Raw genomic sequence first — 144179 nt, 5'->3', positions numbered from 1 at the left:
TGATGGAAATTAAAAGAAAAGATAATTTTTTATTTTTTGTTTTTATTTTCTGGGGATATTTTCTCTCTCATCAGCTTTTTCTTTTGTATGGATACAGGACACCCCACAGTGGTGAGCTAAGTCATCTGCAGGACTGATTTGTCTTACCAGCAGACCAGTTTAAACCAGCCTGAAGCTGAAACTAGCTGTGACTCTCAGTTCCATATCCGACCAACCACACTAAGCACTGTTACACCTCCCCTAGCTCATAGCATTTCCTAAAAGCCCAGCTGATTGACTTCCGATTAATCTGTCTAGTTTCAGTGTTAATTTATTTTAAATGGGGTTCTTTCTTTACTGTGTTTTTCCTTTATTTCATAGACATATCTTATTCAAAAAATCAACACTATATCACTATTGCTTTTGAGCTGATGATGTTGTTTTGGAACCCAGAAACTGGCAGGAAGAGTCTCTTACAGCTTTCAGTTACTATCATTCCAGTCTAATAAATGTCTAATGATGGTAAATAAGTGGTGCGTTATTGAGCATAAGTGATGTTTTCCCTTCTGTCTCAGCTGCAGTCTAATTGTGTAACTGAAAGCGGTCTCAGTCTGTCTGACACTCTTAAAAAGGGATGAGTCATTTTCATGGTTCCTATATGTCTGCTTCAGGATGAGAACTGTGCCAGCAAGTGCTGAGAAGTACGAACACTCATGTAAATTGGAGAATGATTTGAATTCTTTAACCTTTGCCCTACTTTTTTAAATTATACAAATGATAAACTGAGCAGCTTTCATCTGAAAAATCCGGATAGTTAATTTAAATGCAGGGTTTGAAAGTAGAGTCATTTTACTGGTTTTAGTGTCTTTGATCAGTTCTATTCAAACATTTGTAGTGACTGATCAAAGACACTGAAAGTAGAGTCATTTTACTGGTTTTAGTGTCTTTGATCAGTTCTATTCAAACATTTGTAGTGAGTGATCAAAGACACTGAAAGTAGAGTCATTTTACTGGTTTTAGTGTCTTTGATCAGTTCTATTCAAACATTTGTAGTGACTGAAGCTAAGCTATGCTCAAAGGTCACCATTCACTTCAGCACACGTTAGCAAGCGAATGTATTGCTGTTCATACATATACTACCAGTCAAAAGTTTGGACACACCTTCTTCATTTATTTTTCAACAGGACAGTGACTCCAAACACACCTCCAGGCTGTGTAAGGACTTTCTGACCAAGAAGGAGAGTGCTGCCTAGGTCAGATGACCTGGCCTCCACAGTCACCTGACCTAAACCCAATCCAGATGGTTTGGGATGAGATGGACCACAGAGTGAAGGCAAAAGGGCCAACAAGTGCTCAGCATCTCTGGGAACTCCTTCAAGACTGTTGGGAAAAAAAATTCAGGTGACTACCTCATGAAGCTCATCCAGAGCATGCCAAGAGTTTTCAAAGCAGGAATCAAAGCAAAGGGTGGCTATTTTGAAGAATCTAAAATATAAAACATGTTTTGACTTATTTCACACTGTCTTGTTTACTACATAATTCCATATGTGTTCATTCATAGTTTTCATGCTTTCAGTGAGCATCTACAATGTCAATAGTTGTTATGACTTTATTTGATAAAGTTGTGTTTGTTTGCTGAATTGATAATTCATATAGCATGGTTGATGTGAGAAATTAGTAGGTTAGGTAGGAATGCACTTCTATTTGAGTATTCACATAAATAATGAGTCAGTTGAACTTTGGCACTCCATTACCCATGATGCTCGGGTTCAAGCAAGGAATTTTGGGAGTCTACAGCGCATACAGACGCGGAAAAATGTTTAGTTTATGCTAGTAGTAAGTTATACTGTGCCATGAGCTGAAGCTGCTGTTTGCTTTGCATTCACAAAAGCAGTTAACGAAACAGAAGTCCAGACTCTTGTCTTTTTTGAACGTCACTGTGGAAGCCACTACAATTAGTCATGAAAATAAAGAAAAACATTAAATGAGAAGGTGTGTCCAAACTTTTGACCGGTAGTTAATGGTTCAGTAGTCTGTTCTTTACAACTGAGTAGTCTGACTACAATTGTTTCTGAGGCTTTAATGAACCTCAAATTTAGTAATAATATACTGTAAGCATACACTGTAACTGAAAGATGGATGTAGTCTTCGGAACTGAAAAGTCAAACCTAAACAGAAGTGATTTAAACCTGCATTCTTTCTAACAGCCAGCATTGGTGACTCCAAAAGACGTCTGATTGGATAGAAGTCTATGAGAAAATGATCCTACTTCTTACTTGATCTGTTACCTCGGCAAACATTTTCCATCTGAGTTTATGGTTGGAATCACTACTTTGATATCTCCTGTAATACAGCATGTTATTTATTTTGCAAATGATGGTTCTATTATAGAGTAAAATACAGAATAAAGCTGGATATGTTTTGAGGCGAGCTTCCTTGTGTTGACTAAATGGCTGCGTGTATGTGTATAGTGCCATTGAGTTCTCAGACGGATCCACCACTCACTCATCACGGCCATCTTCAAAAGACCAATATGGTGAAAACTAAATTCCAAACTTAAGACTTTGGAATGGTAGTATACAAAAACATAAGTATGCCAGGAAGGGTACGTCTTTTTTTTTGTGTACTCTGAATCACAGCTGAGCTGAAAGCTACACTATATTGCCAAAAGTATTCGCTCACCCATCCAAATAATCAGATTCAGGTGTTCCAATCACTTCCATGGCCACAGGTGTATAAAATCAAGCACCTAGGCATGCAGACTGCTTTTACAAACATTTGTGAAAGAATGGGTCACTCTCAGGAGCTCAGTGAATTCCAGCATGGAACTGTGATAGGATGCCACCTGTGCAACAAATCCAGTCGTGACATTTCCTCGCTCCTAAATATTCCACAGTCAACTGTCAGCTGTATTATAAGAATGTGGAAGTGTGTGGGAACAACAGCAACTCAGCCATGAAGTGGTAGGCCACGTAAACTGACGGAGCGGGGTCAGCCGATGCTGAGGCCATACTGGCCGAGAATGATACTTGTCAGACTGCATTGTGCCAAGTGTAAAGTTTGGTGGAGGGGGGATTATGGTGTGGGGTTGTTTTTCAGGAGCTGGGCTTGGCCCCTTAGTTCCAATGAAAGGAACTCTGAATGCTTCAGCATACCAAGACATTTTGGACAATTCCATGCTCCCAACTTTGTGGGAACAGTTTGGAGCTGGCCCCTTCCTCTTCCAACATGACTGTGCACCAGTGCACAAAGCAAGGACCATAAAGACATGGATGACAGAGTCTGGTGTGGATGAACTTGACTGGCCTGCACAGAGTCCTGACCTCAACCCGATAGAACACCTTTGGGATGAATTAGAGTGGAGACTGAGAGCCAGGCCTTCTCGTCCAACATCAGTGTGACCTCACAAATGCGCTTCATGAAGAATGGTCAAAAATTCTCATAAACACACTCCTAAACCTTGTGGACAGCCTTCCCAGAAGAGTTGAAGCTGTTATAGCTGCAAAGGGTGGACCAACGTCATATTGAACCCTATGGATTAGGAATGGGATGCCACTTACGTTCATATGCGAGTCAAGGCAGGTGAGCGAATACTTTTGGCAATATAGTGTAAGTTGCAAGTGTGCGTAGTTTCACTGCTAAAAAACTACAAATTAAATCAGTGACAAAAGTTATTCAATCAGTTCACTTTGGAAACCTGACTGAGATTAGTTTCCAGTTGAAGTTTTGTTATTCATGTTCTTGCCTTGAGTGTTATGAAAAGAGTGATACCACTTTTATCACTCTGTCTGCTCCTGGTTAGCTAGCTTATCACAATGAGAAACAAGAGGAAACAGTTAGTCAGGCTCTGTCTAAATGCAACAAAATCTAAAAACCAGCACCTCTAAAGTTCACTACTTCAACACTCAATATCTGCATTGTTCAATATGCAAGAAAACCTTAGAGCAGACACTAGCTAGCTATCCATATTTCCCTGTTTTCAGCCTGTCTGCTAGTTAATCTAACTTACTTTTTGCTGTAGCTTTAGTGAACACCTGGACAAAATTGTTGGTAATAATGAATAAAAATTCTATAAAAATTAAGCAGTGAAAATCAAACATTGCTTTTGAACCGTGGTTCAACAGAATTATTTTAAAAAATAAACTCATGAAACAGGCCTGGATAAAAATTATGGTACCCCTAGAAAAGACTCAAAATAATGTGACCATAGGGACATGTTCAATCAAGGTGTGTCCTCTAATTAGCATCACAGGTGTCTACACACTTGTAATAAGTCAGTCGGCCTATTTATAGGGTTACAAGTAATCACTGTGCTGTTTGGTGGACCAGAGGAAGCGAAGGAGAGAGTTGTCTCAGGAGAATAGAAAGAAAATTATAGACAAGTATGTTAAAGGTAAAGGCTATAAGACCATCTCCAAGCATCTTGATGTTCCTGTGACTACAGTTGCACATATTATTCAGAAATTTAAGATCCATGGGACTGTAGCCAACCTCCCTGGATGTGGCCGCAGGAGGAAAATTGTTGACCAATGGAAGAGACGGATAATATGAATGGTAACAAAGAGGCCAGAACAGTCTGTAAAGACATTAAAGGTGAACTCAGCATACATCAGTGTCAGATCGCACCATCCGTCGTTGTTTGAGCCAAAGTGGACTTCATGGGAGACGACCAAGGAGGACACCATTGTTGAAAACAAAACATAAAAAAGCCAGACTGGAATTTACCAAACTGCATGTTGACAAGTCACAAAGCTTCTGAGAGAATGTCCTATGGACAGATGAGACAAAAGTGGAACTTTTTGGCAAGGCACATCAGCATCTAGCACAGGGTGTCTTGAATCTGTGCAGGGTACAATGAAATCTCATGACTATCAAGGTATTCTAGAGAGAAATGTGCTGCCCGGTGTCAGAAACTTGGTCTCAGCTGCAGGTCATAAGTCTTGCAACAGGAAAATGAGCCAAAACACACACAGCTAAAAACAACTAAGAATGGCAAAGAGGAAAACATTGGACTATTGAGGTGGCCTTCTATGAGCCCTGATCAAAATCCTACTGAACATCTGTGGAAGGAGCTGAAACATGCCATCTGAAGAAGGCACCCTTCAAAGCTGAGACAACTGGAGCAGTCTGTTCATGAGGAGTGGAACAAAATACCTGCTGAGAGGTGCAGAAGTCTCATTGACAGTTACAGAAATCGTTTGATTGCAGTGATTGCCTGAAAAGGTTTTGCAACAAAATATTAAGTTAAGGGTACCATCATTTTTGTCCAGGCCTGTTTCATGAGTTTATTTTTTAAAATAATTCTGTTGAACCACGGTTCAAAAGCAATGTCTGATTTTCACTGCTTAATTTTCATAGAATTTTTAGTTATTATTACTTTTGTCAGATTCAAGTGATTTCTGTGACCATTGTGGGTTTTTCTTTCATTAACCGAGGGGTACCAACAATTTTGTCCATGTGTGTATATTGAGCAAAACAAACATTTCTAAGTATGTTTTGGGGCTCTTTAAGGTCACCTAAACTGAGACAATTTACTTTAGAAAGTACAGATTTAAAACAAAAATAAATAAATAAATAAATAAATTGTGGTTTTATGTTATCCCTGTAGACTTGCAAAATGGAGAATTTGGGAAATGACATTCTCACACCTCAATTTGTGACACTGCTCAGTTGTATAAAGAGCATGCACATAAAATAACAAGAAAAGCACTCAGAGATGACAGTACTCTGCCAAAGCTGCTCAGTCGTATCATTTCCGACGGATGAAATCTTGAAAAAATTTGTGGCAGAAATCATAGAATGTGGCCATTTAGTATAGATGTACACAAACAAAATGATCTTGCACTGAGCACAGGCGTGCGTTATGCACATTATGTATGGATACCAAATCGTGTGACCTAAATATGTAGTGGGTGGTGGGAATTGATGGGACTCGGAAACACCCCCACAATTTAATCAATTGTTCCTTACATCATTTCTGACAGATAAGTCTCGATAAGTCCGCAGTGGTGGATTTGTAGTAGGATCACGATAATGTGATGATCAGCAGGCAGCTGACGTAGTCTTCATTTGTTGTCATAGTTACAGTGATGCCGTGACGCTATCTCGCAGTGATACAGAAGTCTTCAACAAATCCGGACTATAAACTGCATCACTGCCAAAATTTAATCACTCGGTCCTTGTGTCATTTCTGACCAGTTACAACTTTAAACTTTAATTGGTATTGCTGCATTACTTCACTGGCATGAATTTTATTTAAAATAGAGTGCTAAATATCCATCAAGAAAAATATCTGCACTGGTGTGGACAAAGCCTCACAGCAAACCTTGACATTTTTGTCTAGCTTTCTGCAAAAAGTGAATAAACATACTTTACAAAATGTCAAACTACTCCTTCAAGTATATTTTAAAACTTGAGTGTTTGTGTGTAAAACAGTCTTCAATATTCAAAATGTTTGCTTGAACTGGATTCTGTATGTGCTTCCAAACCTTAAGTTTCTGTTAGTGTTATTAAAGAGTAATTGCTAAAATGTCATATAAACCACAGACAAGACAGATGAGCAAACTTAGCGTGACACCTCCTATTAAAGGGCGTATTCTGTCAAATTTATCCTGCCACCAACTTTTTCATCATTTCAGACTTGCGTGTTCTTCCGTCCGGTGTCTCTACTTTGACCTTGCCCTCCTGCTGCAACAAACAATGGACCTGCAGTCGGCCAGCTCCAGCACTTTCCTTTACCTGGTGCTGGACCAAGTGCTATCAATTCATGTTGGTTCTCAGTTGTGTTTAATATGGGGTCAGCATATTTGACCATCTCACATCCGTTCATTTATGTACTGCAGTAAAGAAGATACAGACAGGACAAGACTGTGGTTGCATTGGAAGCTCCAAGTAGTGTGTGAGTCAGCAAACTGAAGCATACTTTGGCTGAGTAAATGAGACATAAAAGTAGGAAGAAGTAGGGTGTAATAACCTTAGGAGGGTGATATGAAGTCATGATTTATATTGATCTTTTTTTAGATATGTTTAACTGTGTGAGAACAAAATTCAAGTTAAAGCATACAAACAACCACCTGCGTCCAGTGTAACCTTTTCCAGTTTACTCAGTAGAGTGTGAGACTCAACCAGGCTCTATGGAGACTGTCCTTCCACCAGTACAACAGGATGTTACAATTCATCAAATGCACTGAGTCACTGCTTGTTTGCTGGTGCAGTGTTATGGTGACCCAGTCAAACCCTCGCAGTATCCTGCCTGTCTTTCCACCTCCACCCGCTGACTCTCTTGTTGTCTTCCCCTTTATCACCATGGAGACAGCAAAAGGCATCTGAGCTCCTGCTAAGCTGTCAGCAGTAGTGCATCCAGGGTTACTTCACAGGGGTGTAGAGAGGTTTAGCATGCTACCCTGCTCTGCAGGCTGTGCTAATGATAAACACAAGCTATAACAGTGTATATGAACATGTGTGTTTTTTAGCTGTTTTTGCTATCTACGCTGCTGTGAGCTTTAAACTGCGCTCACATGTGGGTATTCCATCAGTCATCCATAACCAAGATTGCTATGTGTTTTTATCTATCTGTGTCATCAGTTTAAAGCACTGATTGCACTTAAAGGGGCTACCCTGCCAGTCTAGTATTGCACTTATAAAAATTCAAGGGCTTGGAACAGTGAGACTTGCCCATTAACCCTTTAGCCTTAAGCAAATTTTTATTTTTTGGGCGCTGTGAATAAGAGACACTTGGGAGAGTTTGGAGGTAGGCTACAATTAGTTTCCTTGTCCTAATCACTGGTCCAGACTGACATTTGAAAAAAAAAAAGAACAACTTAGTTTCATCTTTTCAAAACAGTACTGTAGAGACTAAATAACTTATTACAAGCAGTCACTTCACATTAATGCTGTTTTTAAAATTCTCAACTGCAACTGCATTTGGTACAGCTGCAGTTGAGAATGAGTTTGATGTAATAGAAACAAATAACAAACTGTGCCACACCCTTTTAGCCATAATATTACCAGGTGATATTTTCCATGAATGTGCTATGCTCTGCAACCCGGGGGAGATTGATGGTGGAGGAATTGTGTTTTATTAACATGTAGGGACCTCCAAGGTGGAAAAGTTTGCAGCAGATATATGGCCACACCAGCGGTTAGTGCTAAAGGCTAATGTCAACATGCTAACATGCTAAAAATGACAATGTTACTACACTGAGATTTAACAGGTAAGTATTTACAATCACCATTTGAGTGGAGCCTGTTTGCATGCCAACAATACTTCAGTTCTGAACTGATGAAGCCTTGGATGAGAAACATCTGGGTGAGAGGTGAAATGTCTTCAAGAACAAAAAAGAGAAGTCCAGTTTGCTTTTTACTAAAGCTTTAAGGACTACCAAACACAAGGTACAAAACAGTGGGCGAATTTGAATTTGGACATAGACTGATGATTATTCTGAAAAGTTTTACGAAGATGTAAGACTTTAGGATGTGTCCTCTAGAGATTATGTATATCTGCAGGACATTAAGGTATCTAAATGTAATAATGGAAAAAAAATATCATCCTCATGGTGGCACTTAATGAGAAATCATGGGATCATCTAAGTCAGTTGGATTTGTTCTGTGGGGAATAAGAATGTTTCTACCAAACTTACCATCTGACAGCTTTCAAGTAATATGCTGACGTCTTGAGGACATTATCTATGCATATGAGAACAGGCCCTGCAAAGTAAAAGGCAGTGTGTGCAGCACAACAAAGGCAGCTATGAGTAACATAAGCCTTGGAGGTGTAAGGAGGGCATACCAGTGTAACATCTTTCAACAGACTTCTGTATACCAGTGACCTTAATATGATCCACCTGATCTAGTGGGGCTTGGACATGAAGGCACAGCTCAGGATCCTGACTAGGGAGCATCACGTGGACAGATGAACAGTAGATTTGGCCTTGGGCCCCTGTGGTGCAGTCAGGCATGAATCAAGCGGCAGCCAGATTGAACCGGTTCAGTGCGATAGCGCCTCGCATTCCCTGGGTATCTATGAGGACTCAGCTCTCAGTCATTTAATCTGTATGCACTGGCTGGTCCCTCGGGCGTGGTGGTAGAGGGTGGGAGGAGCAGAGGAAAAAGGAAACATGAACTGTACTTTGCGTGCAAGTGTCACCGCCTGGGTCTATTGTGACTGTGATACTGTTCAACCCAGTGGGCTGTGGAACAAAAGCTCATGATTAAACAAAAAATTGACAATTTCTCTGAAGCCTTTGTGCAGGTTTGAGAAAAACCCATTTTAGAGCATTTTATGTATGAAACAAAGAAAACATTAAGACTTAATGGAGCAGCTGTTAAATTCATGCATTATGCTAAATGTGTTTAATCATTTTGCCTTTTTCTGGGAAATCCAACACTAATTAGGACTTTGCACTTGTTATTACCAGCTCATTTACCCTATTAGGTTTGTTTTTTTTATTTATATACCGGACAGCTGTAATGAAAACAGCTGTTTTCATTACAGTGGACCAGTGGAATTCTTTAGCATGAACTGAATAAGCATTTATATCCTTTTCAGTGTTGTTTTTAATTTTTCCAAAACACAGAATATTTTCATCAACATTCACTTCAATGATCAAAGTCTTACAAGCACTGTGTGCCATGTTCTGATAAAGCTATCTCTGCTAACTTCATGTGTCTAACACTGAAATCGTCAAAGATATTGGGAACGTTTCGTGCAGATTACACATGAAGGACAGCAAACAGGAACTGAGGCCTTTACAAAACATTCCATGTCCATATTAGAGGAAAGCAAACACCCTATAACCTGGAGATCACTCCGTATCTCTGAATGACAGGAGTTTTAGTGTGTAGGAATGCTGTCATTTTGTTTTCTTATGTCACTTACTGTTTCAACAAGAATTACTGTCTGTTCAAAGGTTTCCCTAACACAACATTTTTCCAAGAATCCCATGTGATGCGGATTAAATTGTAATTGTACTGAACACATGCTGTAATGCTAATATCAATATAGTCTGTACACACTATGACTTCATGTAACAGAACAAGGGAAAATCATAGAGGATTAAGAAAAACTGACAAGAAGAAATGACAGATGATTCTATATTCTTTAAAGAAGTAGTTTATCTTTCAAAGCACTCCCACTTCTTCCTTTTGAAAAGCAGCTACCGTTAGCAGCTGGTAGGCTTAGCACACAGAATGTAAACAGGGGAAACAGCCAGTGCAAAAAACAAGGTTAAATATGTTCAATAGGATTAAGTAGTACATACGGAAGGGAGAGTTTTAGTCCAAAATACCATGAAAAGAAAACATTTCAACAGAGTTCTGGTCACTTGCCTAAATGTAATCAAGCACTCCATTGATTTTTTATGTTCATAAAAGATTTCAGATTGAAATGCAGTTTTTTGAAATTACTTACTATTATAATCTCTCAACCATTGCTTATTCATCAACTTTCAGATCTGATTTTTTTTAGCTATTTTTTCAATGCTTCAAAACTAGTCTGTAATCAAATAGTTTAATTTCAGATCTGTCTGCAAAACATAAAACAGGAGTCGAATGGATTGCTGAATGAAAACAACATCCAAGGACTTTGACCCAGACTGCTTTGCTAATGTATACAATATAGAGAATGTCCCACTTTGAAGTACACATGATGCTTTATTTAATGCACAACTGTGAGAGTGATATCCCTTTTCTCATCTATCTCTCTGCAATAGAAGAAGCGATGAACTGACGACTAAGTAGCATAAATTTGTTTTGAGCTTGCACAAATCTCTTTTAAATCCCAAATTTGAAACATGCAGGACAAACTGCCAACAGGATTGAACCGGTGACTTTCAAGGTAAACAGTGTGTTTCTGATCACTGTGTGGGGACCCTGTTGTCAATTATGTTACTGTGAACTGTAGCATGTTGAAGCAGCATTTGGCTGTTGTTTTTTTTATGACTGAGAACTTGTAGGTGTGTTTCCATGAGATTGTTAATGAACATTTTAAAATATATATAATCTAAAAATACACTGCAAATAAAGTTTTTGCACTTGGCTAAAGTGGAAAAGTCATTGTATGAATAAAAGCAACATTTGGAAACAGACTTAGTGAAAAATGATGACATACAAGTGTGGGACTTCCTTAGATCCAGTGAAGTTTCTGGTCTTGAGGAGAGATGAAAAATCGCCATATGCGAATAACAAAGTAACACACACACATCCATCATCCTGTCTACGTTATTTTTTTCATGGTTTGAGGTGTAACTGAAGCTCTTTCTGTTAAAACATCTTGTTGTCTTTTGAACCTCTTTTGAACCAATTCATAATTCATAACCAATTCATTCATACAATTCACATTGTAGTAGAAAGATGCAAGCAGGTAATAATTTGCATTTTCTTGAAATTCTCCTAGGCTACATTGGGATGGAGAGTCAACTGCTATATTTGCTGTAAAATCTGTTGCTGACCATTGCAGCTGTATGATAACAAAGGTGCCTTGTGTCTTACACTGTTGAGCAAACTGTGGTGTGTTAACCTCACTGTGTAGTTATTAACATGTGACACAGCCCTTCCAGTTTAGATTTTGTTTTATTTGCTCATTGAAGAGTGTCAGGCTCCACATCAAATGATATAGTCTGTAAAACAATTAAGGTCTGTCTCCCTGCTGCATTACATAACCTTCCTTTGCTGTCCCAAACATGAAATCATTTTGGAGCATTTCCAAATGCGCCCAAAACCCAACACCTTTTTGGAACTCAAAACATCTAATGCCTGGTTACCATTAATAAAAAGCTGTAAATGTGGTTCCAGATACATGTACTATCATATTTTATCACCAAAAGTACTGTACAACCATAAACAACTATAACAAGGAGGGAAACAGTAATTTGGTCCACATAGATACTGCTGAACATTGACCCTGTTACCTAATCGAGATAAGTCAAACTTCTGACATTCTGCAAGTCTCAATGGATGATGACGAGTCTCATTAGTGACCTGGACATTATTTTAGGAACACTTAGGTTCCAATTTGAGCCAAAAGTTAAACAAGACATACATGAGGGAGTAAACCCACTGTCTCCTGAGAATGCCCCTCAATAGGAAAAAGCTGACAGAACCTTTGAACCACAGTTAAATTTAGTGTCTCCTTTGTTATGATAAAGCTTGAATGCACTGTGTGGACAGGAGAATAGGATCAGGAGCTCAGGCTCCGGTTTCCGTCTCCATGCTGAAACCTTATTGTGTGTTGCTTGTCTCTTGAGGCTTGGGGACAACTTTGGGGTCATAAATATGCTGTTTGCACTTTTTTTTTTAAACTTTTGGCTGGAAGTGCAGCGACATTCTCTGTCTCCAGTCATAACTGTCATGCCAGTCTGAGACAAGGCAGGTATCCTGTGGCGACACATTGTTCTGACAGACTTGGAAAACAAAGCTGTCAGTGAGGATCTGGGTATTGTTTCACTTCAGACTGGAGCAAACCATCTTTGGTTTATTGTTCAACTCAGCAAATAAAGTCAGTGCCACATGCCGGGAATACCGCGCATGAGCTTCATTCTGCATGCAGGAAAGAAACACACTTCCTCAGCCACTAATGCTCCTGAGGGTCTTTTTCCATATAAGGTACTAGCACACTTCTACAGTGGACAATTTTGGGCAAATACAGCTTTTTCAGCAGAGCTTGGGGGTTGCACCAGCATGAGATTGACACTTGCTGTTGTTTATGAGGAGACTCTCAAGTAGGGAAACGCCTTGCAGCCTTATCAACGCAGTTCAGCCCAGCTGCATTGGCCATGGGTCACCTCCATTTGTAAACACAGCTCAATGACCCTCCCGTGTGAAGTCCAAAATTTAAGCTTAATATTTTTAGCACACTGTTAGCTGTAAAGGGAAGATATAATCTTCTGTAGCCATTTTGGGAACAGTAAAACCCACACTTGCAGCTAATTACAGAGTAAATGCTGCTTTTAAAACAACTTTAAAAAGTTTTAACTTAAAAGTGTGATTTCACTGGTTTTACTATATTTACGTCACAACACTGGATGCTGGAAGTGAACATCCTTGCACTGAACACATCTAACAGTTTTAGATGGTTTATTTCTGCTTTTTAAATTTCTTAGAATCACAGGTTTCATCATGTCTCCATTGTTACATCTGAGTTAGGAACATATCATACAGGCATACACAAACAGATCTACCAATTATGGGTGTGTGTATATATATATATATATATATATATATATATATATATATATATATATATATATATATATATATATATATATATATATATATATAAATATATGTATGTGTGTGTGTGTGTGTGTATTTAGTCTATTGTGTTTTATTTTATTCACAGATTTGAATTTGATGGATCAATTTGATGTAGATTTTCTTTAATGGTGCTGTGCCATTTTGCTTCGTAACGTCATTATATATGACATACACTGCTGTTCAAAAGTTTGGGGTCACAAGGCAATTTCATGTTTTCCATGAAAACTCACAATTTTATTCATGTGCTAACATAACTGCACAAGGGTTTTCTAATCATCAATGAGCCTTTCAACACCATTAGCGTAACACAATGTAGCATTAGAACACAGGAGTGATGGTTGCTGGAAATGTTCCTCTGTACCCCTATGTAGATATTCCATTAAAAATATGCCTTTCCAGCTACAATAGTCATTTACCACATTAACAATGTCTACATTATATTTCCGATTCATTGAAAGCTATCTTCATTTAAAAAAAAACCCTGCTTTTCTTTACAAAAAAAGGACATTTCTAAGTGACCCCAAACTTTTGTATAGTAATGTACCTTTATCTTTTATCATACTGTTACACTGAATACACTTGATGATTTACTTTTATCTTTTTTCTTCTTTTTTTTGTCTGCATTTGTTCTCATTGTTTAACTCCACAAAAGAGGTGTCAACATTGTATGAGATTGATGCATATTTTAGTCTTGCAGCCAAATATTTTAATATTTAGTGCATGTGTGTGACCATCACCGGCCCTCCCTGAAAGCTAAGCAGACATTCTTACATACACTGAATACACTTGATGATTTACTTTGTAAAATGCCGAGATTAGTTCACGCAAAGTTCTCTCCACCTCGGCTGCTGCAAAATGAAAAATTGCTTTGACCTGACCTGCTTGACTGCACCATTAATAATCTAGAAATAGAGGAGACAGAAATTTACTGACACTGCTACTGTAGTTTTATTGTACTTAGGTGAATTTTAAAATCCTGGCTTTGTAGTTTTAACTGCATTTTTACACTATACTTCACTGTGTATTTCGTACCTACTGATGGGTCATTTAACGCAACTTAAATGACATTTTTAACTCAGTGTTGAGGATTGAATTCTTTGCACTTAGAGTCTACTAAATTATTAGTTATCTCGTGGCAACTTGGTGCATTGAGGCATGCAGTTAATTTATATTCCAACACTCCAGAATATGTCTCAGTAAGCAGTTTGTTTACTTCAAACCTCCCATCAGACAGATGTAGAGATATTTTGCAGGCTGGTTTCATCATTCAGAGGAGTGCTGGTAGGAGCTGCTCTCCGGGAGGAGGCGCTTCTGTCTGCTTCACGACTGCTGATGTCACCACTGGAGTCCAGATCTATAAATACTGACAGCAACTCTGCTCCACTCACTCACTGCACTCCCAGAGCCGCTCCCGACAGCAGTGCGCACCGAGCAACTCATCCTCACCGAGTTGAAGCGCTACATCCGGAGCCGAGAACCGCCACTCAGCCACCGGAGAAGAGCCACCATGTCTGCCTACGTGTCCTCGGAGTGCCGCCGGGTCACCCCCTCTGCCCACAGCAACAAGTTCGACACGGCGCACCGCAAGAAGGCCGTGGCCAACATTTTCGAGAATGTCAATCAGGACGCGCTGATGAGGCTCTTCCAGAAAACGGGCGACATGAAGGCGGAGGAGAGAGTGAGGAGCATTTTCTCCTACACCCAGGACCCGGAGGAGACGGCCCGGGCCCTGATGGCTCTGAAGCAGCGGAAGAAGGACAAGTTCCTCCAGATCACAGGCATGGTCCGACAGCTGCTCAAACTGCGCTGACTGTGTTTTATCTTCACCGTCTGTGTCTTTGTGGGCTCCTGTGTGGGCTGAATGTAAAACACTCCCAATTTGACTGGGTTACCGCCTGCTGCGGCTCACCTGAAGCGTCAGGTGGAGGAGAAGGTGCAGCCGGCTGCCGGGAGGGCAACATGCGGCGGCTGTCGCCTCGTGGACGGAGGTGACAGCGGAGAATCCTGCCTGGAGCGGGCGGAGCAAGATGAGCTGACTGGAAACATGAAGGGAATAATGTCTTCCCCCAGACTTGAATGAAAGCATTCCTGTGGATGCATGACTGTGAAGCAGCACCTTGTGCAGGTGCATCACTGTGTTGATGCTGGTGCACGAGGAACATGAGACGTTTTAGTGCCGAAGAACCTGCCTACATGAACGCCTGTCCTGAACACATGCCTTGTTTCTCAGCTTCTCTTTGTTGTACAATGAACACTGTTCATTAGTGGCCACTAATGTATTATTGTCACCAAAATGTCATAGCACAATGTGCATTTCTGAAAGGTTCCTTTGTTTGTCATTTTTAATAAATTATTTCATTGTATATTGAAGTTGAACTCGTGTTTGTCCTTATTACATGCATTTGCTTGGTTTGAATTTGTGTTTTAGAGATGGTTTAGTTTCACCACCACCATCAGATCACATGAGCTTAATATCCTGTTCAATTATGGCAGATTACTACATATTACTAGCAGCTGGGCTTCTGGTTCTGTTGTAGTCAAGAACAAAGGACATTACAGTGGTGCTGACCTTGATCACAGAGGGATTAGTGAGCAGTCAAACTATGAGGATGGACTGTACAAAAAAAGAGCAAAAAGAACAATTCTGGAGTCAAGATTAAACTCAGACACTATGGCCTCTTTGTTGGTCACACTCCAGGAAACCCTCACACTAAACAGTTGACATCACCATAGAAACTGGAAGGTGATGGTGTCAGTCTTGACTTCATGTTTCTGAAATTAGATGTAGATGCAGCAACTCATGCGTGTAATGTTGAGTCATGTAATCCAGGATTAGGTATATTTCTTTGTAGAAACACAAAGAAGAGACACACTGAGCACATTTCTGTCTGTGTTCTCCACTCTGACGCAGCAGATGACAAAGGGAGTAGGGTTACTCATGAGAGGATGTGGTTAACCTTCACTGGGTTTCCCTCACAGCGCTGTATGCCTCAGCAGACCGGCGTAAACCAGTTTGGCTCAGGTTGTGCTGGCAGGGTGTGGGGGGGTGGACGCTTTCTCTGCCTAGGAGTCTATTTAATCACCCCTGCTCTGTAGATAAGAGCCTGCCTAAGTAGCATTACAGGGTTTAGACGAGTGGAGGCTTTGCATCTGATTCTTTACCTTCAATTAAAGCATAAATGGCCCCTCCATTACTGCAATCTCCTACTACATTTACACCTCTTTTCTAAAGCCTTTTGGTGTATTTTCTATCAGTGGCAGTGTGTATGTGGGTTTATAGCTGCAGAAAAAGATCACTTGAGTGGATGTCTGCTAATCTGCTTGCTTTGATAGTCTCTCTGCCGGTTCAAACCGGTTCCCTGGGTTGTTGTGCCTGGTGATATCTGACTACAGGCGCCTCTCGCATGTGCTCAGCGAGCTAGGAAGCTTCAGTATCAGTTATCCCAAAAGTGTGAAGATCTCAGGTGAGTACACACGTGGACGTGGAAAATTGTTGGTACCCCTCGGTTAATGAATGAAAAACCCACAATGGTCACAGAAATAATTTGAATCTGACGAAAGTAATAATAAATACAAATTCTATGAAAATTAACCAATGGAAATCAGACATTGCTTTTGAACCGTGGTTCAACAGAATTATTTTAAAAAATAAACTCATGAAACAGGCCTGGACAAAAATGATGGTAACCCTAGAAAAGACTGAAAAAAATATGACCATAGGGACATGTTCAATCAAGGTGTGTCCTCTAATTAATCACAGGTGTCTACAAACTTGTAATCAGTCAGTCGGCCTATTTATAGGGTTACAAGTCGTCACTGTGCTGTTTGGTGACATGGTGTGTACCACACTAAACATGGACCAGAGGAAGAGAAGGAGAGAGTTGTCTCAGGAGATTAGAAAGAAAATTATAGACAAGCATGTTAAAGGTAAAGGCTATAAGACCATCTCCAAGCAGCTTGATGTTCCTGTGACTACAGTTGCACATATTACTCAGAAATTTAAGATCAATGGGACTGTAGCCAACCTCCCTGGACATGGCTGCAGGAGGAAAATTGATGGCAAATGGAAGAGATGGATAATACGAATGGTAACAAAGAGGCCAGAACAATCTGTAAAGACATTAAAGGTGAATCTCATGATTGTCAAGATATTCTAGACAGAAATGTGCTGCCGCGTGTCAGAAAGCTTGGTGTCAGTTGCAGGTGTCGTCCTTGGAGGAGCAACTGGTGCAGCTGAGGGCTGACCTGGAGAGGCAGGGACAGGAGTACAGGAGTACAAGAGTCCTTCTATGAGCCCTGATCTAAATCCTATTGAACATCTGTGGAAGGAGCTGAAACATGCCGTCTGGAGAAGGCACCCTTCAAACCTCAGACAGCTGGAGCAGTCTGCTCATGAGGAGTGGGCCAAAATACCTGCTGAGAGGTGCAGAAGTCTCATTGACAGTTACAGAAATCGTTTGATTGCAGTGATTGCCTGAAAAGGTTGTGCAACAAAATATTAAGTTAAGGGTACCATCATTTTTGTCCAGGCCTGTTTCATGAGTTTATTTTTTAAAATAACTCTGTTGAACCACAGTTCAAAAGCAATGTCTGATTTTCATTGGTTAATTTTCATAGAATTTTTATTTATTATTACTTTTGTCAGATTCAAGTGATTTCTGTGACCATTGTGGGTTTTTCTTTCATTAACTGAGGGGTACCGACAATTTTGTCCACGTGTGTCATCACCGGTGACTCCAATGAGAGGGGAGAGCTTGTGTGCTGACGCCAGAAACCAATTAGTCAGCTCAGACAGCCAGGTGCCCTCGCTTATATCGAACTGCTACTTCTGTACAACTTTTAATAAAGAGCAAAAGGCTATTTCAATAAGAAAAACCTTATATAATCTAATAAATATGTATAAGATAAGGATCAATTAAAAGCCAGAAGTGTATATTTTATTCTTATTACTCCACACAACGTGGAAGAGTAATGAGACCATCGGGATACACTTGTCCGTCTGTTACTCTGTTTGTCTGTTAGCAACATTACTCAAAAGTGGAATAACGGATTTGGATGAAATTTTCAGGGAAGATCAGAAATGACACAAGGACCAAGTGATTAGATTTTGGCAGTGATACTGTCACTGTGGATCCAGACTATAGTCTGGATCCACAGATTTGTAGAATATTTCTGTATCATTGCGAGATAGCGGCATGGAGTCACTGGAACTATGACAAACAAGTGAATGCTACGTCAGCGGCCTGCTGACAATCACATGATTGCAATCCTGCTAAAAATCCACCATTGCTGACTTATTTGTCAGAAATCATACAACCACTGAGCAGCCTTGTCAGAGTACTGCGCTCTCTGAGTGCTTTTCTTGTGGCTGTTTTCATCGATACATTTGGAAACTATTGACAGATTTAATGATGCTGAGTAATAATTAGCTTGTAAATTTTTTTATAGACAACAATTTAATAGGCAGTAAAGTTACTTTAAAGCTTTAAAGCAGCTAAAACCAATGTTTTTATAATGACAATGTCTGAAAAGACAACTTAAATCAAATTTGACCATAGAACAGAAGTTGATGGTGATGAACCTGCACAGAATTATCACTTGAATCTGCAGCTTCCCTCAGCTTTACAGAGCTTCATAACACATTTCAAGTCATTTCAAGCAGCTACAAATAGCAGCTAACTGTTGAACTTATTTGAGCATTTAGAAACTTAAGAATAAGATATTTCTCTCTGGAACTGGTAGAGACCCAAAACAGAGCTAAAAGTGAGTAAATGATGGAGGGACCTTTGCAAAGTGGTCATAAATACCCCAAATGTTGTTGTTGTTTTGTAACTGTAACTGTTTCCTAACAAATTGATGTGTTTAAGGTGATATCAGTGTTAATTAAAATGCAAAAAAGTTACTTATTACAGGTTTACTTTGTGGAGAGTCAGTGGAGAGAAGATTGATGTTAACCTCACATCTGTATGCTACACATGAAGCTACAGCCAGCAGCAGATTAGTTTATCTTAGGAGTCTTGCTGTCACCCCAAAATTGCTTTTTCTTATTCTGGCTTTCTTATTTCTTAAATAAAGGAGATATACAGTCTTAATTAATTATCTTAAGAGATGCTGGTCATTTTGATACTTTTGGAAAGAGCAATGTTAACTTTTTTCTGTTGTTACTGGTTTTTATGCTATGCTAAGCTAAGCTAAGCTAAGTGGCTGCTTCATTACCTTCAGATTTAATAAACAGATGTGAATGATATCTGTCTTCTCATCTGTCTTTGGGCAATAAAACCACTAAGCAAATTTCTCAATTTGTTCAAAGTAATAAAAATAGGAATATAGTATTACGAATTTCTTTGTGAGTTATAGAATGATTTTTCCCCCTCATCTCACTTTACCACTGTATTACAATTTGTTAAGCAGGCTGTCTATTTTTCTTTTATCTTGCAGCTGTTCCTTTTGTTTGGCTCATGTATCTAACACCAAGCAGCTTTTTTGCCCCCCTTTTCCCTTTTAGAGCTATCTAATTGTTAAGGAGAATAAAGCAAAATATTCAAGGCAGTTGTCTTGGCTGTCTTTGCTGTGTTGGCAGCGGTGTGCAGTTGGACCCGGGCCTGTCCTCTCCCACTCTCTTCCTGCCTTTCATCAGTCTTAGACTGCTTTGAAGAGAACACACTGTGGCAGACAGCCTTTGAGCCTGGAGGACAGTAACCACACAGAGAGAGAGGGGAAGACACAGGGTGGAGGTGTGAGTGGATCAGGGCCACAAATATATTATTTAAATGAGAATATAACAAATGGAGTGCAGAATTATAACTTTTCTGCAGCCTGATTGGACGAATATGAGTCAAACTGAATCATAATAGTTCACAAAAACACACAGAGAAAGCAAAATATTGTTTTTTTGTGTTTTAATCAGCTGAAACAAATCATTTTCAGAAATACTTGCATAAATAGTGTTTACAAATGAAATGTGTATTTGTCTGTGATTTCGGATATTTCTGTATGCAGAAAAATGTGGAATTAGAACCTAAACAAAGGATACTTATGCCTCTCAGATAGTCACAATTCTTTTGGTCCTAATGGTCTTTGTCTGAGAAACATACACAATACTGATAGAATGTAAGGCTACATGGCCACAAAATGATCTATTTAATCAAAGACAAACTGTTGCTGCACATTTTCTCCTTGTTTGGGCAGCCAAAACAAGATCTGTCCTGCTACTTGAAGTTGAATAGCAGCCTTTGTGCTATAAACACAGCCAGTGGAGATTAAACAAAGAAAGAGAACGAGGGAAGCGAGACGGAGAGGTACTACATTACAGCGCAGGGAGTGGCAGTCAACCCGATTCCAGTGTAGACCGGTTCAAACCAAGGTCTGTGATGAGGAACTAAGCATGAGCTGTACACAGACTTAGGATTAGTCAGCGTTTGGCTGGAAGATCCCTCCATAAAATCAGCAGCCCCAAGCATGTCGGCATCTTGTTTGATGAAATGGTGTGGACTGTGACACTCATATTAACAAAAGACTTCTGCTGATTCTATATTTAGCTTGTTTTTATAATAAATTCAGCTAAGCAGCTGGATGTTTCCCGAGAAAGGCATCAGAGACCGATCCCGAATTGGGCAGTCACTGACAAAAAAACACTTTTATTTCCATTTATCAAACACATTGTTTATTTTCTGAAGCTTTTAGAAACACGTGTAGGAGGTTACTGTCAGCCACCCAAGACTAGCTACTAGAATTTGCAACAAAATGTCTATAATTTAATGCCACCACGTTTAATGAGTTGCAGAGAATTGCATCCAAAGATACCATGTGAGTTATAGGTAATGGTAAAACCAGAAGGAGGTTAGAGGCAAATAACAGAGGTAGAAGGCTAAAACTGGTTCAGCTTTATAGATAAAAACATTGGCTTGTTGGTTGAGCAGTCTTCCACTTTATTTCAGGCTGAAATTATTAATGGATCACTAAGAAATTTTGTACAAACAACCATGAGGTTGTCATTTGTGCAGTTGCATAGCAAAAAGTCTCAACTATTGGAGGGGATTGAATTTTGATACTTCAAAAACTATAGTGATCACAGGATGATGTCTATTGACATGTTGATATGCTAATTTAATTAAGCTAGTCAAGATTTTCACTTCAATTTATTGCTACAGAATATAGTATAGACATTTTCTTAAATCCACTTTGAGTTTGGTCTTCTGCAAAACTAATGACATTTCCATCAGCCTCACCTGTATTCTGAAGTATTTTCAGTGCAAATGCAGCATGTTACACAAAGATGATGAACATTCTGCCTACATAAATTGCATTATACTGGCAAAGCATTAGCATGTTAACATTTAGTGTCAGTGTTTGACACATCCTGTGTCCCAAAATGACATACCTATACAACTAAACTGAATTCATATTTATTTCATGATTTGATTTAGAAACGAGCATATTATCGTACCAAAAGGTAAGACTGCAACTGAGACAGGAGAGGATAGTTGAGGAAAGTCAGCACCTGTCACCTAAGAGATGTTAGTCAATGTCCCATGTGGAACCATTATTATTTAGGTTTTATTTTCATTTGTTGGTAACTTTTGATTTTCACTTACCACTTGTTTAGGCATGTAAACCAAAAGTACATAATTAGGGTTAGGAAAATATTGGGCATTGTTTGACACTTTCACAATGACAACCACATATTAGAAGCCTGGTTCATTTAAGGAAAATGGAAGGAAAACAAATTTGGATTTAAATACACTACAAGTGTGAAGCTTCTCCCTCATTTTCTGGGTTACCAGGGAGATGAGCACAATCCAGTTATGACTGGTTGGCTGACAACGACTGACAATAAAGGAACAAAAAATGACAAGGTGCTGATTTAAAACATACTTGTAAGAATGCAATTTAGTTGTATAGGAAAGTAATTGTTAGGAGACAGGACGGCTAAAGGCATATTCACATTACTGTGGAAAAACAACCTTTGCAAATGTTGAGATTTTCTGAACATCGACTTGAGTAGATAACTGATAACTACTGCTTGAATGAAAAAGAAAAATTAATTACCTTTAACCCTCTACCTCTATCCCTCTACCCCTCTATCTCTATCCCTCAACCTCTACCTCTCTACCTCTTCTGTCCCTCTCAACCCGCCCAGCCAGCAGGCAGATGGGTCCCCTCACATTAGAGCCGGGTTCTGCTCGAGGTTTTTTTCCCTGTTAAAAGGGTGTTTTCCTTGCCACTGTCGCCTTTTGGCTTGCTCTGGGGGTCAGGCATATGGGTTCTGTAAAGCGTCTTGAGACAATTTGACTGTAATTGGCGCTGTATAAATACATAAAATTGAATTGAATTGAATTGAATTGAACTGAATTGAATTGAATTTGCACACTTGTGTGTCCGAATTTCTAGATCCACACATGAACAAATTTCCCTCATATCATATCCAGGCCAAACAAAAAATGACCTATTCTCTCTGTGAAAGGCCTACATTACGATGCAGCAGCCATTTAATTGTGATGGGCACTTTGAGCTACTGCTAACAGCATTAACGGTGTAGCTAAGGTGGTGCCACCTCTAAAACAGTGAAGGCGCATGATTTTCTGCTAAAGAGTGATCATGACCTTTGTGCTGTTACAGCAGTAAATGACATTTATTCTAATGATATGAAAACACATTCATTTAGTTTTCTACTTCCCAATGAACTTTACATTGGTGGAGCAACACTCATTCAGATAATTCTGCTTACTCATCAGTTCCAGGCTCCTAGTGCTTTGTTTCAGTCATTACAGTTGAATTAAAGCAGAGCCTGTCAGATTTTCAGTGTGTCACGATCAGATCCTTCTCCTTAACTGACAGACAAAGTTGTCTCCTCTGGTACAGAGTGATTTTGATAGTTCAGTCCAAAGCACTGCCCTATTGCTGCTCCACTTGTCAAAAGCAGCTGGCTGACTGTCTGGTCAGGACAAAACAAAGGTCAGAGGGTTATGGTGACGTAAGATCCATCCAGGAAGAGGCTCAAATATGTGAGAAGAAGAAGAACGCAGGAAAAGAATGGGCACTGACAGTCCAAGAGTTTTCCTTGAAGCACTGGCCTGTCTGACTCACAGCATTTTCTCACAGGGGCCCCATGTGTGTAGTGGCATCATCCGGATTAGCTCATGGTGGGAATACAAAACAGACAGACAGAAAATGAAAGACATTCTTCCCCATCAAAGAGGGATGCCTGGAATTTGGCACATTTGCAAATGTCCTTCGCTCGGGAGCAGAGCTGCGCACACTGAGGCCTGTCTTTGTTGTTTTTGGATGAGTAATTGCATTGTGCAGGCTTTGCTGTTCCTTCACATTAACATGCTGCGTCAGTGATGTGCTTGGAAGGTGACCCTTGCCATCTGGATGGACCCTACAGAGGAACCACGCAGACACCATGACGCATCATTCACATCCGTAACTAAAACATTCAGCGCATCATGGTGGCTCGGGATCACTGTGGTTTGCGACAGCAATCTGTCTCGTCGCTGTGGCTGCTTGTTGATTAACAAACACGGGATGGATGCCAATCATGTCTGCAGTGTAGTGAACAGAAAACATGATTATACACAGCAGCAGTGATGCTGTTTCAAGGAAACAGAGTTTCCATGTGGGGTGTTTGATGGATTAAATTCTTTACCGTGGAACTCATTTTGTTCTCTTATTCTTTGATTGCACTTGATGTTGTTGAGGTTAAACCAACTTTAATGTTGCTGACAGTTCCAAACCACAATCTTCAGAATTTCAACTCTGTTGATCCCCCAGTTTGGCCTGTCGAAACTCTGGGCGTCCACCCACATGTAGTGACAAATAAAAGGTCAAGTCTAACAGTATACAAGCACTATAACCAGACTGCATCTGGAATGTTCTTCAATGTGCTGTCACAAATCCTGTGTCTGCTCAATGAAAAATTTCACAGGCAAGGTGGAAGCAAGTTTTTTCAAGTATCTTTAAATTATTTCAACAGGATGGAAGTAAGCCAAAAGTATAAAGGGTTCAAAACAGAACAAAGCCTAAAAGTTCGCAACCATCCCAGATGTTGTGTGAGACTACTTCAGTAAACTGATGATTTGAGCTAAATGTCCATATCAACACGCTATCAAACACTGAGAAATACAATTTAATTTTTAGAAGGTATGATGTTCTGTAGCTGTGTGGAGCACATAATGCTAATGCTATTATTTTTTTGGTTATGGGATTTTTTTATGCCTTACATAAATAGTGACAATATGGAGATAATAGGAAATGAGGAAATAAACAAGGAAAGATATGCAATACATTTGCTTGACATTACAGCTCAGAGCACACAAAACCGTATAACTAATTTAACTGCAAATAAACCAGTAACTGCTGAGATGTTTCAGTCTGGACAAGAAATGGACTGACTGACAGCTGTCGGCAGACATCCGCACTGCCACACTCCTGAAAATGCTAAACCAGTACAACTCTATAGATCAACTTCAGCCGGCCAGCTCATCCTGCAGCACATTACCTGCATTTTGCATATGCAAACATGTTAAATTCGTTTTTGTGGTAAGTACACTGATGTCAAGTCTATTTCTGGTTAAAATCAGCAATGAAATAAAGAGTAATCTGTCAGAAAACGTACTCATTCATTTAAAATGATGCAAATCATCAACTGAGGCACAAATTTGTAACAAATTGTTGAGAATGCTACTTTATGCTGATTGCTGACTGGCTACACAGCTATTTGGTGCAAATATTGTTTGACTTCAACACGAGATTCACAGCATAAACCAGATTACTCTGGTGTAGGAGCTAATGAGCGCTTCATTATAAGTAAGAACTGGTCTTTGTCCGGGCAGGTGTTCCACCTGGACGCTAAAACAGTTTTGACCGCTGAAGAAGTCGCTGAAGAAGCCAGTCATGATGAATTGTTTATTTGAAATGAAGAATGTTGGACTACAATTGTTTAGAGCAATAAATGCACAGATTGTTGGAACACAAGCTTTTGTCTTGGGCTCTCTTCATCAGATCAGGTTTATCGGTGAATCAACTATTTAAGTCCTGGTGAAGCACCTCAGGGGCTTCAAGCATTGGCTTAGCCTCTACGTCTGGTATTAATGTGTCCACTTAAGAGATTTAGTGCTGTATAAGCAGTTATTAAGTAACTGAGAACTGAATCTTCTATCAAATGTTTTGACTTTTAGTAACCTCTCCATCTGTAACCATCTCTCTGACAGGACGGTCTGTTCTTTGAGTTTGTGTGAGATGACTCCCTGGAGTTACAGCAGAGTCATGTCCAGGGCTTGGTCAGGATGGAGGCCTCTATTGTTGGCCCGTATCACTGTGTGATTGTAGAAGTGTTTGCGTGTGTGTGTTGTAGGCAGCTCTGGAGAAAGCCCTTTCCTGTGTGGCGCTGAAGGTTCCTTCTGGGGCTGGGCGGCCGACGGCCCCGCAGACATGCTGTCTCGCTTCAGTTCCACCACAAGGCCTTACCATTGTTCTGTACCTCACTCCCTTTGTCCTGTCCAGTCTGCCAACCCCCCGCCCTCCCTCCAACACCTCCACCCTCTCCTCCTGTCTCTTGCCCTACAGGTGCAGCTGATCTGCGGCCCAGAGAAGGAGGAAGTGCAGGCCAAGAAACAATAGCAGAGCTCAGCTACTATTTATATTTAAACTCTTTGTTTTATCTATATGTATTTCATCGCTTGTTTCAGGGCTTTGACATCAGTTTGTGCAATGTTGTTACCATGCTGCAAGATAAAATCCCCTGTGTCAGCACACACACATGTTCAGCTTGTAATTGTTGTTGATGGCCAACAGGATTATGGGATTCCCCCTTTGACCTGGGAGTAAAGTCCACACTACATGGCACTTACAGCAGTGCTTCATGTTTATCAACAGCAGACACATTATACTGACTGATTTTAAAATGCATTAGGACGTGCTTTGGAAGTCACTCTCTCAGACTATATTTCAGAAGCTTTGTCTTATCACTGATGTGGAAAATGTTAACTAGCAGTTTCAGCATTTCTCAGCACATACTGGGAGGAAGGCAGGGAAACACCAGGCTGTGAGCTGAATACAGGAAGTACCTAAATGTACTGTATGATGTAATAGTAGATGTTGTTGCAGTGCAGGGCCAATGCTATCTTTGCCGGTCAAGTGCAATATGTTGGTGATAGCAGCCTTATGTGTGTCCAGAAAGATACTGCAGGTGAACTCCAATGGTATGTAACAGATCAAAGTGCTCGGCTGGTAAAATGTGGCAGACAGATAAGATGTAACAGGGCAGTGAGTGGATGTCCTGGGTGCAGTGCAGCCATTTTCAAGGCTTTTCAAGACTGAGAGGACTCTGTACTGTAAATCACTGATAGTGAAAAGTGAGATTATTGCTGTGTATTCACACAACAGCACAGAACAGCCACTCAGTTACCCCCTCAGACATTAATATAAAATACAGAGACTCTTTGTTGACTGTCACTTAGAACTTAGAACATGTATCATAGGCAGCCAAGAGATTGCAAATCAGTGCAATTTGTGCAGCCAAAACAATGAATATGCACGTTCTTTGTTCACCCAGTCAGACTTGAAGGCTTATGTTCACTCTTAAGTGGCATGATAGGGATTTAGAGTTATGTTATGGAAGGTACATTTATTAAGACAGGTAAAATGTGTCAGAAAGAAATATGAGTTAAAGAAAAATGTGCAGCAGAGGAAGAAAACATCATGAATCCTATTGAGGAAACAGGCCCTGCACTAACCGCAACCCTGACACCGAAGGAACTCCAAAATGTGCCAAAGTGCAAATGTGTTCTTGTACATGTTGGACAGACACAGCAACACTTTGTGTACTGAAGTTCACAATCGAATTAAGCACACAGACTAGTCAAGGGGCTTAAGGGTACAACGTGTAACAACCTAACTAGTTTGTAAATCTAAGAACAAACACTACTGTTCAAAGGTTTGGGGTCACAAGGCAATTTCATGTTTTCCATGAGAACTCACACTTTTATTCATGTGCTAACATAACTGCACAAGGGTTTTCTAATCATCAATGAGCCTTTCAACCCCATTAGCTAACACAATGTAGCATTAGAACACAGGAGTGATGGTTGCTGGAAATGTTCCTCTGTACCCCTATGTAGATATTAAAAATCAACTGTTTCCAACTAGAATAGTCATTTACCATATTAACAATGTCTAGACTCTATTTGTGATTAATTTAATGTTACCTTCATTGAAAAACACTGCTTTTCTTTCAACAATAAGGCAATTTCTAAGTGACCCCAAACTTTGGAATGGTAGTGTATGAATATGGCCTGTTGACACAACTTTTGACCCAAAATTCAGCACAAATTGTCAAAAACACTCAAAAGAAAATGGCATTTAACTTTACCTTCAACTACAATGAAGTGAATAGTCACTAAATCATTTTTAGAAGTCCCTTTTCATGAATGACTCAAAAATCTATATGAAAATAGTTAAATTCTCATGACTCCTCTTTCCTCCATGGAGGTGGTGGGAGAGAAGAGGGCTCTGGCCAAACTGTCTTCTATCATCAGAAACACCTCCCACCCTCTTCATCAGACTGTGAACTCCTTAAGAAGTGCCTTCAGCAACAGACTGGTACACCCTAGGTGTAAGAAGGAACGTTTCCGCAGGTGGTTTATTCCAGCATCTATTAGATTTTACAACGCCGCACTATAAACTCCACCGTGTACTGTTTACTGCTGCACTTTTTTTCTTCCCCCATTTTAGACACGCATCCTCCTACTTATGTGCAATAACTGATACCTCATCAGTGCAATAACTGATACCTCATCCTCTTGTATATAATCTTCTACGTGATTTTTTTTTTTAATCATCTGTATATGTTTTTTCTGCAATTTTTGCATTGTGTTTCTTTTTCTTACCTATTCCTGCACTGCCTTTATACTTTTTCTTTGGAGCTGCTGTAACGGTGAACTTTCTCCACTGTGGTTGTATTTATCTATGAAGCCAAATGAAACTAATCAGCTAGCCAGACTGCAAGATTGTCTTAAGGACATAAAGACCTGGATGACCTATAATTTCTTACTACTAAATTCAGACAAGACTGAAGTCATTGGATTTGGCCCCAAGCATCTTAGAAAATTGCTTTCAAAGCATATAGTTACTCTGGATGGCATTACATTTGCCTCCAGTACTACTGTGAGGAACCTCTGCGTTTTCTTTGACCAGGACATGTCCTTTAACTCAGTGGTTCCCAACCTGTTTGGCTTGGAGCCCCACCTATAAGCTGCACCCCAGCGCCCCCCCAGCGCGGCGCCTACGCCCCCCCCCCCAGTACCATATTATCCTAGCAGAACTCTTCGCTCTCAGACTGCAGGCTTACTTGCTGTTCCTTGAATCTCTAAAAGTAGAATGGGAGGCAAAGCCTTCAGTTATCAGGCGCCTCTCCTGTGGAACCAGCTCCCAGTTTGGGTTCGGGAGGCGGACACCGTCTATATTTTTAAGACCAGGCTTGAAACCTTCCTTTTTGACAAAGCTTATAGTTAGGGCTGACTGGGGGACCCTGACAGGGTGAGCTGGTGTTTTCATTTGCACAACTGACTTCCCGTCTTGACGTCCCTTTAGTTTGCCCCTAGTTATGCTGCTATAGGCCTAGGCTGCTGGGGGACCTCTCTTGATGCACTGTGCCCTTCTCTAACTACCTATGTATTTACTATATATATCATTACTGCATTACACTCACTCTGTTTCTCCCTGTGTCCTTTCTCCGAGTGTCCCTGGTCCCAGAGCTGGATGCTTCTGATGTGTGGTTGTTCTTCCACCTCCAGCTGCCCATTTCCACCGATCTACTCTGCATTGCCCTTACTATACTTGATTTGCTCATCTACATATTTTTGAATTTACCACCAGTTATACATGTAGTATATTTAATGCCAGAGCTGTACACCATAGCAGTAAACTATAATTAGTTTCCATATTAGTTATACTTTGCATGTATCATCTGTCTTATGCATGTATTAAACTGTGTTTTATGGTCCTTGTGTCCCCTCCTACCTCTCTATCTCTATCCCTCCTCCTCTATCTCTCTACCTCCACCTGTAACCCTTAACCTGTAACCCTCTACCCCGCTACCTCTAACCCTCTACCTCTTCTGTCCCTCTGACAGATGGGTCCCCCCACATTAGAGCCGGGTTCTGCTCAAGGTTTTTTTTCCCTGTTAAAAGGGTGTTTTCCTTGCCACTGTCGCCTTTTGGCTTGCTCTGGGGGTCAGGCATATGGGTTCTGTAAAGTGTCTTGAGACAATTTGACTGTAATTGGCGCTATATAAATAAAATTGAATTGAATTGAATTGTGGGATCAATAAAGTTTATCCTTATCCTTATCCTCTGTGCTACACCCTGGACCAGCTGACTGTCCTGGCCGATTGGACTCAGCTGCGCTTTCACCACAGCTGAGCCCGATCAGTGATCAGCGGCAGTTAAAGCCTGACTCGCTCCACCAGTCTGTGCTGGATCATTGTCCCTGCTGGCTCCCCGCCAGCCGCTCTGCCCAGGTCTGCTTCGGCTCCGGACTCCCCTCTGCCTGCTTAGTCCTGCCTGGCTCGTTCCCGGAGCTTCCCCTCTCTGTTCTCTCCTCCGCTCCCCGTCGCTGCACTCCCGCAGCCACCTTGTCTCCACTGCTCGTTGCAGCCCCCAACCTCTGCTGCACGTCTGGCAGCATCAGCGTCCGCCATCCACAGACTGCCGGCTTGTGAACCGGTCTGCCGCCCCCCCCCCCCCCCCCCCCCCGTTTGGACTTATTAGTCGTGAGTCAAGCCGTTTTGTGTTTAGTTAGTTTTCAGCCCCTGTAGTGGCCAGTTATTTTGATTATTTTTAGTTAGTTTTGAGCTCTGTTTGGTTTTGTTAAATTCGTTAATTTCTGAGTGGAGTTTGGTTGTCTTGGTTAGTTCTCCCAGTATCTTGTGTTTCTTTGGAATAAATCCTGTTTGAGAACACGTCTGCCTCCTGTGTGCCTGCACTCTGGGTTCAACCCCCCCAGTCCTTGTGACATAAATGGGTAAAAGGGTGGAGATGCAGTGAACCGTGCAAACAAGGATAACTACAAAATTTCTGGATCATATCTTCTTGAAGAAATTCAAGATGTACCCAGAAAAACTGAACTGTGAGAAAAATTTAAAAGAAAAGCTGAGAGGGAGAGGTTCAGTTCTTGGACCACGTGGTCTGCCATTGTGTAAACTAAGCATGTTAGTTGAATTTTAGTGTTAAGGAAGCAACAAAATTTGCAGCGTCTGAATCAGATGTTAGAGAGGTGTGGCCAGAGGGATTAAACCTCACAAGAACTTATTGGGAAGAATATTGATGTCTTGACTATGATGTATAAACAGGTTCTCTGTCTAAAAGAAGACTGTTGGCTGAAACTTGTAACAGTATAATCTCTTAAACTGAAGTGTACAGTAGGTCCTCGGTTTATGACATCCTAAACCCATGGCGTTTTGTGGTTACATCGCCATCTCCCACAAATTTATTAAGAAAATTTTGTTCCATCATTCTGACGTACACCGTTTGCAACGTTAAAACTAATTTTGCATGGGAACTAGTTGGCAAGCGGAGCGGACAAATACGTCGTCACGCGGCGCTATACGAGGAAGACGGCTTGTACGCCGTGGATTGGATTATGCTAGATTTGCTTTCTTTCGTTTGTGATGTTTTTTTGGGAGACTTTTAGCCCTTTGTTATGGCTCCTAAACCACTTGTTCTCGTCTCACAGATGCATCCAGTATAAGTGTTTTAGGAAATAACATGATGGAAAAGGAAAAAATACAATATTTCTGTAAAATATGAAGGAAAATACAGATAGCTAACTAATTGTCACAGAAGCTGCAGTACATTTTGGCAAACTTGTGCCAACTCAAAAATAAAACCGTCACTGAAAAAGCCTGCGTTTATTTACATCCTCGGCTTTAGTGGCTATTGCTCACAGACAAGTGCAAATTTTTACAGTTACAGAGTAAAAAGCTCATAACAATAGCTGCTTCCAATCACACAGCAATCATCAACTGAGAAAGGAACTTGATAAAGAAAGGGGAAACTGATAAGGCCCAATTGCTCTGTAGCTGATCCATATCTGAGCGGGCAAACGTCAGGCACTACGCCAGTGGGAGAGTGGATATGTACTTTGTCTGCTGTAGTCACACTTTGGCCTTGGTTTACGTCTATGGTCTACATTACCAGCTAATGTGTCGAACAGCTGCTGTGGTCAGATCATTAGTGTCCAACTTAATTCAAGTCATTTTCAAGGGAACAATGCACTTTGGTCACTTGCAATATGTTGTGCATCAGTTACCTCTGCCAATAATATTGCAATAAAATCAGTCAATATCTATTCTGCTATCTCATATTTTATTAACGCACATTAAGCAGTTATGTTTACAGAAACAATGGCTCTTCCAGTGGTCTAAACTTGAACCCTTTTAGTTTCAGCCTGGCATTTGTCCAGCTTATTATGGTCAATAAAACTGTGCTTGATTGCAGGAGGTATTACTGTTGATGAAAAATAACCATTCTCTCCAAGATTGCCCCTAGAGAATCAATTTTTTTTTTTTACCCGATTAACATCTCTATATGGTGTTTTCTGTCTCAAAATATTGATATTATGATGCTGTTCTTACATGAATTCTTTCTGGACTTTGAATAGCTGTGTGAAATTTCACAGGAATCCATGTGATAGCTGTTTGGATATTTTTAATAAACGACAAAAAATCTCAGTTCATAGAGGTGCTGAGGTGAGAGGTTCACTAAAGTTAGGATTTATGATTTGGATGTCATTAAATGTTTGAAATAGGATGCCATTAGTTCATCAGCACTACTAGTTGAACTAGTTGTGACAGAAATAAAGAGCTTGGTATCTGAGGGAGCTTTTCATTTCACACCTCCAAGTTTCTAAGAACCACAAAACAAAAAACAAACAAAAAAAAAAAAGTGGATTTTCACCATCCAGGACCTTGAAGTTGATATCTTAGCAATCAACTGATTTATAAATCTGGGAGGTACAGAGCAGTTCATTTGAAATCCTCTTTTAGCTCTATATTTTTGGTATCCACCAACTCCAGAGGGATGTATTTTGTATATTAGCTGCTAAATTCTCCACTTTGCCATCTAGTCTTTACTTGTGCCTTTCTCTTGTTTTGTGCAGGGCAGGCGGTGTGCAGTAGGATGTTTAGAGCATTTTCACAGATCACTTTAATGCAAATTATAGGATTTTAATATGCTTAAGTTACCACACAATCATCACTAGTTTTAGTACTAACCTTCCATTAACAGTAGCTTTTGAAAAATATAAAATAATACACTTTTGATCAATTTGATCTCAAGTGGGCCAGACCAGTGAAATCACAGCATATTAACCTATAAATAACAACAATTCCAAATTTTTCCTGTTTTAGTGCAAAAAAGTACATTCTGAAAATGTTCACGTTCAATATACTGTCTTTTTGCAAAACATTATGCCTCTATTCTATATAAATAAAGTTATTAACTTGAAATTTCTTAAGAAAAATAAATTCAATTTCAAGAACATTATGCCTCAGTTTATCCTGTGTGCGTTACAATTTACAGATAACAGTGTCTACCAAAGAACAAAATATTTAGTCACAGGTATCTGGAACTGAATTATATAATATTTTACTTTATGATCAAAGTGACAAAAGTCAGATAAAAAAAAGACAAAAAAAAACCAAAAACAAGACAAAATATTACAAAAATGAGACACAAAATGACAAAAACGAGACATAAAGGGACAAAAGTGAGAAACAAAATGACAAAAAATAAGACAATTATCACAAAACAAAACAAAAAGACAAAAAAACTAGACAAAAAATTACAAGGCGACAAAAAAATGGACAAATGACAAAAACAGGACAAAAATTACATAAATTACACAAATATGACAAAAAATGACACGGGTAAGAAACAAAATGACAAAAAAAAGACACAAGCGAGACAAAAAACACAAAATGACAATAAAAAAGATACACAAAACAACAAATAAAGCAAAACAAAATGACAATGAGACAAAAAACACAAGCGAGACAAAATACAAAATGACAAAAAAAACAAAATGAAAAAACTTGAGACAAACAACAAAAATCAAATGAAAAAAACAAAAAACAACAAAAAGCAAGACAAAATACCACATAAATTAGACAAAATGACAAAAACATGACAAAACATTAAAGCGAGAAACAAAAGGACAAAAAAATTAGACGACACGAAACAAAACAAAAGACAAAAAACTAGGCAAAAAAGTTACAAAGCGACAAAAAATGGACAAACGTCAAAAATGACATAATAGACACGAGACAAAAAAAGACAAAAGCGAGAGAAAAAAGACAAGAAATAGACAAGTGTGACAAAAACAAAACACATGACAAAAACTATACACAAAACAATGAATAAAGAAAAACACAAAGTGACAAAAATAAGACAAAGACACAAGACAAAAAGGAAATGCAAAACAACATAAACAAGAAACAAAGGTAAAAAACAAAAACAAGACAAAATTTACAAAAATGAGGCACTAAATGACAAAAGAACAATGAGCAATATAATATTTTACTCTATGATCAAAACAATTTGTCAAGGTCTAGAAATTAAATTTCTAGTTTTACAAATTTACAATTTGCACTTGATGTCTTCTCCGTAATTTTTACACTACAAAATCATCCTGTGGGCTGGACTGGACCCTCTGGTAGGCTGGTATTGGCCCGCAGACCGCATGCTTGACACCTCTGAATGAACCCCTCTATAGACCATGAATGTCTGCACCAAAAATATCCAGTGAGAGTCAAAATATTTCACTTTGGACTAAAGTGCAGGACCAACATGATAGTCCTGCTATCATGTACTGGTATTAGCAAGAATCGAAACATTACAAATTCTTTTTGTCTTTTTGGCTCTTAATCTGGCCACTCGTCAACTCAGGGTGGCACTGAAGATGAAGGCTTTGGCAAACCAGCAGGGCCACACGATGAGAGTATGACTGGTACAGAGATGAGGCTGTTGTGAAAGGGTCCTAAATGGGGTCAGCAGGTAGTCATCATGGTCATGATGTCACTGACTTAACTTTTGGCTGAAAGAGGAAAACAGAATCTGAGAGAAAATGAATGCATTTTGTTATGTTGTTTTGTCCATAAAATATTCCATGGACAAAAAAAAACTTGTGTTCATACATGTTTCCTACATATGCCTTTATTTGACGTTTGGACACTGCAGTGTTTTCCTTTACCAGATAAGCGACCCATTGAAGTGTTAATGTCACATGTTTTTTCTACAGTGTGATGTACATAGTGGCTGTGCACATGGGATCACTTAAAAAAAAAAAAAAAAAAAACACCTTTCAAAGTGTTTGGATGAAACGGAGTCAAACATAAACAATGGAAAAATACACGAGTGTGTTGGAGAGGGTTGCTACAATACAAACCTATCTAACATGTAAGCTTGAATAAATAAAAATCTGGGGAAGAAAAGGCACTGAAATATGGCTCATACAATAAAATAGCTGGTTTTTCATTTTGCACGTCATTTATATAAGCTGAATATATGTATATTGACTTACAGTGGTGCTGATTTTCCATCACAAAATAATCAAGCTGTAAACCAGGGGTCCGTTTCACGAAGCAGGTTAAACAAACTCTGAGTTTAACCCTGAACTCTGAGTTGATCTACTCTGAGATAGAAAACTCTGAGGTAAAAGTCGTTTCAGGGCCAGACACACATTTCTGACCGTCCTGCATACAGTTGTCTTACTGAAGTGCTCTGCATCTCCGACATTATATAAAAAAACTTCCATTTGCAAAGAACCGCAGCACAACATACAATAGCTGCTGGGATGTGAGAACATGACTGCGTTTGGTAATGTAAATGTAAGGACGAATGAGGTTGTATGTAGATTATGGACTGTGACGTGAAACGGTACCGCTCTAAAAGATACTTGTCGAGAAATGCGAGAACATCTATGCGCGGTCTGATAGCAATCTCCTGACGAAGATTTAATTCTCTGCACAGTAATTCTACTCCTTCATCTACTGGATCGTTAATAAAAGGACGTCATTTTGACACACGGCAGAACTAGACTTCGCCAAAACTCGCCAGCTGACTGAATGAATGAGGAAATGAAATGGCGTGGACTGAAAGAGGGCGGAGACAGAGAGAAACTCGAGGTTTACTGAGAAAAACCTGGTCCCGACCAGGTTAGAGTCAGAGAGTATGTTACTATGGTAACTGACCGAGAGTTTAAGTTACCCCTCTTTGTGAAACAGGCTAGAGTTACCCCTCTGTCTCGGGTTTGAGTTACCTCCCTTTGTGAAACGGAAAACTCTGTTTCCCTCATTTCAGGGTTAACTAAACCTGCTTCGTGAAACGGACCCCAGGGGTGTCAAATTCATGTTAGTTGAGGAGCCCAATTTGATCTAAAGCAGGTCAGACTGTTGAGTGAATAAAAGGCTATTTTTGTTTATACAGTGTTATGCTTCAATGTGGCATGCCACAATGATAAAAGTATAGTAATAAGTATATTTCACAAAGTCCTGCAAAGTTGCAAAAAATTGACACCAAAAGCAATATAGACACACACACACACACACACACACACACACACACACACACACACACACACACACACACACACACACACACACACACACACACACACACACACACACACACACACACACACACACACACACACACACACACCTACCTCGCAAGGTGAAAACAATATCACAGCTTAAGCTTCTACAGTGTGACCCAGCCAATCAAAAATTGAACTGAGGAGACATTATGCTTTCGCACAGAGAGCTTTAATGCTGGATCAGCATACCCAACAACAGAGTAAAATCTACAGTGTCTGCATGTGCTTGGACCAGGCCAGCTGCCCCAAAACCGGTTTCAAACCTGTACAGATTAACCCTGTGGATCAAGTCAGAGGGGGCTGGAGAGAGCATAGCAGAGCACACCACACCACACCACTGCTTTATCCAGGCAGCCTGGCACCTACAGTAAAGCCCCTAAGCAGATCAGCTGTCAAACGTACCACACTGTACACAGTAACTTGCACTGAGCAAGCTGAATTTTGTTGTAGTGATGTGATCCCGTTCTGCTCTAATTTTTAAAGCATTTTCCCTTTACTCAGTGGCAAATCCAGACAGGAGCACTAGCATAGACAGACACGTTTTTCTTCAACTGTCAAGCAGACCAAAGCTATGATGTATACTTGCAAATGATGAGGGGGTAATGCACTTTTTTTTAGCTTCGACAGTCAGGTAGAAAAGCTAAAGCCATGATTTATACCAGCAGATGATGAAGGAGTTACACACTTTTAATCAGATTTAGAGCACCGAGCACACACAGGTCCTGCAAGAAGTTAAAAGCACTAAGCTTATTATTGCTGACAATTATGAGTCATACATTTACCTGACTGGAGTTATGTCACAACTGGGAGGTCAGTTTTTTTTTAATTGTTGAACCAGCTTGGTCTGTAACCTTTCTTCCCTCTGTTCCACACCACCAGGAGATCTCACAGGTGTAGTTTTATATTTGAATGTGTTTTCTATAAGTTATCCAGAGCATTGGAAGAACAGGAGACTGTTTACCAGCGAAGGACAAGTGAGAGATCAGTATGCAGTGTTCTGTGAGTGACCGGGGCCTGTTTACTACCGGAGCAGGCCAACACTGAGATGAGATGGATGATATTACTGGTGTCATCCACATGGAGCCATGAAAACTGGTTCTGACCAGCTTACTTGACTTTGCTGCTTCCTTTGTTCTGCACTTGCATCAGCTCATCTGCTAATGTTTGCTGTCAGGGTAAGTGATCTGTGTACAGATGGTGAGTGACAGAAACCTGCTCTGCCTCTCATCAGATTCACAACCTGTCACGCCTCTTTTTTAGTGTGACATTTTAAGTCATTAAGGTGCTTGGAGTGAACTGATCAGCCAAGACTAGTGATGATGATGGATTCAGGGACAGGGAAAGTATAGAGAGGCTCCGGTGTGGATGGAAAGTGGAGCTCGCCATCTGGTGTTACTAGGTGATATGACAATTTAGAAGATGAAATGTGAATTTTGCAATAAACCCCATTGGACATCTGCAGCTGCTGTTCAAGATGTGAAAAAAGCCACAGAAAACACAAGATAACACTCAACAAAGACATATAATCAGGTACATAACAAAAGACTGCCGAAGGGAGATATGCTTCATTTGTACAAAACCCTTAAAAGGATAAACTTTCAAGAATTATGTCAGGGCCCCCTCCTCTGTTCCAGCTTCAGCCCCCATCTGACCTCCCTCATCCTCCTCTTTCCTCCTCTCCCTCTCTCCTCCTGCCTGCTGAAGCCTGGCAGAGCTGCTCAGCCCAGCTACTGTGCATCTCTAATCACCCATCAAGGGAACTCCGGGCAGCTGTGGTGCAGCACACCTGTGATCCATCTCCTCCATAAAAGCCGGTCTCACACGCCACACCCTGCCAGATAGTAAACTCTGCTCATGCAGTCAGTTTATCAGTTTACCAGTCCTGCCCCCCATCTCTTGCACTCTGGATTCAGCCCTGACCAGACACTCCCCCCCCCCCCCCCCCCCCCCCCCCCCCCCCCCCCCCCCCCCCCCGGCCTTTGGACTTGCTGCTCCCCATCTGCTCCTGGAACTCCGACCCGTCTTGGAGGGTCTCTGCCTGCCGTGCTCCCCTCTCGTCCCTGGAAACATTCTGCCTTCCGCCCCCTCCCCCCGAAACGAGGCACTCCTGCCCGCTTTCTGCCACCAACCAACCCCCACCACGAGGAAAGCCAACCGGGCCACCCGTTCCTAGTACAGTCACCCCCACCCTATTAAGTTACTCTGGATATCAGTTTCCCACCCCGTCCAGTATTCTTCCAACTTTCTGTTAACACTAAAATCCGGCTTTGTTCCTGTCTCAGTCCCTCGTCTGTGTGCTCTCTGCTCGGGTTCACCCCCACGCCGTGACAAATTAGTCTTATGCATTTTCTGGTGCTTTTGTGAAATAAATTCTAGAGTAGCTGGAGATCAGTTTTTCAAGCTTAAATTCTGCTTTTCTTTATGAAGCCATTTTTCAGAACAAGGACGAAACATTTTAAATAATAAAATACCAGGGAAAGTACAGGCGTTCTTGCACATACGGACCCTGAAACGGAGCAGTTAAAATTAAATCCAACCATCATTAATTTTGTTGTTTATGCGTCTCCAGAAAACAAGACGTGTGCCAGTAAGCCAAGTCAGTAATCCAGCATGGGCAGTCAAAGACCTGCATCTGCAGCACTTCACTGAAACATAGACTTCAATATGGGTATGAATTACACCTGTGTGTTTCCAGCCATTTTTAGATTTCAGCTGTGAATAAGGTCTAATGAAACAAATAGGAATTGATATCGAACACTAGGTGTGTTTTTTTTTTTCAATTTTTGAATGTAACAATGAATGAATGTTTTTATTTCGGACACGTGAGTGGAAAAAAGCCACAAAAACAAATCGCAATACTCAAAATAAAACACAACAAAACAAAAACCCAGCATATCCGAAAAGGAACAGAATGAAGCATGAGCTTATTTCCTCCTACCTGTTACGCACCCGTCTAGGGGGAAGGTGCGTAGCATAATGTTTGTTTTAGAAATAAAAAAAAATAAGGTGGAATATTTTCCCAGTCTCCAAAAAAACAATGAACAGTTTGTAGAAAAATTACAAAAGGGTTTGTAATTTGTAAACACTATTTACAAAAATAAAAAGAGGCCACCACATGGGCTATTCATTCAAGCAAAAAAAAAAAACAAACAAACAAAACAATTGGATACAAACTAAAGAGGCATTATAGCACTCAAACAAAAGATCCTACCCAACAAAACCACAGCTTCTACAAAAATGAACCTAAGTCTAACAAACAAAAAAACACTATCTTAATCTAATCAGAAAACACGGGTATCGAGTCACAAAGTTTGGAGTCTGGGAAAAACCACAGGGTGCTGCTGTCAAAACCCCCTTTTCGACCGGGGTGGAGCCCGTTCGAAGTTGGAGCCGGCGCCCGACTTGGCGCCGGTTTTTTGTGTTTCGACCACCGGAGCTGCGGCTCCGGGCTCCAAAAACTGGGGCCGTTTCGGGCACCAACTCGTTGCTGATCCAGAGGTGGCCAGAGTTGAGAGCCGAGCACGTCACGGGCAGGGGGCGGGGTTACGGTGACCGACGAACAACAGCGGAAACACAGAACCGCCATTTTTTAAAAAACAACAGCGGTGAAGCGGCTCTTGTTTGAGAAGACAACGTTTTGGAAACGGAAAATGGAAATCAAGAGCAAGCAGTGGACGGAGGAGGAGACCCAGTGCTTCCTGGCACTATGGTCATCAGCTGAGGTTCAGGGAAAGCTGGATGGAGCCACAAGGACGAAGCCCATCTTCCAGGGAATCCAGCGGGAGATGGAGGCACAGGGCTACCAGCGGACCCTTGACCAGCTGCTAAACAAACTAAAAAAGTTAAAAAAAAGAGTACAGAGATCAGAGGAAGGAGCTGGGACGAAGCGGCAGCGGAAGGCAAAAGAGATGTCCGCATTTTGAGTTACTGGACTCTGTGCTTGGAGACCGACCCGCTAACCAAGCCACAGGGGCCCTCAACTCATCCACAGCCGCGCTGGACTGGCCGCAGGACTTGCCGACACCCGCTCCTGAAACTGGTAAGTCTTATTTCTCAAACATCGGCTGTAAACTCGCCAAGAATATGCTAGCTACAATAGTCCCACGTGAATATTATGAACATTACGCCGGAGAAAGTAGTGTGGACACAGGCTCAGTGATCGGAGGTTGGCTATTGTTTGCTAGCCAGTTAGCCATGTGAAAGCTAACAAACAATGAAACAAGGCCCAAGTGGAACCTGAGAAAAGCAGCAGCAGTATTTCATTACACGACCTGTATTCAAAACCTCCCACGTTGTATAATGTCCCATTTACTTATATTACTGTGCTGTATTGTAATCATTGAAATTCATTACAATTCCAATTTATGTGTTGCTTATGTTTTCTATCATTAACACAAGTCTAAAAAACTGATTCAAATGACCAAATTAACACAGTTAAGTGAAGAAAACGCTGCGCTGCCATTTTAATAATTTCAGGATAAAATGCTGATTGTCATGTGGTTTTTCAGCTTTGCAGATGTGAACTTGTAATGTATTCATGTCTTATACACGTCTTTTGTGGGTTTGTAGTTGTGCCTCAAATAAAACTAGGCCTTTAGCACTGTTGGAAATTATTACAGGTATAAAGTGTTACAGGTATCTCTGGTAACACTGTCAGACATTGTATGGATGAAGGATTAATTAATCTGTTACTGGATAAAATGATTTGTAATACAGATGCTACCAACAATGTTTCTTGTTCATTTTTAATAGAATTGTCGCTCTTGGATGAGGAGGGCCAGATGACAAGGTGCAGCTCACCAGTACCATCCTGCAGCTCATCAGTCCCATCCCCCAGCTCCTCAGCGTCCACCCAGTCCAGAACCGGTAAGATTTGTTCAGACTATGCAAACACCAACTCATGAGCAATATGTAGTTTTTCGATCCATCCTGAATTCCCTAATGATTTTTTTTTTTTTTACTACATTTGTGAATATAGAACATAATTACTAACAAGGAATACTTTTTTGTGTGTTTTCACGCAGGAAAAAGAAAGCGGAGTCCCTATGCAGAACTCATTGAATATATGGACCGCGCTGATCAAAAGTATTTCGAGCAAGCGGATCGGGACAATGCCGTGAGCACTGCTGTGCTAGATAATATGAGAGACACGAAGGGGCTGATGGAGAGGATGGTGGCAGCAGTGGAGCGAATGGCAAACAAATGAGCACATGGACATTTTTTTGTTGTTTTTTTTTGTAAATACTTTTGGATTTGTTTTTGTGTGGTGTTTTTTAAATTGTTATTTATAAGTGTGTGCATAAAGACTTTGTTGAGAGATGCTTGTTTTGTGTCATATGTTTTATACTGTCGCAACAAACTTGTAAGATGAACCGCACAACTGTAGCAGGGTTTCAGCTGGGCGATAAGATAGTCCTTTATTATTCCCCAGGTCTGGAAATTTCCAGTGTTACAGCTGCAAAAAATCTTTCTGCACAGCACTGACCATACGTACAGTAAAGACAATAATTGTAATAATATATACAATAATGAAGAATGAAAAGTGAATAAAAACAGTGTTACTACACTGTAAGTGCCATCACCATAAAGTGGCTTCTGGAATAAATGTAACTGTAAAAGTGCAGAACACGCCAGCAGAATTTACCAAGGCTTAAGATGGTAAGAGTCCAGTTTATGGTAATAAGCACTAATAGTCATTAAGTTGACTTTGTAAAAATTAAGGCCTTGAATGGCATTTCAAATCCTTACATTTGATTGTCATTGGCACTAGCAAATCTGCCATTGTCAAAAATCAATATCTGATAATATATAATTGTAGACTGCGATGAGACAGATATGTGCATCTGCACATGACTAATATTGCTTTTAAAAGGTCTGCTGAAACCCTGTGAGATGGCATGACATTTGGGCATTTAAGTAGAAGCATGCAATAGTGATTTCTTCATCTCAAGCTTTATTCCAACAATGGTAACAACAGTGGTGGGTATTTCACAACAACCTATCAATACAAAACATGCATTCACTCACATGAAAAACAACACTATTCAACATGGTTGAAAAACTCCATTAATGCTGCCCTAATGTCAGTCCCTTCTTGATTACCGTGGTCAGGCAATGCTTGGACAGAAGGCTGAACGTGAACATGTCTGTGTGGGAGCTCCTCAACAATGTTATCTCCATGTTCCTCACAAATATTGTGAAGTACACAGCAGGTCAGCGCCATTCTTTTGCTCAGTTCCAGCTTGCAGTCATTTCTTTTCAGGAGGCACCTCCATCGTCCTTTCAGTCTCCCAAAAGCCATTTCTACCACCGATCGTGCACTGCTCAGCCTATAGTTGTATGTGTGCTGTTCAGGAGTCAGTCTGCCAGTGTCAGAAAACGGCTTCATGAGCCACTTGAGCATGGGGTAGGCAGGGTCACCAATAAGGTAATGTCCAACATCACAGCCAGAGATGGTCATTTTGTTTTGCCCCAGTAAGTGTCCATCACTTAAAATGTTCCACAACTGTGACTGTTTGAGTATTCTAGCATCATGTACACTCCCTGGAAAGCCAACACACACATCCCAGAAAAGTCCTTTGCCATCCACAACTGCCTGTAGAACAACTGAATGCCATCCTTTGCGGTTGTAGAAGTCTTTAGGATAACTTTCTGGTGCAATTATTGGCAGGTGGCTGCCATCTATTGCACCCACACACTGTGGCACTCTCCAACGACTTCGAAAAAAATTAGCTATTTCTACTAATTTTGCTGCGTCAGGGGTCTTGATGTGTACAGGAAGAAGCACAGCGATGACTGCGTTACAGAATTCCTGGACACAGTTGAACACGGTGCTCAGGCCTACTCCGAAAAGATGGCTGATGGTCCTGTACTCACTGCCGGTAGCCAGCTTCCAGATGGCAATCGCGATCCGCTTTCGGACTGGGATGCACAAGCGGTAGTTTGTGTCCTTTTTCGCCAATATGTCTCTGGTCTGGTCGCAGATGTACTGGAATGACTCCCGGGACACGCGGAAGTTTTGCACAAACTGTTGCGCGCTAAAATCCGGGACAATTGTGTCCCACCAGTAGCGTGATTGTGGATGTGCCCAGACAATAGGCGATCTCCGTCTCACAAACTGCCTTAACAACATCTAAAAAGATAAACATAGATATGATCATCAACTTATTGCGCTTGTTTAACCGCTAAGTAATCAATGCAAGCGTAGTCGAAGCTAAGTAGCTAAGCTAACGCTAGCACGTTTACTGTTAAGTATCCAAACGTCTTTGATAATTACCTTTCTTCTCAAACGTGATCGCCGGGCATTGGAACGGCGACGCCGATGGGTAACCCCTAACAGAAGGTTTTGCTGTTCGACGATGGCACGGTACACTAGCAAAGCCATGAACACCACTCCAATGAAGTCCTCCATTGTTGTTGTGTGGGTTTCCGTGCGGTGCGAACGCTGTTGAAGGGCTACGTATGCAGTGACGTACACACGTTTTGTGGTGGCGCAATGACGCAGCGCCAACTTTGCTCCTTCCGAATGGAAACACAAACCCGTTCTGGGGCGGAACGAGATTTGAACCAAAAAAGCACTGGCTCTCAACTTTGAACCAACCTAGCACCTGGTGCTCTTTGGTCGAAAAGGGGCTAAAGAGGCTCCCATCATCACTGCCGGCCGCCAAGATTTAAAATAGGTTCCAGCCAATCAGCGCTGGGTCCGCCCTGCCACCAATCAGCTCCTGCACACAAAGATCCACAAAGACAGAACACCCACTACCAACCAACAGGACGAAACAAACCACAAGGACAAAACAAAGATCTACAAACAAACACAGAAACCCACTCCCAGACAACAAAACATTTCAGAACTACAAACACAACATTACCAAAAATACGGCCACAGCCGTAACACCCCTATACCTAAAAAAAACAAACATTTCCCCCATAATGTTTGTTCTCTTATGGAGGGAGATGTACACGAGACAGAGCATCAGCTAACACATTTTCATCTCCTTTTTTGTGGTGGATTTCAATATTAAATTCTTGCACCAGCAGTGACCATCTCATCAGCCTGCGGTTTTTGTTACCCATCTGTGCCAGGAACATGAGGGGATTATGGTCAGTAAAGACCAGAACGGGCAGCGAGCTAGACCCAACGTAAACTTCAAAATGTTGCAGGGCGAGTAACAATGATAGTGCCTCCTGCTCAATGGTGCTATATTGGAGTTGGTGTCTGTTGAATTTTTTTGAAAAGTACGCAACAGGATGGTCAACACCTCTTTCATCCTCCTGCAGCAGCACCGCACCAGCACCACGCGCGCTGGCGTCGACCTCCAGCTTGAAGGGGTGCGAGAAGTTAGGAGCAGAGAGGACAGGTGTGCTGCAGAGGAGCGCTTTAGCGGACTCAAATGAGTTCTGGCATGCTGAAGACCAGACGAATGGCCGAGAAATACTGGTCAGGCTAGTCAGAGGAGCAACAACGTCAGCGAAGTTTCTACAAAAGCCTCGGTAATAGCCTGCCATTCCGAGGAAACGACGGAGCTGGCGCCTGGTTTGAGGCACGGGATAATCAATGATGGCCTGGATTTTTGAGGAGAGAGCGCGCACCTGTCCCTGGCCTACCTCCTTACCTAAATACGTAACGGTGGCCCTACCGAATTCACATTTGGCCAGATTGAGGGTGAGGGACGCTTTCTGCAGCCTGTCAAAGATAACACGAAGAGCTTTCACATGCTCATGCCACGTGTTCGAGTAAACAACAACATCGTCTAAATAAACTTCACAGTTAAGAACACCAGTCAGAACTTTATGCATGAGCCGCTGAAAGGTGGCAGGAGCATTCCGCAGACCAAAGGGCATGACTGTGTACTGCAGGAAACTGTCGGGAGTAACGAAAGCAGAGATCTCAGAGGCACGAGGCGTTAAAGGGACTTGCCAATAGCCCTTCAGCAAATCCAATTTCGTCACGAATTTGGCCGAACCAACGCGGTCAACACAGTCCTCCATCCTGGGCAGAGGATAGGAGTCAGCCTTCGTTACAGAATTAACTTTTCTGAAGTCAGTGCAGAAACGAGGGGTTTTGTCTGGCTTCGGCACGAGCAAGCACGGAGAGCTCCACGCGCTGGAGCTAGGGACTGCTAAGCCATTTTCCAGCAGGTAAGCTACCTCCTGCTGAAACAGAGCGCGCTTAGTGGGATTCACACGGTAGGCATGTTGTTTGATGGGCGCATGATCACCGACATCAATGTCATGAGACAGAACAGTAGTGCGGGAGGGAGTGTCTGAAAATAATGACAGGTGATTATTGATTAAAGTGGAAATATCATTTATGGCGGTGTCACTCAGGTGGGAAAGGTGGGATTTTAAATCTGTCAGAATTTCTGAGTTTTAGAGACGAGCGCAAAGGTCAGCAACAGAGACACGAAGGCCGTCACTCTCAGGGAAATACTGAGAGGGAGGCAGAGGGACACTAGAAACAGAGAGCACGGCTGGAGACAACGAAGTGACATCCGAGTCCTGATCAAAATAAGCCTTCATCATGTTGATGTGGCATACGCGAGTCTTCCTCCTCCTATCTGGGGTTCCAACAACGTAATCAGTTTCACTTAACTTTTTTTCTACAATATACGGAACCGCAAAACTTTGCCTGAAGGGCGGAACCAGGAATCGGAAGCAGAATTAGGACTTTGTCACCAATTTGGAATTCTCTTTTCACACTTCTTTTGTCAAATTTCTTTTTCATTTTCTTTTGGGACGCCGAGAGAGAACTGCGGGCGACATCGCAGGCTTTATGCAGACGCTCCCTAAAAGAACTCACATAATCTAACACATTTACAGGTGGGCCTGGAGTATCAGAGAGGTATTTCTCACGGAGCCATCTCAGAGGACCACGCACGGTGTGACCGAACACTAACTCCGCAGGACTAAAGCCTGTAGACTCCTGCACACTTTCACGCGCCGCGAGGAGGAGAAAAGGCAACCCTTCATCCCACTCCTTACCAGACTCGAGACAATATTTCCTCATCATGGACTTTAACGTCTGATGAAATCGTTCCAGTGCACCCTGAGATTCTGGATGAAAGCTGCTGGACTTTTGGTGTTTTATGGACAGAGTGGAGAGAACCTGAGCGAACAGTTTGGATGTGAAATTAGTACCTTGATCTGTCTGGATAAATTTTGGCATGCCGAATGTGGAGAAAAAGTTTACCAGGGCTTTTATGACAGCCTTGGTTTTAATGTTGCGCAGCGGTATAGCCTCGGGGTATCGAGTTGCTGCACACATCAGAGACAAAAGGTACTGATGACCGGACTTTGTTTTGGGAAGTGGACCTACACAGTCTAGGATTATGTGCTCGAACGGCTCACCGAGAGCCGGGATTGGGTGCAGAGGAGCAGGTGGAATCACCTGATTCGGTTTGCCGCTAAGCTGGCAGACATGACAGGACTTACAGAATTTGGACACATCACTCTTCAAACCTGGCCAAAAGAAATAACGCAGAATGCGATGGTAAGTCTTTTTAATTCCTAAATGACCAGAAAAGTTATCATGTGCAAGACTAAGGACTTGAGAACGAAATTGTTGAGGCACAACTAATTGTTGAAACGAATTCCAACCCAGATCACCGGATGAGGGGGAGTACTTACGCATTAATATGCCGTTATCAATGCAGTACACGGAGGGATTTTCGGTGTTCGTGCTGGCAGCAGATGAGAGGCAGGTTATCAGAGATGGGTCATTCTGCTGTGCAAGAACAAACTCAGCCCTATCAACAACGAAAGACAGGTTAGCATCAGTTGGTAACAAATCTTCAACTACACATTTCCCAGATTTTTCAACAGTTTTTTCTGTTTTCACCAGATCATCATCAGAACACATGAATGAATCAGATAAATCCATTACATCACCATACTTGCGCGCCTGGGCGCGTGTAACGGCACAAGCCGGGAACACAGAGGAGTCACTGACAGCAGCAGGGGCCAAAAAATCCACAATAGGATTGTCGATCACTTCGGGCGTCGGAAAAACCTTTTTACCCGCTAAATCGTTGCCAAGAATGAGCGCAACACCGCGCACCGGTAAACGAGAACGAATGCCAATTTTAACCGGGCCAGAGACGAGAGGTGAGCGCAGAAAAACGGTGTGCAGCGGTGCTCGTAACATGCTCATTTTAACACCCCACAAAAGAGCATCGGAACCACAAAAAGATTTGTCAGAAAACGGCAAAACACTCTGCAGAATAAGGGACTGTGCAGCCCCCGTATCGCGCAAAATAGTGATTGGAACCTGATTCTCCTCTTGACCCGTCAGCGACACCGAACCCCTGAGGAGGAATGGGCGGTAAGCTTCATCCACCTCAGCAGATTCACCTGTGCTGACCGGAGAGAGAGCAGGAGCAGGCTGAACAAAACCAACAGTTTTAGGTTTTTTAATGTTTGGGTTTTGTTTGCGCTTCAGAGCTGGACAGTTCGAAATCAAACGCCCAGACTCATGGCAGTAAAAACACTCACGTGTCTCAGCGGGCGCGAAGTTTGTGCGTGGAGGAGTTTTAGGTGATATGTGCAGATTTTTCCCCACACCGCCAGAGGTTACCTCACGGCGCACCGGAGGGAAAGAGACACGATGTGTTAAAACAAACTCATCAGCAAACACAGCAGCTTTTGACAAGGTATCGACTTTTTGTTCATTTAAATAAACAACAATTTTATCAGGGAGACATGATTTAAACTCTTCCAGTAAGAGCAGTTCACGGAGCTGCGCAAAATTAGACACTTTACTCGCAGCACACCATTTGTCCAACAAAAGAGTTTTCTCCCTCGCAAACTCCACATAAGTTTGGTTGGCAGATTTTTCACAGTTGCGGAATTTCTGGCGATAAGCCTCAGGTACCAATTCGTAGGCCCGCAACACAGTAGCTTTAACAACATCATAATTTAAACTTTCATCAATAGCTAAGGATGCACAAACTTCCTGAGCTTTCCCCACTAACTTACACTGAAGCAGCAAACTCCACACATCTTTGGGCCAACTAAGAGTTGCTGCGATGCGCTCAAAGGCATTAAAATAAGAATCTACCTCTGTCTCCCTAAATGTTGGCACCAGAGCAATATGTCTACTGACATCAAATTTTTCAGCGACAGCGGCGGGAGGATTTAAAGGGCTGGACAAAGGAGAAGCTTTATTCAGCTCCATGGCCCTTATACGGAGATGCATAAGCTCAACCTCGCGGGTTTTTGTTTCCAGCTCCACCTCCTTAATACGAAGGGCCAGCTTCAGGTCCTCCGTATCCACACCAGCCTGTAGGAGAGCGATAGGATCAGGAGAGGTCAGAGCGGGTGTGGCAGCCTCCGCTCCCACATCCACCAGGCCGCTGGGGATCGGCTTTGCCGTGGTCGCCTCCGCTTCCATCGGACGTGGCATACCCACAGAAGCACTGACATACTTAGACTCTGCTTTTACTATGCCCTCCTCAACCAAACGCTGTGCCAACTGGGCCTTAATTTCTGCCTTTTTAGCCATAAAGGGCAACGAAATATTGAACAAATTGGCCACCAATACCAAATCTGCTTTGATGTACCTGTTTAATTTATCCAGGGTAGGATTTTGTGCAAACTCATCTAAATCCATACTTACCCCCACACACAGAGAAAAACTGCCAACCAAACAAAAGCACTATCAAACAAACCCGAGAAACACTCACCACGAACGCACGCGAAAAAAAAAAAGCAATGAGACGAGCCCCCAAATTATGTTACGCACCCGTCTAGGGGGAAGGTGCGTAGCATAATGTTTGCTTTAAGAATAAAAAAAAAATAAGGTGGAATATTTTCCCAGTCCCCAAAAAAACAATGAACAGTTTGTAGAAAAATTACAAAAGGGTTTATTTACACTATTTACAAAAATAAAAAGAGGCCACCACATGGGCTATTCATTCAAGCAAAAAAAAACAAAAAAACAAACAAAACAATTGGATACAAACTAAAGAGGCATTATAGCACTCAAACAAAAGATCCTACCCAACAAAACCACAGCTTCTACAAAAATGAACCTAAGTCTAACAAACAAAAAAAACACTATCTTAATCTAATCAGAAAACACGGGTATCGAGTCACAAAGTTTGGAGTCTGGGAAAAACCACAGGGTGCTGCTGTCAAAGAGGCTCCCACCATCACTGCCGGCCGCCAAGATTTAAAATAGGTTCCAGCCAATCAGCGCTGGGTCCGCCCTGCCACCAATCAGCTCCTGCACACAAAGATCCACAAAGACAGAACACCCACTACCAACCAACAGGACGAAACAAACCACAAGGACAAAACAAAGATCTACAAACAAACACAGAAACCCACTCCCAGACAACAAAACATTTCAGAACTACAAACACAACATTACCAAAAATACGGCCACAGCCGTAACGCTACCCCTTCTCCATCTCGACCATCAGTCACTCAGTACCCCACTCCTATAGTTATTTATGTGCATATTTACAAACAAAATAGAAAATAAATAACATAAATATTAAATTATCAGTGATATGCCCGTGTCAAAGCCCCTCCTCCTACCTGAAAATGATATTTTTGTGCCGCTTTTTGAACTGGGTCGTGCTTGGACATTGCTTGAAAGCCACCTCCAGTCTGTTCCATAACATTTGTATGTATTGCCCCAAACTTCTGCACACAATAATTTAGATATGGTAAATCCAGTGAACAGTGGAGGGATTTGTGGTCCAGAATGTGTTTTACTTTAAGTACTGCAATGCTTCTTGATATTTTGTTTGGAGCATATTTTATGTGAGACTTCCAGTTTATTTGATCATCAGTTGTAACACCAAGAAACTTATTTTCATGAACTCTCTATTTCTACACCATCTACTTGTATCTGTGCATAAGAATCACTTTTACCGTAGTCAAATAACATGAATTTAGTTTTACATAAGTTTAGTGATAATTTACGGTAAACTACTTTCAGTTTGCACATTTCATTACTGATAGTTCCCAGGAGCTTCTGTAAATCACCCCCCGAACAAAAAATTTGTGTCTTCTATTGAGCTGTCTTGCTGCTTTTGAACATTGCTGAGTTAAGTCTCATTTTGGTGGACAACCAGACTCTGTCTAATCACATGTGCATACTTTTGTGTGTGATCTCATTGCAGCAGACTAGATGTACCAGATTTCACAAGACAGGAAACTTTACCTGAAGTAACTTTGTTGTTGCTGCAAAATACATACTCATGTCAGCTATGTTTCCCTGTATCATCACCCCATCTAGTGGTTAAAATGTATATTTCAACTTAGCTGCTTTGGCAAGCAGTAGTCTATGCACAAATATATCAAATTCCTGGTTGGAATGAGATTTATATTGCCTAAAGAGAGTGGTTTCTTATCCTGCAGTAAAACAGTGCTATCCAAACAGTGGTTTGATATAAGTACGTTTTGCCTTCTGGAACAATAAACAAAAGAGTTCCAGGCAGCTGAAGAATAGCACTTCCTCTGTTTGAATCCAGCAGCCAGAGCTATTTTCTCTCCATTTGGCATGCTGATTCTTTACATTGTGCTTTGTTTTGATTCCAGTGGTCATTGTTTCTTGCTGTTAATTCCACAATTTGTCATGGGCCACTAAAACTCATGAGAATTAGGAACTGAAACAAAGGGGAAAGGCAAGCTTGGGAAATCCAGGAGATGACAGAGACAAGACAGGAAAACAGGCTGGAGACAGAAACAGGCCTGACAAAAATCCAGGAGAAGAACTGAGTACATGTGGGGAAATCCAGGGGGGAAAAAAAAAAACCTGAGTCTAAGAGTGGGGGATCTGAGTCTATGATCCAGCAGAGTGTGACTGAAAGAACCGGGCTTATATAGTGTGCAGGAGAGGTAGTTTACAGGTGAGCTGATTACTGCAATGAGAGTCACCTGCAGTAATCAGCTGAGTGCAGACAGGTGAAGCATAGACAGCAAGTGAGTGAGTGAGAGAGACAGGCAGACAGATGCAAATGTTACCAGCCCATTTTTGTATAACCTTTTATTATTATTATAGGTTATGGTTCACTGTATATGTATTGGGTCATTATTCACTGTTTTTTGTATCAATGTTTATTGCGTTTGTCTAAACAGGAAGTCACGTAACGCGGGAGGTTTCTGTTAAAAGCTAGGCCCACAGCCAATCATTCATTGAATGGTGTGTTGGAGCAGCAGTAGCCAGGCTGTGGCCTCCATACAATTTTCATAGTGGCACGTGCAAGTAGTGATGGGATGATGATGCCTCAAGGAGTGTAGTGACACACTACCCAAACTGTGTTGGCACTGTATTGACACTGTGTTGGTCACTCAATAGTGACCTCTGCAGTAGTTCTAAAATCATTGCAGGTAAACAAAATGAAAATAAGACGATAAAGCTTACATGCTGCAAACCCAACATCAGCCTGTGAAATAATATTTAATCTTTTTTTAATTGCTAGTCTTTTACTGAAAATACGATCTCATCATTGTATAATTTCATTTGCTCAATTTGTTTGCTGAGTTAAGTTGTTTATGAGAAGAGTTTTAAATTTGCTGAAAACCTTGTTTGTGTAAATGCTAAAATGAGTTGGTATGTAAAATATAGCAAATGATCCATGTGAAGAGCTCCTCATTTCAGCAGCACACTCCGATTTCAGTCTCTTGACAGCTTCAGTTGCTTTTTAGTGGACTAAAGAAGCCAACTGTTTTAAACCTGGGGTCCAACAGTGTTGCCAGTGTCATCACACTGAGCGATTCCAAGTTGCAGATAGACTCAGTTAGCTGCTTTCTCAGAGCTTCAGCCAGCTGTTGAGCAGCTGTTTTTGTCACTGTTGAGGCTTGACGTTGAAGTTCAATGTGGATCATTCTCATCAATGGAATAACCTTTGACCCTGACTCTTTTTTTCCTCAGAGAGTTCTATTGTGGCTTGGTTAAAATGAGTGAGCACCCTGAGCATTTCTTCAATGATTTCAAGTTCTTCAGGAGTCAGTGGAGTGATATCAGTTTTTGATGAGGCCAATGACACCCAGACTGCCTCCTTCTGCTCAGTCATTCTTTCCAGCATGTGGTAGGTGCTGTTCCATCATGTCGGCACTTCATTTATTAATTTATGGAATGGTGTTCCCAGCTGTTGCAGCTTTTGAGTGAGCTTTTCTTTGGCTGTGGTGCTTGTTCGAAAGTATGACACAATTTGCCATGTTTTGTTGCGTATTTCTGTTGTGTTGTTATTTGATCACATGATTTTTTTAAAATTAAATTCATGGAATGGGCAATACAAATGGTGTGCTGTATTTGCAGCATTTTAGCACATGAAATCATGTTTGCTGCTGCATCAGTGACAAGACACCTGACCTTGCCCGTTATGCCCCACTCCTCCATGAGGTTCCTTTTAACCGTGGCCATGTTTTCTGCAGTGTGTCTCTCAGGAAAATGCTGCACTCCCAAGACTGATGAACGGAGTTCATGGCTTTCTTTCTCCACATAGTGACAAGTAACAGCAAGATATGTCTCCATATTAATGGACGTCCACATATCAGCTGTTAAACTAATAGCAATGACACTCTGGAGGTCCTTTTTTGTTTTCTCCTTTTCCTCCTCATATTTCTGGCTCACCAAGTCCTTGATGGCCTAAAAATAACCATACAAATACTTTAATACATTATGAATATATATATATATATATATATGTATATATATATATATATATATATATATATATATATATATATATATATATATATATATATATATATATATATATATATATATATATATATATATATGACATGACAGTACTCATTAATTAATTCAGCCATACATTTCTTAAACATACCTTCCTGCTTGGGAGAACATATGAGGGTGCAATAAGCTTCAGGAGCTTTTTTTGTTTGTCGTAGTTTCTCTGATGTCCGTGATGTGCAGGTGAAGAAGAAACGCCCGCTGACACCAACTTTCTTAATAAGATCTTTTATTCAAAGAAAGAATAGTATCGACACAGACAGAAGTTGCCTGGAAGGATGTCACCCAATGATCCTCCGAGAACAAAGACCAATGGTCAGTTTTTTATACCTTCTGGTAACGGATCTGGTTTAATATTTGAAAACCCTCACTCAAAAACAATACCCCCTCAGATGGAGCCCCCTCAACTCTGCATATCCCTAAGGGCCACAAGTCAGCTCTGGCTAGACAGTGGACCCCAAAATCAACACAGTATAGAGTTTCTTGAGCAGAAAAACACATACCAATGAAATTACTAACACCTGTAAGTCAAGTTCACTTTATGGTCAACAACTATCAGGACTCATATCAGATCAGATACTTAATATTTCCCCCCTTCGGCGCTAACCAAGCATCGAAAACATCACTATAGCATTAATTACATAGTATACATGACAATTTCTATTTGTCCATGCTAATCACAGCATAAACTTAACAGTGTAACAATTTTTTGGAGTGTGAGAGTGAAAAATCTGTCCAGCAGCTGTCTTTCCAAATTATCCATCAAACAATCAAGACAGGAAAATTCTCTTATGGTCCCTCTGCCCAAGGAGACCACATATATGATACTCCAAGCCAATTACAAAAGAGGATTCAAACAAGTATGTGAAACAAGTAGAAGCAAATACATTTGGGAATCCCAGAAAGAAAATCAAAAATGTCCAATGTCAGGCTGGTCGACCCATCGTACCCTTCAATGGAACTGCACCTGCCTAGCATTACTGTCCCTAAACAATCAACAAAAAGGAAACACCTGAGATCCCAATGTACTTACCTCATATCAAAAAGACATCTAAGTAATGAAACCCCCTGCCTAAAACACTTCATATCAGTCATATAGGTATAAAAACTCAAAAACTAAAATAAAACATACTAATAGAGAAGTGTAAGCAAGAGTAAACACCTAATAATGAAACATTACATATGATAAACAGAACCCAATACAGTAAGCATATATGAAAACATGAATATATCAAACTGTCGCTCTTCAACAGCAGCTCCAGTTGTAGTATGCCGTCACTGCAATGTCCTCGCTCAGGATTCTCCATCCATTTCATTATCCATATTCAAGCATGTGAGTCCATTCAGCTGTAGGGATCTCTGAACGACAGCTGCTCTTTACTCGATTTCCCAGATAGTCTCCTGGGAAGAAGGAAAAAACACACCAACCAGTATCTTGCAGCAACAAACACATCAAACACAGTATAATATATTGCAATATACTAAAGGATAAAAAGTAAAAAATTCAAAAATCAAAAATACAAAATCAAAAACCATAATATAAATTCCCATTCCTCCCTTTAAGTAATATCAAAAAGAAAAATCAGGAATACAACAAGTTAGACAGTCAAAATGGATATTTATCTACCATCTGACTTTCCATGACATCTTCCTCAACTTCACTTAAGGAAGCCCCACTCAATAATGGCATCTGAACATTTTCACCTGGCATTGCAACACCAACCCATCTCAATATCATGGCCTTCGCAAAGATCAACAACAACGTACAGAAACAAAGCATCACACACAGTGCCAAAAGAACAGCTATCAAAATCTGGACTAGAACAGCTCCCACTGGACCCAACTGGTCCTCCAGCCAAGCATTAGCAGACCACCCAGCACCTTCCGATGGACCAAACGCATCCCTAATGAGTTGCAACGCATCTATCACGCTAGTGATATTATCAGATGTATCTGGAACCAACATATAACAAGCATCCCCAGTTAATTTCAAAGCCACACAGAGACCACCCTGTCTGGCCAAAATATAATCAAGAGCCATATCATGTTTTAACAGTGTCAGTCTATGACTCCTCTGCACATCTGACAAATATTCAAAACCTCTTATGGTCTCATTCGCAAAACCCTGTAGGATATAGGTGATGTTATCAATATGATCAGCCAGTCCTATGCCCCACTTCTCACCCAAACTTATCCTCCAATGGTAGGACTCCAAACTATGAAACTGTGCCAACTCTCTTCTCCTATTTGTAAGAGCAACATTAGGCTGAACCTTCTCAGTTGCATTAGTCTCCTTGACAGCCAAAACCTCATACGGGAGTTTCAGTGTTGCCATATAACAATACCCAGTCCATCGATATGGCAAAAACAAATACGCCTTCCCACCAAATATCCCTAAATATCCCTAAAATTTCCTACAGTAACGTTTGCAGGCAAAGGACGGTCAAGCACCCACACAGTCTTATTCTGGTGATAGGGCAAACTGAAAGTTACAGGAACCAATTCATGAGGATTTACAAGTTTTCCCTTACCCAAAAGCATGCTATATTCATTACAACGGGATATTCCCATAAACATTCCAGGTCCCATATGCGTTTTATTTGAACAGAAACAACCAAAAGCTCTCACAGGTTTCACATCTAATGCATCAGGAACTGCCATCAGCATATTCTCATGTTGGTTCAACAAATTCACATATGGCAATGTCCTTAGCCAAGAACAAATAGAACCTGGCCGAAATAAAGTCCCCCACAAAGCCTTCAGTGCAGCTACCGGTGACCCCTGTTGATAAAACAACCATGTTAATGCATTCGATTGACATTCAGCAGCCAACAGATTTGGTACTGTCTCAAAATTTAAGGCCATGTGCCTGGAGATGGAATTTTCACCAGACATGGACAATTTAGCTCACTAACTGATCTCACAGAATGAGCCACCTGCTGGAACCACAAATTCCTAATTGCCCATGGGTCTGCAGTTTTCATCACTGAGGTGTCAAAACCATATGCCTTCCATTTAATGTCTCTCTTCTGTAATAAACGTGAAGCCTCAGTCCCATCTTCCGATGTCCAACCATTATTATTTACCTCTGATACATTCATCTGAACTATCTTCAATGAACCTACATCATTGTTCTCAACAATTGGCTCTCAATTTTCCAGTTGCTTACTACCATTAGACAATTCATCCTCCAACTCTATCTGGGACTTCTGCTTCACATCCACCAAATCCTTCAATGTCGTAGACGTCATAGATATAGCAACAGGTGTCGCCGTCATCTTTGTGGGCTCTGAACGCAATGTGGATGCTGTCATCGTTTTATTAGTAGAAGACCCCTCATTGATGACAATTCTAGATGTAACAGAAGTAGAGGTTGTCACCATTTTGTCACACTCTCCCCTACCACAGTAGTAACTAAAGTAGTAGCTGGAGTAGCAAAAATCATCCGCAACACAGCTGTGGTTAAATATAATTCATCAGCAACCTTCGGGACCAAAGAAGTAGATGTCTCTTTTTTTTTTTTTTTTTAGTCTTTGGCAAGAGAGTTGGTGCCATAGTTGTCACCTTTCTGGTTCTTTAACATAGATGGATAGATAGATAGATAGATAGATAGATAGATAGATAGATAGATAGATAGATAGATAGATAGATAGATAGATAGATAGATAGATAGATAGACAGACAGACAGATAGATAGATAGATAGCTTTATTTGTCATTGCACACTTTCATATACAATGAAATTACATTGAGCTGCCCTGCCAATGACAGCTCTAGCTGCTGCGCAGTGCTGCGCGGCGCCTTTCTTCAGGAAAAAAAAAGAAAAAACACGTAGGGATCTGGGTAGGGATAGCAGAGGGTAAAAGAAAAAAAGGCTCGTATCAAATGAAACCTCCAATTATTGGGAAATTCGATTTGAGAAGGAAACCTTGGGGGGGTGGGGGGGTGGGGGTTTAGGAGAGCTATCTCTTGGCCATGAAACTTCCAGAGGAGTTTGTTATTGTTCCAGGGGCGCCAGAATGTAATCAGTTATTCTCATGTTTGGGCGGGAGAGAAGTAATTTCACCTTCCCCCTACTGCTCTCAACAATTTTAGACCTCAGCTGTAGCGATTCTCACCCTGATGGCTTCCAATCTGCGACTCAAATCAACAGTCACACCAAGCAAATTGTTCATCTTATGATTGAGTTCGTCATACCGAGCATCGGCAGCCGTGATCCGTTCGTTTGCCTATGCAAACTCTGCTGGTCTATACCAGCAGAGTTTGGACGTCGTTTCTGTCTGCGGTCTTCCTGATTTTCCAGAAGCTCAGGCCAGTGAACAAGCCAATTATCAGCAGGCCTGTCATCATAAATCCAAATATATAAACATCTTCCACATCCTCCACGGATAGGGGTGCCAGGCACATGATCCCCTTCCACTTCCCCCAGGCGTCGATCACGTAACCAGAGGCAAAACTCCCATCCGGGCAGGTAGGCTCCCCTAGGCCTGTGCTCTTTGTGGCGACAATCTTGTCAATTGCATTGAGAGACCAGTTAATCAATTCCATGATCGGTGTTTCGAAGATCCAGTGCCAAGCGATCGCTCCAAGTCAGACAGACGAGACGAAAACGAAGAAATGCAGCAAGCAGAAGACATGAGGGTAGGGAAGAACAGAGATAGCGGAGTGAGGAAAAGTGCGACCGCCTCCTACGAGAGCTGAGAGCAAATGACAACTTGGGATTCTTTAATTCTACTCTCATTTATCTCCACTAAAGTCACCACACGAGCCCCTAACTTGAACTGCACACCATGCTCCTGTGATTCATGGTGAGAACATCTATAGTCACCTTGATCCTCTAACTGAAACCTACATAGATAAATACTACAATCTCCTCTAATCTTCAACCTCTTGGGGTCATTACTGAACACAAACTTTCCTGAGGGAGATGTATCTGATAAATCAAGGATTTTACCATGATTATCTTCCCACTGGACTCAATACAGTGGCATGGACTGACTTCCCCAGGGTCACTTCAATCGTAGTCCTCATAACTTCTTGGTCTGACCTTTCTCCAGACTGGCCTTGGGCTCCTTGATCCAAGTGGGTCCGCTGACCCTCCTGGAGAGGCTGCACAGCCCTGTGGAGTCTTTGAGTCACACGGACTCTGCTGTTTCTGTGACGTGTTGTAAGTCAACGTCCTCAAATCTTCTTTCCTGTCCATTAACTGAAAAGTCATCTCTGGCATCATCAAAAGTATGCTCAGAATCATGAAGAACATCCACATCTCCTTCTGGAGTTTGACCTTGAAAGTCCTCATGTACCACTGCTTCTTCAGCAGATTCTCCTGGTACTCTTGAGTCCTCATCATCTCTGCTCTGTGAGTGTGGCACCGCTTCCCTTGGTGCTTTAACACAGTGCAACAAGTGATACCACGTCGGAGACCCTTTCACCTGTACCGCAGTTCCAGTGCTGCCAACAACTTCAAATGGCCCCTCACGGCGTTCGTTAAACCACTTCCTTCTAAACACCTTCACGAATACCTTGTCTCCAGGCTGCACCATGTTCTTCTTTTGCTCATCAAGCCTCTCTTGTTCTTCCTCCTGTTTTTCCCTGTCAGAAACATACGTGAATATTTGCTTATGCAAAGCAGCCATGTACTTAACGTACCCTTGCATTTCATCTTCCAAAAGTGCCAAACTTGGACCCTTTCCACTTGTGCGCAAACAAGGTGTTGGCATCCATCTTCCTGTAGCCAACTCATGAGGTGTCATATGCAAATCACGGAGCTCGCTCGAACGACACACCATTAATGCTAATGAAAGCGCCACTACCCAGTTCAAACCTGTGTGTTGGCAGATTTTAACAATGCGATTTTTCAACACAACATTCATTTTTTTCACAAATACCTTGGCTTTGCAGATGATAAACACCACCCAGACGTTGTTTAATTCCAAGTTTTTGTAGGATTAGTCTTACCGTTTTATCCACAAACTCCTTCCCATTGTCTGAGGATATTTGATCTGGAAGTCCCTACCTTCTTATGACCTCATGGCACAAGAACTTAGCAACAGACTAAGCATCCTTTCGCTTGGTTGGACACATCTCAGGCCAACGCGAAAACCTGTCAACCACAACTAGCATGTATCTCTTTTCTCCTACCAGTCTTACCATGTCAACAAAGTCCACAACAAGCTCGCGCATTGGGTCCTTTGGAGTTGCCCAAGGAGGAACCATCACTCCCCTCCTAACATTATGCTTTAGACAAATAGTACATCTGCCTATGACATAATCAATCTGCTCAAGCAAGTATGGTGCCCAAAAACCATACTCTTTTGTGATCTTTATCCTAACTTCCCCCCTTGCAACATGAGCTGGTCCATGTGCTTCATCAATCATCAGACCCAGCAGATCTGGGGGTGCCACCATCAACCCCTCATGATTTCTCCACAGACCGGTAGAATCCTGGGTGGCACCTCGGTCCAGACAGAGTTGTTTGTCCATGGCAGATGCAGTTTCTTGGATCAGGATCACATCTCTGAGCGCAATATTATCCTCCAAGTCCACTTCATGTGAAACAAGAAGGACTCTGCCCATTTTGTCTGCTCCTGTAACTGCTTTGGCTGCTTCATCAGCCACTTTGTTACCTTGTGTGACCCTTGAAACATCACTTTTATGTGCTGCACACTTAGCTATTGCTATCTCCTTAGGCCTCATCATTGCATGCAACAACTTCATAATCTGAGTGTGATGTTGTATAGGAGAACCATCCGTCTTCTTGAATCCTCGATTCTTCAAAACAAGTGACACACATTATGAGCATACGCTGAATCTGTGTATATCGTCACCTGCTTGTCTTCTGCCAACAGACATGCTTCAGTCAGCTCCATAAGTTCAGCCAACTGTGCAGAGGCAGGTTGTGGTATTACCTCCACTTTCTCGACAAAAAATCCTGTCAGGCTGGCGGCTGCCAGGCCCAGTTAGTGCTCTCTCCCTCCTCTCTCCATTCTTCCCGGTTAGGAAAGCCCAGCAGCGCAGAAGGAGCAACAGGTGTTCCCTATCTGTCACAATTTGCCAGCTCGTGAACAGGTGGAGTGCAACCAATCGAGTGTCAGCTTGGCTGCAATATAACCAGACGCCACCCAGCTCTCAGCGCCAGATCGTGACACAGCTCGGAGAGTTCTGGACCCACCTGTTCCTGCCGTTGTGCCAGCAGCACGGGACCCTGGTCTCCTCCTCTGAGCAAAGGAAACCCACACCTGAGCCGACTCCCTCCTGCTGGCGTCCTTCCCCGCTCACCTGTTGCAGCTCTACCCAGGCTGCCACCGCTGTTAACCAGTCCAGAGCATCCCAAGTATTACTCACGTGTAGTTTAGTCTTAGTTATTGCTCTTGTTACAGAGGCTCCGTAGTTGTGACGACTTCTGTCATTATCCCTCTTTTTTCGTTACCCTCATAAAGAAAGCCTCGAGTTAAGTTGCCCTTAGGATAGATACTTCTCTCCTAGGTGATACCTACCGCGAGTTGGTTAGAATTTTGTCGCGTTACAGTTCCGCCCGGCCCTTAGGTGCTGCTACAGGATTCAGAGCCTAGTGTGCTCTATTTTCAGTTCCTTGTATGAGTCCTGACTTCTGTTGTTGTCCCAGAAGACATTGTTAATAAACCAAAGTTACATTCTAATACCGACTGTTTATTTCCTGCACCTGAACTCCCACTGAATTCCGCAACAAATCCATTCCCCTGAAATTTCACTACTGCATAACCAGCACACAATTTGTGTCCTATTCGATAACAGGATCCATCAGTCGAGTACTCCAAGTCTGGCTCATACAACGGAAGAGCTTGCAAATCTGACCTGAGCCTTGAGTAGTTCTCTGCTTCCTGAACACAATCATGTGGTTCCCCATCCTCTGGAGTTGGCAAATTCCCAGCTGGGTTTATCGTAGTACACCTCACCAGGGTGACATCTTCCTGCTCTAAGAGTCTATAATAGTCTCTGAGCCTTGGCATAGTCAATGTATATTTACCATGATTCAGAAGATTTCTGAGACTATGGTGAGTGAGAATTGTCACTGGGTATCCCATAGTCACAGACGATGCCTTGTCATACATCAGATAAACTCCCACCATTGCTCTATAGCACAGCGGCAACCCCAATTCTACTTCTGAATAGGCAGTAGAATAATAGGAAACAGGCTGAGGACTCGCCCCCGTACCCGTTGATTGAGACAAAACTACACACGCATATCTACCTCCAACAGAAGTAGACACATACAGCAAAAAGTTCTTAGAGTAATCTGGCAGTGCTAGCGCTGGAGCTTCTTGTAGTCTCTGTTTGATCGTCTCAAATGCCAGAAGGCCTTTTTGTGTCCATGTGAGATTGCAATGAAGTTGAGCATTCCCAGTATCTTTAATCATGCCCCTCAAAGGTCCTGTCAAACTGGCATAATCCTCTACCCATGCTGAAGAATACCCAGCAAGGCCAAGAAACGACATCATCTCTCTAACAGATGCCAATATGTGGGGGCAAGTCCTCAGCCTGTTTCCTTTCAACACTTTGTTGAAAATGTGAGGACTGTGTTTAAATCCTTGTGGGAGTCTTTTGTACTCATAGATCTGTCCATTGTATGTAAATCCAAATAAGTCTCGGGTTTTTACACTTAGTGGAACCCTAAAGAACGCTCCACACAGATCCAACACTGTAAAATATGCAGCCTCTGGAGGAATTTGAGCTAGCAAAGTATGAGGATCTGGCACATCAGCTGGAAAATCAGCAACTACTTCATTCACTGCTCTCAAATCATGTACCATACGATAAAAGAACCACAGAGGATGGCTACTCTGCAGCCTACCCTGACCCAAGATCCCCCAGCCATCCCCCAAGGTGTGAGTGTGTGTGGTGCATTAAAAAAAAAAGAAATTTGAGAGCAGGGAAGGCAAGCAAGAGGGTGATTGGGAAGAGACAGGGCCGTAAAGCCCTGCCGTCCACCCCACCACAGAGCCCATCGTTCCCGCCCCCACCTGCTCTCGGGGCCCTAACTGTTGTGTCCCTATATGTGCCTAAGAGTAGCTATATACAGTGAGGTGTGAAGTATGTGAAGTGCACAGTAAGAGGCAGTCTGGTGTGGATCCGGCCCATGAGGACAGAGCAGCAGGAGAGACAGGTAGTAAGACCACCGGTACTGATGCAGAGGGCCCCCAGAGCCAGGAGGCAAGAGGCCGAGGTGGGCCCACACGAACCCAACTGGCCCAGCCAGCCTGTCTTTAACGGGTTTTAACTGAGACACGTGGAATGTGGGTTGGACTCAAGGTTTATCCAAGCTTGATGAGCTTGGACAACCCTGATGTTAGAAGATAACTGAATGTTTGTTTTTTCATCTGTTCTCTTAAATTAGTTGTTTGCTTCCGCTTGAAGAGGCGACTGTTTGATCAAGTCATGCTTGTCAGACGTGAAGGACATGACTCAGCATTATCAATATCTAAGAATGGCATATGGCAAACTGGACTTGACGCTAGCCAGCAAGATGGCACCCGTGTTTGGTTCGACCGCTTGCTGCTCAGTATTTTTGTCAGTTTTCACGGTCTGTGTTTGTGTTTTTTGTCATTATATCAGCCCTATCACTTAACTACCGTGTTTCTGCTGTTTGGATTTATGATTGTCGTACTTTATTGAACATTAAAGCATCTATGGAAAGTCTTTTTTGATAGCTGGGAAAGTTTCAGACAAACTTTTCCACCCCCGCTCGAGTACCCTCCCTCCTCACCTGAGTACCGGCTCCTGTTCACCACCTGGGGCCCTGGTAATCTCAAAAAGAGGTTGAGGAGAAGGGGCTGTATAGCCAGCCAACAAGTTAAAGCGAGGAGATCTTCCTGGATGGGTGATCATTATCCCTGGAGTGACCGGACCCGGTGTTTGGGGTTGGTTCCCCTCCACAATGCGGGGGATGCTGCTCCTCTGTTTCCCCCTCCTGTCGGAGGGGAGCTTCCTCTGCACCGGCGTCTTCCAGGTGGGACTGAGGACACGTCATCGGCCTACCGGCGTCTTCCAGGTGGGACCGCGGACCTGTCATCGGCCTACTGGCGTCTTCCAGGTGGGATCGCAGACCTGTCATCGGCGTGCCGGTGTGTTCCTCGTGGGATTGTGGACCTGTCATGAGCGTTCATGCCTGATGTCTCTGGCCTCCGATGGACCGCTCGGTGAAGCTGGAGTTCACGTCAGTGCAACAAGTGTTTGCTAAAAATACCTCTCCAATCAGCTGTTCGTATCACCGGCTCGCCACCAGCGTTTCGGATCACTTTGCTCAATGCGCATTCCATCGCTAACAAATCCCTCATTCTCAGTGAGCTTTTCACCAGAGAGAACTTGGATTTTTTGTTCCTTACTGAAACGTGGCAAAGGGAGGGGGAGTTTGTTCACCTGAACGAGCTCTCTCCTGTCGGCTGTTCAGTCTTTGGGAGGCCCCATTTGGCACGCCATGGTGGTGGGCTAGCGGTTGTATATCGTGACAGATTCTTGTGCAGAGAATTGAACTCCATTCTTTTGAGTCACAGATGATAAAGATCGGCGTGTCCGATGTGTTTTATTGTGTATTAATCTACTGCCCTCCCGGTCCAGCAGGTGGCTTCCTTGCTGATTTTACAGACTTTTTATCATCTATCATTAAGCTGGAGAAGGTTTTAATAATTGGGGATTTTAACGTTCACATCGATGATGTCTCATGTAACATGGCTGCTGAACTCCTGTCCATCACTGACTCTTTCAACTTTACTCAGCATGTCTCTGAACCCACTCATATAAAGGGACACATCCTGGACCTTATTTTTTCCCTTGGATTAAGCCTTGGAAATGTCGATGTTGAGGATGTGCTTTTTAGTGATCACAGCTGTGTTTTCTTTGACCTTTCCTTTCCTGTGGATGCTCTCCCCAATTATTTGAGGGCTAAAAGGCAGTTTATAAATGAGGATGCTGTTGAGAGGTTCTCTGCATTGTTTGACCCATGCTCGTTGGGGGGGGGGTCATAGTGATGCAGATGTCTTAATTGGTGCTTTCAATAGTTACTGTTTGGACATTCTAGACAAAGTGGCACCTGTGAAGTCAAGTCATATCTCTCCAAAAAACCATTGTGCCTGGATTGATGAACCGATCAAGAGTTTTCAGAGAATCAGTCAGAAGACAGAACGTCTATGGAAGTCAACTAAACTTGAGTTTCACAGGTTGCATCTTAAGGAATTAAGGACATCCTTAAACGAAATGCTGAGAAATGCCAGAACGCAATTCTTTTCTCAGCTAATATCTCAGAATAAGAAAAACCCCAAAATTTAGTTTGACGCCAGTAGCTCCATAGTGTCCCCAACTGCCCCCCGGATCCCTGTTTTCTCTCAGACTGACTGCAATGACTTTCTGAATTTCTTTGTTGTTGAGATCAGAGATATCCGGGAGAACATATCTCCATCAACTTTTTACTTGTCTGCCTGTAATTTGCCTTCTCCTTACTCGTTGTCCTCCTTTAAACTTGTGATATTACATGATGTCTCTGTCCTGCTTGGAAAAATCAAGCCCTCCTCCTGTCCTTCTGACATTATCCCAACTGTTCTGCTTAAAAAAGCTTTGAAGCATATTGGCCCGTGTTGTTGAATTGTTTAACATTTCTCTTTCAACTGGTGTGGTTCCCAGCTTTTTTAAACATGCTGTTGTTGAACCAATACTTAAGAAGTCCAGTTTGGACCCATCACATCCTAAGAATTATAGTTCTATCTCTAAGCTTCCGTTCTTGGCAAAAAGTTTAGAAAAAGCTGTAGCAGAGCAACTGACAGATATTTTACAAGATCATGACATCTTTGACAAATTTCAGTCTGGTTTCTGCAAAAAACATTCTACTGAAATGGCATTGCTGAAAGTCTCAAGTGACATTATGATGTCAGCTGACTCGGGGGATTGTATAGTCCTTGCCTATTGGATCTGCTTTTGACACTGTAGATCATTCTATTCTGATCAACAGACTCCGTGATCTGGTTGGGTTGTCTGGTTTGGTTTTAAAGTGGTTCTCCATGTATCTGTCAAACAGAACTTTTAGTGTTTGCGTGAACCAGATTATGTCTGACACCATGGCATTATCATGTGGAGTACCGCAAGGCTTAGTCCTAGGACCTATTCTGTTCCTCCTGTATATTCTCCCTCTAGGTGACATAATTAGGCAGTTCTGAGATGTCTCCTACCATTTTAATGCGAATGACATCCAGCTTTACTGTTCTTTTAAACCTACTGAGCTTTATAAACTATCCGCATTAACCGACTGCTTGACCAGCATCAAGCAGTGGTTGACGGACTATTACTTGCAGCTTAATTCTGCTAAAACAGACATTTTAATAGTTGCACCTGACGGAACAGCTCCTGAAATAAAGAGACGTATTGGAAACTTAGGCTCATTTGTTCAACCTCGTCTCAGGAATTTAGGAGTCATGTTTGACTCGGCAATGTCTCTGAATCAACACTCAAAGCAACTAACAAAGAATTGTTTCTTTCACCTCAGGAACATTGCCAAATTGAGAGCTCTAGTGTCAAAAGTTGAACTAGAAATGATTATACATGCTTTTATTTCTTCTAGGTTGGATTTTTGCAATAGCCTTTTTACCTGTTTAAATAAAAAGGAGCTTGGGCATCTTCAATCTGTACAGAATGCTGCTGCTCGGCTTTTAACTCACACTCACAAAAGAGCACACATCACCCCAGTCTTGGCATCCCTCCACTGGTTACCCATTCATTTTAGAATTCATTTTAAAATTTTGGTCCTTACTTTTAGAGCTCTCCATAATCAAGCTCCCTCATACATCTCTGACCTTATTGTTCCTCATGCACCGGCTCGTGCACTGAGGTCATCAGGTAAGAGATTGTTGTCTGGTCCCCGGACACATTTTGGGTCTTTGCAAATTTTGCAGTTTTGTTCATTTTCGTTTTTTTTCCTCCAGGTTACAAAATTGACCATATCTCAAAAAACAAGTTATGTACAGACTCCAAATAAATTTCTTGGGCTTCCAAAGGATATTGTGCAACCCTTACATTTACAAATTTGAGGGATACAGCTATGCAATTTCTGTATTTTGAAATATATGTGAAAAAAACAAAAATGATTTTCATTTTTTTAAGGTTTATTGCAATTTTAAGCAATTTTTGTAGTAGTTAAGACTTAAGTCAATGCATTTTCTTAAAATTTGGGATATCAGGGTTATTTTGATGCAAAGCAAGAAAAAAATACTCCAAAAAATGGAACTACAGCGTGTAAATATGTAAAAATATGTCCTGGTGGACTTGCACAATGGTGGGTCTTAAAGGGGTGTCCTGTTTCAAGAATGGTAACTATATGAATGTGTTGTTAGTCAATTGCAGGCTGGACTCTCAAGCCAAACTTGACATTTTCCTCCTCTGTTGTTTCAACTTAATGTATTTGATAGTGAGACACAGCAGGTAAAAGTGTGGATGCTGTGTTGGCAAATTTACAGGCCTAAACACAGGAGGTAAAGCGAAAAAACTCTATTGCCTGTTTTTGGTCAGCACCCAAACCCCCGAGAGTTAACTGGAATCTCTGCGACAATTTGGCATACATTGTTGAACTTTTCTTTTCAGTTCTTGTTTGAAAGTGCATCTTGTGTTATGATTGATTATCTTGTGATTCCTCTCCTCACAAATTCCTCCCTACGGCATCTCCTCTGCTGTCACCCTTAATATGGAAGGAGACAATCAGACCTCGAAGCTCTGCAGATACAAAAACATGAAGGCACCCAACCTTCCCCTATTTTTTTTTTTTTTTTTTGCCTTTTCTCACCAGAAATTAGTAGGTCTTCAAAAATTTGAATTTATTTTTATTCAAGTGAAATTGTTAAAGGGCACAATGGCGCTTACTCGGATGCAATGTCACAAGTGCACATGTCCAGGTAATGAATGCAAATTGTACATGGGATGAATGCACAAGTATCTTTCCAAAGTCCATGTTCTGTCTTCATCTAGAACAAAAAGATGAGGGATGGTGGTTCATACCTGCCATTCAGATGTCTAAAAGAAGGCAAAAAAAAAAATCCAAACAATATACGTGGAATTGGGAACATGTCTTGAGGTCCCACCATGATAGCCCCCCTCACTGTCCTCCGTGACCTCTCACCCTCCTGACTGCCATCTTTTAGTATGCAAGCCTCACTGAGTGTGCAATGTAGCACTGGGTGCGCTCGACTCCTCGATGAGCTATGTGATTGTGTAAAATTATCAGTTATGGCTTTTTCTGAAAGATCAGTGGGAGATATTACTTTTCATCCCGCTCATCTTTATGTGCATTACCAGTTTGTTGTACACTGAATGTTGTACAATACGTGCAGCTTCATGTTTAAAAAATCCGTAAAGGAAAATCTTTTGCATTTTTGATTTCAAAAAGAATTTGATTTCAAAACATGTCACTTTTTAAATGTATTAATGAAGATTTATGTTTGGTTTACCGCCATGTCACTGAACTGTTCAACTTAGTATGTAGAGAATACAGCTTGCTTTGTGGGAAAAGTCCTGAATTGAATTTTAATCATGACATTTTTTCTTCTGTAAAACAACAGTCGTGTTAATGATTTTATTTATTTTTCCAATATCCGTTAAGCCATTTTACTTGCAAGAATTGCTGTTTGGACCGAAGATGTATTTAAAATGTTTTAAGACATCTTTGTTATTTGTCAGACTGTATGCTATTGTAAAGTGTATAGACAGTTACACTGAATTTCTGAAACAAATTTTTAAAGTTAAAAACGTCTTGCATCCTCATTTGTTTTTTATTCCTACTCTCTGTCTGAGATGATGCTGAAGATGTAGGACTAATCAGAGAACAGAGGAATGGCATGGTGAAATTACACTGAAATGTACTAGGTACTATGTACTAAGTGTACTAGGAATAGATTCACCTTAGTGATTGTAGTAGTATTTAAAGCAGATGTACAAATGCAGTACATATTCCTTCTGTTAGAGTTGAAGCCGTGTAATGTTAATTCATTGTATTTTGTAATTTGCATAATAACAGTAACTGTCACAATACATTTATTTATTTTTTTTTACTTTATTTCCCTTTTCCAGATGTTTGTGAAAGAGTAACCTGTTATTTCTTTTTGTCCTATGGCCCACAATTGATAACAGTTACATTTTCTAAAATGAGAATTTACACTTTGACACCTCTCTGTAGGCTTTTAAAGGAAGTAAACATCAGCTTCAGAAACTTTATATTTAAACCACCCCTGAATTTATAACTTCTAAAAATGAAGGTGCAGCAAATGTATTAATATGTAGAAAACCATTAAACATGGTGTGCCATAATATATTTTCCCATATTTATGATAAAGTTGTCTTGGCCCATACTTCAGAGTCAATTGCTGAGTGATAACTTACTGTAAGCCTCGGGTTAAACAAGCCAGATTCAGACTTCTCACCTGTTTTACGTAAATCCCTTTACAAGATACAGCACTGACAAAAATTCTCTTCAAATGGTCCCATCTTTCTTTACTTCACAAATTAAGTGTGGGTATTTTTGTTTATTGTTTTTTTAGTTTTATTCTTACTTTCTGCAGAAATGCAGAACAGGACATTTCTTTACAAAAACAAAGTGGATCAATACTTGTTGGACAAGAACTTCTTTAAAAAGATTCCTTTTCTATCACAGCTCTGTTTGTATGTTCTTCAGTCTTTGTAAATTTGCTAGATGAATTGACCATGTCTGTGTGTCAGTTCTTCTTCAACCAAGTCCTTATATTGCTAGTCCAAGTCACATCCACTGAAGTGTAACTCTTCATGTGTTTACGTCTGGTTTGGCTGCACTGATTAGCATTTCCATGATTATTTCCTTCATTGGAGATTTATCTACCTGAATACTTATTTTATTTGTGAATCTTTCTATCAATATATAAAGACATAATAGTTACATAGGTAAATATATTGAAGAGGTACTGCGCAAGAACAACATTTACCCTACCATCCTTCAAGTTTATTTTTTCCTTCAAGCAAAAAAAGGCGTAAGGTAAATTGCAATACTTTCATTTCAATTTCTAAAACTTTTACATAAATGCTAACAATTTATAATGTTTTTTTTGTCCACTTACAGAATAAACATGTAGCACTGCCATGGTACACAATGGCATGATTTCTATTCAGTTAGTTTGTAAAATGATTAGAACATTTTCGGTTATACATCTTTTTATAGAAGCATCAATGGAATCATGTAATTTATTCATTTAATGTAAGTTTCTGTATTTATAAAATTAATGTGTTTTGTTTAGATGGGCTTTTTTCAACCTATCCAGTATATTGCACATAAACTATTACTAAATATTTCACAGGAAAATGAGACCCAGAAGAGTTTGTCCTGTAATGGAAGCTTTACACTTCATTGCTTTTGGGGAAGATAAAGACTCTTTTCAGAAAAAAATCATCCATCAGTACAAAGGTATGGTTGCACATGTTGTCAATACTGTATGTCTGTTCAAATCATAATTAAAACTCAGTTTAGCAGCTAATGTATTTTCATGCAGGAAATTGTGTATTAGCACTGTTTGTGGTAGTTATGAAAATGCACAGAACCATTTTGCCATGTAAGCAGCCTTAAAGTAGTTTAGGCAGATGCAAAATGTCAATTTACTTATTTGCCCTCTTATCTGAAATTAGATGGGAAGATCTATTCCACTTAACAAAACACACGAGAAACAAACAAAATCCAATATCTGTCATGTTAAGCTAAATGGGTGTTGTGTCTGATTTAATATTTATGTCTAAATGTGTGGTTAGCACTGATATTCTGATATAGCTCACAGCAATAAAAAACTGATAAGGTTTGCTGCACTATTATAAAAATGCAGATATTGTAATTCTTCTGCCTCATAGTTAATGTTACACCTTTTATCTAAATATTTACAATGACAAGGTTTCAAAGTATTGTTGATAGTGTAACTGCTGAGCTATTTTCTGTTAGGTGTGCCTGGTATGCAGCAACGCATGAGCATTTACTAAACTTACATCATACTATTCATTCATTCTTATTTATAATCTGTTAATCAGGTTATGGAGTGATTGTCGCTAAAAACATTGAGCAAGGAGAATACTTGCTCGAGTATGTTGGAAAACACATCACTGGATCTGAAGGAGAGGCACTGAGCTGACGATGCAGCATTTCTGTACTTCTACTGCTTTTAGGGACTATCTTTCTAGTGAGATTAAATAAATGGATGTGCAAACTTAAGGTATTTTTTGCATTTTGTTAAATGTTTTACAACTGAAAAATCTTTCATCATGCAGCATTGATGACAGTAAACATACAGCACGACTTGGAAGATTCATAAATGATGATCACATCAAGCCAAACAGCAAAATTAAAATAGTACGTATGTCTGTGAATTGTTTCCTCATAATAGCTTTACTCATATTGTTTGTGCAACCTCAGATGAAAGTAGCATTTGGCATTTCAGTTATTTGATGTAATAGAAAATGTATTGTTTGTGTGTGTGTGTGACCCAAAGATATTGGATGAGCAGAAAAGGCCACATCTGTGTGCATTTTCAAAGTGAAATATCAGTGCAGGAGAAGAAATTGTGTCTGACTGCAGAGACCCTGACTGCCTTTGGAGACGAGTATTTCTATTTCTATATTTTTGCCATTCTATCATTTAATTGAGCAATAGGGATGTCTCTAATCCTCACCAAAATTGTTCTTCAAAATTATGAAAAACATTGTCAATGATATAGCAAAACACACTTTCAATTACTGACATCACCCTGTTGATGTTATTTGTTTCAGAAAACCATTACTTCCTCATGTAGGGAGCTCCAGGAAAAGCAGTAAATCAAGGCCCATGTGGTTTATTTATTTTCTTTTTGCATGCTGTACAAAATTTGAAGTGATGACAATGCCTAATGGTTGTTTTTCTGTATTTTCAAGGAATTACGTTGGAAGAGTTCTTGAGAAAATTTTGACTGTAAGCCCGGCGTGATGAAAATTCATGTCAGTTATTCATGTTGTTCACCCTAAACAGCATACATGCCTCCGATGTACTGCTGTGGTGACTTTGTGTCTATTACTTGGACCAGTGTGAATGCATGCATGCATAATTTCTGGAGGAAGAAAGAAAGATGTGATTTTAATTTTGAGAATTCAACAGCAGGTTGGTACTGTATGCAGTCCTGACAGTCCAGCATTTTTGTTTGAAGCTACATTTGTTGAGACGGCAGAATTATTTGTGAATACAAATATAATTTAATGTAAATAATTTAATTTAATGTAAGAATTTACATTAAATTAAAACCAATCAACACGTCTACAGATATAGACATATATAGACAGATATGATGATAGCTGACTTTGTCTTTGAGTGATGTTATGTTGACACCAACACTTTAAATGAAATGGGTCTAATTCAGTTTGTTTTGAACACAATCTACAGGTAGATGTAATAATTTAAAATTATTTTCAAAAATCTTACTTCAGAAAGCTGAGTGTAATGCTAAATAATATGTTAGTTGCCTCAATTAATCTATTTTCAAATAAAGTGGAAATTTATTCACAAAAATTATTGATTTTTAAGGTCCACACTTTGGTGGTACAGAATGATAGGGATCCAGATAGTCTGTAATGACACGAGTGCCCTTTTAGGTAGCATAGAGCGACATTAACACCTCGGTGTGTATACATAGATAGAAAATCATTTTAGTATTTGCAATAGTCCTGATTAGAGAAAGAATAATTTGCAATTTTTATGGTGACATTGTTGTAATAAGTATTTACTCTAAAATGAACGTGATAAAGATGCTAATTAGACCAAATCAACTGTAGTTGCATAAATTTTTAAATCAGAGCCTCAAATGAAAAGTCTTGCCTTCAAGAATGAAATAATAAAGAGGCAATACAAAGATTCAATTTGAAATTCACACTTACCTCATTTCATAGTAATTTCATAGCAGCACAGCAAAATGTGAGAGCCCCTAATATAAAATGAAAATAAAAGAATTTTTTGTCAGGAAGAGTTACAAACATTCAAAGATATTACTTTAGAAATATTTCAACCGTATTTCTTAATATTTGTGAAGTGGCAATGCATATATAAAAATTAAGTAGTTGTTCCCCATGTTACAGTAACTGAAAAGCGTGTGATGTCAGTGCTTGCAATCAAGCAACCAAGGCAAACAAATCAAGGACCTGTAAAAAAAAAAACTAATTAAGTCAACTGACCTTCACAGTATTTGTATAAAGGTGAGGTGTTTCAACGTTTAAAGCTTTTAAGTTACACTTAGATTTAATACCAATTAATTTGTGTATGTTCATACAGCGCTGTGGCCTGAGTTTGACCCTGCTTTCTCTTCAGAGTTTGGGAACCGAAATGTCTGCCTCTGTCAGGTCCATAAAGTATCGGCGTGTCACACAATTTTTTTCTGTCATTCCTCCAATTCCTGAAGCTCAACTTTGCATATCCGGTCATTTACGACCGCGGTGGTGACCTGTAAGGTCATGGTGGAAATGACCTGTAAGGTCAAGGTGGAAATGGATCCATGGCCTGGTCTGTTGATTCCCTTAACTTTGACCACCCCCCTTCTCCTCTCCTTCCTTGACCCGGGCATGGAGAGAAGGAGATGCACATTCTGTCTTCAGCACTTAGCAGGAACACATGTAACCAACCAGTCACTCCAGGCCTCAGCTTTGCCGCTGCCGCTCGGTCCGGGGGGACATCCAACATTTTCTGAGCCATGGTGAGTTCTATTCAATGGTGTGGCTAGGCCTACCAGCTTTTATATATGAAGAAGACCCCATACTCCTCTTCTGATTGGTTCTCAGTCACCCTTCCCCTCACACCTCATTTGAATGACGGTAGCACGGAAATTTTATTATTGTTATTTTATAAATAATTTTTTAAAACAATCACTTCCATTTTTAAATGCGTAATTTCCTTTTTAAATTAAAAAACTACAAATATGGCGGATGGGCCGGGGCAAGGGGAGGGCAGTCTCTCATTGGACCCCATTACTATAGCCCGCCTTAATGATGTGGCAGCCTCTGATTGGACGCCTTAGGACAAAGTCCAGCACACTTGCAACGGGCAACTTCTGATTGGGACCTGTCAAAATTTGATGAGAAGTGTCCCATATTATTATTGTTTGATAAATCATTTTTTACAACAATCGTTTCCGGCATTTTTGAATGCATCATTTCCTTTTTTTAAAAAATTAAACACGACAAATATGGCGGATGGGGCGGGACTAAGGGAGGGACTCTATGATATGGCAGTCTATGGTTGGACCCCATACTATAGCCCACGTGAACCTCTGATTAGACGTCTTAGGATAAAGTCCCGCCCCCTTGTGACATTGCAGCTTCTGATTGGGACCTGTCAAAATTTGATGAGAAGTGTCCCCTTTTATTATTGTTGTTTGATAAATCATTTTTTTTATGACGATCTTTTCCGGCATTTTTAAATGTGTCATTTCCTTTTTTTTTTTTTTTTTTTTAAATTAAAAAAAACTACAACTATAGCGGATGGGGTGGTGCTAAGGGAGGGACTCTATGACGTGGAAGTCTCTCATTGGACACCATACTATAGCCCGCCTTAATGATGTGGCAGCCTCTGATTGGACGCCTTAGGACAAAGTTCCGCCCACTTGCATCGGGCAACTTCTGATTCGGACCTGTCAAACTTTGATGAGAAGTGTCCCATATTATTATTGTTGTTTGATAAATCATTTTTTACAACAATTTCCGGCATTTTTGAATGCGGCATTTTTGAATGCGTCATTTCATTTTTTAAAAAAAATAACACAACACAAATATGGCGGATGGGGCAGGACTAAGGGAGGGACTCTATGACGTAGCAGTCTCTTATTGGACCCCATACTATAGCCCGCCTTATGACATGAAGACTCTGATAGGACGCCTTAGGATAAAGTCCCGCTCCCTTGTGATGTGGCAGCTTCTGATTGGGACCTGTCAAAATTTGATGACGTGTCCCATTTTATTATTGTTGTTTTATGAATCATTTCTTATAACTATGGAATCTTTGATAATAATCATATTAACTTTGGCCTAAATAACCTTATTTTGTTTGGCAAACAATATATACACAAATGTCGCTTTTTTAAGACAAAACCCAATATTTCCCACTGGAAAAATGATCTGAAACTTTGGCCAAAATCTTTACATTTGATTAACACAAAACATGCTTCCAAATTAGCTTCCTTTATTGACAATATGTTTGTATAATAGCCCATTTTCTTTTTGATTAATATTTTGTTTAAAGCACAAGCCCTTTGTTCTATATTATTATTTTCTTTTTTGTTTTTGTTTTCTTGAATGTAAAAAGACTGTTTTTTGTACCTATTGTGTTTGTATTTGGCACGAATAAAATAAAAAAAAAAAACAACTTAAAAAAAAAAATAAAAAATCATTTCTTATAACGATCTGTTCCGGCATTTTTAAATGCGTCATTTCCTTTAAAAAAAAAAAAAACAACAAAAACCTACAAATATGGCGGATGGGGTGGGGCTAAGGGAGGGACTCTATGACGTGTCAGTCTCTCATTGGACCCCATACTTTAGCCCGCCTTATGATGTGAAGCCTCTGATTGGATGCCTTGGGACAAAGTCCCGCCCCCTTGTGACGTGAAGCTTCTGATTGGGACCTGTCAAAATTTGATGACAAGTGTCCCATATTACTCTCTTTAAGTTGATTTGGTTTGAAGGAATTGCGGGGACAACATATTTGAGGAAAGTGTGTATGTCAACTCAGGAACAGCATTTTAAGTGCATAAAAATCATGAAGGCTGCAGTGACGTGTACTTAATGTTTTCAAACAAATTTCTTCTTCAGAATGACTTGAAATGTGATATATATGAAGGCAAATGATGTTTAAGTTGATTTGTTTTGAAGGAATTGCGGGGACAACATATTTGACCAAAATGTGCATTTCAGCTCAGGAACAGCATTTTAAGCGCTTAAAAATCATGACGGCTGCAGTGATGTGTACTTCATGTTTTCAAACAAATTTCTTCTTCAGAATGACTTGAAATGTGATAAATATGAAGGCAAATGATGTTTAAATTGATTTAATTTGAAGGAATTGCGGGGGAAACATATTTTACCAAAGTGTCCATTTCAGCTCAGGAACAGCATTTTAAGCGCAAAAAATCTGAAGACTGCAGTGACATGAACTTCATGTTGACACACAAATTTCTTTTTCAGAATGACTTGAAATGTGATAATTATGAAGGCAAATGATGATTAAGTTGATTTGGTGTGGAAAAATTTTCGGGGACAACATATTTTGCCAAAGTGTGCATTTCAGCATTTGAAGCGTCTAAAAATCATGAAGGCTGCAATATCACGTCAACTTCATGTTTTCAAATAAATTTCTTCTTCAGAATGACTTGAAATGTGATAAATATGAAGACAAATGATGTTCAAGTTGATTTGGTTTGAAGGAATTGCGGGGACAACATATTTTACCAAAGTGTGCATTTGAGCTCATCAACAGCATTTTAAGGGCATAAAAATCATTGAAGGCTGCAGGACATGAACTTCATGTTGACACACAAATTTCTTCTTCAGAATGACTTGAAATGTGATAAATATGAAGGCAAATGAGGTTCAAGTTGATTTGCTTTGAAGAAATTGTGGGGACAACATATTTTACCAAAGTGTCCATTTCAGCTCAGGAACAGCATTTTAAGTGCATAAAAATCTGAAGACTGCAGCGACGTAAACTTCATGTTGACACACAAATTTCTTCTTCAGAATGACTTGAAATGTGATAATTATGAAGGCAAAGGATGATTAAGTTGATTTGGTGTGGAAAAATTTGCGGGGGCAACATATTTTGCCAGTGTGCATTTCAGCTCAGGAACAGCATTTGAAGCATCTAAAAATCATGAAGGCTGCAATATAATGTCAACTTCATGTTTTCAAATAAATTTCTTCTTCAGAATGACTTGAAATGTGATAAATATGAAGACAAATGATGTTCAAGTTGATCTGGTTTGACGGAATTGCGGGGACAACATATTTGACCAAATTGTGCATTTCAGCTCAGGAACAGCATTTGAAACCGTATAAAAATCATAAAGGCTGCAGTAACGTGAACTTCATGTTTTCAAACAAATGTTTTCTTCAGAATGACTTGAAATGTGATAAATATGAAGGCAAATGATGTTTAAGTTGATTTGGAATTGCGGGGGACAACATACACTCCAAATATCACAATAAACACAAGTGTCTGAACTAACCAGTATTAGATTGCCTTGAGCTGTGAACTACTGCAACTTTTTAATCTTTAAATAACCACAAAAGCTCCCCATCTTGCTAATATTTGCAGCAGTGATCATAAACAAGAAACACAAAGCAGTGTTAGATTAGACAACACCAAATAAACATACAGGAACAAAGTATTTTCACTGAACAACTCAGTAAACAGTAACGGATATACAGCCCATTCCATTTCTAGCTTTAGCAGCTTTTGGCAGAACAACAGTTGCTGAGAGTTTGTACAACAGAGTTACAAACTGGAAAACAAATGTTTATTGAGGCAGACAGTTAATGACAAAATAGTAATACAATCCGACAGAAAGTGATAGCACAATAACTGAATACAAAGTAAGATAGTAAGCTAGCAGACGAGGCTAACGTTAAACTGACAGGTAGTGATGGTCCTCTGATACCCGAGGCTTCGACACATGCTGTAGCTCATGAAGCAAACGTATCGAGCCACTGTGCCGAGGCGTGGTTTCGTCACGTGACTTGTGACGTTGGACTCACTTAAGTGACGTTTGAAGCACTCAACTGCTTCGAATCACCTGATTGGTTCGGTTTGTTATGTGAATCACTCAGCGGGATCGAGAGTGTTCCGGGATGGGAGATCCCTATTTAGTTTTTCATTTGAATAGAGTAGGTTGGTTTTTTTTGCTGTTGTTGCCGTGATGTGCTTTGAGAGTTAGTAGTAGTGTCAGATTTCGTATTTCGTAGAGAATATATATATATATATATATATATATATATATATATATATATATATATATATATATATATAGACAGACTACAAACCAAAGAAAAAAACAGTTCACTGGCTGTTGCTACACTTGTGGCTCTGCAGTTCAAAACTTTTGGATTCACCAATCAGAGTGGCAGCCAGTGTGAAAGAACGTTTAATAACAGAATGCACTACAATTAACATAAAGAATGCCAAGCAGCAGTCATCTACCTCACACGCACCACTGCAGCGTTGTCCTCCACCACCAGCAGCACCTTCCACAGGTATTTTTATTTTCTGTTATGAATAGGTAATGACTGACATTTCTGGTGATGATGATGATGGTCTTCAATATTTTTCAGTTCAACTGTGCAGCCTATTGTACGAAGACGCAAGTAGAGCCTTTCAAATGCAAAGCGCCACAGCGAATGCAATTGTAGAAAGAATGGCAGACCCACTGGCTTACTGGGCAACCCACAAAACTGTTTACCCAAACTTGTACAATGGAGCCAAACATTTCCTGTGTACCTCAGCCTCATCTGTGCCATGTGAACGGTTTTTTTTTTCCTAAGGCTGGGGAGATAGTGAGTAAAAGAAGGAACTGCTTGAGTCCCAAAACTGTTGATAAATTATTTCTCAATAAAAACTCATAACCAGTTTCATTCATTTATTTAATTTATTCATTTATTTTTAAAATGGGACAATTCGTATTGATGTACATTTTCATGTAAATACGATAGATTGTAGCCATACGGCTAATTTCCGTCTCGAGTCCCATTGGCAGATCAAAACAAATAAGTTTTGATCTGCACACCCTCTTTACTGACCTCTTTACCAATAACCCCAAGACATACTTTGCCAAAATCATAATATAATCTTTATTTGTACCAGCCCCATGTGAACATGACATCAGTCTGTATTTGTAGAGCATCTCATGAATGTAGCAGCACCGTTTAAATGTTTCATAACACAGAATATAAGTATACTCTTGTATACAGTGTTACAGACAAACATGGCAAATAAGAAACATGCTCTTCAATAGTTATTGTCATTATTATTACTTGTAGTATTATTTTTGTGTCCACTAGAACCCATACAATCATCTAGTGTAGTCAAAGAGGAATGTGTGCATGGCGAATCAAATCCAAAACAATTCATGGACCAACGACCACGTCTTGATTGCACTTCATTTTATTGACCACTAGATGTCCTACTCGAGCACTGGGCGTCATTGAGGCCTCGAGTAATGAACCATGTTTTAAATGAAGTGTAGAAGCTTCAACAAAGCCTCGATCAGCCATCACTACTGACAGGATTAGCCTGCTAGCGCCTAAGCTACACTGACTTTACTAGGGCTGCAACAACGAATCGATAAAATAAATAAAAATCGATTATTAAAAGCGTTGGCAACCAATTTTTTTTAAAAATTAATTTTCATTTCAACAAAGTGTTACATAATTACATTGCATCTTAGAAATTTGCATTTCGCTAAACATACATAAAACACAAAGAAGAAAAAAACAACACATAGAAATACAATAACATAAATAAATAAAAATAATAAGTCTGCTAGGATGGGGTAATAAATTTGTATTTTTCTAAGATTCTTAATGTTTTTATCAATTTTTTATTCATTTGATTTGATTTTTCAATAGTTTTTAAGTAATTTTGGAAATCTGTAGTTTCAAATACATAAAAGGAGGGTAATTTCTTTAGCCAAATCATTTTATGAATAAAGAATTTTGCTAGTATACAAATCAGATTAATAATATATATTTCATCAACAGAGAAATTAGGGTTGTTAAAGTAAAATAAAATATCTGTTTTTTTGAGTATGGTTTCTTTTTTAAGTATTCTTGAGATATATCTTTCTAAATGGAACCAAAAGGAAGTGGAGTGAAAACAATCAACAAATATATGCTCAACAGTTTCTCCTTCACAATCACAGAAAGTACATTGATTACTTATGTCTGGTATAAAAAGATATACATTTTCTTTGACAGGATAGTATCTGTGGATAATCTTATAAAGAAATTCTTTTATTTTATTTGTGAGGCATTAAAAAGACTGTGTTCCATTGTTTTTTATTCAGACATACTGAGCGATACAAGTTGGAGTTGTGATATACTCTAGACCACTTCTAATAAAATTATTTGAGCATTTTTTATTCAACAAATCCATGCCATTTATGGAAATAGGGCTCTCCAAAGCAGGGAGTGTGGTAATCTGAATGTTACAAGCAAGAATTTTTATATTGTAAGGGATTGATCTGATCACTGTATGAAATTCTTGCCTGGAAACCTCAAAATGGTAAGTGTCTAGGAATGCCTCATAGTTATAAAACTCACCATTATCATTTAAGAGTTGTTTTACAGTGTTTACGTTGTTTATAAACCAGTTGTTTAAGTACAAATTCTTATTTCTGAGTGAAATATAAGAGTTGTTCCATAAGATACAGTGGTGAGAAGAGTAATTGTGTTTGTATAGAAGCTGCCAGCATAATAAAACTTGGTGATGAAAGTTTGCAAGTTTGATTGGTAGTTTTCCTATTGAAAAGGGACATTTTAAGAGAAAATTAAGGCCACCTACTTTCTGGAAGAGGTAATTAGGAATGCAGTTCCATAGGCTGTTAACATTTTTTAAGTATCTTTTGATCCAATTTATTTTTATCGTTTGATTAAAGACATCAAATGTCAGCACATTTAGTCCTCCTTCAGCTAGAGGATTAGTAAGAACTATTTTCTTCACTTTGTGAGGTTTGTTTTTCCATATGAACTTGAACAGATTTTTATCTAGTTGAGAACATGTAGATTTGGAGACAAATAATGAACTGAAGGCATAAGAGGCTCTTGACATTCCTTCTGCTTTACTTAGTAAGACTCTTCCATATATCGATAAATCTCTTACCAGCCAACAGTTAAATTTCTTTTGTATAGCATTTTCAATAGGAGCAAAATTATTGCGTTCTCTCTCCTTAGAGTTATTACTGATATCAATACCAAGATAAGTAACTGAGTCTTTAACTGGAATGCTACAAATTTCATCCATCCATCCATCCATTATCTATACACCGCTTAATCCTCACTAGGGTCGCGGGGGGGGCTGGAGCCTATCCCAGCTGACTCGGGCGAAGGCAGGGGACACCCTAGACAGGTCGCCAGTCTGTCGCAGGGCTACATACAGAGACAAACAATCACCTCACAATTCACACCTACGGGCAATTTAGAGTAATCAATTAACCTCAGCATATTTTTGGACTGTGGGAGGAAGCCGGAGTACCCGGAGAAAACCCACGCATGCACAGGGAGAACATGCAAACTCCATGCAGAAAGATCCCGGGAAAGCTGGGATGTGAACCAGGGATCTTCTCGCTGCAAGGCGAAAGTGCTAACCACTACACCACTGTGCAGCCTGCTACAAATTTCAGTTTTGTTGATTTTTCTTATAGATAGAATTTCACATTTTTTAAAATTTAAATTTAATCCTGATGCTTTCGAAAATATTGAGAAAGTGGATACAGTTATGGGAACTTCGTCAGCATTCTCCAGAAATATTGTCGTGTCATCTGCGAGCTGTGTTATTTTGAGTTCTTTGCCAAGAACATTAATTGCTTTAATGGGGCTTTGAGAAACTAAACAATTTAACACTTGAGCAACTAGTAAGAAAATGTAAGGAGAGGCCGGGCAACCTTGTCTTACGCCTTTACTTATGTTAAACCTTGACGATGTACCATATAGGAGTTTCACTGAACTATTGTTATCTTTGTATAGTGTTTTGATAGCACTTATAAAAAAGTTACCAAATTCGAAAAAAGAAAGGACATCAAAGATAAATTTGTGACTGACAGTGTCAAAAGCCTTCTGGAAGTCGAGAAAAAGTATTAAGGGATCATCTGGGATTAACTCATTATAATCTATTAAATCTAGCACAAGCCTGATATTATTCGAAATATGCCTTCCTGGCATAAAACCACTTTGAGATTCATGAATAATTTCGTTTAATCCTTTTTTTAATCTTTTAGCCATAATAGATGCAAGAATTTTATAATCGTTATTTAATAGAGTAATTCCTCGCCAATTGTCGATGAGAAGTAGATCCTTTTTGGGTTTCGGAATTAGAGTAATTATACCTTGCTTCAATGAGTGAGGTAATTCTTCCTTAATTATGGATTCATTATATACTGCAAGTAGGAATTCTGAAATTTCAGTAGAAAATTGTTGATAAAATTCAGATGTGAGACCATCATTTCCCGGTGACTTGTTACGTTTAAGGTTATTAATCACCCATTTTATTTCTTCAACTGATAAAGTTTCATCACATGCTTTCTTAGTGTCGTCACTTGGTTTTGTTACATTTTTTAAATTGGCAACCAATTTCATTATTGTTTCATTGTGTCGCGCGATTCATGCGTCATTCACCATGTCACGGAGCCGTCTACTCCACCTGCAGACCTTTGTCAATGCTGGCTGACTTAAATAAAGTTTTGTTTTTTTTAACAATGCTGGCTGACTGAAATAAAGTTTTGTTTAAAAAAAAACAAAAAACAAAACTCCACCTGCAGAGCGAGTTGAACAGAGCGAGGTGGATGCAGAGCGGAGGCGGTATTTTCAAAGGAAAAGTAAATTCAACAAATGAAACATGACCGACATGGAGAAAACAGTTTGACTGAAGTCCTCAAAAGTGTGGGAGCATTTCACGCTTCACAAAACAAAAAACATGCGTAACATGCAAGCTTTACAAAAGTAATGTGAGATGGAACAGGAGCACCAGGATGATGATGCAGTACCTGAAACGGAAACATGTTGGAGTCACCGATGAGGATGAAGGAGCTCAACAGCAGGTAAATCACTACAAATCACTACGTTTGTTCCGTTGTTCCGTTATACAGTGAGGAAACGTAAAGTTAGTCTCTCTGGTAGGTCTCCTGATGCTAGTTTGTTTGTTAGCTGATTAATGACAGTGATAGGGCATGTGTTTATTTCACTTTAATCAGCTTAAGCAGGGTTTGAATATGCTTTATAAATAAATGTAACAAATCTTCTCTTTCTGAATAAAGCGGCGGAAATTAAAAATGTGTTGTTTTTTTATCCGATTCATCGATTAATCAAAAAAAATAATCGACCGATTAATCGATTATTAAACTAATCGTTAATTGCAGCCCTAAACTTTACCTTTTTTCCTGCTGCTTCCCGCTCTACCGCTCCTCTGCTTTCTGCTCTTCGTCCCTCAACTCAAGACATTTGTGAATGACAGCCGAAGCAGAGTCTGAGCCGCCAGCATGTCTGCAGCTCAGTAATAATCCATTTAACCAAATGAGAACTTCTGTCCGCTGGCTAAGGTTCACTGGCATTCTGGGAAATGGACTTTGTTTTTGCTGAGGCAGGCACGAGTAACGATTTTATAGAAGTTTTCACGTTTTTCCTTGTTTCTGAAAAACTATATTTAGAAATTATACAGATTTCAAAATATAATATCGGGTTTGATTTCAAAGTGCTGCACCTATTAAATCTAAAAAAATGTAAATGTGCTTCAGTTAGTAAAGGTAAAAAATCACAGGAAACAGTTCTATTTAAACAAAATGTAATGATCTACAACAAGTTGTCAAATTACTACGTGCATCAAGCAAAAACAGATGTTGTACAATGATATTTCTGTTATTGATATAAATGAACTAGACAAAACAACAGAAAGTGTAGTCATTATAATGCGATATGAACTCATGATACTTAATGATTTCTATACCATTTGAAACACCAGAAGTGGAAATAAGACTGATGATACAAATGTCCCAACAACTTTAAAGATTAGGGTTTAGACACTACAAAATTCTATATGTAATACAGTTTACCCGACAAATTTGAATATAAAGGTTGAAACCTTGCAATTTTAAATATACAATACTAACTTCCCAGACTACTTTAAATATTTCTAATGTTAAGATCTTATAATACTGTCTATAAACTACTAATTCAGCCAATGAATTTAGATATTAAGGTTGAGACACAACAACAGTATTTATTATACAGGCTTTTGCTGTAAGCTGATATCCTCAAAAATCAGCATACATTTTAATTTACACCTGAAATGAATATTATAACCATGACAGAGGAGGATTTAGCAGAAAAATGCATTTTAATGTTCTATAATTTAGGCATTTACTTTATTTAATATTCAAATATAATGTCAAATAAAATAATCAATTGAATTAGTACATCCAGAAATGTATTAAAATGGTAAGCCACGTCGTATAATGACCATTAAAAACAATGCTGAGGAATTCAGTCCCTGTAAAATAAAGAAAGAAAAATAATTTTAATAATTCCAAAGAAACATTAAATAGCAACAGTAAAAGCAGCACACATATTTTAACAGAGTAAAAAAAAACATTCCAACATTTATTTATTTTTTAAGTCACCAGCAGAGGGAAGCACAGAGCTGCTCACCAACAGGACTGACTGAAGACTTTTTCTTTCTTCAACCTGAGACTAAAGTCAGCTTTTTTCTTCTTTGTCTGTCAGTTCTTTATTCAAGTATATTTGTGCATCAGTTGTGCACACTCACTAACTCTGAAAAGCAATCAGCTCATTCTCAGAATAAAAGTTACAGAGCGTTAAAATGTGCAGAATCACTGTATGTATTTGACAATGTGCAGAGGAAGACCTATGATCTGGTCATGTGTGCTTTAGGCAGTTTGGACTGCGCTGCTGCATAGCAACAGGATTCTCTGCAGCCATGTTTGTTGTGGTAACAGTGAGGGAGAGTGAATAGGAAGAGAGTAAAATAAAGCTGCTTCAATTCTGGGAAACGTTAAGCTTTATGTCTTAAGATGGAGCTGTGAAAGATTTACTGTAAACCTTTTAGCTTCACTGCTTCTGATTCTGACTTGACTGCACAGAAAAGAAAGTTTATTATAAAAGAAATGGTAAACAAGTAGCTAAAGTATGTTTTTCGATCAATATATGCATAAAGCAGTTGAAAACCCTGTGCAAACCTGAAACAAACTCCCAGAATTTTATATTTTCAGTGAAAATGGAGCTGTAACTGCATTTTTGAAGGCACAAAACTCACAGTAACAGCTGCAATGAAAGTAAATAGGCAGTAGAATGAGCTTCAGGACAGCAGGGCCTCCCGATCCATCATCTCCCTGGAAAATAATCAAGTGCTGCTCTTTAGCGTGCATGCAGGAATGTGCAACAGGCATCCAGTGCATATCCTGTTCATATATTTTCTGTGTTAGTGTGTTTGGAGAGACTCTCTCTGATGCAATTCCTGCCAATCAAGCAGCAGGATGCTCCCATAAAGTCGCCTTCAGAGAGGTTTGACGTTTTCTGCAACTCATATATTGACTTTTATTAATTTATTAAATTAAATTTCAATACTGGGCATGTTTTAAGATGAGTTATGACCTACTTGCATGCAGATATCTGAGTGGTATGTGGACAGGGTTGGTTGTGTGAGTTCAGACACAATCACTCAGCATGCAGATGAACATGACTAATGACGAGCAGCTCAATCAGAGGACGACTTAGTGGGTCATTTGTTCCACTAGACAGTCTGTTACATCTAATTCAAAGAGTCTGCCACAGACAGCGATGACGACATTGTTCAGTCACCCGGGGATAAACAAGCATATTCACAATGACTGGTTCCTTTGACTCACAGCACCAGACTGAGCTGCAAGCCTGAGGTCTGAGAACATGAGAATCTCTGTTATAATCAACCTACTTTGGAAACATGAGAGTCAGATTTTAACCTCTTGAAACCGGATACTGTCCTCCACCCTGTGCAGCACATGGTCTGTTATCTGCTCCCATCTGCATCACACAACAACGGTGGATTTGATGGATATTTTTAGTTGACATATTGAGAATCTTTGTTCATTTCAAACTTAAATTTTGAGATTCAACTGTTGATTTGGAATGACAGACCCCTGAGGGGCCCCAGTGTAGGAAAAGGGCCGGATAAGATGTCGGTTTTTTAAGCAGTAAACACACAGTTTACTGAAACCAGTGCAGTGCGTGAATGCAGAGGCCTCTCTCCATCTGCAGGAACTGGCCAGAAGCAGCATTTGTCCTCTGGTGGCTGATTGCCAGCTGCTCCTCCTCCTCCTGCACCTCCAGCTCCATGTCTACTGCTGTACCTCCGGGCTCCCTGGGGCCTGGGGCTCCAATCCCAGATGCAGGCTTCCTCTTCACGGCTATCTCCTCCCCTGCCTGAGCGCTCATTTTCTGGCTGCCTCCTTCTCTTGAAGTGTGCCTCCAAATTGTAAAGGCTTGTGCTCCGAGGGGCCCGGCGATGGCTCCGCCCCATTTCACTCTTCAGGGTTCAGGCTGCAGCGACGCAGGAACTCTTGGCCAAACTCGTGAATCCATTTGTTTGCCACTGAACAGACACACAGAAGAAAAACTATGCTTAATCAATAAAGAAAAAAAACTGTATTAATGTAAGCTTTCTTGCCTTTGCATATTTTTTAAATTTTGGATAATTTAGTTTGAAATTCCAGGCCTTGACATTAATGCCTGGTGATATATTGCTACTAAAAACAGCATCTACCAAGTGCCTCTGCAGCTGCTTTGTGATGATTAATAACCTTCTGCTCCCCGACATACATGAAGGTTTGGGCCAAGCGGCAGCAGATGTTTAGCTGCCAAGATGAGCCCTCAGTGTCTGAGCTGCACTCTGTACTGTCTCTAAAAGCATTAACGCAGCACAGATGTGGTGCAGCTCCTGTACATGAGCTCCTGTGTATCAGGAAACCTCAAGACTGTGTAGAGTATAGGTGTTGTGAGAAACAGACGATTAAATGATACAAAAAACGCCTTCGTGTGTCTGACTCCCCCCTCCCCATATTAGCATTACTGTCATCCTGTCATATTGAGTCTTACCCCATTTGTCCCCGATGAGCACAGGGCAGCCGGCATGCAGGGTGTCAATGTTTCCTTCACCATTTCTGTGGAGGTTCCACCAGAAGATGGCAGCTTTCTGTGGCATAGAAAACAACAAATCATTGATTTTGAGTTAGAAAAGAGGTTCTTAACTCACAGTTATTGGTATAATTGATTAACTTGGTCTTTATTTTCTCGGTTAACTGGTAAATTATTTGGTCTGCAAAATGTAATTACTGAAAATGGACAATTTTCTTTTTAAAGTCCCTCTCTAGTCATTGATTAAAATCTTTAAAACTAATTTCTGTGTCTCAAAGTTACATTTTAAAAGTTTTTTCCGATGAAAATAATCCTGTCCAAACTATTTTGACCAGCACACCAGCTCAATTGCAACTCTACTCAAATATTGTAAAGCTTCTCTATGCTGCACAATGGTAAATTGTAATATTGGAATAATTCAGGCATACAAGTTGAAGCTGAAAACAGATTCTGAAATAAAACAGTTATATAATAAAAAGCCCCACTCTGCAAAGTGATGGGATTGGTTTCTTAGAGTTCAAGAAGAATAAGCACTGCAGTTGCAAGGTGGAAATACGCTTGTGTGGCTCATCATTTGTCTTCCAGCATAACAAAAACACCTTATGCACATGTTAACAAGGTTGATTTACCCCTGAGGACCCCCTCTTTAAGACACAGAAAATTTCCTTTTTGCTTGAAAATTCAATTAAACAATTCAAACACACTTACATCCATGCAGCTGCAGTCTAAATATATACAAGAGTTCTTGCAGTTACACTATTTTATTAGTCATTTTATTGCTTTATGAAGCTCAGTTATTTTCTGTCAACAAATTGTAAGATTAAATGGTTAAACTGTGAAGGATGGCCTATTAAATCTTCCACTGCAGCTCATTTATCAACCAAACACCAGCATCAACCTCCAGTGACACCACAAAACCAGGACTGTGGTGAAGGCCTCGTGGCTGCTCCTGCTATGAGCTCACCTTTCAGCACTTTGACAGCTGCAGAGAAGAGCGTGAGTGAGGTGAAAATAAGCCTGAGGCAGAAATGTAATGAAGACAAAGGAGGCTGCTTTCAGCTCATCGAAGACACTGGCGGTGTGTTTACCTCCACGACAGGAACACTGAAGTTGGCGTAGATGAAGGCTGTGGACCCACCTGCCTCGACAGGGCTGAGCTGTGGAAAAGGACATTCCTTCAGCGCTGTGTCTTGTGTTTATGCGCCCATGTTATGAAAAGCCACTCTGTCTGCTGCACTGTTGTAAAAGTAATTCTTTTTTAATCGCTGTCCAGGTTTACTCTGAGTTAGAAAACGTTCAGCAGAGGAGTTGCAAAACAGAAATGAGAACTAAAGGACAAAAATGACTTTTAAAGGAAAAATGATAGAAGAATGGAGGTAAGAGATCATCTACAAAACAATGTTGGCTTTGAGATCAAATCCAGCCAGAGTTTCTCAGGCTGGTTGTTCCAAAGTCTTGCAACACTCATGGCAATGGCTGGACATTCTTGCTTTTAATTTAGACTTTGAAGCAGACCAAGAACCTCTGGCATTGATCTGGGTCATACAGAGTCAGAAAAAATAGACTTCACTCACGTATATCATAAAAGTTGCCACACGGTTCCCAGTTTTCAGCTTGAAGACAGGACTCGAAGGGGACTGGTTTCATAGAAATGCAAACAGATGTAAGAAAGCTGATCAATCACAGTAAACAAAATTGTTAATATGCAAATGACAGGTAAATGACAATCAACTCACTGTAGCATGGTCAAAGTGAGGTTCGTAGTGGCCACCAATCCCATAATTGACTACTTGGAGGTATTCGCCATATGGATGCTTCACGTCCAGACCTGTGAGCATCGAGATCCTCTGATCAAGCTTCCCAACGATGGAGAAAGATGAGCCCTTCAGCCATGCACTGCAAAAAACAAGTACTACAGCAGTTCAGAAGAACCTCTAACATCATTTACAGCAGTTCAGAAGAACATCTAACATCATTTGCATCTTGTTTTTTAATATCACCAGCAGTATTCTGAATAAACTGCTGATGTTGGTACCTCTTGCTGATCCGATAGTCTGCTGTTGCTTGTTTCTCTCCAGCTGCCACCACAGATCTCCTCAACTGATCAATAAAGACAGAAAACAGAATCTTGTATTAGTGGTGATTGTCAAAGAAGCCAAACTTTGATGTCTAGCTGCAGAGGCATGACCAAAATAAAAACTGGGGAAAAAACTAAGCATTTTCAAAACAGCCATAAGGATGAACTTGTATTAATCTTCCCATTTTGCTTAAGTGCTATGGAAAAGATGTTCTTCTCTCACAACAGACACCAGTTTCCAGTTTATTTCTGTTTTTTAACTTGTCAATGTACACCCCAAAGTTCTTATAGGCAAGTCTTGATACTCAGCTGCCGCTTGTTAACACTCCCAGACAGTTACTTCAGGATAACCAGACCCAGCTGCCATGTAAATGAATGGGAAGGGAGTCATAACTGCTACATAAATGGTCACTATGACATAAAAGATGCATGAAACTTGCTTTTAAAGTTTTGGTGACTTTGCCCTCCATAAGGTTTAGAAAGCTTTAATTCCCAAATATTATACTTTTAGTCTTCAAGTATTTGGTTTCACGACATTGCGTCTGAATTAATGCAACAACAGGACTGGCTGGATCTTTCCCGGTTTGACTGTTAGGACACAAACAATTTGCTTTTTGTGTGGAGGACAGGCACTGTGGAAGGAGCTGAAACATGGCGTCTGGAGAAGGAACCCTTCAAACCTGAGACAACTGGAGCAGTCTGTTCATGAGGAGTGGACCAGAATACCTGCTGAGAGGTGCAGAAGTCTCACTGACAGTTGCACAAATGATTACAGTGATTGCCTCAAAAGGTTGTGTAAAATATTAAGTTAAGGGTACCATCATTTTTGTCCAGTCCTGTTTCATGAGTTTATTTTTAAAAATAATTCTGTTAAACCATGGTTCAAAAGCAATGTCTGATTTTCATTGGTTAATTTTCATAGAATTTTTATTTATTATTACTTTTGTCAGATTCAGATTTTTTCTGTGACCATTGTGGGTTTTTCTTTCAGTAACCGAAGGGTACCAACAATTTTGTCCACGTGTACTTCTTCAACAGCTGCAGAGTTTGAGACTGCTTTTATGGACTCCGAGTTTAATGCTTGTGACGGAATTAATCCTACTGGATGCCCAGACAGCTTTCTGTCATCTTTTTACTCAGCTTGTTCTGAGATCCTGGACACTATCGCTCCTATTAAGTCCAGGTCCACCAAGCCCAGGACTGATCCCGGGTTGAATGATTCAGCCTGGGCCCTCAGACAGGCAGAGCGATGCTGGAAGAAGGACAGGCTACATGTATCGCTGGAGATACTGAGGGACAGTCTCACTCAGTATCAGAGCGCTGTGAAGGAGGCTAAATCCCAATATCTGTCGGATATTATCTCGACTATTGGACACTACCCCATGTGTTGTTCTGTACTATTAATTCTGTTGTGAGCCCCCACACCAATCCTCTGTCTGATGCCACTGTTTCCACATATGAGGATTTTTTACGCTTTTTTTGTGGACAAAGTGATGTCTGTGAGAGCGGCAGCATCAGCCCAGACCAGTCTGCTACAACCCCACACTCTCCAGTGTTTGACCACTTTGAGCCCATCTCCCTCTCTTCCCTTACTGATGTAGTTAAACACATGAAAACAACAAATTGCCCTTTGGATGTTTTCCCAACTAAATTGCTTAAAGAGGTGTTTTCTACTGTTGGGCCTGTCCTCTTGGTTTTAATGAACACTTGTCTTAGCTCAGGATATGTTCCGGCTTCTTTTAAACATGCTGTTGTGAGACCACTTCTTTAAAAAACACATCTTGGGGTGCCTGCATATCTCAACGTGTTAAGCAGATGACCCATGTACAGGGCTGGCCCCAACGCAACTCCCGTTCGCTGCCCTTTGCTGCGTGTCTTCTCCCTTCTTTCCTGTCTGTCTACACTGTCTCTATCAAATAAAGCCGTAAAAGGCCAAAAAGATAACTTAAAAAAGTCATGGCTGGGGTAAAATTTCCTCCAGCTAAATGAGGACAAGGCTGAGTACATTTTATTTGGTGACAATGTTCTTGCTGCCAGGCTGGCTGCTGCCAGGCCGAGTGAGTGCCCTCCCCTCTCCTTCCTCTTCCCTTTTAAGGCAGCCCAGCAACACAGAAGGAGCAACAGGTGTTTCCCATCACCCACAATCAGCCAGCTCAGTGGGTGAAACTGATCAAGCCTCATCTGGTTCACTATTAAACCAGACACGAGCCAGCTCTCAGTGTGGGAGCGTAAAAGAAAGCGAAGGAAGACAAAAGAGAAAGAAGAAGAAGGAACGACTTACTGTTGCTGGACCCACCCGTTCCTGCCAATTGTGCCGTCAGCACTGGACCCTGGACCCTCCGAGCGAAGGAGACACCCGCCTGAACCGACTCCCTCCTCCTGTTGTCCTTCCCCACTCATCGGTTGCTGCTCCAAACCTTGGCTGTCACCGCTGAGATCCAGCTCTGACCATTCCCAGTTATTTCGTGAGTTTGTTGTTGGTCTTAAGTTATAGCTCTTGTTAAGGAGACGCTGTGTTCGAGAAGACTTCTGTGTTAGTCACCCTTTCACTATCCTCCTAAAGATAGCCTCGAGTTTAGTTGCTCTTAAGCTGGACAATTCTCGCTTAGGTGATACCTGCCGCGAGTTGGTTATAGTTTGTCACGTACAGTTCCACCCGTCCCTTAGGTGCCACTATAAGATTCAGAGCCTAGTGCGCTCTATTTTCAGTTCCTGTTTGAGTCTTGACTTCTGTTGTTGTCCTAGAAGACATTATTAATAAACCAGAGTTGCATTCTAAATCCGACTGTTCATTTCCTGCGCCTGAGCTCTCCCCTAACGCCCGTGACAGTACGCTCCCAAGAGTCATGAGCTCAGCGGGAAAATGGAAAAGTTGGAGCCAGCCTGAATTGAACCCTGCAGGTTCAAAGGCCGGCTCTGCCCCCTCACCAAATCCCCTGGACATTTTTTTCTCTTGTGAGGAGAACCTTTTATATTACACCCACCTTTTTGAATTATGGTGTGAATGGAAAAAGGCTCGGGATCGGGATCACCGTGACATGACTGTGTCTCGGGGTCACAGGGCGGCCTCCCAGATGCCCTGGTTAATGGGCCACCTACCAGCCGACATCCTGAAGTTTTTGAACTCTCCCTTACGGTTTGTTACCCTTCCTGCCTCAGCCACGTACCCAGACAGCACTCAGCCTGCTAGTTCACCTGCTAGCCCCCAGCCCACTAGTTTCCCCTCCAACTCCAAATCCGCCCCACGCTGTGTTAGGACTGGAGTTCTGAGTCTCCAGTCAAGGAGTAACCATGGACATACCCCATTACCCGATTACCCCACATATCCTGTTTTCCCTAGCCCTCTGGACAATGTTTATAGCAAGTCTTCTTTCGATGGGACCCGTCTCGCTTTTAAGACCAGCCCCGGTCGAAAGCGGGGTCCCCGACACCGGAGTTCCCAGTCACCTCCCATCTCCTTCTCCTCGAGCGACCTGTGCTCGATAGAGCCCTGGGGCTAGACAACTTCCATCCCAGTCAGACCAGTTCCCCACCGGAACCCGGACCCCAGTACCCTGACGAGCCACCCGCCAGAAGGTCTTCCAGAAGGAAGAGAGGTTCCCGGAGACCCCAGACCTCGCCGTCGCTGAGCGCCGCAGAGGTCCTGCCGCCGCCGCCGAGCGCCGCAGAGGTCCTGCCGCCGCCGAGCGCCGCAGAGGTCCTGCCGCCGCCGAGCGCCGCAGAGGTCCTGCCGCCGAGCGCCGCAGAGGTCCTGCCGCCGAGCGCCGCAGAGGTCCTGCCGCCACCGCTGCGCGCCGCAGAGGTCCTGCCGCCACCGCTGCGCGCCGCAGAGGTCCTGCCGCCACCGCTGCGCGCCGCAGAGGTCCTGCCGCCGCTGCCGAGCGCCGCAGAGGTCCTGCCGCCGAGCGCCGCAGAGGTCCTGCCGCCGCCGCCGCGCGCCGCAGAGGTCCTGTTGCCGCCGCCGAGCGCCGCAGAGGTCCTGCCGCCGCCGAGCGCCGCAGAGGTCCTGCCGCTGCCGCCGAGCGCCGCAGAGGTCCTGCCGCTGCCGCCGAGCGCCGCAGAGGTCCTGCCGCCGCCGCCGAGCGCCGCAGAGGTCCTGCCGCCGCCGCCGAGCGCCACAGAGGTCCTGCCGCCGTCGCCGCTCCCCAGCGCCCAGACCTCGCCACTCTGCAGCAGCCACCGAGGTTCCACTGTCGCGCCCCGTCTCCTGACCATCACCGAGGGGGTCGACGACGCCGCCTCACCCGTCCCTGAGGGGGTCGACGACGCCGCCTCACCCGTCTCCGAGGGGGTCGACGACGCCGCCTCACCCGTCTCCGAGGGGGTCGACGACGCCGCCTCACCCGTCTCTGAGGGGGTCGACGACGCCACCTCACCCGTCTCCGAGGGGGTCGACGCTGTCGACGCCGCCTCACCCGTCACCGAGGGGGTCGATGCTGTCGCCTCCGCCTCAGTTCTCGAGCGGGTCGACGCTGTCGACGCCACCTCCGCCTCGAACCAGCCGGGGTCAGCTGACCAGCCCCCTGGCCGAGAGACTGTAGCGCCTGGGTCAGCTGACCAGCCCCCTGGCCGAGAGACTGTAGAGCCCGGGTCAGCTGACCAGCCCCCTGGCCGAGAGACTGTAGAGCCAGGGTCAGCTGATCAGCCCCCTGGCCGAGAGACTGTAGAGCCTGGGTCAGCTGACCAGACCCCTGGCCGAGAGACTGTAGAGCCGGGGTCACCTGACCAACCCCCTGGCCGAGAGACTGTAGAGCCTGGGTCAGCTGACCAGCCCCCTGGCCGAGAGATTGTAGAGCCTGGGTCACCTGACCAGCCCCCTGGCCGAGAGACTATTGAGCCCGGGTCAGATGACGAATTCCTTGGCCGAGAGACTATTGAGCCCGGGTCAGCGGTCAGCCTCCCCGGCCCAGAGACTGTTGGGCCCATATCAGCTGACAGCATCCCAGGTCCCGTGACTGTGTCAGCTGAAAAAACCCCTGCTCCTGGGTCTCCAGAGGGGTCCCGCCTTCACCTGATCTGGTTCCCAGCCCGGCCTCCAGCCCGGCCTCCAGAGGGGTTCAGTCGCCTTCGTCGCCGGCCTCCAGAGGGGTCCCGCCTTCATCGGTCCCCAGCCCGGCCTCCAGAGGGGTTCCGCCTCCTTCGCCGCCGGCCTCCAGAGGGGCCCCGCCTTCGTCGGTCCCCAGCCCGGCCTCCCGAGGGGTTCCGCCTCCTTCGCCGCCGCCGACCTCCAGAGGGGCTCCGCCTCCTTCGCCGCCGCCGACCTCCAGAGGGGCTCCGCCGCCTCCGTCGCCGGCCTTCAGAGGGGTTCCGCCGCCTCCGTCGCCGGCCTCCAGAGGGGTTCCGCCGCCTCCGTCGCCGGCCTCCCGAGGGGTTCCGCCTCCTTCGCCACCGCCGGCCTCCCGAGGGGTTCCGCCTCCTTCGCCACCGCCGGCCTCCAGAGGGGTTCCGCCGCCTCCGTCGCCGGCCTCCAGAGGGGTTCCGCCTCCTCGGTCGCCGGCCGCCAGAGGGGTTCCGCCGCCTCCGCCGCCGGCCGCCAGAGTGGTTTCGTCTCCTCCGTCGCCGGCCTCCAGAGTGGCTCCGTAGCCGGCCTCCAGAGTGGCACCCGGGCCGTCCTCCAGAACGGCCTCGTCTGCCCGTTCAGCACCCTGGCCGTCCTCCGGAATGGCCTTGTGTGCCTTGTCCGCCCGCCTTGCAATGTTTTGTTTTTGACCAGCCTTTTGAACTGATCTCTGGTCTGTTTTTGAACTTGTTTGTGTTTGCGTGGCTTAGTGCCACCCCCAGACTGTTCGGGACACCTGATTTTTTTGGCCCTCCTTCCACATCCCCTCAGCCCACCCATCTCCTCTTGGACTTTTTGTTTCGGTCCCTCCCTGTCCATCCCCCTCTCCCTCCCGGGATCATCCTGTTCGGGCACCAGGAGGTGCCCGTAGAGGGGGGGGGTACTGTCAGGCTGGCTGCTGCCAGGCCGAGTGAGTGCCCTCCCCTCTCCTTCCTCTTCCCTTTTAAGGCAACCCAGCAACACAGAAGGAGCAACAGGTGTTTCCCATCACCCATAATCAGCCAGCTCAGTGGGTGAAACTGATCAAGCCTCATCTGGTTCACTATTAAACCAGACACGAGCCAGCTCTCAGTGTGGGAGCATAAAAGAAAGCGAAGGAAGACAAAACAGAAAGAAGAAGAAGGAATGACTTATTGTTGCTGGACCCACCCGTTCCTGCCAATTGTGCCGTCAGACCCTGGACCCTCCGAGCGAAGGAGACACCCGCCTGAACCGACTCCCTCCTCCTGTTGTCCTTCCCCACTCACCGGTTGCTGCTCCAAACCCTGGCTGTCACCGCTGAGATCCAGCTCTGACCAGTCCCAGTTATTTCGTGAGTTTATTGTTGGTCTTAAGTTATAGCTCTTGTTAAGGAGACGCTGTGTTCGAGAAGACTTCTGTGTTAGTCACCCTTTCACTACCCTCCTAAAGATAGCCTCGAGTTTAGTTGCTCTTAAACTGGACAATTCTCGCTTAGGTGATACCTGCCGCGAGTTGGTTATAGTTTGTCACGTACAGCCCTTAGGTGCCACTATAAGATTCAGAGCCTAGTGCGCTCTATTTTCAGTTCCTGTTTGAGTCTTGACTTCTGTTGTTGTCCTAGAAGACATTTTTAATAAACCAGAGTTGCATTCTAAATCCGACTGTTCATTTCCTGCGCCTGAGCTCTCCCCTAACACCCGTGACACTTGCAGATTCAGACTCTGTGTCTTCAAAGCTAAAACCGTCTGTAAAGAACCTTGGAGTTATTTTTGACAGCAGTTTTACATTCTTCAAACAGATCGACAACGTTGTCAGAGCAAGTTTTTATCAATTACATCTTTTATCTAAAGTAAAGCCTTTTTTAAATCGCACCGACCTTGAAAGGACTATGCATGCTTTTATCAGCTCACGAATCAATTACTGCAACGCTCTTTATGTTGGTGTTTCCCAGTCAACCCTGAGCTGCCTCCAGTTGGTGCAAAATGCGGCAGCCCATTTCCTGACTAACACTTCAAGGCATCAGCACATCACCCCGGTCCTCTTTTCCCACCACTGGCTTCCAGTTTCTTTTAGGATAGATGTTAAACTTTTACTTTTTGTTTTTAAAGCCCTCAACGATCTTGCGCCTATTTATTTGACTGAACTTCTTTCTGTCCGAAACTCTAACAGGGCGTTGAGGTCCACAAATCAGCTGTTTCTGGAAGTCCCTAGGGCCAAGTACAAACACTGGGGTGATGGAGCCTTTTCAGTCGCTGGGCCCAGACTTTGGAACAAACTGCTCCCTGTGACATGCGCACCATCACCGACTTTGGCCTTTTCAAAGCCCGGCTCAAAACTTATTTTTTCAGACTGGCTTTTAATACTAAGTAATGTGGTGGCATTTTATTTTATTTTATTTTATCTTATTTTATTTGATTTTATTTTCTTGACACGTGTTCTGTTGTTGCTTTCTTTTAATTTGCTTTTATTTCTAATCTTACTGTTTGATCTTAACTGGAAAGCACTTTGGTCACCTTGAGTGTTGTAAAGTGCTCTATAAATAAATTTTGATTGATTGATTGATTGATTGATTGTCACAACACTCTTGCTGCTCGAGCCGACTGTGCTCTCATTGCTGAGAGTTATTCATTTACTGAAATGAAACTCCTATTCTTGTTAACTCTGCTGGTAACTTAAAGTTGCAGCCCATAAACAGAGTCAACACAGAGGAAAACCATTTTTAGTTTTTCAGTTCCGCATGGGGGCCTCTGCAGAATTATGTGTGAATAATTCGTTGACATTGAAGTTTTCATCTGAACTAATTCAATAAAACTGTTTTGGAATTGGAAATGGTGCGTACTTTAATGTCTTCCAAAATATGCATGTTTAACCCCTAAATGAAGGCGTTTGATTGTAATAATTCTCTAACATAAAGCTGTTTCATTGCAAAACTTTGAGGTCGATCAGTTTATTGAAGGTGTTTGATCGTAATAATTCAGGAAAAATCTGTAAAGTAACAGTGTTTCTCGTAAAATATGCCTTTACTTGAATTAGTATATATGACTTTAATTTTATGTTTTTTGTTTGAAAGTCATTTTCTGAATTTATTTTTTACAGTGTAGCTAATAATTTTAAACAGACTGTTAACTGAGAACAGACGTGTGTTCTGCAGAGTCGTATTTAAAGCTTTTGGACCCAGCAGGAGTAAAGTGTAAATGGTGCTCATGGTTGGCGAACGCTGCTCAGTGCTCCAAACGAATACCATACCACGGGCCTGTTTTCAATCAGCCCACAAGCTGACATAATGATGAAATAAATACAGGGGTTTCCATTAGAGAAAAAGATGGAAAACTCCCTGAACAGTGCCAAAACCTCACAGAAACTATAGGGCAGCAGTTGAGTTAGCCCACCAAATATTCCCTGCAGTCACTGAATCAGGCGAAGCGTGAGTTGCTCAGAGGACAATATGCTGCAAATATTCAGCTCGGCCAAGTTTTCATAGTAATGTATCCCTCATTCCTTTAAGCCTCGCTAAATGTCTGGAAGCAAACCAACTCCTCCTCTATAGGACACATTCAGGGTCTTCCCAGAAGGAAAAGGTTTATACCCCTGCAGCCGGAGATTTTCACAGCACAGAACATTATTAAGTAATAGAAGTGTAGTTCTTTATTTTTTCAACATGTCTTTACTCCTAATACAACTAATTATATCAGATTCTAAACCTAATTTTCCTTCCCAGTGCCCTCATTGCAAGGACAAAGCATAATCAGCAAAGTTTACTTAAAAGCATTACAAGAAAAGTACTTGTTGGGCACAACACTCCCAAGTAAAAGCATTTTATATATACAGATAAATTATTTTAGTGGATTATTATTGCAGGTGCATTCAATTGTGAGCAGTTTTATTGTTGTGGAGCTAATTTGAGTCCTAATAAATCACATTTTAGAGGCTGATAACATGAAGAAGTGAAAACCCTTCAAGTAAAAGCGTATCTCGTTGCAATACCTGACTACATGCACACATTTATTGTCTTTTTCCAGTAATTAAAGGCTCCAGATTGCAAAAACTCTCAGCTATAAAACTGAGCCAGAAAGTTAAATATGCAACTATTTTTTGGATGCCCAGAGTCAAAAGACAAGAAAAACAAAACATGAGACAGAGTGACAGTGATGAAGAAAAAGTGAAGAAGTTATTTTTGCCAGTGGAAATCAACTGTAGTGTCCCTTCTAATGCACAGTTTGTGGTATATGACAGCAGTAGCTTCATTTGATTATATTATACTGTTCAATTTGCCCAAAAAATCAACAAATACAACAAATATTCTGAACAATTTGAATGATATGTGCAGGAAAGAATGAATAACAATACTTTTGGTTTCGTCAGTTGTAAAATCTGACAAATTCTTCATTCTTCAGCGTGAGAGTCACCACAACTTTATGTAATGTTATTGAGGAACACATGTTCACATGGAAATAGCAAAATCTTCAACAGATTTTCCACCACAAGTCATTTAGTTGTTGACTTGAGCAGATTTAATGAGTCTCATGAATCTCTTCCTATTGCCAAGAAAATGTTTTCATTCTTGGTGTTTTGTGAGTCCCATGTGGAAGCGCTCAAAACTCTACAAAACATGGGATTACAAAACCATCTGAGGATCTGCCCAACGGAAATAAAAAGTGCATGTTAATGTTAAAGATGTGTTTTTCTCTGTTAATTACTAAAAAGCCGACATATTGCAGAGAAATGGGTGGTTTGATGAGGGCTTACTCCAGGCTGGGCGAGACTCTTGACGTCTTCAACCTCTACGTCGGTGATGAAGTCGTGGTAAAGAACCGCAAATGGCTGCAGGCTCAACACCTCCCGTCTCACCGGCATCAGCAGCAGCGCAGGGTTGTCATTGGTGAAATAGTCGCAGAAGAGTCTGGGGTTCTTAAAATGCATCGGCTGTCAGAGGAAACATGCAGCTGAAGTCCATTAACAAGATAAAAACAAGGAAATTCATCCACAAGTACTAACTCTCAGCATTGTTGTGTCAACACATTAAACAAATATGGCTTTAGATAGATTTTTGGCAGCACTTTTTTTAGTCTCATACTATGAGTTAGTTTAGGCCTAGGGTTTGTGTTAGGGTTTGGGTTTGGGTTCGGGTTGGGGCTAGGGAAACCTGAACCGACCCCCCGATTTGTCCACACCGCCTTTCCAATGAGCCTGCCCCCGAGTCTGTATGACATCAAGAAGTGGGCATTACCCTGGAATTAAAAAAAAAATTCTGTATCTCGGGAACAGAAGGTTGCAGAGACTTGGGACCAAGACTGGCGTGTTCAACATGACCAAATTATGTCAACAGATCACACTACCAAATGTCTAGGATGTTCAGTTTGGGAGATATTTGTGAAGATTTTTGCCCATACACTTTCAATGGTGATATGCAGAAGTGACATTTTCATAAGTGTGATTCCCAAAATTTACCTCACAGTGAGGGTTTAGGAGCATGTTTCAGACCATTCTGAGTCATTTGGGGTAGATTTTTTGGTGGCAGTTTTTTGGGTCCCATATCATGAGTTGTGCCCACTTCATGATTTTCTACATACTGTGGGTTAGGGGGGTTAGGGTTGGGGTTAGGGAAACCAGGACTTCTACAGTCATTGGACGATGGCAGCAGATTATCTGGATTCTGTGGCTTCAGGGGTGGGACCTCAATGTATCAGACTTGCTTTGGTGTATCCTGCAAATGCACAACTGTTTTGAGACTGTTTCACTGTTTTAGGCTGTTGTGTTCTTCAAGCTGTTTCGCAGTAGTTTTTGCAGTCTATCAGGGTGCATTTTCCTGCTGGGTGAAACCACATCTGTTGGGGAGTGGTGTTTCTGACGGAGTGTACTTAGTCTACAACAATGTTTAGGTGGGTGTAAACAGTAAACTCAGATGTTGACTACAAACATAATAAAGAGTCTACCAGCTGCACATCACCATGTTAGCATGCTAGCATTTGGCAGAGCCTAAGAGCTGCAGGTACAGCTATTGAAACAAACAAATTTGTAACCCCTTTTAAATAGCAGCTTTCTACACCCATGAGCCACAAGATTAAAACTACTGCCAGGTGAAAAGAAAGACGTTGATCATCTCGATACATTTCAGTTTTCTGCTGGGATACCATGGCTTTACGTGGATGTTACTTTGACACATACCACTTAGCTAAACATTGTTGCAGACCATGCAAACAACACTTTGCAATGCCAGTAGCCTTTCCCAGCAGGACAGTGCTCTCTGTCACACTGCAAAAACTGCTCAGGAACAGCTTGAGAAACACAACAAAGGGTCCAAGGTAGTGACCCCAAACCCCTCAAATCCCAATCTGATTGAGCATCAAAGCACCAGAATCCAAGCTTGATCCAAGAAGAATCCACCCCACAACCCACAAGATCCACTGCCAGGGTCACCTTTACAGGTTCCATATCCATGTCCCAGTGCATCAGAGCTGTGCTGGCAGTATGACAGTGACTGACATAACATTAACCAGGTGGGTTTTATGCTTTTGCTGATCAGTGTACATGGAGGTTCAAGAAATATAATAAATCACTGGTGGCCATCCTGTAAAGAACTGAACATTTTGACTAGAAAGTATGTAGAGGCCTGTAAACAACATTTAAAAAGGTCCTGATACACAGTATGATTGATTTTGATGAGTACCTGAGAGCCTTGGGTTTGGCAGAGTCTCTCATAAGTTTCTCTGGTCCTTAAATAAGTGGAGGTGGGTCTCCTCAGACCATCACCTCTGGGTGGACCTGCAGCAACTAGCAGCTTCTCATATTTCTCTACATTCTGCAGAACTCTTCCATTCATTGGATCTGAGAAGAAATACATGCAAGATGTCTGTGTAGATGCTCAGTCCTATAGGTCATGGTAATCTTAAGTGCTTCTTCACGTTTATATTGCTCAAGTGCAAGAGAAAACTGGTGCAGAAGGTTTTCCAGAGGCTGTTTATGCTACACAGATGGGATTAAAGCAAAGAGAGGAGTTATCAGAAAAGATTTACCATAATGCAGTAACTCCTGAGACAGGCTTAGAGCGTGGGAGACATTTCCTGTCTGAAACAAAGAGAGAAATTCAGAGCTCTGTGATCCATCAGTCATCTGCATTTCTTAAATGTGAGTCTGCTTACTTTAAAATGAGAGAAGGCCAGGTGATCCAGAGCATCTTCTAAGGTCCCTTCATTCTCAGGGCTCCACTCTCCTCTGGTTCCCCTGAAGAGACGAACCGACTCCTCCAACCACTGCACCGAGTGATAATAGTCTTCCTGTTCGTACGCCACCTGTATGCAAAAACATAGGCTTAATGTTAATTTCAATTATCAGACAATTTAAAAGAATTTGCCATTCCAAAGACTGGGCATCGGACTGAAAAACCAAAAAGCTGAATCCATTTTTGAATCTGTGGGTCTTTCAGGTTTTAGGGATGGTAATAATCACATCCATTTAGTAGCAGATTGAGTTTCTATCACTTCAAACGGATGGAATTACTTTGTCACTGTTGGATCTGATGCCATTGGCCAGGTCATTGTGGTCATTTCAGCTAAATTAAAAAAAGTAGAGGGCTGTATAGTAAAATGCAGAAAATACAGCTAGCAGATGACTAACACCCTTAATGTGAGACTTCAAAACTGGAAAGTGTCCATTTTGAGTGGATTTAACCTTTTAAGTCTTTCTGGTTCTTCCTGACACGTATGCATGTGCAGCTGTTGTTTTCTCTGTTGTATCCAGAACACTAATGAAATTATCTGATTAAACAGAGGCTACGAGTACATCATTACTTGGCAAGAATGTTAAATTCAAGATGTGATATAACTTTTACTTGTGTTCTTCTTTTTTAAATTGTATTTTTAGGCTTCTTGCCTGTATTCACTATGAAGAATGTAAAGAAACAGGGCGTGCAGGAGGGAGAGCAGAGGAATGATGAGCAGCAAATGATTTGGCCGGCTGGGAATTTAACTGAGGTTCTGCTGCTCGGGGTATTAGTACCAATATGGCATCAGTCCAACCACTCTGCTACTGGGTCGCCTCTTAGAAGTTCTTGAACATTTCAGTAATGATTTTCTTCCCATCATTTCTCTGACTTCTTCTCTTATCCAGGGATGTCATCTGTTATCCAATCAACAGTTTAGTACATAAGCGATTAAAAACATCAAGAAGAAAAAATGCTTCTTAAAATTTCCCAGAACCTCACATGATGTTTTAAATTTGCTTGTTTTGTCCAACCAACAGCTAATAAACCAAAGATATCATTAACTATTGTTTGGGGTCGCAAATGCCCAAAAGAAAGAAATCCCCAACTATTTGACATTTTTGTTTGAAAATTATAGAAAGAAATATTGGATTATAGAGTTAGTTGCCTTTTAATCAACATTTTTGTTGTCAAACCAATAACTGCAGCTCTAGTCTCACATAGTTTTGACCCCCCCCCTTTTTTTTTTAACCTTCAATCATTTTTTCTACAACAATTTAAGGTATTTCTGTGTATGTGCGAAACAAATGCCATTCAAAATCTGACAAAAAGCCTCAAGTGACGTTAGCTGAGGGTCTAAAGGCAAGCTCGAAAATGAAAAAAATCTGCAGGTGTGGAGCAGTTCATCAGACCTCTGCAGATGCAGCTCCAGGCAACTTTACCAAATTATACATCAAAACGTGGGGTGGTTAAAATTGCATCATGGATAATGTAGGCACCACATTGTAGACATGAATGCATGGCTGCATTGATTTTGATACTTTGGCATGTTATAGAGTTGAAATGTTACAACTTGCAGCTTTTATGATTTTTGCTCAGATTAATGGACATTCTGCAGGATTCTCAGGATCTGCTCTGAATTTGGTAGAGAAGCGTTTTTCTGTTTAATATGCTGCTCATCAGCTACAGCTTAATGACTGTGCCTTTAAAGCAAGATTGTAGTTTCAAGCTCTGATCAAACATGCATAAGTGAGGGGTGCAACTGCATTTTGTGAGATGGTTTTAGTATTATGTATCTATAGTCATCTGGTTCTTTTGATATATTTCACTTTTGCCCCATGTCTATTTTTTTATGCTTGTTTGTATCATTTTTGGACCCTTATATGGGGTCACCCTAAAAAAACAAGATCTTAATCTCAAAAATAAAGAAAAACAAAATGCTAAACTGGATTCTTTTCAATGTATTATACCTGTGCATCATTTTAGCAAACTACATTATGGATAAAGACGCAGCATGCTGCTTAAGGTCTGAACACCTTAAGCAGCTTTTTTTGCAGTTAGTGCATCATAAATGCTTACCACAGTTTTCTTTACCTTTTTGAACACAACTTTGGAGCCTACTTCACTTGACCAAGTGCTGATTAAAGCTATGACATCACCCACATAGAAATAGGGTGGCATTTAGGCTCCTCTCATCACAAGAATAAATCCACAATCCTCTCCAGACGTCTCACAAACAAACCATCTAAACCTCCCAAACACACACAGAAAGTCACCAGCTAATCAAACGTCTGCTCTGCCACAGGTTTACATCCACTTCACAATACTACACTCTATAATTTGGGACCTGTTGGCCTTTGCAGCAGCAGGCTGGAGAATCAATGATTCTTTAAAAATAATTCCTTTGAGGGAAGCTCCAGCTGGTGTTCAATTTAACAGCTGAAAAAAAAAAACCCTCCCAAATGAAACTCCTGTTAACAAACCCTGCAGCCACATAAAAGCTGCAAACACCCTAAAAGAAGCATCTCTGTCTACAGATTCTCTCAGATTATCTCAGTACAAGTGAAGGCAAACTCTGCTCTTAATGTCGGCAGGATGAGATAATGTCTTTTCCATACAGGAGCGAGTCTCTCCACACAGCACCCTGCCCTTTACTGTGGGGAAACCTCTTTTTTCCCCTTCCATACTTCTTCCATGCTAGAATAATATATCATCCTCACATAAGCAGGATTCTCAGACACGCAACGAGAGGAATCCAACTTTTTCCAGGCTGATTGTCTTTTCTGTTCCCACCACACAAACACACAGTGGAGGATCTGGAATAAAATCTGCTGCAGACCTTTGGAACAGCAGGGAAACCTTTGCAGCAACATCTTCCACATATCTCTGTGCTTGATTTCTTTACCTGAACACGTGTAGCTTGTTTTACTCAGAAATTGGATCCAGAGGGATGACAGATGTGTTCCAACAAAGTCTCATCACTTTGTCTTTGCTATATTTTAGGAAATAGAGAGATGACAAATAACCAAAAATGGTGTATTTACTGACATACCACATTTTATGCTACTTTATCCATCTACATCACTGCAATTTACTTCAGTGCCTTTTACAAAAGATTTTTTTTAAATTATATTATTCAATTATTGAGGTTTGATATGGAGCTTAAAAGCTTAAACTTTTTTTGTTTTTGAATTAGAAATGAATAGTGGATGATCCTATTATACTCAGACTGCATCCATATGTGTCAATACTGGAAAAAAAATGGCGACTCTTCATAATATAGATATTTTTACTGTTTACATTTTAATTTACTTTGATTCTTCTCTATGCTCTGTGTAAACACTGCCTGCAGTTCAGCTGAAAAGGCCCTGAATTTTTGTCATATGACTTTTGGTTGCAGCTGAGTCACGAAAAGCTTCTCGGTTGCACTGATGAAGGCAGAATTTTTTTGTTTTTTTTTTTAAGAATCTCGTTAATGCAAATGGTTACTTTTTGACATATTCTGAAATGAAACATTAGAATAAAGTGACTATAATGAAATATCATGATTATAAACTTAGATTTTTTTTTCTTTTTTTCGAGACAGAACCACATTCTACACAAGATCAGTTCCAAGGTAGATTCTTTTTTCAGTTTTAACCATTTCTGGCTGTGATAAATACGTAATTTTGCTGATTTTTTATAAAGAAAACATGTAGTTCAAACCCGACGACAAGTTTTGGAGTTCAGAGGGTTCGTTACATTTTAAGGAAAATACTTTTTTTCTTAAGTAAAAGAGGCAAATTAAAAATAATCAGGGTTAGCAGTAAGGTAAAACAACAGATTTTGTACCTTCCCAACCAGAAAGCAGTCATCACCAGACAGCGGGATGGACACTGCAGGCATGTAGACATCAACAGCTTCACCGTCAGCGACTCTTTGGAAGCGACCCCTGGCGAGACTCGAAACCTGCAGAGCGTAAACGTCCTGCAGCCTCATCAGCCCCTTAGCAGCCCCCTGCAGGTCCTCCAGTTTGGGCAGCTCGGGTTCTTCCTCCTCGTAACTGGACCTGAGGGCTGGACAGCAGAGGGCCAAAAGGTGAAGAGGGGGTTGGGTAGTGACAGCAGAGAAAATAAGGGTATTAGGTTATCGCCACCAGATGTGTCAGTGAAGAAGCACTGAGCCGACCTTGTGCGTTCTCCAGAGCTTCGTTGCTGTAGACGACATTCAGCCACTCTGAGTGCAGCCGCTTGATCAGGGTGAAGGCTACCAGAGGGTTCGCCATCCCAGCCGGGCCTTTGTAAAGTTCCGAGTGCAGGTCGGACACTTTGGTATAAAAGCTGCGTGAAAAAAAGCACAAAAAGCACTCAGTCTCCCTCAGAACAGAAATAGTAAAAACTCAATAGATTTAGTCACATCAGTTGGTAGAACAAGATTGTAATCTGATGAAATGAGCTTTATGTTTTAAAATACAATAGGTTTCTTATAACAGAAGTCCTCTGTTGGACTGTTGAACATAGAATTTTAGACTCAAGCATGTAAATCTGCATCTAATAAAGCTTAAATTGTTATGAAGTCTAAACATATTTAAACCTCAGACCACACAAATCCTCCATAAGAAAGCTGCTGTTTGAAACTTTGTGACCAAAATGGCTCCTCCATAAAATCAGTCAGTCATTTCCACAGAGAAACAGTTGAGTCAGGGGTTAAAATTGTAGTCAGGCGACTTTCTTAAATTTTGTTCAGTGAGCCTCTTTCCAACAAAACTAAGATATCTAACTGCATAAGAAGTGAAATGGTTAATTGTGTGAAAGCTGATTAAATTTGTGGGTACTAATAATACTGCAACACCCTAAACATGCTAAAACATCTTACTGTTTTTCCAGCTTTTACAGTGGAGCATATTTTGCTTGTTTTACTGATATGACTAAGTTATCGCAGATTTCTACCACAACCACTTCATGATTTTATATTCAGAACTGTGATAAATTCGACACCCTTAAACCTATTCTGCTATCAGCTATTATGTTTTTTTTTTATTGTATTTACCCGTTTCTCAGCGCTTTCAGCTCTTTCAAAAAGCGGAGCTAGGGGGTGTGCTCTAACTACCACGGTATCACATTGCATAGGTTCCCTAGGAAAGATTATTCTAGGGTGGTGGAAGGAAGGTTGACCGACTGTCCAACCTAAGATTCAGGAGGAACAGTGGACTACTTCTTTACCCTTGCAGAGTTTGAAGTTTGACCATCCAGTCCACCTGTTTTGCGGATTTGGAGAAGGTCAATGACAGTGTCCCAGAGGAACCTTGTCACATCTGACAGGCTGTTCCTATGAGCCATCTAGTCCTTGTACAACCAAACTGATCACTGTATTTGTATTCTAAGGACCAAGTCAAACATGTTTTCAGTAGCAGTTTGAGTACATAAACAGTGTCCCTTGTCTCTGCTTCAGTTTGTGATGTTCATAGACAGGATCTTGAGAAGCAGTCGGGTTGAAGAGGGTGTCCAGTTTAGGTAACTCAGATTTGTGTCTGGTTTTTGCAGATGGTGTGGTTCTGTTCAGCTAAGATCGTGACCTTCAGTCTGCACTGTGGTGGTTTTCAGTCCAGTGTGAAATGACCAGGATGAGAGTCAGCACCTCCAAATCTTAGGTCATGGTTCTCCACATGAAAAATGCTGGATTGTTCCCTCTGGGCGAGTTAGTACCCCAAGCAAAGCAGTGTAAATATCTAAGTTGTTCACAAGTGGCAGTGAACTGGAGCATGAGACGGACAGCATGATGCAGCATTAGCATTGCAGGCGTTATACCAGATCATTAAGGTGAAGAGGAGCTGAGTCAGAAGACAAAGCTCATGATTTACCATTCGATCTATTCTCCAACTCTCAACTATGTCGTGGTCTCTGGGTTGTGAAGCTGCAATGAGTTTCCATGGCATGGTGGTTTGGCTCTGCGGTAGTTAGAGATTCGGTCAGGAGCTTGGGGTAGAGTCACTGCTCCTTTATGTCCAAAGGAGTCGCTTGAGGTATCTGATTAGGATGTCTCCAGGATGCCTCCCTTTGGAGTTTTTCTGAGTACTTCAAACAGGGAGGAGACCCAGAGCTCTCTGCAGGGATTATATATCTCATCTGGTTTAGGAACACCTTGGTATCCCACAAAAGGAACTCTAAAATGTTGCTGGGGAGAGGAACATGTGGAATGACCTGCTTAATGACCTGCACTCGAGAAACTGAGGTCCTTTGGGGTGCGGGGAGCACTTCAGAGGACCTTCTGTGATTCTGTGGTGGCATCAGCCATCCTGTATGGAGTGGTCTGCTGGAGCAGCAGCATCACGGCTGCAGACAGGAAGAGACTAAATAAACTGGTAAAGAAAGCCAGCTCTGTCCTGGGCTGAACCTTGATCCTGTGGAGGTGGTGGGAGACAGGAGGATGATGACAAAGCTGTTATCTGTCATGGAGGACACCTCCCACCCCCTGCAGGAAACAACAAGATCACTGGGAGGTCCTTCAGGGACAGACTGCTTCTAAAGGAGAGATACTGCAGATCCTTCCTCCCTGCTGCAGTCAGACTTTACAATCAAGCTCCCTGCAGTTCAGTTCACCCACCTACAAACTTTGCAATAAAAATGTACATAATGATGCTGTGCAATTTCATAGAAACTTTGCTGTAAATATTGTATTTTCTAGAAGAATCTAGAAGAAGAAAATATTTGTATCTATGCACTGCATTGTGTGCTGCTCTCTGTTTTATTCAAACTGTTTTTCTATTTGCTACTGTTACACTATAAATTTCCCCATTGTGGGATCAATAAAGGTTTAACCTATCTATCTATCTATCTATCTATCTATCTATCTATCTATCTATCTATCTATCTATCTATCTATCTATCTATCTATCTATCTATCGATCTATCTATCTATCTATCTATCTATCTATCTATCTATCTTAGCCTGCTGCCAGCCAAAAGCTGACACAGGATAAGTGGTTGAAAATGGATGGATCGACAGATCTTTTGCTCATTAGAACTTCCTTGTTTAGGCCTTTAAAATTTTCAGATTATTTGGACAATGCCTGAAAGGTCACAACTTTTTAGGTTTCAAAGTGTTTTCATTTTGGGAATGCACAGCTTCAAGTTCTGTCAGGAGGCAATTAGGTTTCCACCTCTGGTTTCCGTCCCTAACAGATAAAATTCAGTTTATAGCATTTCAGGTACGTGACTACAGCTTCAGCTCTGTCACTCTGTCACTGTCCCACAGATCCGAGTAGTTTAAAGTTAGCAACACTGGTGCAGCTCACTGGTTTAGTCACAAGACACACCTTTGTATATGATTTGAGGCATAAATCATCATGAATCAGACTAATTCTTACACACAGTGTGAGAATCACTGATCTAGACATCCCACAGTAATATTAATGTGAATCATGGGCTAAGCAATGAGAGAAAATTAAAGAAGAACCTCACTTTGCAGAAAGCACAGTGTGTCACATTTTATATTCAGTTCACCCTGAAATAACATGAAAATGGTGCAATAAAGAGGTAAAAATCCAAAGATGATGTGAGCTTTGCTGAGCCTCAATGTTTCAAAATCCAGATGTCATTTGGGTGAAATCAGACGCGCATTTCAATGCAGCTGTGGATGTAACAATATGACTGTATCCTTGTAAAACCTCCACATGTGCTGCTGCCATCATTTCCAACAACTTGTTCCTTTATTATTTACTGTTCCAGCATTGTGAGATCATCGCTGCAGTCTGACTACAAACTAAACCTGAAGCATCAGTTTGTGCCACGTTTTCCTTTAATTCTGCACAGACTAACAGTGAATGATTCATTCTTTGACATGCAAATGAAACATGCTTATCTGGAATGATATAATAACGAGTCTTCATCACTCACCGCTTGATGTCCTGCAGTCTCTCCTGTTCGTGATCGATATAAGTTCTCAGATAATCGATCAGCTTCTGTTCCACGCTGATCGCCTGCTTCACATTCAGCAGCGATGTGTACATTTCTGATGAACATCTGGGAGCCACAGCTGCAATCAGCACACAGCAAACCAAGACAACAGGACTCATCTTCACCTCCAGCGCTGGAATCAAACTCCGCGTCCTTCAGCAGCTTCTCTGGATCAGTTTTCCTGAGCAGCTCTGAGGATCTCCAGGATTCTGATTGGCTGCTGGCTGTTTGAGGGGCTGCAGGAGGATCTGAGACTCTTCACAGAGGATCAGTTTCCTTCTTCTGCTCTCTGGATTGACCTGAAGCCTGGATTCACTCAGGATAATTAGTGTGAACGTATTTCTTCTATAATAACTTCACTTTTTTTTCTTTATTTTTGTAATTAAACGAGCTGCTCCTTCAATTTAAACCCAGCTTTTTTGGCAAATAAACCATGCAATCTGTGCTATGATTAACTGTCCATCTTTATTTTTTCATGTTTATTTCACATTTATGCTCTAAAGTGTGTGACCAAGGATGGCGAATCACATTTATTTTGTAAAGAAATTAATTTAAGGGCATATTGGCATCAAGTTTGGAGTCACAGCGACACCTGCAGGTCAAACTTCTGCACAGCAACCAAACTCTGCAGAGAAACGTCTGAGGAGACTTCAGTTCATCCAAGAAACACAAAGGTTCTAACTGGAACCAGAACTTCTTCACATTGGTGCCGTACAAAAGTCATTTTAGTTCCACAAAAAACCTTTTTGCCAGGAGCTCTTAAAAGAAGTTCAAACAGTCAGTAAGACGGCCATAATGTCATGTAAGGGGGTTAAAAAAAAAAAAAAAAAAGAGGAAAGAAGACCTCCTAACCTTAGCAACCTGTCACAAATTTTACTCTCAAGGAATTATGTCCAAATATTAAAGAGTTGCTGTTTATACTTTAAAATGTCACATTTTTCAGTGTAGTAAGAAACATTCCTAAAAGTTTCCCTTTAGACAAAAGTCAGGATAAAAGATCATACTCCTTAACTGGAGTAAATTAGAATTAAAATTCCACATGTTCAGAGTTATAAAGTGGGGCCTCCAGGCTACAGCAACATACAGGGTTATTTTTTACTTATTATTTTTATATTAGTGGTTAATTGGATTATTACCGTCAATAAAGGTGAAGAAAAGATGCTCAAAAGGCATGTGATTTTAGTGAAATAGATTGACATTTATCTGTTTAGAAAAACTGTGCAGTGATACAAAGATACATGAACTCTACTCAGAATTGCAAATTTAGTCTGTTATAACAATAAAAACATGAATACTGTATTTAAAAACATTTTTATATAAATATTCTAAAAATACAAGAGTAATTTACAACATTCAGAAGAAAATTAGTTCCATTATGTTTTCTGTTGTGCTTTTGTTAATTGAGATCTGTGCAATTCTTTGCTTTGTAGTAATCAGATATTGTTATTGCATATGTGGTCAGTGAAGAGGCATTTAAATTAACCATTGGAGAAGGAAATTAAGACAAGCTGCCTCTAAATTCATATAGATACAGCATTTAAATTCAGTGCACAGTTTATTATAATGAGAAAGTAAAAGAAAGATTTTATTTCCATCAAACAATAATGATCCTTACAGAAACTAGTGAGCTCCAAAACAGAGTATATCAAACATATTTGCATTCAAATGACAGTTTTTGCACACACAAGGTGCTCAAACTGATATTTGCATTTACATTTCCAGTGCAAGAATATTTTTTTTAATAACATTTACAGTAGCATCCAGAGAGATTTTAGGTTTGTAAACATCTGCAGCAGAGTCTAATAAAAGTAGGTCACAGCTGGAGACATTCAGAGTTACCTCTCATGTCTCTCAGTCACAGGTAATCATAAATCCTTCATCCTAAATCCTGCCTGCTCTCTTAGACTAAACCATCTCTGTAACCAGAGCTGCTTCATTAAGGTCACTTTAGATTCGCTCACTCAGCTGAGTAACTTTTATCGATGCTACTGGCACAGATCTGCAGCCTCCACCTGGTTTATGTTTAACCGTCAGATCTATAAAAGCGCCTAACTCATTTCAAAAAACGGTGCTCATGAGTCCATAAAACAAAGAGGTCATGACTGTTTCCTCAAAGAGGACAAGAGTTCATTCTTAATTCCTATGCAGAGGTTAGATTTATCTGCAATGAATCTGGAGAACAGAATGATGTGACCTTATTTTGTTTGCCTCATTTAGAGGATAGTGGATATTTTACCAGGGTTTCTTCAGGGTTTGAAATTAGAGACTTATAAAGACCACATACGAAGCCGTTTATTACCTGTTTCACGATCGTACCAATGATTAAATTATGATGGACTGTCAATGGACCTTAAATGACATCACTTTATATAAGGTTGCAGTGACGTGTATTTCATGTTTTTAAACAAATTTCTTCTTCAGAATGACTTGAAATGTGATAAATATGAAGACAAATGATGTTTAATTTGATTTGGATTGAAGGAATTGCGGGGACAACATATTTTACCAAAGTATGCATTTCAACTCAGGCACAGCAGTTGAAGCGTATAAAAATCATGAAGGCTGCAGGAATGTCAACTTCATGTTGACACACAAATTTCTTCTTCAGAATGACTGGAAATGTGATAAGTATGAAGGCAAATGATGTTTACTTTGGTTTATTTTAAAGTAATTGCCGGGACAACATATTTGACCAAAATGAGCAGTTCAGCTCGCGAACACCATTTTAAGGGCATAAAAATTATGGAGGTTGCACTAAAGAGAACTTCATGTTTTCAAACAAATTTCTTCTTCAGAATGACTGGAAATGTCATAAATATGAAGGCAAATGATGTTTAAGTTCGTTTATTTTAAAGGAATTGCGGGGACAACATATTTTACCAGAATGTACATTTCAACTCAGGAATAGCATTTTCAGCCTCTAAAAATCCTGATGGCTGCAGTCAACTTCATGTTTTCAAACAAATTTCTTCTTCAGAATGACTGGAAATGTCATAAATATGAAGGAAAATGATGTTTGAGTTGATTTGTTTTGAAGGAATTGCGGGGACAACATATTTAACCAAAAGGTGAATTTCAGCATTTAAAACGCTTATAAATCATGAAGGCTGCAATGACGTGTACTTCATGTTTTCAAACAAATTTCTTCTTCAGAATGACTGGAAATGTCATAAATATGAAGGCAAATGATGTTTACGTTGGTTTATTTTAAAGGAATTGCCGGGACAACATATTTGACCAAAATGTGCAGTACAACTCGCGAATAGCATTTTAAGGGCATAAAAATCCTGGAGTTTGCACTAAAGTGAACTTCATGTTTTCAAACAAATTTCTTCTTCAGAATGACTGGAAGGGTGATAAATATGAAGGCAAGTCATGTTTAACTTGATTTGGGTTGAAAGAATTGCGGGGACAACATATTTGACCAAAATGTGCATTTCAGCTCACGAAAAGCATTTTAAGGGCATAAAAATCATGGGGGTTGCAGTGACGCGTATTTCTTGTTTTCAAACAAATTTCTTCTTCAGAATGACTGGAAATGTCATAAATATGAAGGCAAATGATGTTTACGTTGGTTTATTTTAAAGGAATTGCCGGGACAACATATTTGACCAAAATGTGCAGTTCAGCTCGCGAACAGCAGTTTAAGGGCATAAAATTCATGGAGGTTGCACTAAAGTGAACTTCATGTTTTCAAACAAATTTCTTCTTCAGAATGACTGGAAATATCATAAATATGAAGGCAAATGAAGTTTGAGTTGATTTGTTTTCAAGGAATTGCGGAGACAACATATTTTACTAATACGTGCATTTCAACTCAGTAATATCATTTAAAACGCATAAAAATCATGAAGGTTGCAGTGACGTGTATTTCATGTTTTTAAACAAATTTCTTGTTCAGAATGACTGGAAGAGTGACAAATATGAAGGCAAATGATGTTTAAGTTCATTTATTTTAAAGGAATTGCGGGGACAACATATTTTACCAGAATGTACATTTCAACTCAGGAATAGCATTTTCAGCCTCTAAAAATCCTGATGGCTGCAGTCAACTTCATGTTTTCAAACAAATTTCTTCTTCAGAATGACTGGAAATGTCATCAATATGAAGGAAATGATGTTTGAGTATATTTGTTTTGAAGGAATTGCGGGGACAACATATTTAACCAAAAGGTGAATTTCAGCATTTAAATAGCATATAAATCATGAAGGCTGCAATGACGTGTACTTCATGTTTTCAAACAAATTTCTTCTTCAGAATGACTGGAAATGTCATAAATATGAAGGCAAATGATGTTTACGTTGGTTTATTTTAAAGGAATTGCCGGGACAACATATTTGACCAAAATGTGCAGTTCATCTCGCGAATAGCATTTTAAGGGCATAAAAATCCTGGAGCTTGCACTAAAGTGAACTTCATGTTTTCAAACAATTTTCTTCTTCAGAATGATTGAATGACTGGAAATGTCATAAATATGAAGGAAAATGATGTTTGAGTTGATTTGTTTTGAAGGAATTGCGGGGACAACATATTTGACCAAAATGTGCATTTCAGCTCAGGAACAGCATTTTAAGGGCATAAAAATCATGGGGGTTGCAGTGACGCGTATTTCTTGTTTTCAAACAAATTTCTTCTTCAGAATGACTGGAAATGTCATAAATATGAATTCAAATGATGTTTAAATTGATTTGTTTTGAAGGAATTGTGGGGACAACATATTTTACCAAAGTATGCATTTCAGCTCAGGCACAGCATTTGAAGCGTATAAAAATCATGAAGGCTGAAGGAATGTCAACTTCATGTTGACACACAAATTTCTTCTTCAGAATGAGTTGAAATTTGATAAATATGAAGGCAAATGATGTTTAAATTGATTTGTTTTGAAGGAATTGTGGGGACAACATATTTGAACAAAATGTGCATTTCAACTCACGAACAGCATTATAAGGGCATAAAAATCATGGGGGTTGCAGTGACGCGTACTTCATGTTTTCAAACAAATTTCTTCTTCAGCATGACTGGAAATGTGATAAGTATGAAGGCAAATGATGTTTACGTTGGTTTATTTTAAAGGAATTGCCGGGACAACATATTTGACCAAAATGTGCATTTCACCTTACGAACAGCATTTCAAGGGTATAAAAATCGTGAAGGCTGCAGTGACGTGTATTTCATGTTTTTAAACAAATTTCTTCTTCAGAATGACTTGAAATGTGAAAAATATGAAGCCAAATGATGTTGAAGTTGATTTGTTTTAAAGGAATTGCGGGGACAACATATTTTACCAGAATGTACATTTCAGTTTGCGAACAGCATTTTATGGGCATAAAAATCATGAAGGCTGTAGTGACGTGTATTTCATGTTTTTAAACAAATTTCTTCTTCAGAATGACTTGAAATGTGATAAATATGAAGGCAAATGATGGTTACGTTGATTTATTGTAAAGGAATTGCGGGGACAACATACTTTACCAGAATGTACATTTCAACTCAGGAATAGCATTTTCAGCGTCTAAAAATCCTGATGGCTGCAGTAACATCAACTTCATGTTTTCAAACAAATTTCTCCTTCAGAATGACTTCAAATGTGATAAATATGAAGGCAAGTCATGTTTAACTTGATTTGGGTTGAAAGAATTGCGGGGACAACATATTTGACCAAAATGTGCATTTCAGCTCACGAACAGCATTTTAAGAGCAAAAAAATCATGGGGGTTGCAGTGACGCGTATTTCATGTTTTCAAACAAATTTCTTCTTCAGAATGACTGGAAATGTCATAAATATGAAGGCAAATTAGGTTTACGTTGATTTGTTTTGACGGAATTGCGGGGAAAACATATTTGACCAAAATGTGCATTTCAGCTCGCGAACAGCATTTTAAGGCATAAAAATCATGAAGGCTGCAGTGACGTGTACTTCATGTTTTCAAACAAATTACTTCTTCAGAATGACTGGAAATGTGATAAATATGAAGGCAATTGATGTTTAAATTGCTTTGTTTTGAAGGAATTGTGGGGGAAACATATTTTACTAATACGTGCATTTCAACTCAGTAATATCATTTAAAACGCATAAAAATCATGAAGGTTGCAGTGACGTGTATTTCATGTTTTTGAACAAATTTCTTCTTCAGAATGACTTGAAATGTGATAAATATGAAGGCAAATGATGTTTAAGTTCATTTATTTTAAAGGAATTGCGGGAACAACATATTTTACCAGAATGTACATTTCAACTCAGGAATAGCATTTTCAGCGTCTAAAAATCCTGATGGCTGCAGTCAACTTCATGTTTTCAAACAAATTTCTTCTTCAGAATGACTGGAAATGTCATAAATATGAAGGAAAATGATGTTTGAGTTGATTTGTTTTGAAGGAATTGCGGGGACAACATATTTTACTAATACGTGCATTTCAACTCAGTAATATCATTTAAAACGCATAAAAATCATGAAGGTTGCAGTGACGTGTATTTCATGTTTTTAAACAAATTTCTTCTTCAGAATGACTGGAAGAGTGATAAATATGAAGGCAAGTCATGTTTAACTTGATTTGGGTTGAAAGAATTGCGGGGACAACATATTTGACCAAAATGTGCATTTCAGCTCACGAAAAGCATTTTAAGGGCATAAAAATCATGGGGGTTGCAGTGACGCGTATTTCTTGTTTTCAAACAAATTTCTTCTTCAGAATGACTGGAAATGTCATAAATATGAAGGCAAATGATGTTTACGTTGGTTTATTTTAAAGGAATATCCGGGACAACATATTTGACCAAAATGTGCAGTTCAGCTCGCGAACAGCATTTTAAGGGCATAAAAATCATGGAGGTTGCACAAAAGTGAACTTCATGTTTTCAAACAAATTTCTTCTTCAGAATGACTGGAAATATCATAAATATGAAGGCAAATGAAGTTTGAGTTGATTTGTTTTCAAGGAATTGCGGAGACAACATATTTTACTAATACGTGCATTTCAGCTCAGTAATATCATTTAAAACGCATAAAAATCATGAAGGTTGCAGTGACGTGTATTTCATGTTTTTAAACAAATTTCTTCTTCAGAATGACTTGAAATGTGATAAATATGAAGGCAAGTTATGTTTAATTTGATTTGGGTTGAAAGAATTGCGGGGACAAGATATCTTACCAAAGTATGCATTTCAGCTCAGGCACAGCAGTTGAAGCGTATAAAAATCATGAAGGCTGCAGGAATGTCAACTTCATGTTCACACACAAATTTCTTCTTCAGAATGACTTGAAATGTGAAAAATATGAAGGCAAATGATTGATCTGTTTTGAAGGAATAGTGGGGACAACATATTTGACCAAAATGTGTATTTCAGCTCACAAACAGCATTTTAAGGGCAAAAAAATCATGAAGGCTGCAGTGACGTGTAATTCATGTTTTCAAACAAATTTCTTCTTTATAAAGTCTTGAAATGTAATAAATATTAAGGCAAATGATTTTTACGTTGGTTTATTTTAAAGGAATTGCGGAGACATATTTGACCAAAATGTACAGTTCAGCGCACGAACAGCATTTTAAGGGCATGAAAATCATGGAGGTTTCACTAAAGTGAACTTCATGTTTTCAAACAAATTTCTTCTTCAGAATGACTGGAAGAGTGATAAATATGAAGGCAAATGATGTTTAAGTTCATTCATTTTAAAGGAATTGCGGGGACAAGATATCTTACCAAAGTATGCATTTCAGCTCAGGCACAGCAGTTGAAGCGTACAAAAATCATGAAGGCTGCAGGAATGTCAACTTCATGTTCACACACAAATTTCTTCTTCAGAATGACTGGAAATGTCATAAATATGAAGGCAAATGATGTTTACGTTGGTTTATTTTAAAGGAATTACCGGGACAACATATTTGACCAAAATGTGCAGTTCAGCTCGCGAACAGCATTTTAAGGGCAAAAAAATCATGGAGATTGCACTAAAGTGAACTTCATGTTTTCAAACTAATTTCTTCTTCAGAATGACTGGAAATGTCATAAATATGAAGGCAGATGATGTTTACGTTGGTTTATTTTAAAGGAATTACCGGGACAACATATTTGACCAAAATGTGCATTTCAACTCACGAACAGCATTTTAAGGGCATAAAAATCATGGGGGTTGCAGTGACGCGTACTTCATGTTTTCAAATAAATTTCTTCTTCAGAATGACTGGAAATGTGATAAATATGAAGACAAATGATGTTTAATTTGATTTGGATTGAAGGAATTGCGGGGACAAGATATTTTACCAAAGTATGCATTTCAGCTCAGGCACAGCAGTTGAAGCGTATAAAAATCATGAAGGCTGCAGGAATGTCAACTTCATGTTCACACACAAATTTCTTCTTCAGAATGACTTGAAATGTGAAAAATATGAAGGCAAATGATTGATCTGTTTTGAAGGAATTGTGGGGACAACATATTTGACCAAAATGTGCATTTCAGCTCACAAACAGCATTTTAAGGGCAAAAAAATCATGAAGGCTGCAGTGACGTGTAATTCATGTTTTCAAACAAATTTCTTCTTTATAAAGTCTTGAAATGTGATAAATATTAAGGCAAATGATTTTTACGTTGGTTTATTTTAAAGGAATTGCGGAGACATATTTGACCAAAATGTACAGTTCAGCGCACGAACAGCATTTTAGGGGCATAAAAATCCTGATGGCTGCAGTAACGTCAACTTCATGTTTTCAAACAAATTTGTTATTCATAAAGACTTGAAATGTCATAAATATGAAGGCAAATGATGTTTAAGTTGATCTGTTTTGACGGAATTGAGGGGACAACATATTTCACCAAAATGTGCATTTCAACTCACGAACAGCATTTTAAGGGCATAAAAATCATGAAGGCTGCAGGAATGTCAACTTCATGTTGACACACAAATTTCTTCTTCAGAATGACTGGAAATGTGATAAGTATGAAGGCAAATGATGTTTACCTTGGTTTATTTTAAAGGAATTGCCGGGACAACATATTTGACCAAAATGTGCAGTTCAGCTCGCGAACAGCATTTTAAGGGCATAAAAATTATGGAGCTTGCACTAAAGTGAACTTCATGTTTTCAAACAAATTTCTTCTTCAGAGTGACTGGAAATGTCATAAATATGAAGGCAAATGATGTTTACGTTGGTTTGTTTTAAAGGAATTGCCGGGACAACAAATTTGACCAAAATGTGCATTTCAGCTCACGAACAGCATTTTAAGGGCAAAAAAATCATGGGGGTTGCAGTTACGCGTATTTCATGTTTTCAAACAAATTTCTTCTTCAGAATGACTGGAAATCTCATAAATATGAAGGCAAATTAGGTTTACGTTGATTTGTTTTGACGGAATTGCGGGGAAAACATATTTGACCAAAATGTGCATTTCAGCTCGCGAACAGCATTTTAAGGCATAAAAATCATGAAGGCTGCAGTGACGTGTACTTCATGTTTTCAAACAAATTACTTCTTCAGAATGACTGGAAATGTGATAAATATGAAGGCAGTTGATGTTTAAATTGCTTTGTTTTCAAGGAATTGTGGGGGAAACATATTTTACTAATACGTGCATTTCAACTCAGTAATATCATTTAAAACGCATAAAAATCATGAAGGTTGCAGTGACGTGTATTTCATGTTTTTAAACAAATTTCTTCTTCAGAATGACTTGAAATGTGATAAATATGAAGGCAAGTGATGTTTAATTTGATTTGGGTTGAAAGAATTGCGGGGACAAGATATCTTACCAAAGTATGCATTTCAGCTCAGGCACAGCAGTTGAAGCGTATAAAAATCATGAAGGCTGCAGGAATGTCAACTTCATGTTCACACACAAATTTCTTCTTCAGAATGACTTGAAATGTGAAAAATATGAAGGTAAATGATTGATTTGTTTTGAAGGAATTGTGGGGACAACATATTTGACCAAAATGTGCATTTCAGCTCACGAACAGCATTTTAAGGGCATAAAAATCATGGAGGTTGATGTGACGTGTTCTTCATGTTTTCAAATAAATTTCTTCTTCAGAATGACTGGAAATGTGATAAACATTAAGGCAAATGATGTTTAAATCGATTACTTTAGACGGAATTGCGGGGAAAACATATTTGACATAAATGTGCATTTCAGCATGTGTCAGCATGTGTCTCCTTTTAACCATGAAGGCTGCAGTGACGTATACTTCATGTTTACAAATTTCTTCTTCAGTTACTGGAAATGTGAGAAATATGAAGGCAAATGATGTTTACGTTGGTTTATATTAAAGAAATTGCGGAGACATATTTGACCAAAATGTACAGTTCAGCGCACGAACAGCATTTTAAGGGCATAAAAATCATGGAGGTTTCACTAAAGTGAACTTCATGTTTTCAAACAAATTTCTTCTTCAGAATGACTGGAAATGTCATAAATATGAAGGCAAATGATGTTTACGTTGGTTTATTTTAAAGGAATTGCCGGGACAACATATTTGACCAAAATATGCAGTTCAGCTCGCGAACAGCATTTTAAGGGCATAAAAATCATGGAGGTTGCACTAAAGTGAACTTCATGTTTTCAAACAAATTTCTTCTTCAGAATGACTTGAAATTTGATAAATATGAAGGCATATTTATCAAATAGGTTAAAAAGGTACTTGATGTACAAAGTGCCCTTTTGTCAAAGTTCTTTTTGTAATTCTATTTAATTTTGTTTTTATTTGTAAATGTGTGTGTGTGTGTGTGTGTGTGTGTGTGTGTGTGTGTGTGTGTGTGTGTGTGTGTGTGTGTCAAAGTCATTTATCTCCAAAATAATAAATAAAACTAAAATAATAATAATAATTCAGATCTACCCTCGGTCAGTCACATGATCCACGTAGATGTCCCTCACTGCCCTGAGGTGTCCAGACGTGCCCTGTAGCTCAGTGGCTCAGTGCTAGCGCCGCTCGTCTAGAAACCGGAGACTCGAGGGACTACTTCAACAACTGATGGTCTGGTGAAGAGCTTTTGCAGCGGGATTCGTTTGTGCACGGTGTATTTTTGCAAGATGACTAAGTGAAGTGAGCATCCTGTGTGTGCGTCTGACTCTGCACACACCTCTCATCCAATATCGCCGCGAGTTTACCACACACAGCGTGCTGATAGGATAAAGTATGCTAGCCTTCTTTATGTTTCTGTATGTTTCTTTTGTCATTGGCAAAGTGCATCAGAGAGATGTATTATTTTACTGTCACTGAGTTGCAGTGTGTGTTTCCTGTGTTTCTGGAGGCAATGAGGCATAGGTTAGGTTATTTCACTGAAACTATGTACATGCATTTTCACATAATTTTGGACAATACAATAACAATAACATTTAGAAGAATTTGAATTGTGATTTTCTCAGCCTGTCATTTAAAGAAATCAGTACTTGTTTATAACATTTGTATATATATAGACAAATTAAATATGATATGCATAAATATAAAATATATAACTTTTATAACCTTGCTGTCTTGCGCAAAGTCAAACTGAATAAAAGTACAAATACACAAATACATTTAAATACATGATTTCTATTTCTATTTATTTTTTTTTTTAAACTTTATTATTAGCACTACGAATAATAAAGGGCAGCACCTTGGAGCAAGACTCTATGTCTTGAAAAGGTATGAAATTAAAAAGCAAGGACTCCAGGAAGAGTAGCCACAATTAAACATTCCAGTGTCTAATGGTGATCGAAATGGTGATCGAAATTCAACTTCAGAATAATAACTTGTACAAATACACTGCATCACAGGTTGGGGTTTGATCCAATGACCTTCTGATCAGTAGTACTGAGTCTCAACCACAGGCACCACTGCTGCATCTTCTATTATGAGGTATGTTTCTGTATGGTGTTTCAAATTCTTGCTCCATGTGTCTCCTTTTAACTTTGAGCACCTGCCCCTCCAAAGGTCTCTGCACAGCCCTGCCAAGCACTTGTTTATCAAGCACCTCAAATTGTGATTAATAATGTAAGTGATGAACTTGAGATGGATCAATGGGTTCCTCCATTTAATGCATTAATTCAGTTTATGATAGAGATGGAGAGGACGTTGATAGTTGGTTGGAGGATATAGAGTTCACAGTTTTTGACAATGAAGTGAATTATGAATGGAAACAACTTGATATGATACTGTGATTATATTGTTGAATCGTTTGTCATATGATTGATCGATATTAACGATAATAGGTTTTGTTTGATTAAGCAGTTCAACATATCATGATCAATAGTATTGAATTTTATAATAGCTGATAGTATTATAAATTATAGGCTTGTATGTGTCTTGTAATCCTTTGATCCATGTTTAATCTGAATTGTGCACGTTTTTACTAATTTGTAATCATCACAAAGTATGCCTTATTGTCAGAATCACATGTGGTAATACTCATAGTGTATGTTTTCTCTTTTTCCCTACATTTTTTCAAGTTTAAAAAAGATCCCCTATATCACAATGCAGGCAACAAGGTGTGTGGAAAAGACCTCTGGGTCTTTTCCACACACCTTGTTGCCTGTTTAAGGTGAAGCTCCTGTAGGTAAACAGAGTAATGAGCTGTTACGCAGCTCCAATTTGGGATAATCCATCTATGTCCAAAATTATTAGGGGGTAGTAGGAAACTTTTTCCCATTGGGTTTTCGTTCCTACCTGCAAAAACCTTTGGGGCTCATGGTCTCTGTTGTTTGATTTATGCTGGTTTTGATTTGTACTTCATTTATTATCTCATTTGTTACTCTTTGAATATTGTAATCCACTGGAGAATGAGACCATTTGTACTTCACTTCTCAGTATCATCTTCATCAGAAGACTTTTCAGCAGTTCACCTCTCTTCTCAAGATTCTTCATCCAGTGATGCAGAACTAATATCTGTGCTTCACTACTGGTTTTTAATTCCAGTCCAAGCACAGCCAAAAATTTCTGTAAACAAATTAATTCAGATGCTTATCATCATCTAAAATATTTAAAATCACTACAACTGACTTCACAGAGCTAACTTTAGCCTGCTTGTTGTCCTAGATAATAGCTGACTAGAAAAAGACGAATTCAATTTACCTTAAAAACTGTAATGATAGTTTAGTCAGTTCAGACCTTCATACCACGACACCACCAGCAGCTTCAGTCTGTATAGCACCAGGAGGAGGAGGAGATGTCCTCTGTGTTTATATACTGCAGGCACTGATCAGCCGATCGAGCTCTGTGGCTTTGTGATCAATTACTCATCCTCTGTGACCTGGATGTGTGCCACAGAGTGTGACACGTTTCATTAACTGAATTTGAATTATGAAAAGGTAGAGATTTTAATTTAATTAACTAGTTTCAGAGCAGCAGAGTTCAGTTTCAAACTGCAACATTTGGTGATAGATTTAAATTTCTTGGAACACTGAATACAACAAATTCTAACTCTGGAATTTTTTTTTTTAAATTATTCACGTTAAGCAATACAATTTCAAATATTGAGTTAAATTCAGTTTCTGGGGAAACGTATATTCTCATATAGCATTTTTTTTGTTTCTCTTGGTGTACTGTATGTGGCATTATGTCATTTGAATAAAGATGCATATGAAGGTAGACTTTTTTGTCTTGCTATCTGCTAAACCACACTGGAACACAGTGTGGATTACTCAGAATTTGTTATCACTTGAACATCTAAAAAACAAACAAAAACAAATAATTGTTTGTGTACAATTGTCTAAGTTAAACCTTTTCACCAGAACAAGAAGATGAGATTTAAATTTTTTTCTCTACATCAGCAAAGACAACCATTTGCAGCTGTAATATCTGACCTTTCCTATGAAGAAGTTAACATGGTCAGTGTCATTCATCAATTTAACTGTTGACCTAAAAATAGAGTAGATTTAAAAATTCTCCATGTCCATAAAATGTTTCTAAACCCTCCAACTTTCAAATTATTTCCAGGTTTACTTGAAAATTTGATTTTCCATGTGTGTTTAGACTTTTGGACCCCACTGTATTTTCACACCATGACGAGCAACTTTTTTTCAAACCACTTACAGTTTCACTCAGGCGAGTTTTCTGTCTGATGCTGGACTACAGTATTTTCTTTCAGAACCTTACAGGGAGAGATATAGTGCAGACACAGAAAACCAAAATTTAGTCTCTGTAATGAATTTAGAGCTATCCCCTTCAAGTACACACATCCTCAACAGATGTGTTCCTATGGGGGAAGTGGTAGCTAAACTGCGCCCTTGAGCAAGACCCTTAATCCTGTCTGCTCCAGGAGCACCGTAGTGTGATTGACCCTGCACCCTGACCCTGGCCTGCTAACAATGCCATCGTGAGACAGGTTAGTTTTACCCTACTGATGATGTGTTGTTGCAGTAGTAATTGCAACAACATTCAAAGACCACATTTCGTCTGGGCAATGACAACAAAGTTGAATCCTCTTTTATTCAGTCATTAATACTAAATATGAAGTAACAGCAAACCATCATGTCAACATTACAGAATATGAAAATGTATTATTACATCCCACAATCTTCTGATATCGTGACATTAATGCTTTCAGTCAGACAAGAATAACAACAGTTAAAGATGTATAAAAAAAAATAAAACATAGGAGTAAGAAATACTATCTGTGATCCAATACATGACCTCAGCATGGGGGTTAGTTTAGCCACCCAGGTGAACCTTGTGAACTAGATACTGATATCTGTGGTCCCTCTGTCATTTTAATAACTCTGAAAATCTTACAAAAAAAAAAATCCAGAATTTCAAAGGTCACCCTATCTGAATCATTTCACCGCAAAATCTTAGAATCACAACTCAAGGCTGATGGCCCGACACAGTAATTTAGTAGACTTTAATAAGTCACACTGTTGGGCAAGTCTCCAAAGGCTGACCGGTAAAAGAATTCAACGCTTCTCATGTTACTCTTCAGTGAAGCATATTAATAATGTCCATATGAATCCAATCCTACTGCAAAGCCTGAGTCAGTGAGATTTTTTTGCATGAGTTCCATGAGTGTATAAGTGTATAATACTGACAATGCAAAGAGAACATTTGATAAGACATGGTGGATGAGAACTAATGCTTGACAAAACATATTATGGTAATACAATGATTAGGTAACAGACTGTTCTAATGGTGAGAAGATCAAGAGGAGAACAGCTTTTCTTTCTAAAACAAACAATATGGAAACAAAGAAAAGCTGTCAGGATTTCAAGTCTTAGTAACACATAATATAATCACTATTGGATTCTACATGTCCAAATTTAAATACCAATAAATATATTACATTTATTAAAACCATCTGTATTCACGTGATTTGATTTGGGTGTTCAGAAAAACCCTCCCCTAAACAGAGATTCCCAGCCTGTCTGCTGGTCAGGTAGACTTGCTATAAACTTTGGATATTTTTTTTTTTTTTTTTTTTAAACATCTTTCTTTCAAACTAAATCAGATGACTGAATATTTTAGACATTTGCACTTATCTGAATTTGTGAAGCTGGTTTTGAAACTGCAGCAACTTTATAAAGACTTTAAACTATTTCCCAAGAGATGGTTTTTAAATTCATTAACAGTGAGTATTATGTAGTTATTAAATCTCACAATTCAAATCTCAACTCACCACACTTCCTCAAAGGATTGAAGTAGCAATTTAATTTAGAAATTATTAATATAGTTACAAATCTGTTCCAATAAAAAAAAAATTTATGACAGAAACAAAGTTGCAATCTTTGCAGTGCTTATGGTATTTGAAAGAAATACGAATGAAAAACATTTTGTACCAAAGGATAAAGTCCCACAAAGACATAGTATGAGATGACCAATGCTGACAATAAAAGCAGAACATGATTAACATATGAACATGTATACATGCACACAAATTGATTTAATGCTCACGACGTCTGTTTTTCAATTCATATTGAATCACATGATTTTTAGCCTAGTGACAGAATAAACTGACCTCGATGTGAATGTGAACGATGTGGCGTAAACACAGCTGAATCAGCTTCTACTGATCTACTGATCAGCGGTGTTGGAGCGAGACTTTGTTGTGTTGATGTGTATGCCAGAATCAAATGAGATTAGCTAATCTGCTGAATATCTGACAGCACCTGTGGGAATAGCTGGCTGAGAAATTTTGAGTCAGGCAGTATCTTGGCACAGTGGTGTCTGGGCAAGGGACCTACTCCTTCACTGCTGTGATGCATCTTGAGAAGTGAAGTGCTGAGTAGCTTGTCCAGTTTCTGTGATGGACTGCTGAACAAGCAGCTCCAGTGGAGAACACAGAAATATCAGCATGACTGTAATGTTATCACTTGATCCAGCTGCCTTGGCATGACCTACCAACTGCTGAGCAACCCTCTGCCCTACAGCATCCTCAGGCTGTTCGAATGAAGTGCCTCCTTCAGGGTCACAAGCCTGCTGGAGTGCATCAAGAACAAGATAGGGGACCTCTGAAGGTTTGACTGCATCAAAGAAGCCGTCGCACGCCAGCAGAACATAATCTTCATCCCCCAACAGCTGCACTGTTGAGCAGTCCGCATCTCCAGATACATAGGGCTTCTGGTCAAAGTCACCTGAAAGACGGATGTGTGTGGTTAGCAGCTACTACTAAACACAGCAGTACCTCATCAGATTGACTCAGGTCAGGCATGAAAGCCTCTTTATTGATTGAACAGGCTAAATGTTTGGACAGAGTGAAGACAAACAGTCCTCAGATTCTAGTTTATTAATCTTACATTAAAAAACCTGACTAAGAGACTAGGCTGATGTTACAGGCAAATTTTAGCTTTTCAATACAATCAGTACACTGCAGTTACTCTGAAATGAAAACTCAAACAGTCTGGGTTTGGGCGATATCTCTATTTTTTTGTATATCTTTCCAACATTTCCAACATATATTTCATATATACAATATCTGAAGACAATAGTTTCAATTCACCTTGTCCATCAATAATAGAAAACTTGAAACATCATTTTATATGCCCCGCATTGAATTGCCACTTTATCGTCCCGGGAGCTATGTTGTCCAGGACTATAGCCCCTGGTAGGGTTTCCCAAGGCAAACTAGTCCTGGGGGAGAGACCAGACTAAGAGCGTTTCAGAAGACCCCTATGAAAACACAGCAAGGTAAAGCCGCTACCTCGCATGGGTTAGGGAGACCGAGGCCTTCCCTTGGAGCCAGGTCTGGTTGGGGAGTTTGTCAGTGCGCATCTGGTGGCCGAGCCTTGGGCTCCCATGGGGCGAGCCCCATGGGAGCCCCATGCTTTGAGTAGCATTTATTCAAGGTCAGGGATATTGGTCATGCAACATGGTGTTGGGTGAGTTCAGTTTTTAGTCCGACTACAGCAGGTAATTTCACTGACCTGCACTACTATATCTTTGATATTATGTGATGTAGTCTGGTTAGAAGTGAGCTGGTGTATATTTAGCTCTCCATGTCACATGGTTCATTGACTCTGCTCTTGATGTAAACATTCCAGATTGGACACATCTTTATTTTGTATCCCTGATCTTGTTGTTAACCCGTTCCCTTCCAGTTGAGGTTTAACAGGTCGGACTGTGCCCGACCGAGGTCGGGCACAGTCTTAAGAAGAAACACAGGGCCACCGCCCATAGGCCCACCACTTGCAGGGCAGGAAATTGGGTTCGGGTGCTATGCCCACCGGGCAGTAGGCAGGAGCGGGCACATGGGCGCACCGCCCCCTGGTGGTGTAGACTAGCTCTGGGGATGTGGAACGTCACCTCACTGGCGGGCAAGGAACCTGAGCTGGTACAGAAGGTGGAGCGATGCCAGCTAGATATAGTTGGGCTCACCTCCACGCACAGCAAGGGTTCCTCCTCTTGGACTCTCTCATTTTCAGGAGTTGCAGAGGGTGCAAGGCTGGTGTGGGGATACTCACGAGCCCCCAGCTGAGCGCCTTTGTTGAAGTTCTCCCCGGACAATGAGAGGGCCTCCCCGGAGAACCCTCGGGTCTCCCCGGAGGACAAGAGGGTCGTCCCTCTGCGACTTTGTGCTGCAGAGGGGAAAACTCTGACTGTTGTCTGTGCATATACGCCGAACAGCAGTTCAGAGTATTTGGTCTTCTTGGAGTCTCTGGGTGGTGTCCTGGAAGAGGTACCGCCTGGGGACTCCATAGTTCTTCTGGGGGACTTCAACGCTCACGTGGGCAACGATGGAGAAACCTGGTGAGGGGTGTTTGGGAGGAACAGCCTGCCCGATCTGAACCCGAGTGGTGTTTTGTTATTGGACGTCTGTGCTAGTGATAGATTGTCCATAGCAAACACCATGCTCGAGCATAAGGTTGCTCATAGGTCACTTACAATGCAGCCCTGACATCCACCAGATGTCATCATTCTGACTGGCACTTTGATAATTTAAGATTTATATTGGGGCGCTCGTATAGCTCAACGCGTTGAGCGGGCGACCCATGTACAGGGCCTGGTCTCCGACGCAGCTGGCCCGGGTTCGATTCCCGCTCGCGGCCCTTTGCTGCATGTCTTCCCCTGACTCTTCTCCCATTTCCTGTCTCTCTCTCACTGCACCTATCCAATAAAGCCGATAGAAGGCCAAAAAAGATAACTTTAAAAATAAAAAAAAAAAGATTTATATCGAAAATTAGTTTGATATCTTAATCTAAGATATCTAAAAATTGAATTTACAATATCTAGATAAAGTCAATTAAGTGAAGCAGAATCCTGACTAGCCAGATACCTGGAACTGTAACTCCTACCATCAGAATTCTACAGGGATGAGAATGACAAATGGACAAAAACTCGGAAAATGTCTGCTGCGTTGCAACGCGCGTTGCAATGCGCGTTGCAAAGCGCGTTGCAATGCGCGTTGCAAAGCGCGTTGCAATGCGCGTTGCCGAAAGATGTCGGCAGCGGGATGGCCATCATGGCGGGCGGCCATCACAAGCCTCGGCTCGCGACGCGTCGGCCGGCCGGCCGCTTGCCTACCCCACTACAATTTTCTCAACGGATTTACACGATTCACAAAAACTATACTTTCGGTGGAAAAAAACTCGGAATTCCGCGGATCCGCGGAAAATTCTCATCCCTGATTCTACAACACATATCCACTTATTAAATGTTAAACTGACTTGTCAATGATCGACTTCATTGTCGAATCATCAGACCTGCGACCATGTGTTTAGAACACTTGAGTGAAGAGAGGTGCAGAGCTGTCAACTGATCATCATCTGGTGGTGAGTTGGATGCCATCGCATTGGGGAAGACTGCCGGACAGACCTGGTAAACCCAAGCGTGTAGTGAGGGTGAACTGGGAACATCTGGCGGAGGACCCTGTCTTTGGGGTTTTCAACTTCCACCTCCGGACCGAATGGCTGATATCAGCTGTAGGATTTCATAATATGTGTTTGTAAGGGTTAAATAGTTTCTCCACCAATTATAATTGTAAGATTATTAATAATGTTTCTCCACCAATATTAAAATGTAGGATAAATGTTTGCTCAAACATTAAGGGTTAACGTTAAGGGTTTTATGCAGAATTATTACACAGTCCACCTGATATTCGACCAGCGAAGGATTTAGATTAGACAAATATAATAATGCATCATATGAAACACTTCTTGTTGCGCTGTCAAAAAGAGCTTCAGGAATTGTAAGGGGAATTATTTAGCTTGACAGGTTATGTATAAAATTGAGGTAGCTGGAATCTATACAAGTTAGAGACCAAAATGTGAACAACAAAACAATTGAGGCACTGAACTTACATTTATGTACATTTATTAAACTAAACAATAACAACAACAATAACACATTAAGACGAATAACAACAACAGAAAACAAATAAGAGTGAATGATGGGAAAAGGAAGGAAGAGAACACAATATTTTAACGCAACACTGGGATTAATATTACACTTGAAATATGGTGTTCTAAGGGAAAGGAGAAAATAGACCACACCTGAAAACAGCCATCAATTTGGTCGTAGGCTAATGTGATCGCCTGTGAATCTTATCTGCGAAAAGATAACTTGAGAAAGTTGCACCAACTTCCAGTGACTGAAAGGTACTTGCATGTCGCGATGATGATGATGATGATGATGATGATGATGATGATGATGATGATGATGATGATGATGATGATGATGATGATGATGATGATGCCTCAGTGGATGGTCCGGTCAGCCTTTGTTGATGTGGGTCAGAACAGCAGTGGACATAGTGGAGCTTCGGAGTCGGGAGAACTCGATGGGAAAGGAGAGCTCCTTCTTCGAACATAGGACTCTTTCGGGAGGACTCTGATGGTGCAGGACTCAAAGTGGTGCTTTCAGATGTGGTCTTTTAAAGTGGACCTTTGCATATCATTAAGTCAGCAGTGGTCTGGTACATCCTCCGTCAGGGAGGGCTGATGTCCAGATGTCCCTCACAGAGTTACATTTTCAGGTAATTTTTGTGGTGTCTGTAACTCCAAAAATATTGCAATATGGTGAGCAGGATGTACCTGGGTGCATTACTGACAGAAAGGGGATCAGAATGATACCAAATATGAACATGTGAATGACAGACATGTTAACAATTATCATACTGATACTAATCAGGAGGAATAAAACATTAAAGGCAAGGCAAGATGTAGATTGACCATGAAATTATTGAAAAGTTCACTTGTTCTGTGAAATGGATTTACATAAAAAGGAATTTAGTCCAGAATTCTGAGATGATTGTCTTTGTTGGTTCTGATGGGAGTTCAGAGTTCCTTTGTCAGTGAGTGGAATGTCTTTGAAGTTTCATCTAGGTTTCTGAGCCTCCCCCCTTCAATGGCTCAGGAATCAGACAGAATGTTTATTGGTAGCAATTTGGTTCCTTGGAGGCCAGGTAGTGACCATTCCCCGCCATCGGATCCAAATCACCACCAGGTTTAACCCAGCACCTTGGTTGGAGACAGGTCCAATACACTCCTGGGAGTCTGTATAGAGGAATCATTTAAAGTCTGATCTCGTGCTCGCTTCCTGCTGACTCTGCTTTGCGCCCTCGTGCTAGACATGTTCCACATCTGGCGTGGTGTCCTGGTCTCCCAGCTTTACTGATCAAAGCCAGCCTCGTCTCCACTGTGGCTGTGAAGGTGATAAACCCAGAAGCAGGGGTTTGGTTGGTGGATCCTACATATCCCCCATTTCGGATGATGGCGTCGTTGACGTCATCAGGCACTGAAGAAAAGTAGTAAGGATCTTGTGATCTTGTGAACAGGACAAGCAGATTTTGTAATCTGCTTGTCCTGTTCCACTGTGTAGTAATGGCTGGTGGATCCTACACAGCAAGTCCAGTTCCCTATACTTCCCAGAGCCTCTCGGGGGTCATGGTCATAGCCCTTCTCCAGATCCACAAAGCACATGTAGACAGGCAGGTCCAACTCCCAAGCTCCTCTCAGCAGGTCCGCAAGGGAGGAGAGCTGGTCCACTGTTCTGCAACCAGGAGGGATTCCGCATTGCTACTCCGGAATCCAAGGTTCGGCAATCGGTCGGAGCCTCTCCGGTCCCCCGTTTCAAAAATGGGAACCACCACCCTGCCACTCCACAGTCTCTGTACCTGATGCCAATGCAACATTGAAGAGATGCGTAGGCCAAGACAGTTCATAGCCTTCAGCATTTCAGGGGGAATCTCATCCACGCCTTGCCATCAAGCAGCTTTTTGACTACCTTAGTGACCTCTGCCACGAATCATTATCATTATTATTATTATTATTATTATTATTATTATTATTATTATTATTATTATTATTATTAATCAGTTTATTTAAAAAAGGACCATGTACAATATTAAGCATAAATGTTGCTATTTGACGTATTGCACCAGAGTTAGCTTTAAGCTAATTTCCAATGAATATGGACGAAGGTTCCCCGGAGTCTTCAGGCTCTGCCTGCTGCACAGAGGACCTGTTTACCAGAAGTGCTATTTCCACCACTCCACAATGTCCGCAGTATGGGTCAGCAGATCTCTGACTGTACATAGCCCGAGCAAAGCCCTGCCTCCCCTTCCTGAGGCATTGAACGCTTTGCCAGAATTTCCTTGAGATCAACCAAAAGTTGTTCTCCATAGCCTCTCCGAACTCCTCCCACACTCAAGTTTTAACTTCCACAACTGCCGCAGCTGCAACCCTTTCGGCCGAATGGTACATGTCAGCTGCTTCAGGAGGCTTTTTGGACATGGTTGGTTTTGGGGTCCCAAAACCAACCATGTCCAAAAAGCCTCCTTCTTCTACCTGACGGCTTCCTTCACCGCTGGTGTCCACCAGCGGGTTTTGGGGTTGTCGCCGAGACACGCACCAGTGACCTTCTGGCCACAGCTCCTAACAGTTGCTTCTGCAATGGAGGCTTTAAATATGGCCCACTCCGATTCATGTTCCCAACCTCCCTCGGGATGCAAGAGAAACTCTTCCAGAGGGGGGATTTGTAAACCCCACAGACAGGGGCCTCTGCCAGATTTTCCCAGCTCACCCTCACTACACGTTTGGGCTAACCAGGTCTGTCCGGCAGTCTTCCCCGCCATCGGATCCAAATCACCACCAGGTGATGATCAGTTGACAGCTCTGCTCCTCTTTTCAGTGTCCGAGACATACACTTGCAGGTCTGGTGACACGACTACGAAGTCAATGATCAACCTTTGGCCTAAGGTGATACACATATGAGCAACCTTATGTTTGCACATGGTGTTCGTTACGACCAGTCTTTGACCAGCACAGAAGTCCAATAACAAAGCACCACTCGAGTTCAGATCGGGCAGGCCGTTGCACCCAGTCACTCCTCTCAAAGATTCTCTATTGTTGCCCTTGTGAGCGTTGAACTACAGGGGAACTATTGAGTCCTTAGGCGGAACCCTTTCCAAGACACCATCCAGCGACTCCAAGAAGGCTAAATAACAACCTCTGAAACACAAAGTTGCAGAGAGGCGACCCTCTCATTCTCCGGGGAGAACTCCAACAAACCAGCACTCAGCCGGGGGCTCGTGAGTATCCTCACACCAGCTCAGCACCTCTCACCCAGGCCAACTCTGGAAAAGAGTCCAACCAGTCTCCAGGATTTTGGTTTCGGAACTGTTGCTGTGCGTGGAGATGAGCCCAACTATATCTAGCCAGTACCGTTCCACCTCCTGCACCAGCTCAGATTCCTTCCCCGCCGGTGAGGTGTGATTCCACACCCCCAGAGCTAGTCTACACCGCTCCTGCTTACTGCCCAGTGGACATGAGCACCTGGCCCCCATTTCCAGCCCTTGCAGGTGGCTGTAAGGTAGGCCCACTGGTCTACTGGACAGTGATCCTGTGTTATTTTGTCGGGCTGTGCCCAACTGAGCCCCATGGGACCCCAAGGCTCGGCCACCAGACATTCTCTGTCAAGCTGCACCCAAGGCCTGGCTCCAGGGGAAGGCCCCACAGTACCCCTAACCCAGGTGAGGTAGCGGCTTCTCTTTGTTGTGCTTTCACTGGGGTCTTCTGAATCACTCTTAGTCTGGTCTCTCCCAAAGGATCAATTTGCCTTGGGAGACCCTGTCAGGTGCTATAGCCCCAGACAACATAGCTCTCAGGATCACAGAGACACTCAAACCCCTCCACTGCGATAAAGTGGCGATTCCAGGGGAGCGCTTGGCACATCTAGGCTTAAAATACCAACATGAATTTACTTCGAGATTACTCAAGTTCTATGCTATTGTGTCTTATGGTGATGCCCAAATGGCAAACTCAAGGTTTCAAACAATGTCATCATAAAATAACCACTAGTTCCAATATGATAAAATAAACTTCTAAAAATAATGCAAGCTTTCTTAAAATACCTCTGCTGTTGGTGTATCTGAAGTAAATAAAGGATACTTGGTGAGAATTTACTGCATTAAGCATAAATGAAAAGAAGTGCGATGATGTGCTGTGTTCATTTTATTTGGGACTGACTTACCTATAGCCCTGGATACAGCATAGGTGCCATTAACACGCCAGCAGCCCATGAAGGTAACACAGCCTCCCAGATCCTCAATTCTCTGCTTCTCATCCTGTACAAAGGAGGACAAAAGAGACAGACCTCATCATCTGGCCACCATTCCACCATTGCAGTTATTTGTTATAACCTGCATCACTGCTGGGTGATTGGGCTATATTAGTCAACAGTGATGCAAAAATTCCATCACACTGAGCCCTAATAGACTAAATAATGGTTATCTTTTGTTAAACCAGGTAAAGTTTGACCAGAGGGTGGTGCTAAAGAGAAGCAAAACAGTCGTTACGCCTTTAGGTGAAGTAAACTTCTTCTAAGATTATTTAATACTTCTATATTAAAGTTCCCGTATTGCAACTCTCAGCAAATTAATAAAAGTCTTATATGTCCCCAGAATGTCTTTTTTAGCTCAGAATACAGCAAAGATATTTCATTTTGCCAGAATTCAAAGAGCAGCAGGTTAGAATATGAAAGGCAATTCACAAGTCAAATGAGTGGTTACTTTTGTAACGAACAAGTATTTTTCACCATTGGAGCATTGCAAGGTAATTAGCTGCAAGTAATGATAACTGTTGAACTCTGCTTTATCTGTTAAAATGACTTAACATTATAAAGTACATCATCAATTTCCTGTCATTCCGAGTTTGGAATACAATACAGCCAGCAGAGAGCTTTGGGAATGTCCATAATATCCTTACCTCTCTCTCTGGTTTATGAGGCTCCATGAGTGTAACAACTTGTTGTTTTCTGACCAGTATGGCTTGAGAGTCACCCAGCCAAGCCACAGTCAGCTGCTGACCCTGTATCAGCATCGCCACTCCTGTACTGCCGCTTCGGAGATGCTATCAACACACACACGCACATGCACGTCTTTTTATGGAAAAGTGACCAATGAAGCTGATCTGTTCAGATGCCGTTACGTCAATCTGAAAAGGACTTTATAGATTATAACTGAATATTGCAAATATCTGTAATTTTTCCAGTCCAACTTTCACAACTGTTTGATTAACACCCTGTTTGTTGCCACTTTATACTAAAATTCTTTATAAAAAAGAAAAAAAAATGTTTGCTGTTTAAAGGTTGCTATGACACATAAAATTCAGCTAAGGGGCCTCATATTTCTCTTGCTCATCTTTAAGATGTCTCTCTGCCTTGCCTACCAGGGGCAAATTCAATTTGTATTTACTTTTTTTATTTGACCTTTATTTTACGAGGTAAAATATTTGAGAACCAGTTCTCATTTTAATTAATGATTTGGATGACCAAATCACAATTACAGATGACCATGTGCCAGAGCAAAAACCAAGCCATGAGGTTGAAGGAACTGCCTGCAGAGCTCAGAGACAAGATTGTGTCAGGGCACAGATCTGGGGAAAGCTACAAAAGCATTTCTGCATGTAAGGTTCCCAAGAGCACAGTGGCCTCCATAATTCTGAAATGCAGAGAAGAATAGTAGAAAAATACCACAATCCGGGTGTGTTTTTTCATATTAAAAAAGACTCTAGGCTGTAATCGCTGCCAAAGGGGCTTCAATATATATAATATATAATGTGATACTTCAGTTTTCCTAATGAATACATTTTCTAAGATTTGCAAAGTTCAATTTTCACTTTGTCATGATGAGGTATTGAGTGTAGACTGATGAAAGGGAAAATTTACGTAACAAGTTTAGGCTGCAACATACTAAAATGTGAATAAATTGAAGGAATCTGAATACTTTCAGAATGCACTGTATGACAGCTGAAACTAGCATGTTCACAATGTTGCCCCAGTGCTGTTTCAGTACCTCTCTCTTGGCTTTGCCTCTGAACATGTCATCTATGTGTCTGAAGGCAGTTTTAAAGGCTGTGTCGGTGTCACTCTGCAGTGTCTCCTGTTTACTCAGAATAACATGGAGGTGAGTGGCAGCGTAGATGGCAGCATCCACCCCTCCGTGGCCATCAAACACAGCATAGTAGGCACGCTCTACCCTGTCCTGGACCATGGTGGAGAAAGATAATTATGATTAATATAATTATTAGAGTTTAGAGTAGTTGTGATTGTGTTAGTTTTATTTTTTTGGGGGGGAAACCAGTAACAAGCCGTTTGGTGTTGCTGTAGAAGACCTACCTGGATTCCAAAGAGCTGGTTGAACTCTGCTAACACCAAATGCTTGTCCTCCATCTTCCTCCTTGTGTTCTTGATAGCATGAACAGAGCAGTGGAGGACGCGTGAAGGGGAGAGGGACAGCTTGGGTAGGTTTTCGTACCATTGCAGTGCTACATCTATCAGCTTGTTAAGGAAGAGACGTTGGACTGCCTCCGATTGAAGTACTGATAGTAAAATTAAATAGTAACAAACAAAAAATACATCAGTCTTTTTGTTTCTTGCTACTTTTTTCTGATATATACATTCATTGACCACTTCATTCATCCAATTAATATATACAAGGGGAACAGAACACTATGTATACTGCAGTCCAGCACACTAACACTTCAACAAGAAACATAACATAGAATTGTCACCTTTTTGACAAAAACTGAAAATGCACAAGTTTATTACAAGCAAAATTCATGGCAGTGCTGATGCATAAGATTGGCAATAAAGCTTGTTAAATGTACAGCACTATTGTAGTGTAGTATTCTTTGGGTACGATGTGCTAAAAGTAAAAGATGATATAATTATGGCAAATGCTATTAGACTGAAGACCAGAGTTAGAACATATTTAATGCATAATGATGAATATTCTAGTATGGTATGGTGTGTGTCTGAAGGACACACACACACACACACACACACACACACACACACACACACACACACACACACACACACACACACACACACACACACACAGCTGGAAAATCACAAAGTATAACGTGTAGCTTTGATGTGAAGATACATGCTCTTTATAAAATGATATGTGGTGTACTCAAAACATCATGGTGTAGACTTAAGGTATTATAACTTTTAACATATATTAGAATAATGTGTATGAAATCTATCACAAAATGATAAGGGTAAGATGTGGGGTAAAAGGTTTGCCTGGGCATGTTCTCTGTAAAAGTTGACCTAATGACAACTTAATGCGCATGTCTTCTGTAAAGTGATCCAGGGGTGAAATATGATAACCTGACATCATGATCTGACCAATAGATTTAGAAAAGCAGAACGGTGTCAAAACTGCCACTCCTAACATCTGCCCTATTGGAGTGGAAAAATGACCAACTCTCACAGTATAAAAGAGTGCACAGCTCAGTATCTTCAGTTCTTCTTGGGGTGTTACATTACTGCTAAGAATTACTCCTCGATTTTTTGTCGACAAATAAATCCTGCTGCCACCTGAAATGCTGACTTCTCTTGGTGATTTTTTGAAGACTTAATTTACACTTCACTATACATGACAAAGGTTCGAGAATGAAAGAAGGCCAACTCTGACTGACTTTTCATGGTCTTAGGTTTAGATCATCTATGGAACCTGAATAGAAAACTATGTATACTATGTATACTGCAGTCCAGCACACTCACACTTCGACAACAAACATAACATAGAATTATCACCTTTTTGACAATAACTGAAAATGTGTAAGTTTTGTAAAAGCAAAATTTATGGCAGTGCTGTTGCATAGGATTGGCACTAAAGCTTGGCAAATGCACACCACTATACATGACAAAGGTTAGAGAATGAAAGAAGGCCAACTTTGACTTTTCATGGTTTTACATTTAGATCGCCTATGGAACCTTACTAAGTATAATGTGAAAGGACATGCAAAGAAACAGAATCTGCTCTGCAGTTTATCTAAGGTTTGGTTTTATGTCACACTTTCTGCCCACAGCAAGAAAACTGTATAATCCCTTAAACAATTTAGAATTATGTAACTAATAACTAATAGAGTTACTGCTGTTGTTCCATGCGTGTAAATACACCCTACTCTCTCACTTTGAAGACGCTCATATGGATCCTACTGGTGTCTGAGGCTGCAAGTCTTTATTAAACTCAGAGGAGTGACTCCAACAAACCACTAGAAACAACAAACTTCACTTCACTCCCTGTTACATTTTGTCAAAACTTGGATTGATCCAATTAGTAGAGTCTCAATAATCTTGCCTGTTCTGTTTTCATCCCAGTAAAGTTTTACTTTTATACATTTTATGAACATTGATTGTATGTAACAGATGTAAAATTGTGAAGCAAAGTGAACAAGAACAGTCATTTTATGATTTCAACATGTCTTTTGCTCTATGTGATGTTTTTGGACTGATACTAGTGCCAAAACGAGGAAAAGGAGCTTTTCAAATTCAATTCAATTCAATTCAATTCAATTCAATTCAATTCAATTCAATTCAATTCAATTCAATTCAATTCAATTCAATTCAATTCAATTCAATTCAATTCAATTCAATTCAATTCAATTCAATTCAATTCAATTCATAGCACCAATTATATTTCAGATTGTCTCAAGACGCTTTACAGAACCCAAATGGCCTGAACCCTAGAGCAAGTCCTAAGGCGACAGTGGCAAGAAAAAAACTCCTTTATAACGGGAAGAAACCTTGAGCAGAACCCAGTCATACAGGGGGACCCACTTGCCGCTGGCCGGCTGGGTTGAGTGAAATCCCTTAACACAGCTCAGAGTACTGTCACTGGTGTCTGTCTATTTGTTAATGTGATGAAATGCAGTTTAGACTTGTGCCATGTTGAAAGTGATAACAGATACCAACTACAAGATCAATAACCAGGTGACTGTTGCTGACGTATTGCTGGCAGAGGAAACAGTTTCTTTGCCCGCTTCGAGGCTGAAAAGCCCAAAACAGTAACATGACAACCATTATCCTCCAACAGCAGCGCACTCACGCTTCAGTAACATCAAGTGTAACATGTGCTGAGGACTGTTAACCCCAGAAAGGCTGCAGGCCCGGGTGGAGTACCTGGGAAGGTACTCAAAGCCTGTGCACATCAGCTGACAGGGGTCTTCACTAAGATTTTTAAATGTTCCCTGACACGAGCGATCATCGCCTCTTGCCTGAAATCCGCAACAATAATGCCTGTCCCAAAGAAACCAGTCATCGAGAGTCTAAATGATGACAGGCCTGTTGCACTTATGCCTGTGTTCATGAAGTGCTTTGAGAGGCTTATCACAAAACATATCATAGACACACTTCCCCCTCACTCGACCCATACCAGTTCACCTACAGAGCAAATCGCTCCACTGAGGACGGCATCGCCGTAGCCCTTCACACTGCGCTAAGTCACCTGGAACACCAGGGGAATTATGTGAGGATGGTCTTCAATAACTACAGCTCAGTTTTCAATACAATAATCCCAGAAATTCTGGCTGTCAAACTCTCGCACCTCGGACTCTCCACCCCCATCTGCAGATGGATAATCAACTTCCTGACTAATGGCCCACAACCTGTCCGACTCGGCCCCACCTCTCCCCCACCATCACATTCAACACTGGCTCCCCACAGGGCTGTGTACAGAGTCCACTTGTGTACTCTCTGTACACATACAACTGCAGACCAACCCATCCTCCATCATCAAGTTTGTGGATGATACCACCGTGGTCAGGCTCACCTCAAGTGGAGACGAGTCTGCCTACAGGGATGAGGTGCATAATCTGTCAGCATGGCATTCAGTGAACAACCACAAAAACAAAAGAACTCATCCTGGACTTCCACAAAGCAATCACGGACCCAGCCCCACTGACCATCAACAGGAACTCTGTTGAAAGGGTCCTGTCCTTAAAATTTCTGTGTCCATATCACCAACAACCTCTCTTGGACTGCTAACACCACAGGCCCAGAAGCGACTTCATTTCCTGAGAGTGCTCAGGAGAAACAATCTGGAGGAGAAGCTGCTGGTGTCCTTCTACAAAGCCAATGTGGAGAGCATACTGGCAAGCTGCATATCAAAGTGTTGTATATTAGGTGCATAGCACCAGACAGGAGGGCTCTGCAAAAAAGTGATAAAAACCACCCAGAAGATCACCAGCTGCTCTCTGCTCTTCCTTGATGACACTGCCAGCTCTCGCTACCTCCGCAGGGCCACAAACATTGTCAGAGACTCATCTCACCCTGGCCACCACATGTTCAACCTGTTACCCTCTGGCTGGGGCTACAGGTCTCACAAAACCTGGACAAACAGACTCAGAGACAGCTTTTTCCCTAGAGCCATCAGCGCTCTGAACATAATCACTCAGTGATTAAAAAGTATGCCAACAACTTAATTTGTGCAATAAATAACTTAATTAGTGGAATAACTGGTTAATCACTGTAATTACTGTAAATATTTTCCACGACACTTCCACTAAATTTCTTGTATTTTATTTATTAATAAATTTATGTTGATATATTCTTGCTTCTGTTTTATTCTTTAAACTGTTTTTGTAATGCACCAGTTGGAGCCGTGCTCCCAATTTTGTTGAATGCACTGTCATACAATGACAATAAAGGTTTTGATTTAATTTGAAATGGTCCTAGGTTTTAAAAAGTCACAGTCAGTCCCTGTTTATACATCGACACTATGCCAGCAATTTTTGAATATCTTCACCCTAGAAGGATTTTTTTTGCTTCTGGATGAAATGTAAAAACATACACAAAAAAAGCTAAATTAAAAAAAAATACCTAAACACCTGTTGAGGCAACTGTTAACCGACATCCCTGAGTATAAAACCGTATAAATGAAAGCAACACAAACTTACAAAGGACTGTCTCTCCCTCTTCCTGGTTAGCTTCAGCTTCCTGGGGGCAGTGGAAAGAGGAAAGGTCATTCTGGAGCAGCTGGGTCAGTGCTGTATGGGACAGGAGGGCACTGAGGCCTGCAGGAGCACTTCTGAACCAACAGAAACAAGCAGAAATACATGTTGTGTACTTTGTGATATATAACTGTACATCCAGAAAAATATTTCACTTCAGGATAGAAAGACACCGGTCAACTCTAGCACAGACAAATCTGACAAATATGACAGGGCCATGAGCAATGTTCATTTATATAGAAAGCAGTTGCAAAATGCACGTCTAACTGCGAGATTAACTTTCATTTGTCACTCCTTTTGCTTTACAGTATGACATTTCTGTGGCTGATAAGATCGGACATAGGAAACAGTAAGTGGGGAGAACAATGCTGTTTCTGCAGACAGGATATGAGGTCTTCCTGACGGCATAATTCTGGAGAGAAACAAGAGCAGAAAAAAGCACACACAAGCTCATGGTTTTTCAGGAACCCAGCTTGTAGAAATCACAGCTTCTACATTTTGTAGGTTTGTAGTTTAGGTTTTGTTGGGTTTGAAGATTAATTCACAGCTGTTTTCCCTTTCAGACACACCTATTATCTCAGTTGATGCATTTCCAAATGTCCAAACTCCTATAATGAAATAGGAAATGTTCATTGTAATCAGTTTGTACTAGTTTCCACTGCATTTGAACAGAAAACCAAGTCATGTTATGAATACTGAAAACATGTTCACAGTCTCTTTCGAACACACACCTCTGCAAAGGCAATCTGATTATTACCATTTCTGTAACAGGCACAAGTCTAAATTGAATGCTTAATGTAAAGGCTGCTGCTGTACCACCTCGATTCACTGTGTGCACTGAAAGAAGCATTACGACAATTCTCTCTTCCTATGAATTCAAATTTAATCAATCAAATTTTACTTGTATACAATGCAAAATAAGGTCCATTTGAAAGATTGTGAGAACTCAGATGACCTGCAGTTTAAAGTGCTGGAGCCTATCCCAGGGTTAGGCCCAGGCCAGGACGCAAACCGGAGATCTTCTAGGCGACGGTGCTAACCACCAATCCAATGTGCAGCCCCCTAGTGCAGCACAGATTTTAATCTACTGTAGGTGATTTATCATATTCTTCACCAAACCAGAGGACAGTCTTACAATAGTCTAGCCTGCTGGTTATGAAAATCAGACTGTGTGTTGCTCAGAGACAGAAATCCCCTCGCCTTGGGGATGTTCTTCAGATGAGGAAAATATGCTTGTGACACCCAACATGTGCTGGGTGTCACAAAAAAAAACTTTTTATCATTTCAGACTCATGTGAGTCTTGAAATTGAAATCAAAGTCAAAAGTCACTCTGAGGTTTGTGTGTTTCTTGCCTGTTGTCCAATCTTAGACTGTTGACTCTCCAGGAGAGGTGAACCTTAACTGACCGTATCAGTCCACTGCCCTGCTTTGCTGTGTCTTTTTTAATGTAATTAAAAAACAGTACTTTTTTCTTTATCCTGGTTGAGCAGAAATACATTCTGAGACATCCAGACCTTAAAATATCCAGGCCGCCTTCTCTTAAAAGAAGTTGCACTCATTTTTAGTCAGTTGGGAAGACACAAAGGTGTAAGGAGTGTTTTACTATGCCAAGGAAGTCTTCGGACACAGAATTTAAAAAATGAAGGATGAAATTGAGTCACGAGAACAGATAGAGGGCTTCAGTTTTGTTACAATTTTCCTGAGAGTTTGAGCATCAGCCAGGTCAAAAATGTTCAACTTTGACACTGTAGGCAGATTGTGTAAATGCATCTCAAAAATTAGAACACTGTGAGATCGTTATTTGAATCAGTTGTTTTTAAAAAGTGAAAATGCAATATATTCTGGAGTCATAACACATAAACTGAAATGTGTTAAGATATTTTTTTGTTACACCAGATGATCATAGCTTAAACCTCATGAAAATCAGACACTCTGAACAGGGCCTGATGCTATCTTCATCTAGAGGGGAAGTTACAGTCCCCACTTTCTGCTGGCCTGAGCTTATGTCTGCATCAATATTGCACATATTGTATTTATTTATATGGGCTGGCCTATCGCACTATACATATTGTAGCATATAAAGGACCAGCACAGACTTTTAATCAGAGTAGAGAAGATGCATTGATAGAGTTCTGTTTTTCTTACTGCCTAAGTCTTATGTAGTGCTGTTTTCTGTTTTATACAGTGTATCAGTAACTATTAATCTGTTCAGCCCAGCTGTGTACAATTCAAACAGCAAAGCCAAGGCAGCACGATGAAGGAACAGGGCAAGTGCAGAGCTGTCAGGAACGTGAGGAATGCAACACTTCAACCCCACACAAAACCCCACACATAAGATGTGCAGATAGTACAAATAATCTTATAAAAAACATCAAGTACTTTTCAATGATACTGGAAATACTATGTGAGAACATAAGATATCTTTGCTGTGCAGCCATTTTTCTAAGTATATCCTAATCAAGTGTACCTGTCAACACTATTTTTGCAAAGATTAAAAATGGAGTGTAACAAACAGAGAAGGGATGGAAAAAGCTATTTAAAATCTAGGAAAAAACACTGGAACTTAATAAATACAGCACAGTTTCCTCTTCATGTAAAAGCTGTGTTCAGAGATGGAATGCTAGTGTTTTTTGTCCGTTACGATTGTTTTTTGTATATCAGACACAGGTGTCTCCTATGTAAATGTTTATGTCTACTTTCCTCACAAACGTAGTTACTGTAGGGCTTACTTAAGTAAGAACATTCACCAGACATTCTACTACTCTTTCACAGAGAACACCACCACCTTTTCCATCACCTGCTGGTTCTGCTCAGTCAGTCTCCAGAACAGAAACTGCCTCAGAGAACTGTCACTGCCTGCTCTAAAATTATAGGACTACCTCTTAGAACTGCAGTGTACGAACATTAATATGAAGGTTGGCAAACCAGATCATCCAATAACAACTCATCACATGCTCTCTTCTTGGCATTTGAGCGGCTCCTTCGCCGGCATCGCTGCCCTGCGTGTAGGACACAGAGGAGTAGGGCTACCTCTGTACCCAGGGCTGTCCAGGTCCTCAACTCATACACATACACATACATATACACACACACACACACACACACACACACACACACACACACACACACACACACACACACACACACACACACACAGTTACTTTATCTTTATTTTTTTAATTTCTACAGAATTTCTTGCATCATTGCTGCGCTGCCTGCTCCTCTTAATTGCTCCCTGAGGACAAAAGTTTTTCTGAATCGGAATCTGAATGACAGGACAGTTTCAGAAAGCTGCAAAAGTCACAGAAGTGTCACTTCTGTAGAACCGCGATGACCAGAAAAATAAGGATATCAAGGAAGAAGACTGTTGTCAGTTTTGTTGCAAGCTGAAGCACTGATGAATTTACACATGAAGAATTGACTACAGCGACGAGAAAAATTATTTGACATCTTCTGTCCTGCATCTCAGCAGAAAAAGCTCATTTTTAGGATGATCTCCTCAACAATGTAGCATCAGGTAATTCACAATCAGTGTGTACACATGCAGTTAAGTAGAAAAACTACTAAAAAGAACCAGGTTATCCAGGAAATCTCAGTATGCATTCACATGTACTCCAGTGCCCTAGTAATGGCTGTAAAGCCAGGTATACGTACAGCAGGGAAGCAATCAGATTCCTCCCGCAACTTATTTCTGCAGTATGGCTTGCTTGCACTGTTCTATGTAATTACCTCCTCTGTCATTTATTTCTCAACTGTTGGTCTGCAACAGAGTGCAATCAGGGAAACCTGATTGCACTCTTTTGTGATGCACATGCATTCTTGTAAAATGCCAAATATGTATTAGAGTCATCCATGTACATGGCAGAAATGAGTGTTCTCCAGGAGAAATCTACAGGTTGCTCCAATCTACTACCACAATTACATACACCATTGACATAATAGTTAGGAAATCGGGTTACTGGAAAATACCAACTGTGATATGTGATTGTAAACGCACTAATTTCTACCCACAAGGGTTTTCAGAAACATATTTTGCTGTTTTTACAAAAAAAAACAGAATGCTTCCAAGTGAGTTGCTGATATGGCAGACTACCTTTTTATTGCCAAGACCTAAATACTAGCAAGAGTAATACTACGTATCTATTATTACGGAGCAAGAATATTTAGGGCCAGAATCTGGCTATATGGGTATTTAATCGTGTGCAGCTGCAGCTTTTCTACTTCATTTCTATCCTTCAGGTCACACAAACACAAAATGCATATAGTACATGTCTCCCTTGCAGTCATACCTGGAAGCCAGTAGCCTCAGGCCCAGTTCTAGGGTTTCTCCATGTAGCTCCTCCAGAGAGACCTTGCGGCTCAGAGGGCTGATAGGCAGTGAGCTGCTTTCCTCCAGAGCAGCTGGGAACTCTTTGACAAACCTCTCCAGGAAGCAAATGGTCTCCTCCTCCATCCTACTGGCTCTGGCTGCACTGAGCTCTGCAGTGAACAAGTCCCAAGTGGAGACCTGAAGGGCAGAAAAATTAGACATAGACTTTGAAATCATTCTGTCTCACTTAAACAACAACAAAAAAATTAGTATCTTACAATTTTAACATAGTCAAGATTATGGTTTACTGTGAATGTGAACAATTGAACTGTTGCATTTGTGTTTTATGTAACTGTCTCTTCATCACGGAAACAAACTTCCATAAATAACAAAGCAATTAACAAGAAAGAATCATTTTTTAAGCTAAAAATGGTACTTTAAGATAGCATATACTGTTCACAAGTGTGGTGTCAAAACTGATTGCCATGCACAGGAGTGTGAGTTGAAATTTCTCTGTTTGTACATGTCTACATCTGATTTTATCAGGGTCAGTCAACAAACAAATACACAGAATTTCGCGCCTGTGGTAAATAGCAAAGGTATATATTTTTGAAAGCTTCACTCAAAAGAACATTTAACTTTAGCCCTGTGCCACTGCCACATTTCTTACAGAACAGCAGAATTGCAGACATGTAGCTAGCACGCTTACAACCTTTATTTCACATTTTCTGCCTCATTCAGCTGAAACCCCACCGCCGTATATTATTTGAGTGGCGATTACATGTCCCACTTAGCTCTCCATGGTATTGACGTTGTAATACCGTCTTGAATACAGTCGACAACATAAGAGGATGAATTAGTTTAGAAATCGACATTTTCACGATAAGCAGTCTTACCTGGAGCTAAGTTGGTTCAGCCCTCAGTTCAGAACTGAAGTAGAGCTACAGTGGAAGAAACAAAGAGGAAGAGACAGTTACTGACAAAACACGCGCGCGCGCGCGCGCACACGTGTGACAAAGCGTTCAGGGTCTCGAGACACCACCCACCATCAGTGTTCAGTGCTCTGGCTTCCACTTTCCTGTACGTCATCAAACAGCCTTTCCTCTTCCGCTGTACATTTAAAGGGCCAGGCCACCATTTGGACAGAGACAAGGTCACTGATGGAACCTCGTGCTTCTCCTCCTGCGGCTCTGCTTTTCAGAGTGCGCTGTCGCTATTAAGCCTACAGAAACAGAAGGTGGAAAATGTTATTTTACTACAGACATTTCTCAAATTGTGAACACATAATTACAGAATAAGGGGAAGTAGAAGAAGAGCTTTAATTGCCCTGTATCTGATGTTCTTGATCCGTATCAAGAACATAGACAATAAAGATGGACGTAGCGCCTGGCTCCAAAAATGAAGCCTACCCAGAAGTGTCAAAAACTTGCAATATCACACCGTCTGCCAGGGCTGGCTCCAAAAAGCTCTGGCTCCTAGACCCTAATTCATCA

The 144179-nt window shown here is 40.8% G+C and overlaps 3 protein-coding genes and 1 long non-coding RNA gene across 6 annotated transcripts; 2 read left to right on the top strand and 2 right to left on the bottom strand.

Moving 5' to 3' along the window:
* Window positions 1–14612: 14612 nt before the first annotated feature.
* On the top strand, window positions 14613–15600 carry tcima (transcriptional and immune response regulator a). Its single transcript, XM_023288176.3, has one exon. It carries the CDS (start codon window positions 14738–14740, stop codon window positions 15038–15040), a length of 303 nt encoding a protein of 100 aa, XP_023143944.1. The 5' UTR covers window positions 14613–14737; the 3' UTR covers window positions 15041–15600.
* A 23118-nt stretch (window positions 15601–38718) lies between these two features.
* On the top strand, window positions 38719–41202 carry LOC118471476 (uncharacterized). Its single transcript, XR_004848792.2, has 3 exons — window positions 38719–39922; window positions 40636–40749; window positions 40908–41202. It is a non-coding gene; the product is annotated as an uncharacterized LOC118471476 (long non-coding RNA).
* Window positions 41203–82144: 40942 nt separating this feature from the next.
* p4ha3 (prolyl 4-hydroxylase, alpha polypeptide III) lies at window positions 82145–107906 on the bottom strand. The gene is made up of 13 exons (XM_023288167.3): window positions 107675–107906; window positions 103968–104119; window positions 103632–103855; window positions 99742–99891; window positions 99616–99667; window positions 99270–99427; window positions 97349–97525; window positions 87541–87605; window positions 87242–87401; window positions 87080–87142; window positions 86594–86662; window positions 85467–85563; window positions 82145–84963 (listed from the first exon to the last, which is right to left on the bottom strand). The coding sequence occupies exons 1-13, from the start codon at window positions 107851–107853 to the stop codon at window positions 84893–84895; spliced, it is 1617 nt and encodes a 538-aa protein (XP_023143935.1). The 5' UTR covers window positions 107854–107906; the 3' UTR covers window positions 82145–84892.
* Window positions 107907–122115: 14209 nt separating this feature from the next.
* On the bottom strand, window positions 122116–143803 carry ppm1f (protein phosphatase, Mg2+/Mn2+ dependent, 1F). 3 transcript variants are annotated; one of them, XM_023273348.3, is made up of 9 exons: window positions 143733–143803; window positions 143583–143627; window positions 142667–142884; window positions 138323–138453; window positions 133749–133951; window positions 133426–133614; window positions 132338–132481; window positions 131604–131697; window positions 122116–124270 (listed from the first exon to the last, which is right to left on the bottom strand). In XM_023273348.3, the coding sequence occupies exons 3-9, from the start codon at window positions 142828–142830 to the stop codon at window positions 123885–123887; spliced, it is 1311 nt and encodes a 436-aa protein (XP_023129116.2). In that variant the 5' UTR covers window positions 142831–142884; window positions 143583–143627; window positions 143733–143803; the 3' UTR covers window positions 122116–123884. The 3 variants fall into 3 exon arrangements, with proteins under 3 accessions (XP_023129116.2, XP_023129119.2, XP_023129120.2); XM_023273351.3 differs by lacking the exons at window positions 133426–133614; window positions 143733–143803 and having other exon boundaries at window positions 143583–143726; XM_023273352.3 differs by lacking the exons at window positions 143583–143627; window positions 143733–143803 and having other exon boundaries at window positions 133749–133817; window positions 142667–142808.
* Between the last annotated feature and the right edge of the window lie 376 nt (window positions 143804–144179).

The sequence above is a fragment of the Amphiprion ocellaris genome, chromosome 6 (assembly GCF_022539595.1).
Source record: "Amphiprion ocellaris isolate individual 3 ecotype Okinawa chromosome 6, ASM2253959v1, whole genome shotgun sequence".
Lineage (NCBI taxonomy): Eukaryota > Metazoa > Chordata > Actinopteri > Pomacentridae > Amphiprion > Amphiprion ocellaris.
The sequence above is the reverse complement of the archived record's forward strand: the minus strand, read 5'-3'. Positions and strand labels throughout refer to the sequence as shown.

Bases quoted from the DNA above. Each gene is read 5' to 3' on its own strand.
- tcima (XM_023288176.3), top strand. From the start codon at position 14,738: ATGTCTGCCTACGTGTCCTCGGAGTGCCGCCGGGTCACCCCCTCTGCC.
- p4ha3 (XM_023288167.3), bottom strand. From the start codon at position 107,853: ATGAGTCCTGTTGTCTTGGTTTGCTGTGTGCTGATTGCAGCTGTGGCT. The intron at 99,668-99,741 runs GTAAGCAGACTC...TCTTTGTTTCAG, and splicing joins TGGCCTTCTCTCATTTTAAA to ACAGGAAATGTCTCCCACGC. The intron at 97,526-99,269 runs GTACTCATCAAA...TTCCTCTGACAG, and splicing joins GCCAAACCCAAGGCTCTCAG to CCGATGCATTTTAAGAACCC.
- ppm1f (XM_023273348.3), bottom strand. From the start codon at position 142,830: ATGGAGGAGGAGACCATTTGCTTCCTGGAGAGGTTTGTCAAAGAGTTC. The intron at 133,615-133,748 runs GTAGGTCTTCTA...ACCATGGTCCAG, and splicing joins ACCAGCTCTTTGGAATCCAG to GACAGGGTAGAGCGTGCCTA. The intron at 132,482-133,425 runs GTACTGAAACAG...GTGTGTTGATAG, and splicing joins GAGGCAAAGCCAAGAGAGAG to CATCTCCGAAGCGGCAGTAC.